This window comes from Corythoichthys intestinalis, chromosome 12 (genome assembly GCF_030265065.1).
Source record: "Corythoichthys intestinalis isolate RoL2023-P3 chromosome 12, ASM3026506v1, whole genome shotgun sequence".
In the NCBI taxonomy this organism is placed as follows: domain Eukaryota; kingdom Metazoa; phylum Chordata; class Actinopteri; order Syngnathiformes; family Syngnathidae; genus Corythoichthys; species Corythoichthys intestinalis.
Window position 1 is genome coordinate 32,854,538 of NC_080406.1, and position 129,337 is coordinate 32,983,874.

The 129,337-nt window shown below is 39.6% G+C and overlaps 5 protein-coding genes and 1 non-coding gene across 7 annotated transcripts; 3 read left to right on the forward strand and 3 right to left on the reverse strand.

Annotated features, from left to right (window-relative positions):
• Positions 1 to 13,960: 13,960 nt before the first annotated feature.
• On the reverse strand, positions 13,961 to 29,165 carry nxpe3 (neurexophilin and PC-esterase domain family, member 3). Its single transcript, XM_057851467.1, has 6 exons — positions 28,826 to 29,165; positions 28,371 to 28,519; positions 21,947 to 22,725; positions 17,817 to 17,887; positions 17,534 to 17,740; positions 13,961 to 15,776 (listed from the first exon to the last, which is right to left on the reverse strand). The coding sequence occupies exons 2-6, from the start codon at positions 28,509 to 28,511 to the stop codon at positions 15,214 to 15,216; spliced, it is 1,761 nt and encodes a 586-aa protein (XP_057707450.1). The 5' UTR covers positions 28,512 to 28,519; positions 28,826 to 29,165; the 3' UTR covers positions 13,961 to 15,213.
• Positions 29,166 to 31,051: 1,886 nt separating this feature from the next.
• cep97 (centrosomal protein 97) lies at positions 31,052 to 53,002 on the reverse strand. 2 transcript variants are annotated; one of them, XM_057853499.1, is made up of 11 exons: positions 52,811 to 53,002; positions 52,225 to 52,367; positions 42,236 to 42,394; positions 42,052 to 42,153; positions 41,806 to 41,919; positions 41,579 to 41,745; positions 38,692 to 38,856; positions 38,432 to 38,610; positions 36,054 to 36,564; positions 35,832 to 35,907; positions 31,052 to 32,052 (listed from the first exon to the last, which is right to left on the reverse strand). In XM_057853499.1, the coding sequence occupies exons 1-11, from the start codon at positions 52,842 to 52,844 to the stop codon at positions 31,678 to 31,680; spliced, it is 2,025 nt and encodes a 674-aa protein (XP_057709482.1). In that variant the 5' UTR covers positions 52,845 to 53,002; the 3' UTR covers positions 31,052 to 31,677. The 2 variants fall into 2 exon arrangements, with proteins under 2 accessions (XP_057709482.1, XP_057709483.1); XM_057853500.1 differs by lacking the exons at positions 52,225 to 52,367; positions 52,811 to 53,002 and adding an exon at positions 49,120 to 49,417.
• Positions 53,003 to 53,333: 331 nt separating this feature from the next.
• Positions 53,334 to 58,962, forward strand: rpl24 (ribosomal protein L24). The gene is made up of 6 exons (XM_057853329.1): positions 53,334 to 53,423; positions 53,549 to 53,624; positions 53,871 to 53,981; positions 55,760 to 55,896; positions 58,488 to 58,551; positions 58,831 to 58,962. Exons 1-6 carry the CDS (start codon positions 53,419 to 53,421, stop codon positions 58,909 to 58,911), a joined length of 474 nt encoding a protein of 157 aa, XP_057709312.1. The 5' UTR covers positions 53,334 to 53,418; the 3' UTR covers positions 58,912 to 58,962.
• LOC130927609 (small nucleolar RNA SNORA23) lies at positions 55,502 to 55,670 on the forward strand. Its single transcript, XR_009066460.1, has one exon. It is a non-coding gene; the product is annotated as a small nucleolar RNA SNORA23 (small nucleolar RNA).
• A 1,144-nt stretch (positions 58,963 to 60,106) lies between the features above and the next one.
• Positions 60,107 to 65,834, reverse strand: mpc2b (mitochondrial pyruvate carrier 2b). The gene is made up of 5 exons (XM_057853330.1): positions 65,440 to 65,834; positions 64,342 to 64,382; positions 61,395 to 61,479; positions 61,051 to 61,162; positions 60,107 to 60,932 (listed from the first exon to the last, which is right to left on the reverse strand). The coding sequence occupies exons 1-5, from the start codon at positions 65,531 to 65,533 to the stop codon at positions 60,890 to 60,892; spliced, it is 375 nt and encodes a 124-aa protein (XP_057709313.1). The 5' UTR covers positions 65,534 to 65,834; the 3' UTR covers positions 60,107 to 60,889.
• A 33,981-nt stretch (positions 65,835 to 99,815) lies between these two features.
• htr2aa (5-hydroxytryptamine (serotonin) receptor 2A, genome duplicate a) lies at positions 99,816 to 121,205 on the forward strand. The gene is made up of 4 exons (XM_057851898.1): positions 99,816 to 99,963; positions 100,066 to 100,662; positions 110,227 to 110,427; positions 119,231 to 121,205. The coding sequence occupies exons 2-4, from the start codon at positions 100,302 to 100,304 to the stop codon at positions 120,010 to 120,012; spliced, it is 1,344 nt and encodes a 447-aa protein (XP_057707881.1). The 5' UTR covers positions 99,816 to 99,963; positions 100,066 to 100,301; the 3' UTR covers positions 120,013 to 121,205.
• The last annotated feature ends 8,132 nt before the right edge of the window (positions 121,206 to 129,337 follow it).

Here is a 129,337-nt window from a genome sequence, read left to right on the forward strand (position 1 = left end):
TGCGAAAAAGCTGCTTGCTTCATCTCATTGTGCCTTTTCAAATTGCTGCTCTTTACAAGCACTACCGTCTCTGAACAGATGAGCCATAGCGGTCTTGTGCTGCCTCCAGGTAAAATGAACAAAAATGTGTTGGTCCACTCCTCGTTAAACACTGTTTTCTGAATCAATCTTGCGTAGTTTTGAGCATGCCATTTGCCGTACCTTTTTCGCCTCTTCCTCCAACTTCATTCGGCTCAGTATTTGGCTGTCACTCCGCAGAGTCTGGAAAGCGAGTGTGAGACATGCTGTTCTAAAAATAATTTTCAAATGCTTCACGCCCACTGGCTGGCTCACGCGCGTCACCGTTAAGGTTTTTGTCTGTTGCCCACCTCCGCTCTGCAAACCCGCAGACAAAAATGATTTTTGTTGCAACGTGTATTAGTCGCGACAGCTTGAGATCCGGTCCAGACGGCTTGGGGGTCCGGAACCGGACCGATGTTGTTAATGTATTTCCATTTTGCAACTTTTTTTTAAAATATATATATGTATAACTTTCTTTGGAATGGTCTATATCTCAAGTTGCCTGATGTTATCAGGTAGCGGATAATAATGATTAATAAAAGCATTTTGAAATGATATCGGATAATATCGACATCGGTTTTTCATTAGCGGTTTTGGGCCAATACGCATGTTGCCTTCAAACTGAATATAGAAGCCTTCTGCCTCTGTACAAGGGCTGGTCACAGTTTAGCGCAGCAGTTATGCTTATTGACCATTAGATGTTTCCAAACTAAGATGCTGAGATTTGTTATGGGAGCAGACCATGGTCCAAAAATAAATGAACAATAAATGATTGAAAAATAATGAATTATGAACTCATTCTATACCTCATTCACTGTAATAAAGCTGTGTGCTTTTGTTGTTATTTTGAGCCAGAAGCACTGTGTGAGTCATATGCGGCGCCTTATTGGGAAATTTGAAGGAATCTGATCTTTCAGCCAGTTTGCCGGAATAACGCCAGTCGAACCCCCGGCGCAGATCCAACGATCCGGGCCGGCGAGATCCCGGCAATCCGTCCAGAAGGCCAAACTCCAGCGCTTTCACCGTAGTCTTAACCCTTTGTACTAACTCCATTTTGAAACGTTTAAAGAAAGCTCACAAAAAACAAGTTCACAATTTATCCAGGTCGACGGCGATCAAAACAGCAAGACGAAACAGAAACCCTCAGGCAGGGAGGCAAGTTCACCCCATCACACGTCAACAAAAGGTTCCCGAGAAAAATGACAACTATTAGTTAAACATTAAGTCTTTTGAAGGCTCCGGCGGGGCGGGCCATGGGCAGGAAGAAGGGTGTGTTTGGGATTATTGTCTGTTTGAGAATTGGACAGGAGGATTCGGGAGTTACTGCTGTCCAGGCAACGATGGTTGTGGATTTTGCCACTTCAGCGTCAAAGGGGCTCTTGGAGTCTTGTCAGTCGTGTTATCAGTTGGATATCGGGGGTTCTCCTGTGTTCCTTGTGTTGGGACAGAGTGTCCCGCCATTTGTTCTGGACTGTCCGGGAGAACAGATTGCGAGACTTGGTGGTGCAGACGTGGGCTTGTCAGTGTCAACCTTGCTCAGTCAGTTGCATGACCACACGGTGGGCTTCCGTGATAAGAAGGCGTAGTTTATCTCTTATGCCCTATATTCTGCTTGTTCTCCTTAAACTATGGTATAAGTGCTATTTGATTTTATTTCATTGCCTACAAGAAAAGGCTGGCACTTGCACTTGATAAAAAAAAAAAAAAAAAAAACTGATGTTTGCAGTATTTTGATTTCAACAATATAGTGGTGCAAAGTTGGCAGTTTCCCCTTAACTTCAGTTGAAGTTGTTCTCTTATTTTTAACAGAATGTTTATTGGAAAACCGATAAGTTGTTATATTTATCATTATCAAAGAATGCAGTGGGGCATCACAATACAATGAGCCATTATACGTTAAGTCCACGACCGCATATATCGCTATCTTTTGATATCTGTATCGGATTTTTTTGGAGTTGGACAACATTGGGATTAGGGATGGGAATTGATAGGATTTTTACGATTCCGATTCCATTATCGATATTGCTTAACGATTCAATTCTTTATCGATTCTAATTTGGGGAAAAAGAAGAACAAACGTTTTGATTGCCACTGAGTTTGTTTAATCAGAAGTCACAACCTTACAAACTCACAACAAGGTCAAAAGATGCCCAAAGCCTCAATATTAACTGTGGCAATAAGTGGCAAATGCACAAGAATGTGTAACATTTTACTGAAACATTTTTCTAATAGAAATAAAAGATATTGGTATATATATTGGCATATAGGTCATTGGTCTGCCGTTAGCAATATGTGTTAAACTTGCAGGGGTCCCCAAACTTTTTCCAGTGAGGGCCGCATAACTTTTCCCTTCTCTGATGAGGGGCCGGGGTCAGTTTGTAACAGAAAAAGTGTGACGATTGCAGGAGTGCCTAAATGTAAAAAAATATTGTTCTTCAGAAAGCCATAATCAAATAACCCTTTCTGGATATTTCACGGAACAAAAGTAAATAAAATAAAAATAATAATATAATATAATAATAATTAATAATAATAACACTATTAATCAAATAGATAATAACCAAATAACCCTCTCTGAGTTCTTCACAGAAAAAGGCCAGAAAATAAATAACACTATTGGGGGGGGGGGGGGGGGGGGGGGGAATGCTCTCTGGTATTGTTCAGGGGGCCGGATCAAATGTCGGCGCGGGCCGTAGTTTGGGGACCCCCGTTAAAGCGTATTATTTAGCAGTATATTGAAATGCATGCCTTTTAGTTTTTATGGTGCTTTCATGTTCAAGTGGGGTGCCCTTGCGCTTCGTCACGCGAAGAAAAACGCGCTTACGTGAAGAAGAGCGCGCTTACACGCGAAGAAGAAGAAATGCCGCATCCAAGTGAGTTAGTGAGAGAGGGAAGCACTGCGACGACCCTACGTTCTTTGTTAGTGCTTGTAAAATATCTACAGAGGCAACGCCTGTATGTATCATCTCTTGTGTTGTTGTTGTGTGTTTCAACTCGCGATTGGACACTTAAATCCAGTTGTGTAGTGGTCTGAACGATGTGCTAATGCTAGCGAACGCATGCTAACTGTTATGTTATGACTGAATTAGGAGCTAATCATCGCTTATTTACGTTGATGCAAACCTGTTTGTTATTGGGGACGAAATTGATTTGTTTCATTTTTATTTTCAGTTTCACTCTTCAAGTGATGGTTGAATAAAGTCAGCAAATTATACCAACGGCTTCTGCATCGTCATTTCGGAGTTTAGCTAGCTGTATAGCTGTCTCGGTGAGGACAGTGCAGTCTATTCCCTCCCGATGCAGTTGTCTCCACCTTCCCTCCCGATGCAGTTATCTCCACCTTGCAATGATTGCAAGTCGTTTTGTTGTAATTTTTCCTCGTGAAGTGAAGACACACTTTCGAGCGTTTGAACCTACGTGCTGTCATTGTTATGTTTACGGCTGCAATGCTCGTGCTTCGTGCTAAACCATCGTAACCTTTCATTTTCACCCTCTTTCCTGGTGAAGTGTAGCCAAACTTTGGGGCGGGTGGTTCTTGGCGTCATGCTAGTTTGATGCGTTTGGACAGCAAGACAGTCACGACTCACGACGCAATATGCGTCTTAAGGACTCGTTAAAGGGATCGTTAAGGCTTTTTCATTGTGATGTCGAGGCCTCGAAACACTAGGAACCGGTTCCGAATTGGAAACGGATTTCGATTCCCATCCCTAATTGGGATATTGGTTATCGGTTAAAATGTCCTTACCAAACAACTCTAGTCACAATTAGTCATATTTTCTTCTTACTGCAACTTTCTGTGGTTGCCCTAACTTCATTATTGTAATTGTATTTTGTTTCATTTGCCACAGTTTTGTGATTTGTCATAAAAAGCTGATTAATTACCGTACATTCATGTTTCTCCCCTTCCATAATAGTTACACAAATTTATTCTCAAATAGTAAGTTTAAATTTTGTAGTGCAAAAAAATTCACTAGACTTGCAAATATCCAACTCTGGTCTTTCAACTTCAATCTTCAAATTCAGTCATGTCTCACTAGTTTTTAACTTACACACCGCCATTGACACTTTGACAAAAGTGATACATACATTATCTTTTATTTTCAAAGCTAAATCCCAGAGACAAGCGTCGCAGTCACAATTTATGCATTTATTTTAAGACGAGCAAACGCCTCAATGGCTTGGGAATGAAGTGGATTTAGTGAGTTAGATCATGCGGTCGCCACTGGAGCCCTCAAAAACAGCTGCTTTAATCCCATCACATCCATGTCAATGACTATTTACATTATTTACAGTTCCTGTCTTTGCAAAACAATTAAAACCCCATTTAAAACATGATTTCATGTGTTATTACTATACCCAAATACTGTGTTTAAAGTACTCTTTGCATGCATAATGTGTCAAATAAAACCTACCTTTATTCAAAGTCGCACTGCAGACCCTTCCACCTGTTTTTTGAACTCTGACTGAATCTCTCGTGCTTGTTCGTTTTATAGGCTGAGACAGAATTTTGGGACACGCCTGTCAGGGACCGAGCTTCTTCATATTCATTTTATTGTTATATTTTAATAGTAGCTACAAGTAAGATACATATTATTGTGACAATTTTGGACATTAATCTTTCTAGAGATATACAGTTAAAGTAATTTTTTTTTTTACTATAAACCGCTTTTTTCCTTCATTTTTAACCCTGCGGCTTACATTCCAGTGCGGTTTATTTGTTGATTTATTTGGGTTAATAGCAGGGGTGAAAGTGGCTAGAATTTCTTGCCGGAACTCCCCGACATGAAGGTCGTCACAGAGCCAGACATTTTATTCATTTATTTTTCATTAAAATTTGTATTTTTTCAATGATTTGCAAAATAAAAGTTAACAAAAACAGCAATAACCCCATCCTCCATCTCCTAATTTTTATTTTCCCTCATTTCCTCACAAACTAAATGCCAAATCTTAAGTTTAACTACTTAAGAACATAGGATATATATTCAAATTGAAGTTAACGTAAACATTTACTTTTTTTTTTTTTTTTTTTTAAATAATAAAGATAAAAGTAAATGGTACTTATATAGAACTTACAGTGGGGCAAATAAGTATTTAGTCAACCACTAATTGTGCAAGTTGTCCCACTTGAAAATATTAGAGAGGCCTGTAATTGTCAACATGGGTAAACCTCAACCATGAGAGACAAAATGTGGAAAAAACCCCCCAGAAAATCACATTATTTGATTTTTAAAGAATTTATTTGCAAATCATGGTGGAAAATAAGTATTTGGTCAATACCAAAAGTTCATCTCAATACTTTGTTAAGTAACGTTTGTTGACAATAACGGAGGCCAAACATTTTCTGTAACTCTTCACAAGCTTTTCACACACTGTTGCTGGTATTTTGGCCCATTCCTCCATGCAGAGCTCCTCTAGAGCAGTGATGTTTTGGGGCTGTCGTTGGGCAACACAGACTTTCAACTCCCTCCACAGATTTTCTATGGGGTTGAACTCTGGAGACTGGCTAGACCACTCCAGGACCTTAAAATGCTTCTTACGAAGCCACTCCTTTGTTGCCCTGGCAATATATATATACATATACTGAAACCAATCAGCATAAGTCATCCTAGAGTCACTTGGCTACAAGATAAAGAGCGCCAGTAGCCGGAAGGAGCCTCCATGGAAACGAAGGCTAGAGGCAAAAATCACGGCAACACGGAGAGAAGTTGGCCTCCTAACAGAGCTGAGCAAAGGCGTGAAACCTAAAAAGGAACTGCACAAGAAATATAGCAAGCTGTCCACAGCTGAGGCACGGGAGACCGCTAGCTAAGCAAAGGCTCACAGCCCTAGCCGCCTAAAGAGGTACACAGGAGAAGTAGAGGCCAGGAGAATAAACACTATGTTCTCCAATAATCCAGTTAAGGTCTACTCTCAGTGGCAGGGTAGCAAGAACACAGCAGATCCACCCAGGGCTGAGACTGAACGATACTGGAAGAGTATCTGGGAAAAAGAGGCGTCTCACAACACTAACACCCAATGGCTGGCAGACCTGCAGTCAGAACATCACAACATCCCAGAACAAGACCCAGTAGTCATCACAACAGCAGACAACCAGACAAGACTGTCGAAAATGAAGAACTTGAACGGTCCAGGGCCCGACAAGATTCTTGCCTACTGGCTTAAGAAGCTAACTGCACTACATGAATGCCTAGCAGGACAAATGAACCAGCTGCTGAAGTCGGGGACCCACCCAGAGTGGCTAACGCAAGGTCGGACAGTCCTCATCATGAAGGACCCCCAGAAGGGAATAGTACCATCCAACTATCGGCCTATCACCTGCCTCAGCACCACATGGAAGCTCCTATCAGGCATCATCGCGGCTAAAATGAGCAGGCACATGGAGCAATACATGCACAGGGCACAGAAAGGGATTGACAATATCACCAGGGGAGCCAAGTACCAGCTACTGGTGGACAGGGCAGTCGGCAGAGACTGCAAGGTCAGGAGCACCAACCTGTGCACTGCTTGGATCGACTACAAGAAAGCCTATGACTCAATGGCACACACATGGATACTGGAATGCTTGAAGCTGTATAACATCAACAGGACACTAAGGACCTTCCTCCAGAACTCACTGGGGTTGTGGAAGACAACTCTATAAGCAAACTCGAAGCCAGTTGCGCATGTGAGCATCAAATGCGGTATCTACCAAGGAGATGCTCTGTCACCCCTGCTGTTCTGCAGAGGCCTAAACCCCCTCAGCCAGATCATCACCAAGAGTGGTTTCGGGTACCAATTTCGAAGTGGAACAACCATCAGTCACCTCCTCTACATGGATGATATCAAGCTGTATGCCAAGAACGAGCGTGACATCGACTCCCTGATTCACCTCACGAGAATATACAGTAATGACATCGGGATGTCATTCGGACTAGATAAGTGTGGGCGAATGGTATCCAGAAGAGGGAAGGTGATCTCAACTGAAGGGGCTGAACTACCTGAAGGTAACAAAACAGATGTGCTGGACAGCTACAAGTATCTGGGGATCCCACAGGCAAATGGAAACCATGAGGAAGCAACTAGGAGGTCTGCCACAACCAAATACTTACAGAGGGTGAGGCAGGTCCTCAAGAGTCAGCTGAATGGCAAGAATAAGATCCAGGCCATTAACAACTATGCCCTACCAGTAATCAGATACCCTGCCGGCATCGTATCCTGGCCACTGGAAGAGATGCAGGCTACCGACATCAAGACAAGGAAGCTCCTTACAATGCACGGAGGGTTTCACCCCAAGTCCAGCATCCTGAGGCTCTACACAAAGTGGAAAGAGGGAGGCCGAGGACTAGTGTGCATCAGAGCCACGATCCAGGAGGAAACTACATCCCTCCAAGAGTACATCATGAAAATGGCCCCCAGTGATGACCTGCTCGGTGAATGCCTCAGGCAACAGAAGGAGGAGGACCCTAAGGAGCTATCATTGATGGACAAGCCCCTGCATGGTGTGTACCACCGACAAATTGAGGAGGTAGCTGACATGGGGAAAACATACCAGTGACTGGAAAAGGCCGGACTGAAAGACAACACGGAGGCACTGATCATGGCAGCACAAGAAAAGGCCCTTAACACAAGAGCAATAGAGGCTGGGGTCTATCACACCAGACAGGACCCCAGGTGCAGGCTATGCAAAGAGGCCCCTGAGACAGTCCAGCATATCACAGCAGGGTGTAAGGTGCTGGCAGGCAAGGCATACATGGATCGACATAACCAGGTAGCAGGCATAGTGTACAGGAACATCTGTGCTAAGTACGGACTGGAGAGTCAAGGTGGGCGACACCTCCGAAGGTGTTCGAGAACAACCGAGCAAAGATCCTGTGGGACCTCCAGATCCAGACAGACAAACTGGTGATGGCCAACCAGCCTGACATAGTGGTGGTGGATAAACATCAGAAGACAGCAGTAATGATAGATGTAGCAATCCCAAGCGATAGCAACATCAGGAAAAAAGAACATGAAACACTGGAGAAATATCAAGGGTTGAAGGAAGAGTTGGAGAAAATGTGGGGAGTGAAGGCAAGAGTGGTGCCAGTAGTGATCGGGACACTAGGGGCAGTAACCCCCAAGCTGGGTGCATGGCGCCAACAGATACCAGGAACAACGTCCGACGTCTCCATTCAGAAGAGCGCAATCCTAGGGACAGCTAAGATCCTGCGCAGGACCCTCAAGCTCCCAGGCCTCTGGTAGAGGACCCGAGCTTGAAAGGAGAGACCATACCTCCCGGGTGGGCGAGACGACAATTTTATATATACAGTATTGTATATATATATATATATATATATATATATATATATATATATATATATATATATGGCTCCGCTCTGAGACCCCCAATTTGGCCAACTTTCAAAATTGTCCAATATGCATGTGTGATACATCATTGGAAAGCTTAAAATCTCAATTTTCTGGGGGAAAAAAATGAACAGGAGGGCATTTAAAAAAAAAAAAAAAAAAAAAAATGTAAACAGCAAAACCCTAATTGGAGGCGAGAGCACGCGAGAGCCGAATTAAAGACGCCACGATTTTAACGAGATATTATTGCGTACTTTCCTTGTTTCGATCCAAAAACTCCATGTAGGATGTATCACCGAGTGTCAAGACACAGCTCTGAATGGCAACGGCCGAATATATGTTTTTTTAATTTTATGGGTGAAACATGGTGATATAACTAGAAACTGCAATTTCTGGAGAAATTACACCTGGGTCATTCCTGTGTGGAGATACAGATCTTAGCCCCGCCCAGGTTGGTTTGTGGACATTTTATCAGGTCATTTGGGAACATTTGGGGGGCGTGGCCTTGTCATATCAGGTCATTTTGGAACATTTGGGGGGCGTGGCCTAGTCATCAGATCATTTGGGAACGTTTGGGGGGCGTGGCCTAGTCAATAACAAGGGTCGCGATGCAGAAATCGCAGACAACAAGGAGTGGTTGAGATTTTCTTTTTCATATAGTTACCCTTTTAAACGTTATTTTTCAATTTTTTTGTTTGGATCGATTATTTAGCATCTAACATATTGGGGAAAATGTGACAGTAACAAAAAAAATACAGTTAAGCGATGGTTATGAGGTAGATATCTGTGACTTTTTTCCAGACGCCAAATGTTTCATTGTGACGTAATTTGTTTAAAAGTTTAAAATTTGCGAGTGAATAATTTTTTTAAAGTCGTTTTTTTTTTTTTTTTTTAACTAAATATTAGACATCAATTAATGATTTTAAGCAAAAAATGACAGACATTTTGAATAATAAATATAATTACTGAGCTACTTTTATGGCTAGGTTGAAACAAAAGCGGTTGCGCGATGTCTGTAAACGGGGGTTTTCAGGGTAAAACGGACACTTTAAAAATAGTTCGAAGGCTTATTATTATTATTTTTTTTTTCCTAATGTAATTTAAAAAAAACTATGATCACCTAGATTTCATTAGTCATTATTACAGCAGTGGTACAAGAGCCCTATTTTCTGCATATATACAGTATATATATATTTTTTGCCAATTTGGAGGCCTTAATCATTATTGTTATTTTTGGTTCCAATGATTTATTTTAGTCATTAGGATTAAGTCATAATTTGAGAATGATACATAGAATACATGGCATATTCATTAAAATTAATTGGTCTATATTTTACCACACCCAAAAAATAGGATTATCCTGTATATTCGACAATGCACATCTGCTGCAACAATAGTTTTACAAAATGGTTTTACAAATATATGTAACTATTTATTTCATTTGCTTAACATGAATAACTCTTGGAGATTATTAAATATTAAAACTATAATTATTTCATAGAAAAATGGCCACTATGTTGCAAAAATAGTTAAACTATACTGTATATTTTCAAAAATATATTTTTGATTAATTTCATATAAATACCTCTCTTGACATGCAAAGAGTTCAGAAAAATTTTAAAATATTTTAAATATTTTTTTAATAGAATATATATACAGTGGGGAGAACAAGTATTTGATACAAGTATTTGATACACTGCCAATGGGTTTTCCCATTGGCAGTGTATCAAATACTTGTATATACTGTGTATATATATATATATATATATATATATATAAAATGTATATATATATAAATGTATACATATATATGTAGATATATATAAATAAGTACATACATTATTACATATAAATGTATTTCATGATGATACAAAATACATTTTTCGGACAGTGGTAAGATATTTGCCGATATTACAAAGTGCGCAATGATTTGATTCAAGAGCAGCAGGCTTCACCAAATTGGGACTTCAGGGGCCACTTTTCCTATCTTGATTTTCATGTCTCCCTCCTCCAGCACACTTAAATCAAATAATCAGGATCGTTATCAGGCTTCTGGAGAGCTTGTGGTTGACATAATTATTTGATTCGGGTGTGTTAGGGGAGATAAACATGGAAAACACGACAGGTAGCATCGAGGTCCGAATTTGGTGAACCCCTACACTTCAGTGAAAGTCATTTCTGGGTTTATCCCGCCCATCGAAAGCTGTGCATCTCTGGGGGTCTATGGGCGGTTGGTGGTACATGATGATCTGTCTGAAGCTGAATCCCTTATTGATTGACAGCGAAATGAGCAAATCAGTGAGCTTGTCGTTTTAACGTTGAAATTTTTCAATTTTCCTTCTGTTGTTCTGAGTTGAACTGGAGACTTTCATAATCACTTTCTTTTGTTAAAAACGACAAGCAAAAAATTGAACTTTTATTTCTGTTGTTTTTTTCTTTTTTTGTAGCTTGTGTTTGGAGACTCGACTTCTGGCACTCTAGTTTCTTTCCCTACCGAGTAGCGGGTGCCGTTGAGCCCCATTCACCATCACAAAACACTCAGAGGCGGACACACTTTGAGCTTCGCCTCATTGAAAGACCATCATCGGCAACTGACATATACTGTACAGTACATGCCTAGAATATACCTACCAAGCACACAGATTATGTTTGGGACATTGTAGCGCTGCTAAAAACAGCTTTGGATTCATCCACAGGCCTGTCAAGCAAAACACAAACTTTGGTGTTAGGTTTGTAAACCTTGCAGGCTGCGCACCCCTCACAGTCAAATGTGTCAATATGACACATGGTGAGCATTCTCATCACCTGTGAGTTTTACAGAGTCACAGTCATGGAAAAGGCATGTGTAATAACCAGTCAGAGCATTAACGGCTCTCCTCCACTGGCTTACAGGCGGCTCTATTTCAATTGTCTGCTGCTGCGTGATGATGGAATTACTGTGGCAAAAAAAAAAAAAAAAAAACTCACGCTGTTTTCCTTGCTTTTATTGTCCTGTATGGTTATACATCATGCTGAAAATATGCTTGCGAAAACTTGGGCAAACATCCGTCCATGGACGGCGATGGACGTCCAATCTATTTTTAATGGCGAGCCTCTCCCAGCTCAAAAGGGTTGGACGTCTAGCGTCTGTCAATAGCACCGAAACATGAATTTTCACAGTGTTTTTTTTTTTTATTGTTGATCATTCCGACAGATTTTGGAATAAACGCTCACCTCAGATACTTTTACTCATAGGGTTTGAGTCCTTGAAAAAAACGAATGATCGCTGCCAGTTCAAATGGATTGGACATCTATCTTCGTCAATGGCATTGGAGCATGAATTTTGAATTTGTATTGTATTTTTGATAATCCGGATAGACTTTGGAATAAACGCTCACCTCAGAAACTTTCACTTATAGGGTTTGAGTCCTTAAAAAAGAGAATGATCGCTGTCAGTTCAAATGGATTGGACATCTATCTTCATCAATGGCATTGGAACATGAATTTTGAATGTGTATTTTATTGTTGATAATTATGACAGATTTTGGAATAAACGATCACCTCAGAAACTTTCACTCATGGGGTTTGGGTTGTAAAAAAAGTAAATATGCACCGAAACCGATACCAGTATTGGCAGGGGTGGCCGATCCGGCCCAAAATGCTGTTATCGGTTTCGGCGAGTACCAACAAAGAGGCCCCCGATAGCATTTACCGGTCCAGTATTATAACACTTGACGGTAGCCTTTTTTCTCCTGAGGCTCACTACACTCTCTGTTGTGTGATGACACGTGATCACTTTGCATATCAAGCAGCTATCGCTATTGGCCTCCTCGAGACCAATGAGAGCGGGCCGATAGCTGCTCTTAACCAAAGCCCGGGCAGCTTTTTCATATGTAGGAAAAACAAAACTACGAGAGGAAAATGTCGGCGGTCTGGAAATATTTCACTTTATAATCTCTGTCGCGTACAATGGCGAGGTTTGGAGCCTGAACGTTTCGAGAGGTGGAGTTAAATCGGCAAGTTTCAATACCTCGAACCTGATAAAACATTTGAAGACGAAACGTGAATGAACACAAAGAGTTTGAGGCTGAAACAGCAGGACTGCTATCCAGAGGAAGGGGGCTGGACAGGAGCAACAATCCCTGGTCAGTTCAGTTCGCCTACTTTACTTTTATTTTCTTTTACTGAAAGAAAAGAAGGACGGGTGGCAAGCCTATTCAAAAGTGCTGTAGAAGTTAGCTAAGTGGCTAAGTGTGTGTTGCTGCTAATGCACAGAGATTGAGGCTAATAGAGAGACAGAATGCTGTGGTCAATTATTATTACTTTAATTAATTTCACAAAAGTTGCACTGGTTGGCCTTTGAGAGGCAAAACTCAGGGTTTAAAAAAAGTTTATTCATTCGTTGTATTTTTACTTTCTTACTGTTGGGCTAGTATTATACACGTTTTAATTTCACAAATTTAGCAGTATTTTGGCCTTTGAGAGCCATAGGTTTATTTAACTATTGTCACCTATATATATGGCGGAAAACACTCAGGTGACTTGAAGTTCCGCTCGAAGACCCCCAGTTTGGCCAAATTTCAAAGTTGTCTTATATGCATGTGTGATACATCATTGGAAAGCTTAAAATCTCAATGTTCTGGGGGAATAAAATTTTTGAACAGGATGGCATTTAAAAAAAAAAAAAAAATCATTCATTGTATTTTTACTTTCTTACTGTTGGGCTAGTATTATACATGTTTTAATTTCATAAATTTAGCACTATTTTGGCCTTTGAGATCCAAAGGTTTATTTAACTAATGTCACCCATACCAGGTATGCAATAAAAAGTTCTACTGGATTCATTTTGTGTATGTACATATAAATATATATATACATACATACATACATACACACTCACCGGCCACTTTATTAGGTACACCATGCTAGTAACGGGTTGGACCCCCTTTTGCCTTCAGAACTGCCTCAATTCTTCGTGGCATAGATTCAACAAGGTGCTGGAAGGATTCCTCAGAGAGTTTGGTCCATATTGACATGATGGCACCACACAGTTGGTGATTTGAGTGACTTTGAATGAGGCATGGTTGTTGGTGCCAGAAGGGCTGGTCTGAGTATTACAGAAACTGCTGATCGACTGGGATTTTCACGCACAACCATCTCTAGGGTTTACTGAGAATGGTCCGAAAAAGAAAAAATATCCAGTGGGCGGAAATGCCTTGTTGATGCCAGAGGTCAGAGGAGAATGGCCAGGCTGGTTCGAGCTGATAGAAAGGCAACGGTGACTCAAATAACCAAGACTCAAAACAAGACTGAAAAAGCAGTTTCTGCTCTTGCGCTCCTCTTTAAAAGAAACTGCTTTAAGCCAAAACAACTGTTATGTTTGATAGAACAATATATCTATATGCTGCCTTAGTAGATTCATGGTGCACTAAGCCCCCGAACTATTTTTAATTTGCCCGTTTTACCCTGGAAACCCCCGTTTACAGACCTCACGCAACCGTTTTTGTTTCAACCCAGCCATGAATACAAGGTAAGTAATTATATTTATTATTCAAAATGTCTATCATTTTTAGCTTAGGATCATTAATTGATGTCTAATATTTTGTTTAAAAAAAAAAAAAAAAAAAAAAGACTTTAAAAAATTATTCACTCGCATATTTTAAACTTTTAAACAAATTACGTCACAATGAAAAAAATGGTGTCTGTAAAAAAAGTCATGGATATTTACCTAATAACTTTCACTAAATTGTATTTTTTTGTTACTGTCGCATTTTTCCTGATATTTTAGATGATAAATAATCGATCCAAACTAAGAAAAAAAAATAAAAAAACATTTTAAAGGGTAAATTTATGAAAAAGAAAATCTCGACCGTTCCTTGATGTCTGCGATTTCTGCATCACGACCCTTGTTACATTACCATGTTTAACCCATAAAATCCCCCAAAAATCCAGCTGTGGCCATTCACAGCTGTGTCTTGACACTCAGTGATACATGCGACATGGAGTTTTTGGATCGAAAAGAGGTAAGTACGCGATAATATCTCGTTAAAGTCATGGCGTCTATAAATCTGCTCTTGCGTGCTCTCACCTCCGTATAGGGTTTTGGTGTTTAAAAAACTTTGTTTTTTTTTTTTTTTAAATGCCCTCCTGTCCAAAACCTTTCTTCCCCAAGAAAATTGAGATTTTAATTTTTCCAATGATGTATCACACATGCATATCGAACAGTTTTGAAATTTGGCCAAATTGGGGGTCTCAGAGCGGAATTTCAAGTCACCTGAGTGTTTTCAGCCATATACATAGACAGCAGAATACTTGACCATATAAATTTTAAACAAAGTGGTATCAGTATGATATCGGCCGATACTGCACAGCCAGGTATCGGTGCAACACTAAAGCAAACGATTTCTGCCATCCCCTCAGTTCAAATGGATTGGACATCTATCACCTTCAATGGCAATGAAACGGAAGTATTTTATTATTGCTGAAGCCAAGATTTTAAATCAACTCTCACCTCAGAAACTTTCACTCATGGGGTTTGCACCCCCCTTCCAAAAAAAAAAAAAAAAAAAAAAGCAAATGATTGCTGCCATCCCTCCAGTTGAAATGGACTGGACATCTATGAGCACCTCTTTGGCTGGTAGCTGCATGTCCTTTAGTCATTTCTGTAACGTTTTTCCTCAATAAATTAAAACAATGTATGCTACGGAAGCTGTACTATTTAGAGAATAAAGTCATACTTTTAAAAGGCAAAAAATAAGTTCCCCTGTTCAAAATCGCCAAATGTTTCCAATATGTTTTGTTTTGTTGACTTTTGCATTACCATTTCATAACTATTTTTGCTTTCCAAAGTCATAGCTTCGTTCTGGTCCTGTCTCGACAAACGTAGGACAACATCAACTCTACCATGTTCTTCACAATGGCTGCAGGAGGGTGCAGATGGTGTGGTTGGTGGTGCGCCACACACATCTGCCAGGCGTCCACCAGCAAAACGTCCAGATCCTTGAACATGGCGCGAAGCACCTCGTCCAGCTGCAATGAAAACCAGTCGCTATTGTACAGGCTGACGTCGTGATCCAAAGCCTGAGGGTTGGCCGTGCGGACCACCACCGTCGTCCCTGGCGCCCGGTCCAGGAGTCGCACCACAGCCTTGCGGATGTGTCGGAGGCGGCGTATGTACACCTCCACGGGGAAGGTACTGAAGTGAGACCAGATGCTGATGGCCACAACTGCGTTGGGCCCGCCGGTAAGGCCGTCCAGCTCGTTGGCGATGTAGCGCAACTCGCTGGCCAGGACAGTGGAGAAGCGGATGGGTGGGCCGTGGCAGCGATACTGCAACAGGATGTTGTGTGTGCTGTCCACCGCCATTAGGGGTCCAACTTTTTTCGGACTCTCCAGGTTGAATTCCTTCATTTCTGTAGTGAAGAACACAATAAAACTAAGTGAAAGGAAATTGGTATATTAGTTGGGTTTATAAGAACACATAGATTTGATCACAAGCACTTCAAAAACATAGCGCATTCCGAAATGTTCGCTTTGAATGAACAAGCCAAGGAATGGACATTCCCAAAAAACAGCAATTGACAGAAAAATGAATTTGAAATGTTTTACACTTTGAGGTACATTGTTTGCTATGTTAGCATGATTCCGATTACATTGTCTGCTACGTTAGCATGATTCAGATCACAGAATGTTTGTATTTCCATGGTAAGATCACAAAGTGGAGTTGCAGCAGTGCCAAAAATGAAATAAACAAAAACTGAGGTAAATAAATGTTGAAATAAATAGAAGTAAATTATTGTATTTTCTGCACTATAAGGCGCATTGGAGTATAACGTGCACCTTCAATTAACGGCCTATTTTAAACTGTTTTCATACATAGGGTGCACCGCATTATAAGGCGCAGTAGTAGCACTAGTAGTTGGGGTTGTTAAACATCCATTACATGGTGCTGTGCTAAAGGGAATGACATACCATGATTAACCAATTTTGATCCATATATAAGGTGCATTGGATTAAGTGCAAAATTGAAGGCTTTTAGAAGCGCCTTATAGTGCGGAAAATACGGCACTTGAAACGAAATTTTGAAACAATTTATGAAGAATTAAATTAAAAGATTTAATACATACATGAAAATAAGTGTTGCAATCAATAAAGACATTGACATAATGTTGAAAAAATGGAAATAAACATTTCAAACATAATTTGAAATATGTAAATGTAAATTGAAATAAATGATTTGAAATGGAAATAATTAAATGAAAAAAAAAAAAAACGCCAAAGGGGAAAACAATTAAATAAATTATGAAATACAAATTGAAATAAATGACTAAAAACTGAAATCGTGAACTAATTAAATAAGAATTGAACTAAACAAAACTGAATACATTAAAAAGCTCATTAAAAAAAATACATAAAAATTTACATATTGAAAATGGAAATAATTAAATGAATAAAAATTAAAGATAAATGTTGAAAAAAATGTTGAAATACATTCAAATTAAATTTGAAATAAATGACTAAAAACTGAAATAATAAAAGAAGAACTGAACTAAACAAAACTGAACAGAATACAGAAAAATAAAAGCTCATTAAAACTTCTAACTAAACATTGAAAAAAATCTAGTAAAAATTTAAATACATAAAAGTTGACATACAGTATTGGAAAAAATAACATTCCAATGACACTTTTTTATTTAATTAAGTATTTATTTACTAAAGCTCCTACATGTCACACTTCCAATTTTGTTTTAATTCCTTATTTTAAAAAAAGAATCTTCAAATTAGCATGCTAAACAGGCATTGACTCGCGCTAGCTTAGCCAATAATAACTGCATGGAATTTGTTGAAATCAACTCAACCGACTAATTAAATCCCTGCTAACTCGAGTATTAAGCCTAATGTCAAAATTCTGAACTTCCCCTTTAAGCTGCCAAAGCCACGAATTCATTCATCCGCCCCTTCCCGTCTAAATCGATTGGATGTCTAGCACCGTCAATGGCATTTAAAGATGAGCATTCACAGCCAATTCACGCTGTTTAAATGATTGGACATCTATCCTCATCAATGGCAATAAATGATTTAAAGACAAATTAAAATATCAGATTTAATTAATTTTTCAAACTCTGTCCTAAACCAAGTTGCCACAAGCCTACGAGATGAAGGTAATCACCTGGAAGTATAGTGAGCAGGTACTCAAACCACTGGCGCATGGTGGAATCCCCATACATGTTGACTCTCTTGTTAGCCAAACACCGAGTGACTGCAGACGCCCTGTCAAACTGCTGCATGGTGATGCCTTCCAATGGCCTCCAAGCGCCCCGGTAGTAGTACCCCGACGTCGCTAACTTCGCAGGATCCAGATTTTCACTGCTGTTTTCTACAATTACGACAGACAATAAGTGAAGAAATAATTCGCAGAGGGAATGAGTCAATATTCTGAAAGTTTGCAGTACCTTTCCTGGAGGTCAGCACTTTGATGGTGTCGGTTCCAGAAGCTTGGATGGGAACTTTGACGTTCAGGCCACTGGTGTTAAAAGTTACCAGAGAAAAAAGTCATGATTACAATGCAATCGGAAGATCATTGTTGATATTATGTATTTTTATCTGGCAAGTCTCATTCATTCGGGATCATACAGTAATGTATACCTGAGAGTGCAGACAAATGAAGCCTTTTTTACATAACTGTGTAAACTGATTACATAAATAATAATAAAGAATTTCCCAGTCTTTTGTTAGCTGTTAAGTTTTGTGGTCATGCTTCTGGAGGCTATGTCCCCCCTGTCCTTTAGACATAGTGACCCCCCTGCGTGGTAGTCCCTAAACTTGGTGAAAACCAATCCTTCTCAAATAGTGGGGCAAATGTGACCTCGTGGAATACAGTGGGGCAAATAAGTATTTAGTCAACCACCAATTGTGCAAGTTCTCCTACTTGAAAAGATTAGAGAGACCTGTAATTGTCAACATGGGTAAACCTCAACCATGAGAGACAGAATGTGGAAAAAATAAACAGAAAATCACATTGTTTGATTTTTAAAGAATTTATTTCCAAATTAGAGTGGAAAATAAGTATTTGGTCACCTACAAACAAGCAAGATTTCTGGCTGTCAAAGAGGTCTAACTTCTTCTAACGAGGTCTAACGAGGCTCCACTCGTTACCCGGATTAATGGCCCCTGTTTTAACTAATTATCGGTATAAACCACACCTGTTCACAACCTCAGTCAGTCACACTCCAAACTCCACTACGGCCAAGACCAATGAGCCGTCGAAGGACACCAGAGACAAAATTGTAGACCTGCACCAGGCTGGGAAGACTGAATCTGCAATAGGTAAAACGCTTGGTGTAAAGAAATCAACTGTGAGACAATTATTAGAAAATGGAAGATATACAAGACCACTGATCATCTCCCTCGATCTTGGGCTCCATGCAAGAACTCACCCCGTAGCGTCAAAATGATAACAAGAACGGTGAACAAAAATCCCAGAACCACACGGGGAACCTAGTGAATGATCTACAGAGAGCTGGGACCACAGTAACAAAGGCTACTATCAGTAACACAATGCGCCGCCAGGGACTCAAATACTGCATTGCCAGACGTGTCCCCATGCTGAAGAAAGTACACGTCCAGGCCCGTCTATGGATCGCTAGAGAGCATTTGGATGATCCAGAAAAGGACTGGGAGAATGTGTTATGGTCAGATGAAACCAAAATAGAACTTTTTGGCAGAAACACAGGTTCTCGTGTTTGGAGGAGATAGAATACTGTATTGCATCCAAAGAACACCATACCCACTGTGAAGCATGGAGGTGGAAACATCATGCTTTGGGGCTGTTTTTCTGCAAAGGGACCAGGACCACTGATCTGTGTAAAGGAAAGAATGAATGGGGCCATGTATCGAGAGATTTTGAGTGAAAATAAGCAAGGGCATTGAAGACGAGACACGGCTGGGTCGTTCGGCATGACAATGATCCCAAACACACAGCCAGGGAAACAAAGGAGTGGCTTCGTAAGAAGTATTTCAAGGTCCTGGAGTGGCCTAGCTAGTCTCCAGAGCTCAACCCCATAGAAAATCTGTGGAGGGAGTTGAAAGTCCGTGTTGCCCAACGACAGCCCCAAAACATCACTGCTCTAGAGGAGATCTGCATGGAGGAATGGACCAAAATACCAGCAACAGTGTGTGAAAAGCTTGTGAAGAGTTACAGAAAACGTTTGGCCTCCGTTATTGCCCACAAAGGGTACATAACAGTAAGTATTGAGATGAACTTTTGGTATTGACCAAATACTTATTTTCCACCATGATTTACAAATAAATTTTTAAAAAATCAAACAGTGTGATTTTCAGTTTTTTTCCCCCCCACATTCTGTCGCTCATGGTTGAGGTTTACCCATGTTGACAATTACAAGGCTCTCTAATATTTTCAAGTGGGAGAACTTGCACAATTAGTGGTTGACTAAACACTTATTTGCACATCCACTCAGTTGGTGGCAGTGGTGCTCTCATTTTCAGAGTGTGTGTGCGGTATTTTTGCAACAAACAAGAGGACACAGCAAAGAGCCGGAGATATGGAGTACACTGAACGAACCCTCCAGGGACAGCATGAAGAAATATTTGACAGGGATGTTGGAGATGTATCTCAAAAGCTAAGACGAGGAAATAGGACAAAGTGTATGTAGCGTTTGGCTTCACTTTTTTGTTTACTGTGTCTTAAAATGGTGGCAGCGGACAGCATGAAGCCGAATCAATTAAGACGTCACTTAAATACATTAGACCCCAATCACATTGAAAAGCCACTTGATTTTTTTTCAGTGAAAACGTGCCGAATATTGCCAACAATTGTACCAATTTTTGAGTGTTACAGCACTAAACCAGCGAGCGCGCACTGTTAGCATCATATAAGGTGGCATACCAAGTTGCTCAGTGCAAAAAAACCCACACCACAGCAAAGGAGCCAAGGGCGTAGGTTTGGTCTCAACATTGCTAGGGACGATATAACAGAAAAACCTACATGTAAACCTTTGCTGGGGACGGGACATGAATAAGACCAAACAGATTGGGTGAATGGGGGTCAGTGCTACGTTTCTCACGAATATGAACCTAATTAATTGAAAGGCTAAATGATCAATGCAAAATACATCTGTATTGACTTATACTAACTCCAATATGTACTGGTTCAGCTGATAAATGTTCCATTCAAACCTTTGTTTTCAAAAACTAATAAAGAAATAGTTTAAAAACTTAATAATAAATGCCTGGATTCAATTGGCAAATTTATATTTCAATATTTGAACATAACTCAAATTATATTAAAATACACAATAAATACAAACTTTTTAATAATTTCTTAATTATCCAGGACTGCAAAAAACAACAAAAAACATTCGTCTTAAGACAACTCAACATTGTTGAGAAATTAATAGAATATTTTTATAATATACTGTACAAATTAACCAAAAGTGAAAAAAAAAAACCTCTTTGTCAGGGAATAACAAAAATAAATAAAAATTCGGCCTTCTTTTAGATAAGACACTACTGTTTTGTCCACAAGCACAGTCAAACTAAAAAAAAAACAACAACAACAAAAAAACCCCGCTCATTTGGACTGCTTTAAAACCACATAAATAAAGTAAAAATGAAAATTGGGGAGATAGGAATAAACCTCGGTTCAGTACATTTCTCACAGTTTAATTAATGTTAACAGTAGAAAATACATACAGGAAGACACTTCTATCTAAGCAGCTTCCAAGTTTTGCAGGTTAGCAAATTCACACAGTTTAATGTTATGCTAACGCTGATACAGGTCGGACTTTCAGTAGCAAAACTAGTGGTGTGTTCCTCACCTCCACTAAATTGACCTCTTTTTACATTACTTACAGTGGCCGCAGCAGCTGCTGGCCGAAAAAAAACCCCAACAACTTCCAATATCCCTCCTTCGAGTCATCAGCCAATCAAACGTGCATTTGAGGGAAAAAAATTAATTCAATCACGACAACATATGGGGGAGACAATCTAAATTACCTATATAACTGAATTAATTATATATAATGCAAATAAGGTTGCTTAAAAGTCGGTGGGGACAATTTGAGTATCCTGTAAAGTTGGTAGTATTATGTCTCTACCGTACCTATGTAAACCTATGCCCTTGAAAGGAGCTGATACTGCTTGCAGCATTACACATGGTCTCGGACATGCTGGACGATACAAGTGCTACAAAAATAAAAGCAGTCCCTCTGTCCAATTACATTATCTTTTGTTCTATTAATTTTAGTTTTTTTGGCCTTACAGTTTCAGTTTAGACCCAAACGACTCCAGACCAATGCCAAAAGGCTTTAAACGCATGTGGGGGAAAAAGACATTCCGTGAGGCAATAAATATTGAAAATTGGGAACGTGGCGATGCCACCAATTTGGAGCAATTTCCCTATATTCACCATACCAAGGTCAAAGTTTTAACTATAATACAATCTGCTGCATGACGTCCGAGTTTGACGGGACTGCGAGGGCCTGCCCAGATCTGATCAAAGACCACGTTCTGCTTGTTTGGCCTTTGGAGTAACTCAAGTCAATCAATAACTGAGTGTACAAACCTCTGAAAGAGCAAAGCTTCCTTCTTGGTGATGACTTTTTTGAGGTACCCTCCTTTAGCATGGTTGATCCGGGTGTCGCAGCTGAGCCCTTTCGGCTTGTAGCAGTACCACGGCTCGCCTGTGCGAAGGTCTGTATAGTTGCACAGCGGGCCATGGTCCTGCGGAAGGCACACGTTGCACACCGTCGTCTCTGAATAAAGGCCTAAGCGAAAGAGGCTGACGAAGAAGACCCGATCGGGCCGTTTCTCCCTCAACCGCCGCAGCACCGCCACGGCCTCGCTCGAGTGCACCATGGTGACCTCCACCTGAGCCGAACCCTCCCACAGCAGGGGAAAACGAACTGTATAAAGTCCGTTCTCGTGGTCCAGCACTCGCCCGACCACGCCAGCCTCGTACTCTCGCCAGTGCAAGCGAGCCAACAGGAAATCGCCGCCGTAGCGCTTGGGTCGGCCCTTGAAGTCGTGCAGGTGGACCAGCGCTTCCAGTTGGTCTCCAACACACCAACGTTTTCCATTTTTGGAGGGGACGATAGAAAAGAGGCTGTGCGCAGGGTCGCTGCTCTGTGAAAGGGCGGGGGTCACCGAGCCGGAGGGCAGTCGGGGCCACTCGATCATGTCCAAAAGTTCCTGCTCCTCCAGCGCTTCCATCGATGACGGCGGCTGGCCAAGATGGGAACAGAAGGAGTGATTTTGGTGAAAGGTCGGGCGGCGTTGACAGGTGATTGATTGGATCCGGTTCTGGAACTTGTACAGTGCTGCCCCTGCGTGGTACTTCCAGTTCTGAAGAGATGACATAAATAATGTGAATCCACTTTGTGGTCACGTTTAACACATAGAGTTAGAAAAATAAAGAGAATTTAGTATCTAGTAACCAAAATAGATATTAAAAAAAAAAAAAAAAAAAAGAAACGTCTGACCTTCCCTCCAAATCCTCTAACATGTGCTGTCCCTCTGATATGCTCAAGGGTGCACATAATTTTTTCGGCCAGGTTCTCAGAGGAGGACCTGGAGATGTGACTTGGTCCTCATTGAGCTTGAGAGCCCACCCGCCTGATGCGATAAATTTATGACAAGCTTTACTTAGAGCCAATTAACTTTAATTAATTACATTAACAATTAATGCTTGATTAACATCAACTGGCACAACAAAATTGGCATTACTTTGAAGTGAAATGTAAAGAAATAAACATAAAAGCACCAATTTTCAAAATAAAGGGCATTATGCGGCTCCCACATTAACTCCAAGCCTTTTTAAAAGTGGGATGTCCTCCTCATAAGACCTCATTGAACGTGCATGTTTAGCTTTGTAAAATGCGAGCAAAAACACGTTTGTCAATGCATGTCGCTGTTCATTACCTTTACTCCGCGACTTGTCCATAGGGCGAGTGGGGTCATGTCTGACATCGATAGTTTGCTTAATTGCCACATGCTCTCTGCTTTTTTCGTGCTTTTCAAAGTTTGGATGGCTGAAATTCTTTGACCCTACATAAAATGCGCTGCTCATATCGGCGACATTGGGATTCTCACGGCACATTTTGTACCGCATTTCCGTGCGAGCATCATTTGCTTCTAGCCATGGTACCTCCTGTAGCCACTTTTCAGCAAAAGTCCTTTTTTTCGGTAGCTCCGGTGACGTCTCTGTCGTCTGTCTGTCTTTTGACGGGGGTGGGGGAACACGGAAGTAATTACTCAGTGTGGCCTGCCTCTTCGACATTTTGAGAAGTTATTTTCTCGTGTCCGCCGCAAATACAGTGGTCAGCCATCGGTACGCAAAAGCGTATGGAAACCGTTGAGGGCCAGCGCGTTTGTCGACGTCCAGTACGCATGCGCGCATGCGGACCACTTATGTGCACCCCTGGATATGCTCATTCCTGATCGTATCCATCCTGGTCACATCCAAAGAGAATCTCAGCTGCTTCATCTGTGCCACCTCCAGCTCTGCCTCCTGTCTTTTCTCTCTCATTTACACACAGGGATGTTCCCTGCTATCCCTACTGATCACAAAGTCATCTGCAAACATCATAGTCCATGGAGATTCATGTCTAACCTCATCTGTCATCCTATCCATTACGTGTGCTGTCACAAATTACTTGAAAAAAATAATTACGGATTACGCCTCAAAAATACTAATCCAGTTACTCTACTGATGATTACGCCTCAAAAATACTAATCCAGTTACTTTACTGATGACTAGGGTTGGGCATCGAGCATCGATGGAAACCGGTTCTAACTCTCCGATGCTCCCGGAATCGTTTGAATTTTTAAATTTCTACCGCGCCTCCTGCCCATAGTTACGTGGGATAGGCTTCAACACCCCAGCGAGTCCGCAAAAATTGTGATGATAAACGGTACAAGAGATGACTGAACGAATTTCTGAAATTGTTGTCATCTAGGGTGATAAATGGCAAAAATTTGGGTAAAGCTTACTTTTAGTGGTCCCTGTCGACCAATCACATTCATTCCCTTTCATCGGAACGACATACCATCCAGCCTTAAAATATTCATCTCTCATATTAGCCCCTTACACTTACCTTTATACTATAGGTACATGATAATTATTGGATCGATTATTATTGGTCCAATAATAGAAATTATGACGTCATCCCAATAAATACAATAATATTATTAATAGGCCCGATAATATAAAGTATAATATATTATCGGGTGGTGGGATGAGTGTGTTCGTTTCCACTCCTGTTTCGCCAGTACAATGTATCAGTGACTGTGTGTGGTTTGAGAAAAGGGAGTTGTGCCACAAATCAAGCACTCCCTTTCTGTGACGTAACGCTCAAGTGACGGCAGTGTGTCGCAAGGCTGGCTAGTACGTCGGTAGTATGGGATTTTGTTAAGTTGTCAAGTGTGGGAAGTTGTCAGTGGAAAATGCTTCACTCGTAATTTGTAACAAATGTAAAGCCGGAGTTCCACGAGGAGGGAAAAAAGTGTCAAGCCACAACTAGAGGCGTCGCGTCCCATTAGGAAAACGAGGCAATTGCCTTGGGCCCCCAGCCAGATTTAGCAGTGAAAGCCTTGTGTCTGAGTTCCCTGAAAGGCACCCTTCACTCGCTCTACACCTCCCCCTCCCTCACGTGACTCAGAGTGAGAGTGAGCGGCGATTTGGCTTTTTTTTAATTGGCGTATATCCAAAATGAAGAGAAGTTATCCTTCTGGAAGTGACGAAAGAAAAAAAACAGAAGAGGAGAAAAGGAAGCAAGACAGCGGTGAGTGTACTATGTTACTGTAATTTAATGTCCAAATGTAGTAGAAGCCGGGCCCTTTGTGTGACCTAAAAAGCACTCTATGAGACCGAGGCGTTATTATACTTTTATTAAATATTCTATTGCTCCAAGTCCAACTGTCCCCCTTAGTTGCACACGCTCGAAGGGCCCCATGTTGCTTGTTGCCTGGGGCCCGCTGGGACCCTTGCTACACCTCTGGCTACAACACATCTTAATAAGCCACTTAAAAGATCACAGTCGCTTCGATAGTGTTTTAAAAGAGTACGAAGACGCGCGAGCTGCGAATGAAGCTGCCCATCCAATTCCAAAGCCAGCTAAGAAAGCCGGGGTTGTACCATTTGACGAGGCCTTTGAAAAGTTTCACAAAGATGACTGAGGGCTATAGCGATCATAAACATGATCATAGAAATGATGCCGCAAGACAACCAACCCTTTTTTTTTTTTTTTTTTTTAAAACCTGTCCTGTTCAGCTGTTTGACACAGAGAATGGAAGTCTAAGTGCCCGGATTCTGAACAGTTTTAATGTTTCACATTGAGAGTCTGACATACTCCCATTGTGATCATTTTTATTATGACAAAGCAGCGAACAGGAAGGGATTATGGGGGGACAGAAGAAAAGAAATACAAGAGAAGAAAGAAAAGAAACACATACACAAACAACAACAAGAAATACATTGAACATCTAAACTAGTTACTAATATGCTGGTGCTATCGTCAGCGAGATGTATTTCCGGTTTACACCATGTGGGGGCCTACTGGCCAGTGAAAGAGGAGAATGGGGGTGGGGGTGTCTATAAGACTATAAGCTAAGTGATTGAAAGGGGTAGAGTGTACACAAATCAGTTCTGTGGTCTAGAACCCAGTAATCGTGTGAATCTCTTATGAGTGTAAGCCCGTTGGCGACCAACCCTACGCCGCCGCATCGCCAATCCCGGCACCGGAACCCCCAACCCGAGCATGCCCTACCACATCCAGCAGCACGCAAGCCCCACCGGGCGCCCGACAGCCACGCAGACGGGCGGAGAAACCCTTTTCCTTGTCGAAGACATAGGATTCAGGCGGCTACTTTGTCATTTGGAGCCCAGGTTTATCATTCCAAGCCGCTGCCACTTTTCAGATGAATGTTTACCGGCAAAGTATGATGAGATTGCCACACGCTTCCATACTTTGATCGGAAACCATGCGTTAACCATACGTTTCAAACGGACATATGGATGTGTATGACTTGTTAGTCCTGTCAGCATGCTTCGTATGACAGTGCAGTGGCTGGACAAGGATTTCATACTGTGCAGAGAAGAAACCTCATGCTTTATTGAAAATGGGTTCACTCAGTGCCGTTTATATGGATTATGATAAGGCAAGCCGTTAATCCTTTTTGTTCTACCATATTTTTGATAATGAGGAATGAGTGATGAACCTCACTATATAATGTTTGCATTTCACAGTGTTATTTTTACAAGTTATTGAGAGGCCTTTTCGTTATTAATTGGCTTGCTGTCCTATAATTGCCAGGTAAAGAAAGTTGTTTCATGAACCAAGACCACAAAAGTCTCCTCTCCTGTAGCACCAGATGTTTTTATCTGATGACAAAGCACAATACCTGTTGGGTTTTTGTTTAAGTTCAGTGCTCATTGTTCAGGGAACACATCTTCAATGACATTGACTAATTGATTGTGAATGACTCAAATCATATTTAAAAAAATAAACGCATTTGCTCCCAAAAAGGTATAAATACGTTCTATTTTTAATTGATTCAGTGTCCCAAAGACGTATTCTTTTACATTTCTTTTCATAAGTGACATCTCTGGGTTCTGATTCAACTGAGCTCCAAAGCACAAAGCTGAAAATCAATTTTAAACCAATAAAACTTCCAGCCTGGTTCATTACTCAAAACCGCAATCATGGGCAAGACTGCCGACCTGACTGCTGTCCAGAAGGCCATCATTGACACCCTCAAGCAAGAAGCTAAGACACAGAAAGAAATTTCTGAGCGAATAGGCTGTTCCCAGAGTGCTGTATCAAGGCACCTCAGTGGAAAGTCTGTGGGAAGGAAAAAGTGTGGCAGGAAATGCTGCACAACCAGAAGAGGTGACCGCACCCTGAGAAAGATTGTGGAGAAGGGCCGATTCCAGACCTTGGGGGACCTGCATGAACCTGGAAATGTATAACAGGTGCTGCATTCCCCAAGTCAAGCCACTTTTGAACTTGAAACAGCGGCAGAAGCGCCTGACCTGGGCTACAGAGAAGCAGCACTGGACTGTTGCTCAGTGGTCAAAAGTACTTTTTTCAGATGAAGGCAAATTTAGCATGTTATTCGGAAATCAAGGTCCCAGAGCTAGGAGGAAGACTGGGGAGAAGGAAATTCCAAAATGCCTGAAGTCCAGTGTCAAGTTCCCACAGTCAGTGATGGTCTGGGGTGCCATGTCAGCTGCTGGTATTGGTCTACTGTGTTTTATCAAGGGCAGGGTCAATGCAGCTAGCTATCAGGAGATTTTGGAGCACTTCAGGCTTCCATCTGATGAAAAGCTTAATGGAGATGAAGATTTCATTTTTCAGCACGACCTGGCACCTGCTCACAGTGCCAAAACCACTGGTAAATGGTTTACTGACCATGGCATTACTGTGCTCAATTGGCCTGCCAACTCTCCTGAGCTGAACCCCATAGAGAATCTGTGGGATATTGTGAAGAGGAAGTTGAGAGACACCAGACCCAACACTGTGGATGAGCTTAAGGCCGCTATCGGAGCATCCTGGGCCTGCATAACACCTCAGCAGTGCCACAGGCGGACTGCATCCATGCCACGCCGCATTGAAGCAGTCATTTCTGCAAAAGGATTCCCAACCAAGTATTGAGTGCATAGCTGATATAATTCATTGAAGGTTGACTTTTTTTTTTGTATTGGTCGGATGAAATATGCTAATTTTTTTAGATAGGGAATTTAGTTTTTTCTTGACTTTTTTGCAAAAATCATCAATATTAAAACAATAAAAGGCTTGAACTACTTCAGTTGTGTGTAATGAATCTAAAATATATGAAAGTCTAATGTTTATCATTACATTTCAGAAAATAATGAACTTTATCACAATATGCTAATTTTTTGAAAGGGACTGTACAAGTCCTACAAAACAATTATAATATTTTGTGTACGTTTCCATGAATGCTAAGAAAATTGGACAAAATTCTCTCACCTCCTCATTTGAAATATTTTGCAGCAGGAAGATGAAGCCAAACAGGGTCAGGATGATCAGTCCATATTTCAAAATATTTCCAGACCTCATGACTGCTTTGACCGTGCGGATTATTGGGTGTCTCCGCTGAAATGATGTCATCACGCCACCTTGAACACAAGAGTTTACACTTTAACAAAAAAATGCAATGTTCTATCCGCCCGGCGATATACGTCCAATCCATTTTAAACTGGGTTGTTTTCTTCACTTGAATGGTCTGTACCAATTTATGTGTCCTTCTTCAGCCCATAATTAAGTTATTTTTTGCATACTGCGTCCTTCCGGACAAGTGGTGGGATGGCTTGATTTTAATTCAAGTATATTTAGTTTCATTTTATGTGCTAAAATTGAAGCATTAATTAAGTTTAATTGATTGCTTGATTTAAAAAAAAAAAAAAAAAAAAAAGGTAATTTACCCAAGCTTGAGGTCTCAGCTAGGCACAAACCGACGATAGGAAGTAGCAATCCATGGCTCACTTAGGGGAAAAAAATCCAAGCGTCCGGTTTCTTGACAAATCTTACAAAAAGAATCCTAAAGAGCAGCCGGCGAGTCCACATTTTGACAAATTGTCAAAAAGACGCTTGTCTGTGAGGTTAAAACACAAATTATGTCTATCCTCCTGAAACCCTGCGTACTCATTTGAGGACGTTAGATTCCAAATAGCAAAGATAAATAACAATGCATTGCAAAAAAATATAAAAAATGCTCGGGTTTCCTTGTTGTCGCTTGAGATTGTGCTGCTTTCTCTGTGGATATCAACTTTATCTAATTAGATATCAAAAAGCGGAATTGGCTGCATAAGTAACTGGTGGCCATCTTGCATCGGGGGACTTCTCAAACAGACTGCTGCAGCGGACATTCTTGACGTATTTACGAAGATTTTGGTTTAGAAAAACTGTATTAACGTGGTTATGATTCGGCCTGAAATATTGATAAAATGCTGCAATTATTCCTTTGTATGGGACAATATTAATGAATCACTGGCTTTTACAACAAGCTACCCGTTAGAAAAACGGCTAAAAAATTGAGCTCCCAAAAGATATTTCAAAATATCGTACACGCTCCATTGCCTCTTATGTTTATCGAATGGCCCCGACGCAAAATGGCCCACGAGTAATGAGGTCCGACTCCGTTGGCGTATGGTGCCTATTAGACATCCTTAATATGATATCCGTGGTTTCCGCTTCAACACTTCCGGGATTATTATTAAAACATTATTGAATACAAATATAACAGACCAATTAATTTTTTTACATGAATGTTTTAGTGAAAAGCAGTCTACATCTACATATATTATATGAATAAAATCAAAGATATAGAGGCGAAAAGGGGGCTTGATATTTTAATAATCATATTATTGAATGTTGTTTCCCAATATTGATCTTAAATTTGTTTTCAACGTGGTGCCAATAAAATACTTATAAAGGTGTACAGGTGGTATTCAGTATTTATTTTTTTCTTGTATTGTCATATTAAGTATATTTTATATTGTCCAATAAGTTTTATCAATTAGGAGAACAAACAATATCCAAACTATCTGAACATTGTCTCTTTCATGATTTGAGGTTTGATCACTTTGAAGTGATGAATAAGCATGTTTTAAAAATGATTATGCTATTTATGTTACTTTTTTTTTTTTTTTTTTTTACTTTTAGGAGCAGAAATTTGAACTCAGTACATCGTCATCACATTAGTCATATGTAAATACTGTCATTTTTGGACGATAAAGCGCACCTGACTAGAAACCGCCACCCATCAAATTTGACACGAAAACGACATTTGTTCATAGATCAACCGCAATGGACGATAAGCCAATATTTACAACAAAAGATATTAATCGGTAACACTTTGACAGCGGCGTCATAAGACTGTCATAAGACCAAATGAACCACCATGAAGCTTTGAACCAATTAGCTGCAAAGCTTCACTGCTTCAAGAAGCTTCATTTGGCCATCACTGCTCCCTTCGGGGAGATAGTCAGCCTCTGCTGCCACCTGTCAACACTGTTGTCAACCAGCATGCCTCCTAGCATGCATTGCAGCGCTACAGATGGAAATAATCAAAATTCATGTTCTGTGCCAATCCTTTCTTCAGTTACTCTTCGAGTTGTTTCATTAATTACCAGTTATGGTATTTGGTAACACTTTATTTGACAGTTGCACCATAAGATTATGTCATAATTATGACATGACACTGTCATAAGCATTAATGAATGCTGATAACAGATGGTATAGAATATCATCAAGTAAATTATCTCACTTTTGAATGGATGTAAAAGATCCGAGCTGGACATAAATGGAGTGACATAATTTGCCGGGTGAGACTTAATGACATCTGTCAGAAGCATTCAGTAATGCCCACGATAGTGTCATAATTACCACGGTCTTATGATGCCACTGTCAAATAAAGTGTTGCATATTAATCCAAATAAATCAACAAATAAGACACACTGGACTACAAGCCGCAGGATTCAAAATGAGGGAACTAAAGTAGCGGCTTATAGTCCGAAAATTACGGTACTTGATCATTTTGATTAAAAAATTAAAAAATACGTAACTATTCTGCCAATATGTATTAATTATTGTATTTGGTTTTGAGGTTCCTAAATATGATTTGATGAATAGGTTTATTTTCTCATGACTGACGTTTGCACTGATCTGCTTTTTATTGTGACATAATTACATTGTATCATAATTAGCAGGAAGAAAAAGAAAGTTACCAAAAGAGGTAGAAGAAAAGTATTACAGTAGTAAATGCAGGTTATTACGAGTATACGCTACTACTGGTGCTTTAACGTAGTAAAGTACACAAACTACAATACCCACCAAAACCTGGGCTTAATTGGGTAGTTTCAGGATTAACCAATAATGTGCTGTAACTTTTACTAGTAAACCTAACGCTAAATTTTGCATGCTCGTGTCCAGGCCAAGTTTCCATGTCATTGACGGTCATTGACGTCCAAATCACGAGGTTCTTTACATCCTTATGCTGTGTATTTAAATGAATTGATCTCTAGTAGAGGTCCAATCGATTTGAACTGGGAGAGTGAAAAGGAATGAACGTTCGTTCATTTGCTGCCAACCCTCCCACTTCCAATGGCTTGGACGTCTAGTTCTGTGGAAGGCAGTCATACAAAATTTATGCCATAAATATAATGTGTTCAGGAAATAATGTGTAGTTGACAATAAATATAAGTGCAGTTTTCAGTCAAGCCTCAGTGGGCAAATATCACATTCTTCCTGTTGCGTCCCCCCCGTCCCCCCCCCCTCAGTGGACATCCGTTTGGTCGTCTTCGGTTTGCGACGTTAGCGCCTCCTCGGCTTCCTCCTCCTCCCTCTGCTGCAAGGAGGTGGCATACTGCTCCAGGAGACTGCAGTCGGTGCTGTCCACGTCTCGATCGGGCACACGCACAGTCAGCACGGATTCCGCCGTCCCACTGCTGAGAAAGCTGTCGTCCGGCGCGGCACGCTCCTCGCTCGCTGTAGTCGTCTGGAAGCCGGAGTCTGGAAAAGAGACGTCCGTGGCAGGTTGGTTGGCAGTGGCGCATGCTACGGGAGGAGCTGCCGGACTTGGCGCGGGAGAAGCGGAGATTTGAGCCAGCTTCTCCTCAACGGATTGCTTCCATTGTTGCATGGATTGGACCTAGCAGAGGCAAAAAGGAGTATGTGAATCTGCTTTGAGGACAGACGAGCATCAAAAATGGTTAGAATTTTTGAACATGGAACTCATAACGTGTGGAAAAGATAGTGGAGGTGTCCAAGTTTTGTTTCTAGCTTCTGCTTTCTATGTCTGACTTTTAAAAGGTTGGGCTGTCACGATTAAAAATGCGACTTATACTCCGGTGCGACTTATATGTTTTTTTTTCCTCTTCGTTGGGCATTTTATGGCTGTTGCGACTTATACTCAGGTGCGATTTATGGTCCAAAAAATACGGTAATTATTTTTATATTTGATGTTTAAGAGACATTGCTGAGCTGAAAATGATTACAATCTCCTTGAATTTCGTAGTAGTTCATCTTCATTTTATATATTTTTTTGAGAAAAGAAAAACAGTAAACATTCTCTTTATTATTCATTCAATTTATTGCATTTATTTTTATAAAGAATGTTTTACTTTAAAAAACAGAAAGAATGTGCAGTAAACATTTGGTTTTTATCTAAATAAAAAGGGGAACATTACCGTATTTTTTGGACTATAAGTCGTGCCTGAGTATAAGTCGCACCAGCCATAAAATGCCCAACGAAGAGGAAAAAAACATATATAAGTCGCACCAGAGTATAAGTTGCATTGTTGGGGGAAATTTACTTGATAAAATCCAACACATAGAACAGAGATGTCATCTTGAAAGGCAATTTATAGCATAAAGAACATGCTAACAAGTTTACCAAACTATCAGTGTCACTCCAGAACACCAAAATAACACGTGAAATGATATAATAATTAGGGCTGTCAAAATTATCGCGTTAACGGGCGTTAATTAATTTTTAAAATTAATCACGTTAAAATATTTGACGCAATTAACGCACAAATACCCTGCTCAAAGAGATTACAATGACAGCACAGTGAAACGTGTACTTGTGTTTTTCGGAGTTTTGACTCCCTCTGCTGGCGCTTGGGTGCGACTGATTTAATAAGCTTCAGCAACCATGAGCATTGTGTAAGTAATTATTGACATCAACAATGGCGGGCTACTAGTTTATTTTTTGATTGAAAATTTTACAAATTTTATTCAAACGAAAATATGAAGAGGGGTTTTAATATAAAATTTCTATAACTTGTACTAACAGTTATCTTTTAAGAACTACAAGTCTTTCTATCCATGGATCGCTTTAACAGAATGTTAATAATGGTAATGCCATCTTGTTGATTTATTGTAATAATAAAGAAATACAGTACTTATGTACCGTATGTTGAATGGATATATCCATCTTGTGTGTTATCTTTCCATTCCAACAATAATTTACAGAAAAATATGGCATATTTTATAGATGGTTTGAATTGTGATTAATTGCGATTAATTACGATTAATTTTTAAGCTGTAATTAACTCGATTAAAAATTTTAATCGTTTGACACCCCTAATAATAATGTGTTAATATTTTCACACATAAGTCGCTCCTGCGTATAAGTTGCACCCCCAGCCAAACTATGAAAAAAACTGCGACTTATAGTCCGAATAATACGGTATCTGGTTTTCATTAAAAACAGTAAACATTTTCCTTTTTCTTGTTTTTTCAATTCATTATATTTTTATGAAAATTATTTTATATAAAATACACAAAGCAAATATGAACCACCTATTCTGTTTTTATTTATTCTTAATTTTTTAAAGGTTTATTTTTATTTAATTAAACGAAAATAAAGGGGAAAAAATAACTATTGTCCGGTTTCTGTAGTCCTTGAAATGAAAGCAAATTATCTTTCTACTTACGGCAATCAAAGTGAGGTACAGTATTTGTAAACATCTGCTTTTGCCTTGGTAACCAATGATACAATTACATACAGTTGTGTTCAAAATTATTTAACCCCTACAGTAGATAAGTGTTTTTGCAAGTTTGACATTTATTTTTAATCTTGTTTATAGTCACATTAAATCAGGGGTGCCCAAGTCCGGTCCTCGAGAGCCCCTACTTGATTCAGGTGTGTTGGAGGAGGGGGACATGGAAAACAAGCTGGATAGGGGCTGTCGAGGGCCGGACTTGGGCACCCCTGCATTAAATAATGGCATGTAAAAGAGACAAATACTACTGCAATACCAAAATATTTTTTGGGAATATTCCAATTTATGGCCTTTCTGTGATTACTTCATTGACAAAATTATTCTGCCCCTTAGGTATGTACAACTTTAGTACAAAATCCTTTTCACCAATAACATCATTTAGACATGAAGCATAGCTAGACAAAAGTTTCTTGCAGTGATCCACAGGTACCTTTGCCCATTCCTCATGGCGAAGGCCTCAAGTTCATTAACATTTTTGAGCTTGCGTGCTGCAACTGCCTTCTTCAAGTACCACCAGAGATTTTCAATGGGATTTAAGTCTGGCGATTGTGATGGCTACTCCAGAATCTTCCAGCACTTCTTTTGCAACCAAGATATGGTAGATGTTGAGGTATGCTTAGGATCATTGTCCTATTGGAAGGTCCAACCTCACCCAAGCCTCAGCTTTGTCAATGGCTTCATGACATTTGCATCCAAGATCTTCTTGTATTGAACTGAATTCATAATACCTTGCACATGTTGAAGATTCCCTGTACCTGTACCCCAGAGCATGACTGATCCCCCACTGTGCTTCACAGTAGATAGGGTGTTCTTTGCTTTATTGGCATCATTCTTTCTCCACCACACGTACTCTTGATCCATTGAACCAAAAGGTTCCAGTTTGGTCTCATCACTTCAGAGAACAGTATTCCAAACCCTTTGTGGTTTGTCCACATGGTTTTTGGCATAGTTATTGTGCTTTGGAGTCAGCAGGGTGGTGCCCCTGGGAGTTCTTGCATGGAAGTCATCATTTCACAGTATGCGTCTTATTGTCTGGGATGCAACCTGAATACCTTCCTATGACATGACCTGTCGTAGTTCCTCAACTGTCACCCGGGATTTTTCTCCACCTTTCGCTTCAGTTATCGCACAGCAGTTGCAAACGTTAATCTCTTTCGTCCACACACAGGTAGCGTTTCCACTGTGCCTTTAGCTTTAAACTTGCAGACAATGCTCTCAATTGTGTCTCTTGAAATTTTGTGTCCTTTTGCGATCTTTTTATAACCATATCCTTGCTTATGAAGTGAAATGACCGACTCTCTGAACTTTTTCGACCATTCCTTGGACTTCACCATGTTGTAAAGATGTCATTAACTGAAAGAACCATGTGTCACAGTCCATTTAAATCTGCTTAATTGCTGCTCATTAGGGTTCCGTTCACATTTGCAGCTTTTTTCATCAGCTGTTTAACAACACCTGATGAAAACCTTTGTTCTTAAGAGTGGTGGACTTGGGGGGTTGAATAATTTTGTTAATGAAGTAATCACAGAAAGGCAATTAATTGGAATATCCCCAAAAATATTTTTATTATTTCTGTTGTATTTCTCTATTTGACATGTCATTATTTGATGTGATTATAAACAAGATGAAACATGGAATGTCAAACTTGCAAAACACTTATCCACTGTGGGGGTTGAACAATTTTGAACACAACTGTAGTTACCTTTTAGTCATAGTTAACATTTTTCAGCATATCATTTTTGGTTTTAATGCATATTTCCATCTTAAATGTAGTTAATTAGTTGACTACTTGCAAAGATTATCCGTGGTAAGTTAAATACCAAAATAATCATTTGTGACAGTTAAAGAGGTCAACCCAAAATTCACTTTTCAAACTGAGTACATGAAAAAGTAATTGCCTTTCGCCATCTCTTTAGCTTACCTGTTCCCAAAGAAACCTGACTGCTTCATCCTGAACCATCCTTTGTATCCTCTCCTCCTCACACTGCTTCTGCATTCTGTGAATATCAATATATTTTAGTGTGTCTTCATCTCTAAAAGTACCGGTAATCAAAAACACACAGCAATTGACTTCATCATTATTGCCCCAATCACATTGCTCAATAAGGTCAAGAAAAAACATTGTGTATGTTTTTAAGTGTACCTCTCCAGTTTTTGCGTCAAGGAAACAATGTGATCTTGCATCCTGCGGAGTCGAATCTCACTGCGCACCTCTCTGGCCTTGGGGTGACAACACCGAGTGTACCGTCCCCTCCACCATGACTGGATCTTAACAGCTGCTCTCGATGCTTCCTCTGTCGTTTTGACCAAATACATGAACTTTTGATCTTCCGCTGCTTCCAAGCAAGGTGTAACCTTTTCTTCTTTTTTGTCTTGGCGAGCCAGTGGGGTCGACGGATGCCTTGGGGCCAGCGAGTCGGCTTCAAATGTCTCCGTCTCGTCGTCGCTCTCTGAGTGGAGAGACTGCGGTTCGAGGTGAGGTGTGAAGGACGTGAAGGACTCGCATGATAGTGCACTGCTGTTCAACTTGTCCTCATCCGTCTGCACGTCTTCTAAAAGAAGGCTCTCTCCTCCACGCTTTGGGCTGCTTATACATGGAAGGGAAACGCTGGATGAGTCATAGCTCACCCATGTATTGAACTGCACTGCCCGACCTATGTGGAACAAATGGAAAAAACAAACATATATATATATATATATCATTACGGACAAGACATTAGTTCCCCCCCCCCTTTATATCATTTAATTACAAGAATAGAATCCAACAGTAGTACAGTAGTATAATAGTACTAGCTTACATTCATGCGATACAAGGCTCACGATAACGATCTCAAGATATGGCGATACAACTTTATCGACACATGGGTCAGGAAATCATTCTGTAGTATTTTATTATGCATGTAATAAAAAGAAAAAACAGCTATTTTCATCTTTCTGTTATGAATTGGAATAAGTTTATTACTAGTAGATCTCTCATTTCTAGATTTCTCATCTTTGCTACGCCATTCTCGTTACTGACGGGTGCGTTAGTGCGTTACTGCAATTTGGCTGAATATTGCAAACGCTATGCTAGGTCGTTCCAATAATACCTAACTGCAGCCGACAGCCTACAAATTACGCCCAAATGATGCTACGGTAGATATCACATGTATATAGAAGTGAAATGACAGACTCGGCGGCGTTAGCACATGTATAGAGAACTATATGCTAAATGACAGACTCGACGGCGTTCGTAAACAGCCGCCGTCTTAAAGCAGTAGACTTCTCAGGAAGGCTCAGTTGTAGCAAACCTTGCTAGCGAACTTAAGTAACTTTTTATCTAAAATACTCCGAAATCTTAAAATCTAAAATCTTGACTTGAATTTATCTTTAAATGATGAAATGGTTTTAAAACTTTCACATGTTGAAAGTAGACAGAAGGGAACTAATGCAATAATGGGAGCAATTTTAATAACTCGACCGGTTGATTCACAATATTATATTACTTCCAAACATAGCAAAGGTTACATTCTAGTTGTCGCAATATCCACAATACCCCTGTGTCAAGTTTAGGGTAAAGAATTGGGCTAGTGCCTATTGTCCCAAAAACCCATGTGACCTGTTTTTTTTTTTTTTTTTTTTGGAATGAAGAAAACCCCCAGTTTAATTCAGTCAGTTAATATAAACATATATGATGTGAAAGATATTATAGAATGGATCAAATAATAATATGTAAAACATGAAAGTAACGCCAGTTACTTTGCCAAGTAACTAATTACTCTTACATTGAGGTAACTGAGTTACACTCAATTACTTTTTAGGAGAAGTAATTTGTAACTGTAATTAATTACTTTTTAAAAGTAAGATTAACAACACTGCTCAACAATTTCCCTAAATGAATAGGATGTGACTCAAAATCAACAAGAAGTAACCAGTTAATGCCGTAAAATGAACAGGAAAACTGGCTGTGAATGCTCTGGTTTTAGTGCCATTTGATGGCGCTGGACGTCCAATCCAGTGAAAATGAATTGAATGTCTAGCCCCATCAATAGCAGCTAGTGAGCTCATGAAGAGACTATTCTAATTGAAGATTTTGGTAGCAAACTGTTTGTACCCCCTTTTTTGGTTCTGTTTGTTTTGATAAGTGACACCGTTTAAAAACGTGGTATCAATTTTTGGTGGGAGCATATCGATATAAGTATCAGGTTATATCACTTTTTTGATTTATTGTCACACTCCTAGTACACACTGGTCTTCAAACGTAAGAGTTTCAAACTGCACCGGGGTTAAATTGGTGAATGAATGTTCATTTGCCCTCTCCAAGTAAGAAAAAAGGTTTGGACTCAAGCGTCTTCAACAGCAGCTAAAGAGTTAACCGCGCAGATTGGACATCTAGCGCCGTCAATGAGCTAAATGAGTTTCCCACCACGGGTTAATGTCCTGTCTAACGATTCAATTACTCTGACTCGCCCCATAAAAATGTCAGCAATTTAAAATTGATTAACTCAGTGGCTAATTGGAGAGAAATCAGTCTTTTCTTGCCTCTTTCCAGGTCTGATGGCACAGCAGAAGGTGGCGTTGATATCATTTTCTTGGCCTCTAAAGTGTCCCCTTGTGAAAGAAAATGTGATGTGTCCACTCTTTCCACAGCTAGTTCAGTGGGTCGACGAGGGCTTGGACATTCCGCTTGCGTCTCTTCTAATAACTGCCTTTGGTGAAACCTTAAGGAATGAAATAAATGACTCATGGTTTCTCTAGTTTGTGTCCAATTTCCCATGAAGAACAAAAGAAAATGTTTCTACCTCTGCTTATTCAAGATTTTTTCTAATTTGGCATCTTCCGCCGTCACCAAGGGCGACGATGCAGTCCGGAGGCAAACGGTGGAAAGGTACTGAACCAGTTCAACGTGCTGGCCGGGTCGAAAGGAGCGTCCTTTTCCTTGACTGTATAGCCACTCAGCTTTCAGTCTAGAATTGGTGATAAAACACAAAAACAATGTCTAGTAAAAGCACTCAAAAAACAAACCTTATTTGTGGCTCTAAATTGAAGTACAGTAAATGTGTGTTAGGACATGATGCCTAAAATTATTATTTTTTAGAAATATGCATAGAGCATTGGAGGAATAAGTATAGTACATTTAAAAAAATGTTATCAAAATAAAATACTAAATGCAGAAAATTAAATTGAGACATAGGGCCGAAAATGAGAAAAACCTATAATAAATAAAAAAAAATCATAGAAAGATAGAAAAAAAAAAAGGGTTGTCCCAATCCAGCCACGTGATTGGAAATTGGGCCGATAGCGCTATTTTTCAGAGGATCAGAATCGGGTGAAAAGGATTAGGTTTTTAATTAAAAAATATGCATTGCGGAAAACACAGACAAGGCTGAAAAAGAAGTTTCTGCTTTTGCACCCCTCCTTAAAATAAACTGCTGTATTTTAAGCCAAAAGATCTGTTGTGTTTTATAGAACAATATGTCTATATGCTGCCATAGCAGTTTCATGGCGCATTATGCCCCCGGCTAATTTTTCATTTGTCCGTTTTACCCTGAAGAAGCCCGTTTACAGACACTGCGCAACCGCTTTTGTTTCAACCCAGCCATAAAAAGAAGGTAAGTAATTATATTTTATATTAGAAATGTCTATCCTTTTTAGTTTAGAATCATTAATTGATGTCTAATATTAAAAAAAAAAAAAGACTAAAAATTATTCACTAACTTTTACATTATGTCACGATGAAAAAAAATAGTGTCTGTAAATAGGTCACGGATATCTACCTCATAACTATCGCTTAAATGTATTTTTTTTTTGTTTACTATCCCATTTCCCCCGATATTTTAGATGAAAAATAATCGATACAAACGAAGAAAAATTGAAAAAAATATTTGAAAAAGAAAATCTCCGCCACTCCTTGTTGTCTGTGATTTCTGCATTGCGACCATTGTTATATTACCGTGTTTCACCCATAAAATCCCCACAAAGTCCAGCTGTGGCCATTCACAGCTGTGTCTTGACTCTTGACACTCGGTGATACATGCTAAACGGAGTTTTTGGATCGAGGTAAGTACGCGATAATATCTTGTTAAAATCATGGTGTCTTTAATTATGCTCACTAATGCTCTCACCTCGAGTTACTGGAAAGCCACAAAAAGATGCAATTGCGAGAAATATGGACACAGCAGACTAACTGACTAGCATGCTGCCCATGATCTTTTCGACCCTTGTTGCCGTTTGGATTGCTTATTATGGGATGATATCGCTGTATTAGATACATTAGATACTTAAATCATAAAGCCTAGGTCCTAGGCTTCATGGCTAAATACAATAGATAGATAGTATAATAGTATAGTTAGTTAATAAATAGAATAGTTATGTACTCACATTTATATGTTCCCTTTATGCCTATGGAGCCTTTTAATTTCAGTATCTCGCATTCACATTCTTTAATCATAATTGAAGCCCATTGCAAAAATTAAAATATTATGGTATTGGATTTTAACCCCTAAAATTCCTCTGGGAAGGTTTTTTTTTTGCACAGATTAAATAAAATCAAGCCAAATCAAAAACTGTTTGCAGTAAAGTTATCATTGACTATACAGCTAACTCCCCGTTTAGCCATATTCATTTATAAAATAAAACACAGGGGTAGAGTAAATCTACATTTACTCACGCACCAATTTCCTTTATTATTGTAAATCCACCCACATGTCTTAGTACATGCATAGTGATGATCAAAGACAAAAAATGCCCTTCTGTTCAAAAATTTTCTTCCCCCAGAAAATAAAGATTTTAAGCTTTCCAATGATGTATCACACATGCATATAGGACAATACTGAAATCAGGCCAAATCTCAGAGGGGAACTTCAAGTCACCTAAGTGTTTTCGCCCTCTTTATCTTTTTCTGCTTCATGCTTGCACAGCCTCTCACCCTACCTCCTGCTACTTGTCTCGGGCACCAGTGCAGCTGACATTTGGTACTTAAAGTTAACGATGATTGACATGTTTGTGGCTCTGATGTGGCAAGTGAATGCTTGATAACAGTACGATCAAAGGCACAAATGTGTTAATCATTGTCAATCTTCGATGTCGTGAGGCTGTTATCGGCAGCATGAGCATCAAAGCGTGAGGGAATTTGAGTGGACTTACTAATATGAATTATATGAATGTTATGGAGAGTGATTAATGTACGGCGTTTGTGCTGGGGAACTTTTAAGAAAAAATTTTGCAAAAAGTGTGGAGCCTCGGCAATATGCTTTATATCGCAATATTAGTTTGTTCCAATATTGTTCAGACCTAATTTATATTTTTTCTACTTTTTAAGGGCTAAAAAGTTACAAAATTATCCAGAAATACAATGACATTGCCAAAAGATACAAAAATATATACATTTTATACTCCACAACACTCCTGGAACAAGCAGAAGAGGAAGTACTGTAAATACTGGATCGGGACATAATAAATAAAAATGTAAAAATCATAATAAAGTATTAAGAAATAATATAGTTTAAAAATATAGATTAATTTATCGCAAAAATACTCATTAAATCCTAATTTAAATGTATGTTTTTAGGTGTATTGCCGAACGCACATACTACTACATAAATATGAGGAAAAATTCTTCGTGAGTATTGTCCTTACATTCACCTATAATAGTGAATTACAATTACAATCAGACGACATTTGACTTACCCTTCTTTTTGGGAGACCACAAAGCCATCCAACACTTTCAGGCTAAGGCACCAACTCATCACATAGGGCCGGTAGTCAAAACGTGGCAGCGATGGTGTTGGCATCACAGAAGGGTTGTTCATTATAGATAATTGCTCCAATTCATGAAGCTGAGCCAAGTGTGCCACCTTTAAGCAAAAGTCAACTTTAAATCTCGGTATGCTTCTGGATTCTGGAGGAATACTTACTTCAGTTAAATCTGTAATTTCATTTGATGCCAATGACAGGATGGAAACATGGGCGGGTAGGTTGGCAGGCACAGTGCGAAGCGTTGTTATACTGTTTCCATGCAAAAGAAGTGTCTGTGAAATTGACACCAAAAAGGGATGCCAATTTTGGACGAAAATATTTGACGGACATGTTATTAAGAGACTTAGGAACTGTTTTAAATGATCAAAAACACACAACGTTTCCTCTAAGGATGTCATACACACCTTTAACGCCACAAGTTTACTCAAATCACCAATGTTCGTTATGCTATTGTCTGAAAGATCCAAGTGTTGAAGGGAAACACAGTTGTTCAGCTGTTCAATAACCTGCGCAAAAACAATCACATAGTGGTTTTAATGTATTTATATTTCTGTACACAATAGTGAAAAAATGTCATAAAAGTTTCACCTTTATTGCATTTCCCGACAAGTTGAGCCATTTGAGGTTGGGCATGTCCCGCAGTCCTTCAATGTAGCCGATACTGTTATTTGGAAGATTAAGGACTTGCAGTTCTTTGAGCTGTGACACGCCCATCATTCTCACGAGGCGATTGCTTGCGACAGACAGCTGAAAAAAAATAGAAAAACATATTAGATGACAAATAGTATCTACTTCAGAGGTAGGGCCTTCTGATCTCTCTCCAGTTAGTCCGAGTGGGCAACAACACATCCAGGGTCATCTCCCTGAACACTGGCTCCCCCAAGGGATATGTGTTCAGCCCCCTGCTGTTCACTCTGATGACCCATGACTGTTGCCCGTAGTACAGCAGTAATCACATTCTAAAGTACGCTGACGACACAGGCAATGGAGTACCGCAAGCAACACGTCACTTCCGCTCAGCAATATTTATGACATTAGCTACTGTAGCTAAGGGGGAACACGGAACCGTTTGGCCCTAATAGGAAATGAATGGAAATCGGGTACAAAGGAGATGTTTACAGAGCTAAACCTATCAATTCTTTCCGAAAATGATGTCCCTGGCGCCAAATTCACTGGCAAAAATGTGGAAGAACATAAAAATGTTCAGTAAAAGAGATGGCTCGAGTGTCAAAGGCCGAAAAAGACGAAAAAACCGAGCAGACCTAAGCATAGCCTTAGCTTTTTTATCGACACGACTGACAATGACATTCTCCTGTTTCAACAAGCTATCCTTTACCACCAGCCCTGTCTTTCTAATATATTATATCCTCTGGTTGTCCTACATCTCTGACCGTTCTTGGGGGTTATTTAGTTAGTTTGTGTAGCGATGGCAAATTCTACTCAGTGACAGCCAACGAACACTTTTAATTTTTTCATTGATAACAAATCTTAATTCTATAATTTATTTATACTTCCCCCTTTCGAAAGTTGTTGTTTTTTTACAACAGAAATGGTAACTGGCAGTCAGATACCATTTTAATTCTTTTCAGGTCATTCATTGTCAGACAGAAGCAGCACCGGCACAACGTTACGCTAAAAAATAAGTTAAAAATATCAAAATGGCTTACCTCTTTGTCCTCTGAAAGACCATGCCAACCCAACAAAATGTTAACTGCATATGAAATGTCAATGGATTCACCGAGCGGCCGTTAAAAGTCAGCACAAGTTGATTCATTCTTCACATTTTTCCTGCGAGTTTTTGGTTTCGGGAAATGTATGAGGAAAACATCCTTCATATGTCGTAATGTCTAGACTCTTTCTACAATTTCCAAAAAAGCAATGTGTGATCGGCATATTAGTTTTTGAAAGATTACCGGAGAAAAGTAGCAGTATTAACATAGTGTCTATGCGAGGGCGGGTCTATAATGTCCCACTTCTACTTTACTTCCGCTTTACGATGCGACGTCACGGTCTAAAAATAGCATGCGTGCGGTACACACTGAGGAAGTGCAGCACGTTGTGGACTGGTGTAAGGTCAACAACCTGGTCCTTAATGTGTTAAAGGCACGGCAGCGCCTGCATTTCCTGTGGTGGATGAGTAGAGCCACTCTCCCCCCTCCCACCCAGAGGGACCATCTGGCCTGCTGGCCAGCTGCATCTTCGTCTGGTCTGGGAGTTGCGGGGCCTTGGACTGACAGTCTCTGCAGAGAGTGGTGAGGTCAGCGGAGAAGATCATCGGGGTACCGCTCCCATCCATCCAGGACATAGCAGTCAGCCGCTGCCTATCCATAGCACGACGTATTGCCTCAGACTCCTACCACCCCCAGAATGGACTGTTCTCCCTCCTGGTGTCTGGCAAAAGGTTTCGCAGCATCCGCTGTATAACTGCCAGACTCAGGAACAGCTACTTCCCCGCAGCCATCAGACTGATGAATTCCTCCATACACACTAACACCCATACACATAACCACCTAAATCATCTTTGTAGGGATAATGGGTTGGTTCATTCCAGTAGGGAGCTCCTGCCTTCTGTTAGCTACACCCATAAAAGTGAGGCATGGCACACCACATCCTGGTTAGATCATTGTATCTCAACAGCAGATGTTCACACTTGCCTGGCACAGATGGAAATGTTATACAACATGTCATTGTCTACCTCAGATCACATCCCTGTGAAGATGGTTTTTAGTTTTGCTAATGTCCCGAATACTGTAAACGCGAAGAGAAATTTTAACCCAGATCTGGTTGTCTGGTCCTCTCTTTCTGACGATGACGTTACCTCCTACACTGCTGGCCAAAAGTATTGGCACCCCTGCAATTATATCAGATAATGCCCAATTTCTCCCAGAAAATTATTGCAATTACAAATGCTTTGGTAGTAATATATTCATTTATTATGCTTGCAATGAAAAAACACAAAAGAGAATGAAAATTATTATTATTATTATTTTACACAAAACTCCAAAAATGGGCTGGACAAAAGTTTTGGCACCCTAAGCCTGATACTTGGTAGCATAACTTTTAGACAAAATAACTGAACAACCGCTTCCGGTATCCATCAATGAGACTTTTACAATGCTCTGCTTGAATTTTAGACCATTCTTCTTTGGCCAACTGCTCCATGTCTCTGACATTTGAAGGGTGCTTTCTCCAAACTACCATTTTCAGATCTCTCCACAGGTGTATTTGTATTTGTATTTTTATTAGGATCCCCATTAGCTGATGAAAACATCAGCTACTCTTCCTGGGGTCCACACAAAACATAAAACAGACAAAATATCAACATACTAATCTATGGAGGACCCTTTCTGGGGTCCACACAAAACATAAAACAGACAAAACATTAACATACCAATCAACATAGGCTATACTGTATATAAAAGAAGAATTCTTATCTTGAAAAATTTACACACTAAAACAAACATAATTCAACATACTAACATAAAAACAGAAGAAAGTAAGGAGGTAAATAGACAATATAAGAGGTAAAATATAAGTCAACAACAACAAAGAGGCATACATTACAAATTACATCAGTGATCAAATGCAGTTGACCCGAAAGTACTGCTTTATTTGCTTCTTGAAATTAGCTTTATTTTGAGTTTTTAAAATTTGGTCGGGGAGGGCATTCCATTCAATCATAGCTCTACATAGTATTGTACGTTGTTTTAAGTTAGTTTTTATGATAGGTATGGTATAGTTACCGCTAATAGCATGTCTGGTTGGGTATGAGTGCAGAGTTGAGCTCAGAGTGTAATCCTTAAACAAACTGCCTGGTTTGCTCAATGTCATGGTGTTTTTCAGAAAAACAAGAAGAGATACTCGCAGCCTTGAATCCACTTTAAGCCAAGACAGTTTGTCATGCATATTGTCTGTGTTGGCTCTTTGGCTGCTTTTAAGCGCAAGCCTGGCTGCTCTGTTTTGTACTCGTTGGAGCCTCTGTAGGTTCGTCTTTGTTGTACCTGACCGGACCACCGAACAGTAGTCCAAGTGTGACAATACAAGGGTCTGCAAGACCTGTTTTGTCAACTGAGGTGTTAAAAAGGGTGAACATTTTTTTACTACTGATATATTCCTACCCATCTTTTGCACTAACAAATCAATGTGTGTTGACCATGATAAATTGCTGTCTAAAGTTATCCCTAGGAGCTTGGTTTCTTGTACCTGCTCTACAACCACATTGTTTAGTACAAGGTTTAACTGAGGTTTGGATCTTAATGAATGTTTCGTTCCAAAAATAATACTCTTAGTTTTTGATATGTTCAGAACCATTTTGTTGTCCGTGATCCAAGTGAACACCAACTGTAGCTCTTGGTTAAGGGCTGAGGTGATTTCCTCCACTGTTTTGGCAGATTTATAGAGTGTTGAGTCATCAGCAAACATACACACGCTCGCATTTTTACAAACAAGTGGGAGGTCGTTTGTAAAAATAGAGAAGAGCAGCGGCCCCAGTGAAGAACCTTGCGGAATTCCGTAATGTATTTGTTGTGCATTTGAAAAGCACCCATTGAACATAACTTTCTGAGTTCTACTGGTCAGATAACTTTCCATCGAAGCTACAGCAGATGGCGTAAAGCCATAGCACCTAAGTTTATTAAGTAATATATTATGGTCGATGACATCGAAAGCAGCACTTAGATCTAATAGAACTGCTCCTAGGTGTTCTATGGGATACAGGTCTGGACTCATTGGTGGCCACTATAGTCTCTAGTCCTTTCTCTCAAACCATTTTCTAGTGCTTTGAAGTGTGTTTTGGGTCATTGTCCTGCTGGAAGACCCATGTCCCCTGAGGGAGACCCAGCTTTCTCACAGTGGGCCCTACATTACGCTGCAAAACTTGTTGGTAGTCTTCAGACTTCATAATGCCATTGCCATGCACATGGTCAAGCAGTCCAGTGTCAGAGTTAGCAAAGCAACCCAAAACATTAGGGAACCTCCGCCATGTTTGACAGTGGGGAGCGTGTTCTTTTCTTTGAAGGCCTCTGGTTTTCCCCCTTGTAAACTCGATGTTGATGCCTTTTCCCAAAAAGCTCTACTTTTGTCTCATCTGACCAGAGAACATTCTTCCAAAACGTTTTTGCTTTCTCAGGTAAGTTTTGGCAAACTCCAGCCTGGCTTTTTAATGTCTCTGGGTCAGAAGTGGGGGACAGGACAGCTTAAACTTGTATGGTATTTGAGGTTTATTCACCATCCACAAAATCTTTCGTTGAAATGTCTCTTTGATTTTTCTTTTCCGTCCACATCTAGGGATGTTAGCCACAGTGCCATGGGCTTTACATTTATTGATGACACTGTGCACGGTAGACACAGGAACATTTAGGTATTTGGAGATGGACTTGTAACCTTGAGATTGTCCATGCTTCCTCACAACTTTGCTTCTCAAGTCCTCAGACAGTTATTTGGTCTTCTTTATTTTTTCCATGCTCAATGTGGTACACACAAGGACACAGGACTAGAGCTGAAACGAGTACTCGAGCAACTCGAGTAACTCGAGTTTAAAAACTGATCCGAGTAATTTTATTCACCTCGAGTAATCGTTTATTTTGACAGCTCTAAGCATCACGTTTTGCTATGACTACTTTTAATGCGGGACAACGCGCTGTCACGTGCGGAGAGGAAGAAGGGGAAAAAAAACTTACCGCAGCCGACAGCCGCCACAAACGACGCCGACGTTGCTAAATACTAGCCCGCAAAATGCTACATTGGTAACAGGTAGCGTCTGGTGCGTCTCATAGAGATCACATGTATGTTGAACTAGATGCGTCATGACAAACTCGGCCACGTCTGGGCAGCGTTTGTAAACAGCCGCCATCTTAAAGCAGTACAGCACTAAGCGCTAATAAAGAGCGCTAAGTGCTAATAAATAAGATTAACGTTACTGTCGCTACTAGCTCACGTAACGTTAGCCCTGCGGAGGACTATGTTTCAATTAATTATGACCACTGTCGATGCGTGGCTAACGTGTCTTACATACAGGCTTTAACATAACATAGCATTGTGGAGTGATGAGGGTGTAAAATAAAAACTTAATCATGCTAACTATCAATTTTAGCTCAGTAGTCATTGCTGGATAAAACACCAAGTAGCACTGGTGCCTAATGTGCTCCAATACAGCCTGTATCATACATTTATTTTGAACACTGCAAAAACTCAAAATCCTATCAGGACTTACAGTTTAGACTAACTTAAAACTTAACTAGAACTTAAAAATGGCTTGACACAAAGAGAAATTCAATTGAAACACGTGGGGAAAAAATCCTAACTTTTAAGTGATGTGTGTTATCAAGCGTAACGGCATTTTTAGGTAAGATATTCATATATATATATATTTTTAATAAGATCTAAAAGTTTTTTGAGTGAAAGCAGTGAATTAGTCTTTTTTTTAAATTCTAGTTACATCTGAGATGCAATTGTTGGCTGTTTTCAACAATATACATCGAAAATAAAGACATTGATTGACTGAAAATGGTTCAAGATTAGATGAAATGTCTTGTTTTCTCATGTATATGTATAATTGCTCTTCACCTAAAAATATATTTGTTTTATCCGATTACTCGATTAATCGATAGAATTTTCAGTCGATTACTCGATTACTAAAATATTCGATAGCTGCAGCCCTACACAGGACAGAAGTTGAGTCAACTTTAATCCATTTTAACTGGCTGCAGTGTGATTTAGTTATTGCCACAACCTGTTATGCGCCACAGGTAAGTAACAGGTGCTGTTAGTTACACAAATTAGAGAAGCATCCCGTGATTATTGAAAGGGTGTCAATACTTTTGTCTGACCTATTTTTGGAGTTTTGTGTAAAAAGATAATGATTTAATTTTTTTCCCCCATTCTCCTTTGAGTTTTTTCATTGCAAGCAAAATCAATGAAGATATTACTACCAAAGCATTTGTAATTGCAATCATTTTCTAGGAGAAATTGAGCATTATCTGACAGAATTGTAGGGGCGCCAATACCTTTGGCCAGCAGTGTATATTTCTGACACCGATGTACTGCTGAGCAACATATATCAGCCCAAAGAAGCAGTCATGTGTAGAAAGAATAACTGCAGTAACCCCAGTCATAAAACAGATGTCATGGAAATGTAGAATTACATTATGTCAGCTCTACTGGCTGCCAGTAAACCCCTTTGTACACCTAAAAGGAGGAGTAGAGTTAGGCCTGGCTGGAACACTTATGTTGCTGATTTTATGCTGAAGCATGTGAAGCTACCAAGGCTTGGGCTTTGGCAGGTGGACCCAGGCAGGGCCCTTTATTTGAATATAAGAAGTGTACGAATGCAAAATATAAATATGCTTTACGGTACATTAAAAAGAATGAGCAAGCATTGAGGGCTGAATCCATGGCCAAGAAGCTTCTTTGTAAAAACACTAAAGCCTTTTGGAAGGAGGTGAGGCTTGCTAATCATTGAAAGCCCTGCTTACCTTGCTCAAAAGATGGCTTCTCTGGTGCAAATGCTATTGCTGCTTTCTGGCGACAGCATTATGAAAATCTTTTTAACGGTGTCCCAACTGAACACTATCAAGAGGGCAATATCGAAAGGTGTTTACGATTTAGATCCATGAGGTGTTTGAAGTCATCAAAAACTTATCAGTAAATAAGTCCACAGGTACGGATTCTATATCTGCCGAATAACTTTTGCATGCTAGTCCGAGGCTTATTCCACTTCTTGCACTCTGCTTTGCTTCCTTTATGGATCACGGCTGTCTTCCCGACTCTATGATGTCGGTGCTACCAGTCCCTGTCATCAAAGATAAAGCAGGGAAAGTGGGCAGCTCGGACAACTATAGGCCCATCGCCCTAGCTAGTGTTCTTTCTAAGGTATTTGAATTCCTTATCCCGGAGAGAGTTAATATATAAGCTCTACAGATAATCACCTAGACATGGCACAGACATGTGTATTTATGTTCTAAAATAATTGGCCAATACCTATATGAGGAAAAACTCTATGTTCATGTGTTTTCTAGGCGCTTCCAAAGCCTTTGATCGTGTGAACCACAGGAAGTTATTTAAGAAATTACGTCAAGCGGGGGTTCCCAATGACATTATAAGAATTCTTTTATATTAGTATACTCATCAAACTATGAAGGTGAAGTGGGACGGCTGTATATCTGCGCCCTTTCAAGTTAGCAATGGGGTCAGAAAGGGGAGCATCCTATCTCCAATTTTATTCAATTTTTATATGAATGAACTGTCAGAACTGTTAAGTAAGTGTAAAACTGGCTGGATGGTTGGTGGGTTGGTGGCGAACCATCTAACGTATGTAGATGATTGTGTGCTACTTAGTCCAAGCTCAGCTGGTCTGCAGCAGCTACTCAATGTGTGTTCCGGGTTTGGGGAGCTATACAACATTAAATACAATGAATCAAAGAGTGTCATTATGATTTTAAGAACCAAAGAAGACAAACGGTTGCTTTTCCCTGATTTTAAGTTGTCTGTTCAAGTTTTAAAGTCCTGTAGTCAGGTGAAATACCTTGGTCATATGCTCACGGACACTCTGACTGACAACAAGGACATTTTTCGACTGTCGCTCATTATATGCCCAAGCCAATGTTCTCTCCTGAAAATTTGGTCAGTGCTCTGATGAGGTCAAGCTCGCCCTTTTCAAGGCCTATTGTACTTCTCTACACTGCGCATCAGTGGTCAAATTACAACAAGTTTTCAGAGACTGCAAGTGGCATACAATGACTTGCTGAGAATCTTGTCGAAGAGGCCCAGGTGGTGCAGTGCCTCTGAAATGTTTGTGGCTGCTCAGGTGAATACTCACCAGGCCCTCCTAAGGGTGCTGATGTTTAATTTTATTGATCGTTTGAAGTGTTCTAAAAATGTGATTGTCTTGGGCCTGACGAACATTTTTGCACAGTTCTACTCGGTGCTTTTCACTGTTCTGGAAACACTGGTATAGGTGCCTTTTAAAACTGGGTCAGGAGATGACCTAGTTTTGTATCACTGTAGTTTACGTCCTTTCATTGTTATTTTGTTTTTAATCATTTCCTTGAATTATATGGTTGTGGCTTGGCCCTCGAGTCGGTTAATAAAATCAATCAATCAATTAATTTAACATTTAATCTACCGAATAGAGCTGGGGTCGGTAACCAAATCTGGCTATTTTGACGGCTGCATCTGGCTCTCAGACAAATCTTTAACTATTAAAAAAAAAAAAAAGTTTCGCTATACTCCTTTGTGCATTGCACTCAAATAGCAACCTAGATGTGCACCGTTAGATCCGCCCCCAAGTTCATTGGCTGCGTGAGCTTAGGGTGATCATCGGACACGTAGTCCTTATACTACAACCGGCGACTAGAAAGCCGGTTCGCAGTAATTTTAGTGGGAAAGTGGCAATCATACATGTCGTTGTGTCCATCTATATATTTATTTATCTATCAATCGCATTGGCAACGCAGATGAGGCAGAGACACTGTTCAAGTGGGTCACCGTATTTTGCTGTCGAAAATAGTGGCCAATGTGCACGTGTGCGTGAAGTTAACTTTTTTAGTTTTGTTTTCCGCGTTTGTCAGCTGATTTTAGAAACCTTTTTGAGAAGATGACAAAAAGAAAAAAAGACGAGGAGCATCGTACTTTTCAGCAGGAATGGACAGAGGAATTTGCCTTTGTGGAGAACTTTGACTTTTCGAAAGAAGACAAGTTAATTAAACGGATAAAAGATATGCCTCCTTCTTACTCAATCTAACTTAGAGCTGTTCACGATCTTACCATCATGATGTCAAATCAAATTGAGTCAATGCAAGTGAAGGACATAAATGCGGCACCGTTTTCTTCTCTCGCTCTGGATGAGTCAACACACGTAAGCAATTCGTCCCAATTCAGCGTGATTGCAAGGTTTTGACTATGAAAGGGACAACGAAAGGGGAGGATTCATTCAAGTCCTTCACTGAGTTCGTTAAAGAAAAAAAATCTACCTGAACATCTAATCTGAACATGAAAAGAGACGCATCCTAAATTTTTCAACGCCTGCATGAAGCTTAACTCCACTAAGTATTAACCAGACGACAAAGCAATCAGCAAAACCATGCAGCACCAGAAGTCGCGTTAACGGTAAGAAATACTTATGTTTGATTAGCAACAGCATAACAATGTTACCAAAAAGAGACTAACCCAAACGTTTGTGCTTTAAAAGTGTTGAAATTACATAAAACATATTGTATGGCTCTCAAGGAATTACATTTTTAAAAATGTGGTGTTCATGGCTCTCTCAGCCAAAAAGGTTCCCGACCCCTGTCATAGAGAGTAATGTAAACACATCTATTTTTCATATGTGCAATATCTTAGTGCAATATGAATATTGAGGTATGCTTGTACTTATGTAACCCTACTGGTTGTTCTGTTTGGATCTGTACTTATTCATTTATTATTTACTTCTTTTTTATTGGCACTATTTATTTTAGTTATATTATTTAGTTATTTTTGTATGTTTTAACTCTGACATTTCGTTGCCATGAATCTCACTGCAGTTTTTATTTTGTGCAATAACAATAAAAGGAAATTTGATCTAATCTGATCTGATGTACCTGCTGAAGGCCCAAATTCCTTTCCAGATGGTCCAGTTTCATGATTTCATTTTGGTCCAAGATGAGAGTGTGAGTTTCTTCAGAGCAAATGAAACTGGGGTCGAGCTTCCGCATACCCCGAGCAGAAAGATCTACCACAGGCCCTTTTGGGTTAAAAAAAAAAAAAAAAAAAGATGATTGATAGAATATGCTTATAATTGACAGAGAGATAAATAAAAGGCCATTTCGAAGATGTCATTCATTCACAATAAACTGAATACTGTTTTATTCATTCAAAATAAACTAAATACCTTTCTTCAATTCCTAAGAACAGTGTTGTTGAAGTTAGGAGTGCTCACAAGATCTAACCATGGAGAATGAAGACACAACGAAACGTGCCAAAAATTTTATGAAAGCACATCTTCATGGGGGGTTGAATACAATCATAGTGATTTTAAAAGAGGTTGGTTATCGTTATTTGGCAAGATAAAAGATTCTTGCACAAACGCGAACACCCTATGTTAGCTGTAACGGCATATTTTAAAATTGGGGGAGGCTAACCATGCGTCAAAAAAGTTTACGTGTAAACATACACAAGCACACTTACCATTTGTATCAAATTGTAAATCTGATACCCCCATTTTGTTGCCAAACACTCATAGATGGTTAACAGCCAGCTAATGTTATTGTAATCGTAATAGCCTCAAATTCGAGATACAAGAAGCGTCCGTCACTAGCAAGAAACAACAGACGATTACTCTGGGAAATGTAGTACACAAGTAATGGGCTTCTCTGTGTCATGGTTGGCCGGATGTGTCGTGAAAAACTACACTTCCATCTCGTTTGCGACAGGCGTGGAGCGTTGCTACCCGCGAAATGTAGCAACGACGATAAAACTGTCAATTTGGTTAACTTGTCGAAACATTTAAGAATTATATTAGTAGTTTTGTTCTGAAAGTAAATGTTTCTTTCGACTCGGCAGACGTGACTAATGATATTTTTAAAAAGTATTTTTTTTTTAATTGTTGTTTTTTTTCTTTATTTTATCAGTAAACAAGTTTAAATGTCATTTATACTTTAGTCAGCCAAATTAAAAATCGCAAACGGGTTTTAAAAAATTAAATGATTAGTTAAAAAACATAAAAGTGACGTCTATCTATTCAACTTCCGGTTCCGCCATCTTTCTTTCCGGTTTTGCGCCTTCTTGTAGCCGTCATGAAGTGAGTTTACCGAACAAAATCAAACACCATCTCAACAAATCAATACGTTCTATTTCACAATCATTCAATTTTACGGAAAAATAAACACATTTCTTCCAATGACGCCTTACATTTGTTGGTTTCAGGGTCGAGTTGTGCAGTTTCAGCGGGTACAAAATATACCCCGGCCATGGCCGCCGATACGCCAGGACGGACGGGAAGGTAACTGTTAGCATGGTCCCCGTTGTTCCGCCAGCTTCATTAGTCATTTACAGTGTCCGTAACGTGGTGTTTGCCTGTGCTAAGCATGTTTGTTATGTTTTTAAAGTTATAATAGCTATAACAAAGACTGCCAACCGAAATGGGCCTAGCCGGCTTACGCTAAATGCTATGTATACAGCACGAAACAAGGCTAACACGCGTAAAATAAGCGCCACATCATTGGACTAATCTTATGAATACTTCTAGGTTTTCCAGTTCTTGAACGCAAAATGCGAGTCTGCATTTTTGGCCAAGAGGAATCCCCGACAGATCAACTGGACTGTGCTGTACAGACGCAAGCACAAGAAGGGACAGTCCGTAAGTGACAACAGTAAATGCAGTGGACGTATGTCCACGTCAATGACGGAGTCAATTCGCTGTTCTGTAGAAAAATGGCAAATCAACAGTCTACTAGTGCTGCACCGTTTAATCGATTAATTCGTATAATTCGAGTAGAATAAAACTTCGAATCAAATTTGTTGCTTCGAGGAATTGTTTAATTAGAATGGTGTACTGGTTTGTTTTGAAAGTTGCATTATGTTTAACTGATTTGGGTGGATACACTGCCCTCTAGTGGCAACAGTGAATATGCCGTAACTCGTCTAACATGGCTGAATCCAGCTGCTCCCTGTTAAGACCAACATAAGGTATGTGTTTGTTTGAGCTAATATGTTTATGCGTTCGTTAATTAGTTTACAAGTATGGTAGCTGTTTTTTTTTTCGAAACGTGTTTGGACGATTTGTCAAGAGCATTGTGTAAAAAAAAAAAATAATAAAAATTAAAAAAGCATTTAATAGCATTTAAGCTGGCGGACTTTTGCAAGTTAGCCAACTGTTTTTTTTGTTGTACTTAGATCCTCATTCGTTTATTTTTAATTGTTGTTTGAGGCTAAGCTTGGGTATTTTAAATGATTTTTAAATGCATTTGCTGCTGTTGTGAAATGAAGGTGCAATTTTACAAATCAGTGATATATTTTAGTTGTGTGTTATTTTATAGTCTTGTGTTTTATGGTCCCACGGAGTAGCTTTCCAATTTCGTTGTTTGCTCTGCTTGCAATGACAATAAAGGAATTGAATTGAATTGAATTGAATATTAGTTTGAAAATCGACCGGATCCACCGTATTTTTACACGAGTGACTTCCGGTCTGCCCGATCCTAGCTACCGGTAGTAGTATTGACGCAGGAGGGTCTCGTCTCGCGTCAAATAATAAACTCTGCCGTCCTTGTTGCGTGCGTCGTGTTAAGCAGCTTCTGGGACGCGTCTAACATGCGGCCAAACTGCGACTGGTGTGCATTGGCTGATTGACTTTAACACCCTCGTTTCACTGCGTTCTCGCGGCGGCCATGTTATTGCGCCGTTGACGTTTCTGGGTTATACTGTCCTACCGTGTTGGTCCTCGTTATAGTAGAGAAGATGGAGTAAATATAATCTACACAAAGAACCTGTAACCTGATCGACTCACAGCCTCGAAAAGTAAGGGTTACATTACGTCAGAAACTCGTTTGGTACGCCTCCGTTCCGAACCGAGCATCACATACCGAAACGGTTTAATACAAATACATGTACCGTTACACCCTTAAGTTTTACAACTTTATATTCTCATCTAATGCTCTTTTGAAAGTGTAATCTTAGCAAGCCAAAATAAATATTATTGCAAGCATAAACCACTTGTTTATTTGGTTTACATATCCTAAAATTTATTCCGCAATGGATTAAATGTTCGTAATCCTATTACTTAACTAATTGATAGATTAATCGATTACCTAAGTAATCGATGGTTGCAGCTCTAAAGTCTACTACTTGTTTGTACAGTTGTCAGTCATTAGTTTGGCTGTGGGGGAACGGTGTGCATGGTGTCCATCCATGTCATGTGTTGTTGCCGGTCTGCGTTTTGCAGGCTGTGTGTCAACGCTCACTCCATGCCCTGCAGCCACAAAACATAAGGAGATCATAGTACTGGCCATTGTTGATCACGGATGGCCAGCCTCCAAACTCTCCGACATTTTTTGTATCTGTAAACATAAGATATTTTGAGTGTAATTTAGGTGTTTTTGTTGTAACGTTGGATCGCTGCTAAATATTTTGTTCTAACAGGAAGAAGTGAGCAAGAAGCGAACCCGCCGTGCTGTCAAGTTCCAGAGGGCCATCACTGGCGCCTCACTGGCTGAGATAATGGCCAAAAGGAACCAGAAGCCCGAGGTCCGAAAAGCTCAGAGAGAGCAGGCCATCAGGTAAGCGAAGATATAAATGTACATTATAAATAAAAAGGAAGTGTCATTTTTGTTAGATGAATATTGTACATCATCGGTTTCCCCCAGAAGGCTTGCCAAGCCTGTTTGAAGAGAAGACCACCGATGCTCCACCATGGTTTTAGTGTGTGTGGGGGGCAAATGTACAAATTGACAGGACCTTTGAAATTATGACTTGTTTTATAAGCCCGTTATTAACAATATGTATATATAGTTTCTCATAAATTGGCAGTCTTGAAATACATTTTTAGCAAAAATAAAAAATAAAAAAAACGATGCAATTCCCGTAGGTATGAGTGTGTGAGTGAATGGTTGTATGTCTCCTTGTGCCCTGCGATTGGCTGGCAACCAGTTCAGGGGGTCCCCTGCCTACTGACCGTAGTTAGCTGGGATAGGCTCCAGCACCTCCGTGACACCCTTGTGAGGAAAAAGCGGCATGGAAAATGAATGAATGAATTCAGTCCAATGGCAGAAAGATGGGACAGGTTTGTTCACATATCGACCATAAGATACGTTTTGTAGCCGCCAGTGCTTCTTGCGAACCATTTAGTTTTATCAAGGACCTTTATTAGATATGCTTTGAATTAAGGATGTCTCGAATTTATATTTTTGTGTCCGAGTCACCTGATTTTGAGAATCTGCGATACCGAGTCCCGCTCGGTCTGATACAGAAAAGTTTTTTTGTTTTTATTTGAACAAAAGTTTTAAACATGTCACACTACTGTACTTTATACAGTACTTCCTCTTCCGCTTTTACCAAGAGTGTGGTGCACTAGGCCTGTTGCGATAACAAATTTTAGTGGACGATAAATTATCTCATTAATTATTGCGATATGCGATATTATTGCGCGCGCCCCCCCCCCCCCCCCCCCCCCCCCCCCCCCCCCGGAATTTTTTTTTGAGCGTTTATTTATTGTCATCATCATCGTTATCATTGACAGTTGCAAGATGTGATATGAGCAACCAAAAAAAAACCGAAGAAAAGGGCTGACGAGAGAAGCATATGCTTATCAAGTCCCGTCCCCTTTTAACCGATTTACAATAACACAGAATACAGTATATATTAATAGATCAAGTACACCCATTTAAATGCAATAAATGTTTACTTTTAAATTAAAAAATACCTTTTAAGAAATCACAACTAAAAACAATAGACCATGCCTCTTTCAAGTAAAAGCCAACAGTATTAATACCGCACAGAAACACATAATAAATGTCTTTTTTCAAGAAAAAATAAAATTGCACTTAATAACTGAAGCATTTAGGCACATAGGTATAAAGTTGCAGAAACAGTAATTGCACTTCAACAACAACAGAGAAAAACAGACTAAGTAGCAGTAGCAAAAATTTGGCTCCCAAAGGTATCAAATATCATTTAACAGAGGTAAAACGGTCTCATTTCTTCAGCAATGTAGCGGACTTCACATTCCGTGAGGGAACGCTATTTTGCGCAGTGTCGTCTGTATTTCTCACTTCAAGCGAATACCTCTAATTGTCAATTAACGTGACGAGGAGGCTCCGCTTGTTGCGATGCAGTTTTCTTACTAAGCAGTGAAGACTGGAGAAGATGATAGTGTTTCAAATGAGCATGTACATTTATTCTGTTGGCCATCTTTGTTGAAACAACCTGCAGAAACATTTTGCAGACTGGTTCGTCCTCTTCGTCATTGCGCTCGCTCATTGCTGTGCGCCGACAGTGCACTCGGCCCTGCCTCCATCCATTAAATGACGGTCACTCACACTCAAATGTATAAAACGAACATACCCAGAACAGAGTGGCACAAGGAAGCTGAACTTTAAACAGCACTGTCAAGCACGTCTGCCACACATCTGCCGCAAGCGCGTGCGTCACGCGCTCACGCACCCACTTCGACAAACGCGCGCATGTGCACGCAAGGCGATAAATCGCAGCAGGAAAATTACCGTCTTGATTTTTATTTACCGCGCGATAAATGGAATTATTGCATATTGCGACAGGCTTATGGTGCACCACCACAAAACTTAGGCACGTCCACATTTTTCATTGCATTACCACACCATACTTTAATCGCTCTCCATAACATTCATATAATTCAAATGAGTCCTCTTACATTCCCTCACGCTTTGAAGCTTACGCTGCCGAAAACAGCCCTTCGACAACGAAGATTGACAAAACAATGCTCAACACATTTGTGCTTTTGATCGTAGCATGACCGAGCCTTCACTCGCCAGATCAAAGCTACAAAACTTTCAATCATCATTAATTTTAAGTACCAAACGCCAGCTGCACTGGTGACCAAGAAAAGCAGCAGGAGGGAGGGTTAAGAGGCTGTACGAACATGAAGCAGAAAAGCATAAATATATTTTTAAAATTAAAAACTTGATCCTTTTCACCCTATTCCAACCCTCTGAAAAATGGTGCGATTGGACCGATTTCCTATTGCGTGATCGGATCGGGACATCCCTACTATGAATTATGATAAAGAAGTAGACTTAAATTGGCAAGTAACTGTTTCATTATTTATGCCAATTACTGATTCTCAAAATGTCTTCTAGGAATACAATTTAATTGTGCCTATTTTTCACTTGATCAGGGCTGCCAAGGAAGCCAAGAAGGCAAAGCAGGCAGCCAAGAAGCCTGCTGCACCTAGTGCTAAGGTAAGAGTCTTGTTAACGCACTCTCTGAATTGACGGAGATAGACGTCCAAACCATTTTGACAGGGAGAGGTTGGCAGCGATCCTTCCTGTCAAAATGGTTTGGACGTCTATCGCCGTCAATGGCAGTTGAGAATTAAACATTACAATGTGTAACGCACATGCCATATAATAGACTTGCTTGAGGATAGCTTGTTTTTTGTTAGCATTGTAGTAAAAATGTTCCAAGTTTATTAACTTTTTCCGTCAAGTATTAAAAGTGTTGCTATGATTGTTTTTTAGGCTAACACCAAGGCTGCACAGAAGCCCAAAATCGCCAAGCCCATGAAGGTGAACGCACCTCGTGTCGGCGGCAAGCGCTAAGCCCTGGCTCCTTGTTTTTGGTTGTGAATAAAAGTTTTGTGGGTGACCATCTTTGCGTGTTCAATTTAATGCTAATGTAAATTATTGGGTATAATCTGAATTATTCATGTAGGCCATTGTTTTACATCTCACCTGTAAAGAGAAAAACCTGCATGATGTCACATGTATGAATTAGTGTTGTCAGGCAATTAAAAAAATGTATTTACAGGATTTGCAATTACCCTAATTTTGAAAATACAAATTAACCCTTAAATACCTGCAACATGAAGCAATTATCAGAGAATCCCAAAATTTGAAAAATAAAGTCTTAATGAAACCTTTTTTTTTAAATTTGTAAAAAAAAAAAAGTCAAAATGAATGTTTAATAAGCGCTCTACTATCTATAACCCTTGCTGAATCTCTTTTTTTTCCCCATGGAACCTGCAGATGCGTGTGTTGACTTTTTTTTCCAAAAGAGATGTCAAAATTATTAGTCTCAAAATCATGAAATTTTAGGAGGTGTATCAAATGTGATACATTTGGCAATAAAGGGTTCATACATTTAATATAAAAGTGCCAAATACTTTTTGGAAGTCTCGCTATCAATGGCAGGCAATGAGTTAAAATCAATTAGTATTGGACAATGGTTACTAATTTTAATTTTGTGGGATTAAATACATTTAGTATTTGCTAGCACATTTTCTATGTTCTGCTATATTAACAAAACTTCTTGACTGCAATAGACATCCAATTTGAAGTGGAAGTGCTGCCAGCCTCTCCTAGTTCAAATCTATCACCGTCAATGGATACAGCGCATTAATATGCAGTTAAAATTAAAATAATTGAGATCAATTGCATTCTGTATAATTCAGATGTTAGCACACCTTTAAATGTATTGTCATATAAATGAAATATGCTAAGGGTTTACATGCAGTTAAAATTAACTGCGTTAACTCAGCCTTATTGAAAAATAAAATCCACCCTCCCACCGAAAGTTTATCACTATTAGACATCCAATACATTTGAAGTGGGAGAACGCTGCCACCCCTCCCACTTCAAATGGAAGTTAACACTGTCAATGCCAGCCAATGAAATATTTCTGTGGCCAAGATGTTCCTTCCCACCAAAATGGTTTTCTCACTTGTAGATCTGTCGTTGTCAATGGCAGACAGTGAGTTAATCTTAATTAAAGTGACAGTCTGAGATTGACCAAGAGCCCACAAATTAGTTGAACTGGGTTTAATAGCCACACACATAAGTCATTACATTTCCACATTGCCTCAAAGTGCCATTTGTTCCATCCATCAGTAGATTAGGTGACATTAAAGTGAAATCAATTATTGCCATTACAGTGAAAGGGAGGGGGGGTAAAATTAACAATTGTGAGGGGGGTCAAAAGTGATTTAAAAGTAGGTGTACACACAATAAATAGGCATTTTATATTAGTTCAAGTACCAGTGTTAGCTAACACTTGTGTAGCTTTACAAGCTGCACAGGTTTAATGGAAATGATGCCGTTAGCACCAGATGAAAACTTGAAGCAATGAACTTAATTTGTTATAAATTTAAAGCCATTTAAATGAATCAATTTAATAACCGTATTATAAATACCGGTGAGAATAACATACGACAACCTTCAGTGACTTTGGACACATTCAAAACCAAACATGTTTTTTGGAAATGATTACATGAGGTAATGATTGCCACAACTTAAAAATGATCAAGTAAATGTACAATCAAATAACTTGTGCGTTGGTGACCATCATTCTCGTGTTTTACTTGCACTTATTTCTCTTTTCTTAAAATGTCCAATATCCCGAGGAAACTCGAAACCTTTAGGAAAGTGCACATTTCCAGCAGAGAAATGGTCGGATCATGTTGCTGGCATGGATGTTAGGTGGAAATGACGACGTGATGATGTACAAGTGTCGAGAGGGACGTTAGGGGCAGGTCAGTTGGCGCCGTGGCGCGATGCTGCCCGTTAACTTCAGTGCTGTCGGTCAGGATTGTATTGCTCCCTGAGCCTTTTGATCCTGATTGTATCTGTTCAGAGACAAAACAGTCACACAAGTATGATCACAACCTGGACACAGAGTCTCAGAAAAGTTGCTACAATTTGGGGGGGTCATTAGAGAAGTTGCACAATTGAATCACTGGTCACCTCCAAATCCTGTAGAGCTGTGAGCCTCCAGCGCATCCCAAAAAGAAGTTGACAGCAAACAGGTTCCAGTTCTTTGGGACAATGACCAGCGAATATCTGGACCAGATAAGGCCTGGTTGACAAGGGCCAAGGTTATGCACACATGAGTGACGACATGTCTGTTTTGTCCATAACATCAACAGATAACATTTGTTTGAGGCAGTCTGTCACAAAAGAAACACGTGACAAACTTCGGATACCTGTGGCACAAATCAGATGAATCTCAATGTACTTTAAGGCGTAAAATTAGCAGTTAGGAATGTTTCAAACTTTACTAACTCTTCAGCACTCAAATGTTATTTTACCGGTTGCCGTCAGTACCGCAGACTGGGAGGTACTCAGTTTTTCCGCTGGTCGCGTCATGTCAGCCAAACCTGCTGCAACCAGGCCCTGTACAGGTGACAACAATGTTTAGGCTACTTTCTGACCACAGGTCTAAAGTATTTATAGGGCAATTGTAAGGCTTCAACATCTAATCTATTAACATAGCTTAATAAATTAGTTGACAATGAATCTGATAATGGATTTTGCGGCAGCAATGAACAGTCCTGTTTGAGTCATTGTGTGTAATGTGAGGCTCCGCGCACGTGCCAGTGATTAGCGCAAGTGAGAGCGAGTTCACTGCTAGTCTGTTACACCCGGGTTGCAGAATCAATAACTTTATGACGTGTCGAGTTGGATTTCTTTTGTTTTGTTAGATCCAGTGTGCCTCCGTCAAGAGTAAATGAGTAAATGAAGCTTGTATTTGTTGATGAGACGTTGCTGCTTAGTACAAAGTGCTAAGCTAGATAGCTGTTGTGCTAATCAGTGTCTTAAATGTCTGTTTATATTGTGTTTTAGTGAAGCACATTAGCACTTGAGTTATTGTTAGATATTAAAGTGAGTTATTGTTAGATATTAAAGTTGTCTCAATTCTTTTTATAATGAAACCACCCACATAAACCCATTCATATAAAAGCTTAGAGTCTCCTTGCATCAAAAGCTCCTATTCAAATGCTTTGAAACTGGATATGGATTGTATATATGAACTACAGTTTGATAAAGAAAACTGATTCATTAGTCTGCCTCCTTATTCGATTTTGTTTAGTTTATTTTGGAAAAAAAAAAAAAGTTATTGGCACAATTTATCAGTGCTTTGCCCACAAGATAAAAAATGTCAATCAGCAGCACTTTTTTTATTTGAATGAACATTGACTTTTGTCTTATTGTGTACTGAGAAATGAGTTGTGTTTTATACTCAGAACCTTTATAAAAAACTAACAAGTTCTATGAACTTAAAACAGTACATATGTAGACTACAGTTAAGTCAAGAAGCTGTAATAAAGAATTATTTTTTTAAGGAAAGAGTTGTCCATTTTGTCTTCATTGTCACTTACAACATGCCTAAAAAACTTAAAAATTAAATTGTGAAGATAATTGAAAAAAGTGACATTTATCCAATTAATCGTTTCATTAATCGATTCTAAAAATAATCGTGAATTGTAGCCCTAGGCAATTGACTAAAATAAATGAATAAATACGGTAACTCCATTAAGACCTGGAGTCCACATGTGGACATCTCATTTTAGGTCCTGTAGGCCACACCCAATCAAGATACTGAGGCTTACATTACCCATACTGTTCACATACATACTCCAAATTGTCCCTAAGTATGAGTGTGTGTGTGTATGCGTGAATGGTTGTTCGTTTCCTTGTGCTCTGCGATTGGCTGGCAACCGATTCAGGGTGTACCCTGCCTACGGTCAATAGGTATCTGGGATAGGCTCCAGCACCACCGCAACCCTTGTGGGGATAAAGTGGCCTGGAAGATGAATGAATGAATGATTTCATTGACGTTTACTGAAAAAAGGGGTCGACAATAAGAGAAATGATTGTTCACCCCTTTTGAAGTTCGCTGGCCCCACGATCAAAACCACTGGCCCCAGTCAACGCGTCAATTATTGATCCTAATAATCACGAAAAAGAACAATTTGCTTGAATAACATGAATAACATTTTTTTTTTAGGTAGACTTAATGAAAAGTGCAGCAAAACAGTGCAAAAACATGAATGTAGTACAAATAATCCTATTCCAATTCCATCATTCCATAATCACTCCAGTCTAGCCAGTTCTTCCTCCATCTTCTCATTTTGGCTGATTTTTGTGCCCTGATGCCGAGGTAATATATCCAGGGTGTCTATTTTTGTGTAACGTCTGTGTCTAACAAACTGCCGTGTTGTGTCATTTACCCGTTTTCAACTTTACAGGGTGCAGCAACCCGAAACAAGAATAGCCAAACCAGAAATATGAATACGAATGAATATGAATAAAAAATATAAATACTCCCGCGGGAGTGCCCCTTGCCTGGGTGAAGCTTTCCTGTCTTCCCCTTACCGCCCTCTGGAAGTCTTTCCCGGCTCAGTTTTCGTGGCAACAATTTAATGTCTAAGAGATGACTAAGGCAATTATGGCAAATGATTTTCAAGCTAGACTGTCGTTATGAAAATATTATTTTCTCCTTAGTCACGCAGATGAATTATCAAGTTATGTTCATCCCATAGGTTTCATACTCATTAACTTTTCTCTAACTTACTTATCTGCATATGTGGGCATTGCTCTATACACCTAACAGTAAACGTCGTTTTTTTTGTCTCATCGGAGCCTAGCCAATTCCAGCAGTCTCTCAACACTGGGGGTGAAACTTTCTCCCCTTTTCTTTTCATAATGGATTTCGCTTTCCCTCAACTCCTCCAGTGTCTTTTCCCCCGGTGCTTGGCCGGGTGCTGGAGGTTTCAGAAACATGTCGCTTTGTAGTATAATGTTAGGTGGGTGCTAATATACTGACTATCAATGGGCAGGAGTAATCAGGTTCTGCGCGGCACGCGTTCACAAAGGAGCAAGCGAACAAGGTGTGTTTACATCCCACGGACAGCAAAGGCTAGCTGCATAGACTGTAAGGTTGTCTTTGATCGGGATAGTGTAATGTCGTCAAAACACAGAACTACTAGCAAGATTAAAAAAATTTTTTTTAATTGACGCATTAGTTTGCCGGTCCCACTGGGCCACTGTATGGAGCATTCTGGTGGCTCTGACGGTTTTAAAAGTACATCAAGGCCAACGGGCCATTTATATTGTCGACCCCTTTCAAATATCTTTTTATATAACATAACGGTATCACTTTAAAACAAACCACAATAGCTACTGAAATATTGTAGGCTACAGCTGATCTTAGCACTGAACCTTTACACAATCAATTTTCGAAAATATGCTTACCCATTTGAACATCGGAGCCCAGAAGAACACGGTTTTGGGACCTGGAATGACAACAGAGGAAAAATTGGGAAATTATGAAAGCCTTCTTTGACATTATTATTTTGTACACAGTAGTATTTGAAGGGTTTTTCTAGGGAGGAAACTAATCTCTCTATTCAGGTTAAACCCAAATACAGAAAGTCAGGAGTCCGGGACACAAGAATTTAGTCCATATACATCAGGTCTAACAATTGCCCTGCAGCACATAGGAGAGACTCATGAGCGATCTGAAAACCTGCTAGTTTGGTTATCAAGAATCCCGTTAAAAACCTTGAACGATTTGCCCTAGAAGTCAATTAGTGTCCCTAATACTGTAAGAACAGTAAAGTACAAAGACTACAAAAAAGTTTTCCATGTCCGTCAAGCTTCACAATTTAGTTAAGATGTTAAAAGCTGGTCTGTACTGTATGTAGTGCACTGTTCTATGGGAGAAGTCCCATAAAAGGGTAGCGGCCTGATTTTGCGACACTGCCACCCATTAGTGCTTTAAGGCTTCACAAAAAAAGGACAGAGTTTCTACAAATCATCTGAAAGGGAGGTGTTTGTTGCCGCCCCTTCGTACCTGTTCACAAAGTTGTCCTTGCACAGCTTCCAATACCCTTGGACAGAAAAAGAACAAAGACCAGACTATAAACCCACTCAAGCATGAATATGAGTTAAGGTTATTGGACTCTCCACCTAAGCTTTTGCTTATGATTGATTCATTGTAGTACTGTTGGGACTGAACACAATAGCTCATGTCATATTCCCAAATTAGTGTCATCTTAAAATAAACAATAGAATGGAAACAGTAACCCCACACTTGGCTTGAACCACCTTTTTGTGTGTTTTGGACTTGACACAACTCAAATCTCAGTCTCATGGAGGATATTTGTATACAAAAGATCTCCCTGCTGTTGGATGTGGAAAATTATTCATTTCAAACACACATTCAAATCACACCAATCTCGGTGCGACTTAATTGCACTGATGCGAGCTACTGTTTATTAAGTTAGCGAGCCTTTTATTGTTATTGTTTTATTACGCCGCTCGAACGCGGGCGGATAAACTGCCCCTTACCTGCCGGGTGGTTGTACAGCGGTCTCAGTTTGGCGGGCAGCATATGCTCGATCCGGTCCAGAATCCTGTGGTAGGACGCTCTCAATGCAGCCATGGTGGTAGTTTGAGATTTGGGGAGGAATTCAGATGACACCGGCTAGGAATTGGAAGCTAGGCTAAACAAGACGGTGGCGATACTGACGTAGCCCGTATTAAAATGTAGACTCTATTTTTAAATACCTGACACGTTTCTAAACACACAAAACCTGAATGTGTCTTTAGAATAGGATTATATGAGTCTTCTCCCGTAATTATGCGTGTGCCAGCAAGCGATACTAAGCTAGCTGTCATTAGCTTCTCCCTGAGCCACACGAAGAGGTGACTTTCCGCTTGAAGAGCAACCTTGGAAATAGGGCGGAGCTAAGAGAACAAACCATGTTCCGATTGGTTTAACCATAAAAAAGCCGAATATGATTGGTTCAGAGTGGGACTCCTTTTTTTCATTTAATGTCCTATCCCAACAGAACATCATAGATTTACGTACACGCCTTGATGTATTAGCGCGCTGCATTTTGCGACAGAGCCATTGGATGCACAACAATTGACTGTAAAAACAACAGTTTTTCATATACGTCATAGTTGCTGTAATTTTCAGCATTCTTAAAATGAATCCAAAAAATAAATCACATGACCAAGTTAATATGGTTTGTTGCACACTAAAAGTTTTTAACACTGTCAAGAATTTATAATTCTTTTAATAGATTACATATAGTATCATTTTGATCCACTTGGGGTCGCCATTCACACATACATGACTTGAAGTAACAGGTACAATGCAAAAGATTTAATTGATTTTTAGGTCATGTTTAATTGATCAAACAGCAGTGGTATTAAGTCGTCTGTGGCACGCATAATGCAATTGACATTGGACACTTAATAAAATAAAAGTGTAAATTAAAATAGGGAGAATGACTTCCTAATACTACGCATCTACTAAACTGTGTTGTCACAGATTACTTGATAAAGTAATTTAATTACTGATTACGCCTAAAAAAATAATCTATTTACTTTACTGTTTACTTTATTATCAAACTAATTAAGTTACCTTAAAATTAATTTATCGGTTACTTTCTATTTTTCTCCCTTTGTCGCCTCAACATTTGAATGACAACAGAAAAATGTCATTGCATGTAATTGACTTTCCGATAATTGAATTTAAAGGGGAAGATCAGAATTTTCACATAAGGCTTAATCTTCGATTTAGCGGAGGTTTAATTAATAGATGGAGTTGATTTCAATCACCGTTGACCAGATGTAGCCTAAAAAATTTTACTCAAGTAAGAGTAGCGTTACTTCAAAAATAATGTTACTCAAGTATAAGTAGTCGTCCAAAAAATGTACTCAATTACAAGTAAAAAAGTATCCAGTGAAAAGAATACTCGAGTAATGAGTAAAATTGTAAGTAACTGCTTTTATTTTCTAATCAATGGTATTTTTTTTTCTCTAAGCACAAACGTATCTACATGAACTGTTGTTATAATGATACTGTACAATAATCCATTATAGAAAAAAAAAATTGAATTCCGCCGAGGAAAAAAAAGACAGAAATGAAGCATTATTCGTCCAAAGAGCATGACTGCCCTTTTGTGGAGAAAATAGTTCCTAGTTTGAATAGTGAATAGTTCCTTCAATGTTACTATTATGAAATTAAAAGGAGCCTATCTCCGGTTTTCCGTGTTCAATTGGTGCCAAATAAAAACTGGGAGAGAGGTTAAAATATGTGCTTTTGATTCATGTTGAGGGCAGCGTTCTATGTGAAATACTTCATTTTTCACAGTGCTCTAAAGACGCCACGTGATTGAACAGGCTGGCGTGATTATAGAATGGCAAGCTTGCGTCATATTGGTGTAATGGAGTCAGGTGATTATTGCGGCGTCTCATTGGTGAAATTGGTCGACCTACTTCAAGCTATACTGGTAAAAAAATTAATCTAACTAGCAACAAACAAAAAAAAATCGAATACGTAGAATTAAGAGGAAAAATGTAACGACTCTTGTGTAGCCTAAAGTAGTGGAGAAAGAGTAGCATTTTTTTCTTCACAAATCTACTCATGTAAAAGTAAAAAGCACAGATCAGTAAAACTACTCTTAGAAGTACATATTTCTCAAAAAGTTACTCAAGTAAAGGTAACAGAGTACATGCAACGCATTACTACCCACCTCTACCATTGACTCGTGCTAGTTTAGCCACTCCTGAGCCCTGAAACTAACAAATAACTGAAAAACAGCATGGAATTTGTTGAAATCAACTCCACCGACTAATTAAACCTCGCTAACTCGAAGGTAAAGCCTAATGTAAAAAATTCTGAATTTCTGGTTAGGGTTTAGGGGTTTAGGGTAACAGCATATCAGTGCCAATACAAAACAATGCAAATTCACTCCACAATAATCAACAACATGCAAATGAATTGCACAGTGCAATAAACACAAAGGCGGGGCGGGTGCTATTGCACGTGCACAACCCGGAACTACGCCATACACACACGTGGTCAATTTGGCCACAAAACATGGTGGCAACTAAGCACTTTACACTCAATCAGACTTACAACACATCCCAAAGATGCTAAACGAACACCTCACGGCATAAATGTGCAACACGAAAATGATGTAAACAATATTAGCCAACTAGCCGCTGTTGCAACGGCAAAGCTACGAAACGGCCACACATGTAGCGGCTCCAACCTATCGCTGGAACCCTTCAGAATGAAGGAAAAATATGTTCATTCATGGACGCACACAGATCAACATTCCCTCGCACATCTCAACAGGTGGCTGCACTCGGCTCGAATGTGCACACGTCAAGGTTCCAGCGGGGGTCTTAAAAGTCTTAAAAGCATTATATTTATGAATTTTGAAATAATGCCTTAAAAAGTCTTGAAAAAGTAATTAATTTGAAATTAGTCATAAAATTTATGGTGTATGTAGCCAGTGTTGTTAATCTTACTTTAAAAAAAGTAATTAATTAGTTACAAATTACTTCTCCCAAAAAGTAATTGCATTAGTATGCATACAGACTATGGAGTACAGTCTGTATGCTCAACAATCCCAGTGGTGATAAACAACACAAAAAGGGCTAGATTGGTGAGAAATAAAAAACGTTCAATCAACTCTGCCAACCTGTTAAGCATAGTATGTCATTCCCAAAACTCACCAGTGAATCCAGTCTGGCATCTCCAATTGGCTCTGCTAAATATAAGATCTTTAGCTGGCAAATCTTTCTTAATTAATGACTTTATCAGCAAACATAACCTTGACATGATGTTCCTAACAGAAACTTGGTTAGATAAAGATAAGAGCTCGACAGTTCTGATTGAGGCAACCCCCACAAACTTCAATTTCTTTAGTGCGCCAAGAACCCATAAGAAAGGAGGTGGGGTTGCCAGTCTGATCAGGGACAGTTTCCAATGCACAAATATTTCATGTGGTCAGTTTGATTCCTTTGAATATATTGTCATTCAGCTAAAAAGCCCTTGCAGAGCTGCCTTGGTAACACTTTACAGACCACCAAAGTATAACACAATGTTTTTTGATGAGTTTACCAAAATGCTGTCTTCTGTCTGCATGGACTTTGATTGTGTTGTTCTAGTGGGTGACTTTAACATTCATGTTGATAATCCTGAAGAAGGATGTGCTATAGAGCTTTTAAATATTTTGGATACATTTGGTTTATCTCAGCATGTCACAGTTCCAACACATAACAGAGGGCACATACTGGATTTAATAATATCCAAAGGTCTTAACATCTCTGAGGTCACAGTGAATGATGTTGCTCTGTCTGATCACTACTGCATTATGTTTAAAATGACCACCCCTGTCCATCCTCTGAAAAGGGAAACAGAGGTGATTAGGAAGTGTTACATAAGTGATAACACTTGTGCGTTATTCACACAGGCCTATGCCTCACCATTAACCCCTACAATAGCTCCAGTGGAAGAACTTGTAAATAGTTTCAGTTCCAGTGTGATGACTGTAATTGACACTATTGCCCCGATTAAGACAAAATCTTTGTCAAGAAAGAAGAGGTCACCCTGGAGAAATGCCATACTAGCTATAAAACAAAAGCAAGTTTGTAGACGAGCAGAACGCAGATGGCGAAAAAACAAACTCCTAGTTTTTTATGATATCTACAAAGACAGTCTTCCCAAATACAACCAGGAACTGAAAAATGCTAGACAGTCATATTTTTCAGAGATCATTAGTAGAAACACTAACAATACCCGCACACTATTTTCTGTTGTTGACAAACTGACAAACCCACAAGCATCAATACCTCAGGAATTGGCATCTGAGGTGTCCTGTAATAATTTCGCAGCATTCTTCACACACAAAGTACTAAAGATTAGACAGACTGTGTGCAACTCCAGATTAACAAATGTTACACTAAATGCCTCCCAAAATGTCCCCCACGTCAATCTTAGACAGTTTAGCCTCTTGGACTATGCCACTTTAACAGAAATTGTGTCGAAATTAAAGCCCACAACATGCTGCCTTGACATCCTTCCTTCAAACTTTTTCAAAACTGTTTTTCCATTGCATAGCCCCAGACATACTTCAGATTATAAATACTTCTCTCCAAACAGGAGAGTTTCCTCAGACTTTAAAAACTGCAGTAATAAAACCTCTCCTAAAAAAACCTAATCTGGATGCCTCAACCATTAGTAATTACAGGCCAATATCAAATCTGACATTCCTGGGGAAAATTATCGAAAGGGTTGTGTTCGAACAGATCCAGAATTATATGATGCAAAACAATCTTTTTAACTCATTTCAGTCTGGATTTCGACCACAACACAGCACCGAGACTGTGCTTATCAAAGTCCTAAATGATATTCGTCGGAATACCGATGCAGGCAAATCATCTGTTCTGCTACTATTGGATCTCAGTGCCGCATTTGACACGGTTGATCACAACATACTACTCAGCAGATTGGAACAGTGGGTAGGGCTTACTGACACTATTCTTCAGTGGTTCACATCCTATTTACATGATAGGGATTTCTTTGTGTCAATCGGAAACCATCAGTCAGAACAAACCAAATTCACGTGTGGAGTCCCTCAAGGGTCAATTCTTGGACCACTCTTATTTAACATCTACATGCTTCCGTTAGCTCAGATAATGGAACAGTATGACATCTCCTATCACGCCTATGCAGATGACACACAACTGTACATTTCTGTGTCCCCACATGATTATAGTCCCTTAGTCACCCTGAGCAAATGCATTCATCAAATCAATGAATGGATGTGCCAGAATTTTCTCCAGTTAAATGTGCAGAAGACAGAGGTGATCATTTTTGGGCCAAAAAAAGGAAAGGTCAAAGATAAGCAGCCAACTTAGCACAATGTCACTTACAGCTACAAATCAAGTCAGAAACCTTGGCGTAGTTATTGACTCAGACCTAAAATTTGATAGCCATTTAAAGTCCGTCACTAAATCCGCTTATTACCACCTAAAAAATATAACCAGAATTAAGGGGCTTCTGACTCAACAAGACATGGAAAAACTTATGCATGCATTCATTTTCAGCAGATTGGACTATTGCAACGGTATATTTACAGGTCTTGATAAAAAATCAGTCAGGAAGTTGCAGCTGGTACAGAATGCTGCAGCCAGAGTCCTCACAAATACAAGGAAGCTGGACCACATTACACCAGTTTTGAAATTGCTACACCGGCTTCCAGTAAGTCAAAGGATAGACTATAAAATACTACTGCTCGTCTACAAAACACTTAATGGCCTTGGACCAAAATACATGCTTGACTTGTTAGAGTCCTATGAGACATCTAGACCCCTAAGGTCGTCTGGAACCGGTCTTCTGCATGTTCCAAGAACAAGAACCAAGCAGGGTGAGGCAGCATTTAGTTATTATGCTCCTCACCTCTGGAACAAGTTACCCGAACGTCTGAAGTATGCTCAAACTGTTAGCTCTTTTAAATCAGGGCTAAAACCGCTTTTGTTTAGCACTGCATATCTATAACTGTCTATATATTTCATATTTCTGCTTTCTATTCCTCTTGTTTTTATCTCCATTGCTGATTTCAATTATTATTATTATTAGTAGTTTTTGTTTTGTCTTCGTTTCTACGTTGTGTTGATTTAAATGTGATTTTTATGATCTTCAAGTGATGTAAAGCACTTTGAATTGCCTTGTGTTGAATTGTGCTATATAAATAAATTTGCCTTGCCTTGCCTTGCCTAGTAACTCAGTTACCTGAGTAATTAGTTACTTGGCAAAGTAACTGGTGATAATTTGCAGGCCCCCCCCCCCCCCCCCCAAAAAAAAAAAACAGGTCACACAATGTGAAGTTTAAAGGGTTTTTGGGACAATTGGCTCTAGCCCAATTCTTTACCCTAATTTTAGCTAGAACAGGGGTATTGCGAATATTGCGATAACGAGATAGTAACCTTTGCTATGTGTGGAAGTCATTTAATGTTGTGAATCAACCGTTAAAGTTGTTAAAATCGCTCCCGTTATTGCATTAGTTCCCTTCTGTCTACTTTCGACACGTATACGTTTTAAAACTGTTTCATCATTTAAAGATAGATTTAAGTCAAGATTTTGCTGATTTAGGAGCATTTTAGATTAAAAGCTACTTAGGTTCGCTAGGAAGGTTCTCTACAAAAGAGCTTTCCTGAGAAGTCTACTGCTTTAAGATGGCAGCTGTTCACCAACGCATCTAGTTCTTTATACATGTTGCTCATGCTGCCGTGTCTGTCCTTTGTATCTAGTTCTATAATATGTGATATCTACCGTAGCATCATGTGGGCGTAGTTTATATGTTATCGGCTACAGTCAGGTATTATTGGAGCCACCTAGCGTCGCGTTTCCAATGGCGTCACAACTCCCTTGCCTCCTCCCCATTCCTGCTCTGCTCGCTCGTCTCCGTGAGTCCGTCTCTCTCAGACTTTTCTCGCATCATTCAACCAACATAGTAACGCATAGTAAGGCACACCTTTCCCACCTCAGTAACGGTAACGGCATTGCGAAAATGAGAAAAGTAATTAATTAGATTACTCACTACTGAAAAAATAACGCCGTTAGTAATGCCATTATATTCTAACGCCGTTATTAACTACACTGTATATAGCTTCTCTCTATGTCTCATTTCTCCTCAAAAGTGTTATTTGTCATTTTGATTAAATAACATAGCCTAAATAAATACTGGGGGCAGAGGAGCCATCATTCAAACGCAATGCAGCCCCGGGTCAAAATCCCGTCCAGCGGGATTTCCGCATAATCCCGTGTCGCGACGGCAGTCCTGATAAAATGTCATGCTCTACACTACCCACATTTTTTTACACCTAGCCATACATTTCATATTAGAGAGATGGGGAAATGCCAATTCAACGAAGCAGGGTTGAGTAAACTTTTGGCTCAAACCAGCGGATAGCAGTGTGCTCGACAGTGTTGTTAATCTTACTGAAAAAAAGTAATTAATTATAGTTACAAATTACTTCTCCCAAAAAGTAATTGCGTTAGTAACTCAATTACCTAAATGTAAGAGTAATTAGTTACTTGGCAAAGTAATTGGTGATAATTACTTTTTTTTTTTTTTCCTCAAAAAAAAAAAAAAAAAACATTGGCCACACTATGTGAAGTTTTTTGTGGAGGTTTTTGGTACAATTGGCCCGAGCCCAATTCTTTACCCTTTACCCTGAATCAACTGTTAAAAGTTGTTAAAATTGCTCCCATTATTGCATTAGTTCCCTTCTCTCTACTTTCGACATATGAAAGTTTTAAAACTATTTCATCATTTAAAGATAGATTCAAGTCAAGATTTTGCCGATTTAGAAGTATTTTAGATAAAAAGTTACTTAGGTTCGCTAGGAAGGTTCTCTACAACAGAGCCGTCCTAAAAAGCCTACTGCTTTAAGATGGCGGCTGTCTACTAACGCATTTAGTGCCATGTCTGTCATTTTGCATCTAGTTATATCTATATACAGTACATGTGATATCTACCATGTCTAACATATCTACCATAACATGCGGGCGTAGTTTGTCGGCCATCGGCTACAACATGTATTATTGGAGCTACCTAGCATCGCGTTTGCTCGGCGTCACAACTTTCTTGCCTCCTCCCCGCTCCTGCTCTGCTCTGTCGTCTCGGTGAGTCCGTCTCCCTCAGACTTTTCGACCAATATAGTAACGCATAGTAACGCATGCCTTTCCGTCCTCAGTAACGGTAATGGCGTTGCCAAGATGAGAAAAGTAATTAATTAGATTACCCACTACTGAAAAAAATAACGCCGTTAGTAACGCCGTTATATTGTAACGCCGTTATTAACAACACTGCTCGAGGCTTTTTGCATTATATGCGAAAAAAAAAAAAAAAGATTGGCGCTAGAGTCCCATGCTAAATCGTCCGAGCACATAACCTCTATGAGATTAAACAAGCAAATTCCCTCCATTGCCGGTGTTTTTCATTCTGCCTGTATATGACAGCCAGCTGCTCACAAGCCTGAAGAGATAGATAGAAGCTATAGGCAGCCAGCAAGCTGCTAATATAAGTGAACACTAGCCAGCTAGCTGCTAGTGCTGCAGTCCCCCTTGCATCCCAGCTCAGCAGCGGTTTCTTGTGCATTTGCGTGAGTGGATCTACGCACATCGTTTGGGTCAACAGCAACCATGAAAGCAGAGGTGTTGTGGTTGACTAAGAGTTTAAGATGATGCTCACCGCGCTAAATGCTAATGCTAACTAGAACGCCTCTGCGGTCCATGTCTGCACTGTGGTGGTGTCGCCGCTGTCGTGTGAATAGCCTATTCAATACGCTGCATTCTTACACACTGCACACATTCCACATTTCCACTTTCGAGAAATAACTGACAATGATCAGGGAACAAACGGACCCAATATTGCAGTGCTGAGCACAGGTTTATTGACAATGAGCTTGAGAAGTAGAAGTCTTGGCTTTTGGTGCGGCACGGATGGCTGCTCGAGCAGGGGGGGACGAGCAAGGTGAAGGCCCAGGCAGGAGGCGTTTCGGATCCAGTCCTGTAGCAGGTCGCAGAAACAAGGCAGAAGCAAAGACGATGAGCAGGCTAGAGGCAAAAAAATCAACAAGGTCAAAAAAGTATCAAAATCCAGGAAGACAGGGTAACTAGAATTGCTCGTATTTTGCAGTGAGGGCTAACAAACTCGCAATGGAGCAGAGGTCTGTGGATGTTTATGTAGGGAGCAGTGTTGTTAATAACAGCGTTAGAATATACCAGCGTTACTAACGGCTTTATTTTCTTCAATAGTGAGTAATGTATTTAATTACTTTTCTCATCTTGGCAATGCCGTTACTGTTACTGAGGCGGGAAAGGCATGCGTTACTATGTTGGTTGACTGACGCGAGGAAATGAGAAAGACGGACTCACGGAGACGAGAGAGCAGAGCAGGAGTGGGGAGGAGGCAAGGGAGTGTGACGCCGTTGCAAACGCGATGCTACTGTGCTAGGTGGCTCTAATAATACCTGACTGTAACCGATAGCCTACAAACAGAACTAGATGCGGTAGCCTACAAACAGAACTAGATGCAAATGACAGACAAAGCTGCATTAGCAACATGTATAATAAAGAACTAGATGCGTTAGTAAACAGCCGCCATCTTAAAGCAGTAGACATCTCAGGAAGGCTCTGTTGTAGAGGACCTTCCTTGTGAACCTAAGTAACGTCTTATCTGAAATGTTCCTAAATCGGCAAAATCTTGACTTAAATCTATCTTTAACTGATGAAACAGTTTTGAAAACTTAAACATGTCGAAAGTACACAGAAGAGAACTAATGCAATAACGGGAGCAATTCTAACAACTTTAACGGTTGATTCACAACATTAAATGACTTCCACACATAGCAAAGGTTTCTATCTAGTTATCGCAATATCCACAATACCCCTGTGTCTAGTTAAGTTTAGGGTAAAGAATTGGGCTAGGGCCAATTGTCCCAAAAACCCTTTAAACCTCACATTGTGTGATCCGTGTTTTTTTTTTTTTTTTTTTTAATTGAGAAAAAAAAAAAAAAAACATGAAAATTATCATCAGTTACTTTGCCAAGTAACTAATTACTCTTACATTCAGGTAACTGAGTTACTAACACAATTACTTTTTGGGAGAAGTAATTTGTAACTGTAATTAATTACTTTTTTAAAATAAGATTAACAAGACTGGTAGTGAGGCTGTGGTAATGACCAGGTGGGCAGGACAGGTGTGTGGAATTAGTGCTGATGACTGGGAGGGAAAAAAGGAAAAGTCATACAGACCTGCTGTGGAGCTCTAACAATAACAAAAATTCACACATTTTGTTGTTGTTGATATATCTGTGAAATAGGCATTAAGTTTTTTAAAAATGGTCTTAAAAATTAATTCTTAAATGTAACTTGAGGAAACCTGTAGGAACCCTGACCCACGCTGGCACACGCCTTTCTCAGACTCAGTCCCAAAACAGCGCGTGTGACTCGAGACAAAAACAGGAAGAACTATGAGCGGTTAGCATGGAAACGAACACATGGTGGGAACCTTTCTAACATTTTCTATTCAAAATGCTCTTCAAACATGACTACAATATTCTTCATTCTACATACATTATGAGGCAACAACAAAATAGTAACGCACAGATACTAAGGAAACTAAACAGATTACTGGTTTGGAAAAATGAGTGTGTTAGATTACTCGTAACTGAAAGAAATTAATTAGATTAGAGTAACGCATTACTTAGTAACACGTTAGTGACAACACTGCTACTAAATGAGTGACTTTTAGAAGCCCCTGTGGATTCATGTTAAGCTCCCTGCATGCAGGCACGCGCACACACGCACGCGCGAACTGCTGGGGCATGAAGTAAGAAGTATTTCATTAAGTTGGACTTTAGTGTTCTGAGTGCAGACGTTAGGATTCTCCATCAATATTATGATGAGCATTAAGAAGAAAAGTTCAAAGGTTCCCATCAGGACAAATTATGAAAAAAATAATAAAACAGATGATGTCATCTTCTTCTTTTCAGTTGATAATGATGTAAAAGGAACGATGTATCATCAAAACTAGCATACTTTAGCAGCAGCGACCTGCTGCCAACCTCTTCCAGTTTAAATGGATTGGACGTGAATCCTCTTCAATGGCAGACAGTAAGACATTTAATTAGGATTTGGGTACTGAGGACTTCAAACTTCATTTGAAACCATAACCAGGATTAAAACCCTAAACCTAAATGTGAAACCATGGTTTGAAATTCTAATAATGGCTTTGCTTATTGCCAATTCTAACCTAGAGTTTATTTCCTAAAGCAGTGAGAAACCCTTACCCTGTCTCGCAATTACTAGTGTAACCCTAACCGAGGCTTATCTATAAGTGAAAGCCTGAACATCTCTTTACACCTTGAACCTGTCTTTAAACCTTCATTTTAAACTTTAACTTAACATTCTACTGTTGTCTAGAAACCTTCGTTTACCCTAACCTTACTTTCAAACCCAAAATCTAGTTTTCAACTCTGTCTGGGCTCATCTGCTTCTGCTTGCAGCAAGCACGTTTCTCATCACGATTTGGCGTCCGTCAGAGTTTGTCTTCCTGTTCAACCAGCCGCTCAGCTTACAAAGTACTTTCTTGAAGAATGAGCCCACGTAGACGAAGCTCACATAGATGTTGCAACTGGAATAAATGCATACCTGTCAAGTTGTACAGTTTTGACGTAATCTGTACAAATGAGCACTGATTTTTAAATGTGTACGCCGTACATTCAGAATCTGTACGTTTTTTCGTGCATTACGTTTTTTTTCTCCATTCGGATTTTGTCACCGTTTCGGCAACGAGACAATGTACGTTACGATGCGTTACTACATTGGTTGAATGACGCGAGAAAAGTCAGAGACACTGACAGAGAAGAGTGTTGTGACGCTGTAGCAAACGCGATGCTAAGCTAGGTGGCTCCAATAGTTCCTGGCTGTAGCCGACAGCCTACAATCTACACCTAGATATCAAATGCTTATAGAACTACATGTGAAATGACAGAAGGCCGCGTTAATGAACAACCGCCATTTTGAAGCAGTAGACTTCTCAGAAAGGCTCTGTTATGGTGAACCTTCCTAGCGAACATAAGTAACTTTTTATCTAAAATACTCATAAATCGGCAAAATCTTGACTTGAATCCATCTTTAAATGATGAAACAGTTTTAAAACTTTAACATTTTGAAAGAAGACAGAAGGGAACTAATGCAAAAACGGTAGCAATTTTAACAACTTTACCAGTTGATTCACAACATTAAACGATTTCCAATCATAGCAAAGGTTACTATGTTTTTGTTTTAATGAAAAAAAAAAACATGAAAGGTAACACCAGTTACTTTGCCAAGTTACTAATTACTCTTACCTTCAGGTAACTGAGTTACTAACCCAGTTACTTTTTGGGAGAAGTAATTTGTACCTAATTAATTACTTTTTAAAAGTAAGATTAACAACTCTGGTCATAAAGATGAAGTCTGCAGAATGAAAAGTGACGAAAGCGGAGATTTCATTTTGCCAATTTGTTGCCGAACACAATTTGCCTGCAACTATTGCTGATCACTTCTCAGAATTAGCAAAAGAAATGTTCCCTGACTCAAAGATTGCATCGGTAAGTTCATTTGATCAATTTACCTTTTTAATTTATAATTGGACACACTAACGAACTACCTTCAAGTCAAACTGAATTGCGAGCTGAAGTGGCATGAAGTGCAGCCATCAGGACATGATAGAAATTGCCAAAAGTGCTACATACAATTATAACAAAAGTCGCTGTTAAATGTTAGTAATCATCATGTAGCTGAAGATATTGATTGTTCTTTGATTGCACCAGGTCATATGTAACACTATTACCAATAAATTCATATTATTTTAAAAATGAAGTTTTATTTTTGTTTCATATTGCACCCTATATACAACGTTGTAAGATTAGTCACCAATTTGTAAGGGCATACGTCACTATTTGTAAGATTGCCAACGGCCTCCGGTTGACAGGTATGTAAATGTTTCAGCCGATGTAACACTAATGTAGAAATTGTATAAAAAAGAATACTGCTCTCAATATCAGATTATAACCTGAGTCTATTTAAACCTGAGTGAAAGTGAAAGAAGTAGCTTCATTTTAGTTTAACATCGCTTATGTAAAACCTGTGTGTATATGAAACCAGTTGTTGGTTTCAAACGTTGTGGACTGCTGTCATTTATCTGCACCAGATAATATAAATCATGCCATCTGATAAAAAAAAAAAAAAAAACATTGACGAGTAGACTTGAAATCCAATTTTCCTCACCTTTCAGTTAACTCCAGCCCCGTCTATCAACCTCTAATATACACACACACAGACACACCCTGGATTACCGGTGAATTTTTGTGCACACATACGACGATTCATTCCAGGTTTCAAGAATTTGCTTTTTTCCATTGGATTTTTCCTTTTTTCACATGCACCAGCTACAAATGATTGCTTTCATAACCTGATTAATAGAGCCCCGCTCGAGTCCATCAAACGCGACGCGGAGGCCGCGATGGTCGTGTCGTGTGACATTTGCTACGGGAGACACCACGCGGCGCTTCGTGACGGTGTTTAAATGTGGCGGCCATAGCCGCGCAGTGTGTCGCCATGTGACACGATTTTAATTCTTCCTGACAGGTCATTATAAACGTTGCAGTGAGGCTAAGAAGCAACGTTCAAAGTCAAATGTCAGACACATCATGGAGAGATCCTAGCACCACACAGAATTAGTGGTGGAATCGACTGCAGTTACAACCAGGAACGAACCAAAATACGACCACACTAAGATCCTTGTCGGACACCAAGTTACGAAATATTGTACGACATTAGACTGACTGCTGTGTGCCCTAAATGTGGACAAGTCAGGTCATCAAATCAATGGTGTACACATTGCAACAAGTCTAACACAATGCTAACTTCGTCCTTTCTGTGCGTGAGTGAAAAGAAGACACTAACTCCAACAAAAAGCTCTCAAATGTCAAATATTTTGAGATCTAGCAAGTAGAGATGAAACGATTACTTGAATAATTCAAGTAACTCGATTTTAAAAATTGATCGAAGAATTTTCTCCCTGCCTCGAGAAATCGTGTAATTTTGCCAGCTCTAAGCATGACATGTTTCCTGTACTACTTTCTATGCGGCATGTAGAAGAATCTATTTTTTGTGTGCTGCAATAAACAGCCAGGACGACATCTTCTACTTGCAAATTCTTTTGTTCTCTCGGTTGAACAGAAGAAGGTAAACATTTAATAACATGATGACAAAACGTAACAACCCATAGCAAAGCAAAATTGAAGATGAGATCTTGCTCATGTCTCATTTACATCTCTGAGAAATGAATCAGCAATAATCGAGACCAGAGTGGTTTTCTCAGTTTTCTCAAATTTGTCTCATAAGAAGTAAGTCTCATAGTGAGCATTACATGAGAAGGTCATGATAATAGTTCTACTGGCACAATTTTTCAATAAAGTCTCACAGTTGTCCCCTTTCAAGATCTCACCAAGAGACAACTATGAGTACTTGTGTCGATCACAAGTGCGTCTCAATTTTATCTCCTTACTTGGAGTCACGATCTCAGTAATGTCTAAGTAAAAGATATGGATGCGCAAAGTATTCTATTTCTTCAACTTAGCTCAAAGTTGCCTCTTTTACTGATCTTGCGGCGCAACCTTATATTGTGCCAGTCACAAATATTTCTCAATTTGATCTCCTTCCAGTCTGGAATTGCTCATTTTGGGTTTTCAAGATTCTTTCATTGTAAAAAAGAGTAGTGTCTGCTCTGACATGTCCAATATCATCTTAATTCATCTCATGCCAAAATCCGAGAAAATATTATAATTGTTCAAATAATTAAATTACATCTGGTTCATTTGTTCAATGTAAAAATTAGAGATGTGACCGAAAATTCGGCGCCAAACACTATCGGCCGCTACAAATGCATTATCGGTTTTTGGTTTCGAAGACTGAAAGTTTACCACAAAATAGTGTGAAGAACCTTAGTCCTCTTTTTGATGACGGAATCAAAGCAGGCAACACGCTGGCTGACACTGTCTTGCTAAAACTACTGATTCACAGGCAACATGTCTGCGATTTGGAGTTTTTTTTTTTGAAATATCAAAGAAATATATAAATTATCAAACAAACCAAAATATACAGTGCCCTCCATAATTATTGGCACCCCTGGTTAAGATGTGTTTTTTAGCTTCTAATAATTTTTAAAAATTTTATTCAAATAATTATGGGACCTTAATGGAAAAAAAGAGAAAAATCCAACCTTCAATACAAGTGCATTTATTCAGTGGGGAAGAAATCCCACATAAAGAAATAATTATTTGACATCAAATAATGTGTGTCACAATTATTAGCACCCCTGGTGTTAATACTTTGTACAACCCCCTTTTACCAACAAAACAAGGTCTGGGGACTGAGATGGCCATGGGAGGAGCTTGATTTTGTGTCAGGTGAACCATTTCTGTGTAGATTTGGCAGTATGTTTAGGGTCATTGTCTTGCTGAAAGACCCAGTGACGACCCATCTTCAGCTTTCGGGCAGAGGGCAACGTATTTTGATTTTGCTGGGACTGTGTGCTTTGGTCAGATGAGACCAAGATTGAGCTTTTTGGAACCAAACACTCTAAGTGGGTCTGGCGTGCCGCGAAAGATGCGCATGCTGAAAAGCACCTCATACCCACTGTGAAGTATGTGGGTGGGTCAGTGATGCTGTGGGGCTGTTTCGCTTCCAAAGGCCCTGGGAACCTTGTTAGGGTAAATGGCATCATGAATGCTTTGAAATACCAGGACATTTTAAATCAAAATCTGTTGCCCTCTGCCCAAAAGCTGAAGATGGGTCGTCACTGGGTCTTTCAGCAAGACAATGACCCTAAACATATGGCCAAATCTACACAGAAATGGTTCACCAGACACAAAATCAATCTCCTCCTATGGCCATCTCAGTCCCCAGACCTTGTTTTGTTGGCAAAAGGGGTTGTACAAAGTATTAACACCAGGGATGCTAATAATTGTGACACACATTATTTGATGTCAAATAATTATTTCTTTATGTGGGATTTTTTCCTCACTGAATAAATGCACTTGTATTGAAGGTTGGATTTTTGTCTTTTTTTCCATTAAGGTCCCATATTATTTGAATTAAAAAAATATTAGAAGCTAAAAAACGCATCTTAACCAGGGGTGCCAATAATTATGGAGGGCACTGTAATACATTTTCTTTACCGCTGCTACACGTGGTTTCTGAAGTTGCTTTCCATTGATGTGCCGCATCACATCGAGCACAGTGCATCTGAGCTCATGCGTGGCTCAATGGTAGAGAAGTCGTTGCCCAACCCTGATGTTGTGAGTTCAACTCTCTGTCCCGATAGATTCATCTAAGTATCCTTGAGTAAGACACTGAACCCCATGTTGTTGTGTCACCAGCAGGTAGGTGAGGATATAGTGTCAAAGCGCTTTGAGTGCCTGAAAGGTGCTGTACAAGTATAACTCCATTTTTAATTAAGAGAAGTTCTCTTCTCAAATATTGCTCGAATCTGGTTTTCTCAAATCAATCTCCTTTGTCTCAATGATGTCTTTGCTCATTTTCACTCATCACTTGCTCCTCAGGGTACGCTTAGGAGCACAAACTCAGAAACAAATAAGCAGAGAATGAGATAAGTTTGAGATGATCAAATTTGTCTCACGAGACAAGATTAAGCAACAGATGAGTAGCAAATTTTTGCTATGGGAAAATAGAACATAAAACAGTAAGACATATTCAAACTGCAATGAGACAAAACAATAAGACAATACAAACCGGTCTGGGCCCCTTCTCTCTGTCACTGTCACACCAAACAACAAGAGATTCATTGAGAACAAAAGATAAAAAGAGTTTCTGTTCATTGATAACAAAAGATGAAAAGCAAACAATCCTTTGGCCTATTTGCCCCCGCTTGAACGTAAAGAGAGGACAGCACTTACTTTGATTACAAAGTTCAAAGAGGGTCTTGAACCCCTTAGGTCTTCTGGTCACAAACCAAATAATACTGTAAGTAAATGACCTAGATAGAAATACATATTGTTTTAAAGTAATGAAAGAATATATGCGAAATATATGAAATATTTCTTTATAGGCACAACGTGCTGATGTCATGTGCATACAGGAAGAAGAGAGAGGCAGCGGATACATTTGATTTCAAACACGCATTAATATGGAGTAGGGCTGTCAAAATTATTGCGTTAACGGGCGGTAATTAATTTTTTAAATTATTCACATTAAGATATTTGACGCAATTAACGCACATGAGAGAGAGGCAGCGGATACATTTGATTTCAAACACGCATTAATATGGAGTAGGGCTGTCAAAATTATTGCGTTAACGGGCGGTAATTAATTTTTTAAATTATTCACATTAAGATATTTGACGCAATTAACGCACATGCCCCGCTCAAACAGATTAAAAGGACAGCAGTGTAATGTCCGCTTGTTAATTGTTTTTTTGTGTTTGGCGCTCTCTGCTGGCCCTTGGGCCCAAATGATTTTATGGGATTCAGCACAATGAGTGAGCATGGTGTAATTATTGACATCAACAATAGCGAGCTACTATTTTATTTTTTAATTAAAAATTTTACACATTTTAATAAAACGAAAACATTAAGAAGGGTTTTAATATAAAATTTCTATAACTTGTACTAACATTTATCTTTTAACTACAAGTCTTTCTATCCAGGGATCGCTTTAAGAGAATGTTAATAATATTAACGCCATCTTGTTGATTTATTGTCATAATAAACAAATACAGTACTTACTGTATGTACCGTATGTTGAATGTACGTATATATCCGTCTTATGTTTTATCTTTCCATTCCAACAATAATTTACAGAAAAATATGGCATATTTTATAGATGGTTTGAATTGTGATTAATTACGATTAATTAATTTTTAAGCTGTAATTAACTCCATTAAAAATTTTAATCGTTTGACAGCCCTAAAATAGAGGTAACGGCGAAGAAGAAGAAAGCGAAGTGAAAGGCACCAAGAAAAAGCAGAAAATGTCAAAAGTATGATAGCTTTCCAAGTTGGAGACCAAGGCGAACACTGTTTCGTGTATTCACTGTAAGACAGCGCTTGCATAACACTTCCCCCACCTGGCTCCGGCAACCCGCAGCCCCGCCGACGCTTCCACACCCCCTTGACCGATGACCGTCCCCGAAACCCTGGCTGGGCACCACCGCAGACCTGCCCTCCTAGCCCCAGCTCCACCGAAGGCACCCCGTTTACTCCTAGAGCGGAGGAGCGATACTTGGGACAGGGTAAAATTAAGTTAACGTAGCAGTAATATATAAGATTAACGTTACCGTACCTTGCTAACGTAATGTTAGCCACCGAAGGGCTAGGTTTCTATTAATTATGACTACGGTCGCTGCGTGACTAACGTGTAAAAACACAGCGCTGTAGAGTAATGAGGGCGTAAAATAAAAACATAATAAAGCTAATTGTCAATTTTATTTCGGTAGTCATTGATGGATAAAACAGCAAGTAGCATTGGTGCCTAATGTGCTCCAATACAGCAGGTATTATACATTTATTTTGAACACTGCAAAAACTCAAAATCCTATCAGGACTTACAATTTAGACTTAAACTTAAAACTTACCTAGAGCTTAAAAATATCTTGACACAAATGGAAATTAAAATAAAACACGTGCGAAAAATACCTTTTACAACAACTTTGAAGTGACGTGTGCTATCAAGCGTAATGACATTTTTAGGTAAGAAGATCTTATTTAAAAAAAAAATAAAATAAATAAAATCTTGATTTTTTTTTTGAGAGAAATGAGGAAAGGTTTTTTTTCCTAGTCACATCTGAGATGCAATTGTTGGCTGTTTTCAACAATGTGCATCTGTAATAAAGACGTTGATTGTCTAAAAATAATTCGATATTAGGTGGAATTTCTTATTTTCTCATACATATTTATAATTGCTCTTTGCTTGAAAAAAAAAAAAGTTTAATCCGATTACTCAATTAATCGATGGTATTTTCAGTAGAATACTCGAATACTAAAATATTCGATGGCTGCAGCCCTACTAACAAGCTTCATGCCAACAATGGCACAAAAAATAATGAACAGTTTCTGTACTCGATTTAAAAAAAAAAAAATGCTGTCTTACTTAAGCTTTCATCACTTGATGAACGTAAATTATATAACCTTTCTTTGCATGTCATACAAGGGGTGGGGGTCTCTACAGAATCAAACCATGAATTATTTAAGGAACTAAGTAAAACCCAAAACAAACACTTTAAGAGCCAAATCATAAATTTAAGAGCCAACTCAAAAGGACTTCAACAAGTCAGTCAAGAACGAAGTCAAAACTCAGAAGAATCCATAATTCAAAACAATATAAGGATAAAAAAGAAGATTAACCAGGTTAACATGCAAATCATGAACAAATTCAAGAAGCGAGTAGAAATGAGCTCAAGAAGTCTGTCAAGAACTGTGGGAAATAAAAGTCATGACCCAAAACAAGAACCTTGCATGACACAAGCAAAAAGCCAAATAAATAGACAGTCAACAATAAAACAAAACAGTCAAGAAACAATTCAAAACAAGTTAAGATATGTCAAGAACCTTAGTTATAAAAAACAAACAAACAAACAAAAAAAAAAACAGGCACTGAACCACATGCTGTTTCACCATGTCTGGGCATGAAACATTCCAATATGGAGGAGCTTGCCTGATACATTTCCTTTGCTTTAGTTTTTTTCCCCTCTTATTTGTTGAGTGTGACAGGTCAGCAGGTCTGATGCTGGTGTCATTGTCACCATGGTAACAAATGTACACGCATCACAGACTCAGACACACACAGTCACACGCGCACAAACAAACACACTGATGAGTCACCTGAGGTGTTTGATTGACAGATGGTATTTGGGGGAATGCAGAGGGGGAGGGCAAAAGGAAGGACTGCGATGAATGTGCAGGATCAACCTTATGTAACCTCTGCAAGACCGCATTAAACACGTACACACACAGAGCACTGAGAATCAAGAATATACATTAACGTAGATGACCTTTTGCAGCAATATCATTTATCACCTTTCACAAGTCAACAACTGAGCAAGAAACAAGTCAAAAATCCATCAAGGAACAAAGTTAAGAGCGTAGGGAAGAGACACATAGAGTTGAGAATTATGGAGCAAATCTCAGAGGAACGTATAAGAAAAAAAAAAAAGAAGAACCAAACAAAGTTACTGCTCAAAAAACAAAGTCGAGAAAGATTACAAGGGTTCAACAACTAGTTGAAGAAAGCAACCAAGTCAAGAACTAGATCTCGAAACAGAAGTCCAAAAGAAGTCTAGAACCATGCCAACAACCAATCAAGAACCAGAAGTTAAGAAGTTAGAAGTTAATCAAAAACTGAATCAAGAACTCCCTTAAAGCAACACCAGGTAACTTTTCAGTTTGTGTCCATGTTAGTGACCCCGGTGGACAAAAGCTGTAGTGTTTTGCCTTAAGGAAGACTGCGTTTCCCATGAGGACCAGCGCACACCCGCATAGCATCTCCCTGTCACCTGCAAATGGATTTAACAACATTTCTGATTCCAGGGGCTGTGTGAAGGATGAACAGTAATAAGGTAACGAATCCAGCTGTGACTAAACAATACCATATGACGGTTAGCAACCGTGTGGCTTAGAGTGGCTAAACCCCGGCCCCCACCCGAACTCGTCAGTGTTGACGAATTCGATTAAGGGTGTGGGAAGGGGGGGGCGTCACTCCAGCGAGTAAAAGCCGTGCCGGTGTTTATTCTTGAGTATACTGGTAGCCTCCCTTTTTTTCTTCCTCAGACAAAGCTTTTGTTTTTCTGCCGCCCCCCCCGGTAGCTGAAAAGTGTCAATGCGGTTGAAGGAATCTGACCTTCTAGCCAGACCGCCGGAATCGTGCCAGCCGAACCGCCGGAACCGTGCTGGTGCAGCTCCAACGAGCCAGGCCGGCGGGACCCCCACAATCCGGCCAGAAGGGCAAACCCTGCGCGCTCACCTTAGTCTTAACCCTTTGTATTGACTCCATTTTGAAAGGTTTAAAGAAGGCTCTCTGAAAACAAGTTGACATTTTATTCAGGTCAACAGAGATCAAAACGGCAGGGTAAAACAGGAACACTCAGGCGGGGTGGCAAGCTCTTTCCAAGGTCACCATATCAGAAGTCAACAAAAGGTTCCCGAGAAAAATGACAACGATTAGTTAAACATTCAGTCTTTTGAAGGCTCTCGCCGAGCGGGCCGTAGGTAGGAATAAGGGTGTGTTTGGGATTATTGTCTGTTTGTGGATTGGACAGGAGGATTCGGGAGTTACTGTTGGCCGGGCAACGAGGTTTGTGGATTTTGCCACCTCAACGTCAAAGGGGCTCTTGGAGTCTGGTGAGTCGTGTTATCAGTTGGATATCGGCCGTTCTCCCGTGTTCCTTGAGTTAGGACGGACCGTCCCGCCATTTATTGTGGACTGTACGGGAGAAATGATTGCAAGACTTGGTGGTGCCGACGTGTGCTTGTCGGCGTCAATCTTGCTCAGTTAGTTGTATGACGTATGGGCTGGGCTTCCGTGATAAAAAGGCGTTGTTTATCTCTTGTGCCCTATATTCTGCTTGTTTTCCTTAAACTATGGTATAAGTGCTATTTATTTTATATTCGGCGTGTTGGAGTAATACAAACAGTTAGACGGTGCCTACGAGAAAAGGTAACATCTCCTTCACATGTAATTGTATTATATAATTTTAAAATTAAGCTTTCCGGTAAAATATTGTCTATAAAAGTTGTAAAACAATAAAACAAAACAACAAAATGAATGAAATTAACAAGATATTTTTATAATGGGTCAAAATTATTTTTCCAACAGATCATGTGACTAGCACCTTAGACGGTCATTTGCTTTGCTTAGCCAAAACCACTCGAGGGCCAAAGAGGCAATATGGATATACGTAATTTTTTCAAACCTAAGCTATGCCATAGACTTCATAATGATATTGACGGGACACATTTCACAGACACTGCGCCACGCTTTCAAGAAGGGGGCCGTCCCACAGTCCGCTTCAGTTATTCGCAGTCGGTCGCAGTTATTCAGCACGTGCAGCTATCCAACGCTGGATTTAGGTTGAAAAGTACCAAAGCTGTACCGCATACAAACAGGAAGGATTGTCTCAGGAGTGGTTTATTCGATGATTCAAGGTAATTAATATATTTTTCGCACCATGCATGCATTTTGAAACGTTGTGAAAAAAATCAATGGGAGAAATTAATCGCTACGGCACTGGCGTCATAATTCGCAATAGTTACGTAAAATAAATGCTAACTGCCGGGTTGTTTTGCTTTTAACCAAGAATCGAAACTGTTATATGTTCACATCTATAAAGAATTCTGGGATTTAAGCATTTATTCACAAGAATTTTCAATGTAAAAAGCTCTTTGTGGTGATAAAGCGGTGCTACAGTGGCTTAAAGAACCATGAAACGCCAGAGAGCACCGCCAAAATGGTGAGCCGAGTTTCAATTTGCCCCACTATAGACGCTAATTGTACAACAGAGCCACCACTGGTGTCGTGCCAATGTAGTTATCCCCGTAAAAAATTGTATCCCCTGGCCGCGGGAGAGCACACACACACATTAGTTATGAGTTATGTCGGCTTAAACAATTAATTGAGGCCAGAAAAGAACCACAGTTATATATTTTGTCGATGACCCCGAAACACAGTGTCAGCTATAAAATTACCTTACAAGAATACATTATTTATAATAATAAGTTGATAATGAGGGTTTTTTGTTTCCCATCATTCTCGAGGGGAATTGTAAATCAGGCTGCTTAGGCAATACTTTTCGCCAAGATTGTCGTCCATTGAATATGGTGCGCCCACCGGTGTCGTGCCAATGTAGTTACCCCAGTCAAAAACTGCATCCCCTAGGCGGAGCCATATGGAGGTAGATTTGTGTCTTTATTATTTGATTTAAAAAAAAAAAAGTTGCTTCAATCAAAATATATATTTTCAACCAAAAAAAAGAGTCGCTTCAAAAAAAAAAAAAAAAAAAGTGTTTGAATTAGTGGTGTCAACCAATTAAAATTTTTAATTGAGTTAATTACAGCTTAAAAATTATTTAACCGTAATTAATCGCAATTAATCGCAATTCAAACCATCTATCAAATATGCCATATTTTTCTGTAAATTATTGTTGAAATGGAAAGATAAGACGCAAGATGGATATATGTATACATTCAACATATGGTACATAAGTACTGTATTTGTTTATTATAACAATAAATCAACAAGATGGCATTACCATTATTAACATTCTGTTAAAGCGATCCATGGATAGAAAGACTTGAGATAAATGTTAGTACAAGTTATAGAAATTTTACTGTATATTAAAACCCCTCTTAATGTTTTCATTTTAATGAAATTTGTAAAATCTTCAATCAAAAAATAAACTCGTGGCCCGCCATTGTTGATGCCAATAATTACTCACACAATGCTCATGTGCGCTGAAGCCTATAAAATCAGTCGCACACAAGCGCCAGCAGAGGGCGACAAAACTCCGAAAAACACAAGAAGTACATATTTCACTGAGCTGTCATTTTAATCTGAGCGGGGCATGTGCGTTAATTGCGTCAAATATTTTAACGTGATGAATTTTAAAAAAAATTACCGCCCGTTAACGCGATAATTTTGACAGCCCTAGTTTGAATGCATTCGAAATTCAAAAAAACTAAAAAAAAAATGCATGTGAAAGCTATTTTTCTTTGTTTGATATTTTTTGTTTGTTTTTTTGTTTGATTGAAGAAACCTTTTTGATTGAAGTAATGTTGATTTGTGTTTGGGCCACATTTTGGCTAGGACATTTTTGTCATTTTTATTCATAAAAAATATATTTTCAAAAAGAAAAATCACTTCCATCAAAAAAAAAAAAAAGAAAAATTTCAATCATAGAAAAAGTTTTTGAATGCGTAAAAATATTTGAGATTGAAAAATTTGCATTTGAACACTATTGAAAAAGTTTTCCTTGATTGAAGCAATCCTTTTTGTGTTTGGGCCATATTATAGGTAGGACATTTGTGTCTAAATCATTCAATCCCCAAAAAGTTGCTTCAATCGTAAAGGGTGCAGAGAACCAAGAACCGTTGCCATCACCTGACCTCATTTTAGCCAGCATCGAAGGATTAATTCTGCATGCGTGCAGGTTGGATGTACCAACAGACCAATGCAGGAAATCAGGAAGGATGACTACACTACAAGGATTTCTGCTTCAAGGACCTAAATTTGTGTGTATTATGGAAGCGCTCTTACGTAACGTCTCCATCTGTCAAAGCATTTCCATGCACAGTATGTACTGAATATTTATATTTTAATTGACCAAGTTGCTGGATGTAAGAACTAAACATCCCTTCCAGAGCATGGAACATTTGGAATGTTTTTTTTTTCCACTTATTGTCCTGATTTGGCTTTTCTTGTTTACACGCATAGAACAAGCATTGATCCGTTTTCGCCTTTTTTGTCGGTGTTGCGGTGTTGTTTACCTCCGGCTGACTCGTTAGCAGTTATCTGTTTTGGGCATCTATTGGCTACCGGGAGACTTCATCCTGCCTTATCGCCACTAGCTGCTAATCTCCTGCCTGGCGTATGTGGGTCAGCCCGGACTGGCATGGGCATGGATGACCAAACATCTTCTTGTAGTTTGTCCTAAACCTTCAAACCTAACTCTTTGAGGGTGACGTTTGAAGGCGGCTCTTAGGTGCCATTTAATTGTAGTATGACTGCGACCGTTCATAGGTGTGACTCATCATCTCACGCTGACTGCCTTTATAATTTCACGTCGTTATACCGTCATGCTGTTTGGAATATATTAGCTTCCTCTTGTGGGAAACAGCTCTAATCTGCCTGTCTTTTGTGGATCAATGGTCTTCTTGTCCCAGTTTTTTTAAGGCGCCGTCAAAGGATTTCAGTCTCAAATGCTTCAATAAATGTCAGATTTGAGGGATTGAAATCTTTGTTATGATGTATTTGGCAAAAACCATTTAGGTCACAATAAAAACTTTTATTACAAAGGCAAAACAGAAAAATGAATCAATCTGAAAAAGGTCTGCAACCCATGACGCGAGAGCCCCTTTGGCTCTTCTGCTGTGGCTCTCTGTTACTTTGTTCATTTTTCCGACAAAATTTAAAATTTTAAGATTATGGTGCTCTTGAACCCGTGCATGCATGAATTCAGATTTGTTTTTTTCTGTAATGTTTTTCTATTACAGTTGGGGCTGCAGCTATCGATTATTTTAGTAGTCGATTAATTGATGAAATAGTTCGAATAATCAAGTAATTTGATAAGCAACAATAAAATACCTGAGCTGAGCTTCAAACGGTATAAAATAAATAAATAAATGAGGATCTAAGTACAACACAAGAACAATTGACTTACTTACATAGCAAAAGTCCGCTAGCTTGAATACTATAAAACGTTTTTTTTTCTTTTTACAATGCTCTTAAAAAATGGTTCAAACACATATTCCCACAAAAAATGGCTAAATATACCTATATACTAAATTGTGAATGCATAAAAAGTATATATATATGGCAAATAAAATTAAATAAAACAAATAACAATAAATAAATATTCAAAATAAACAAATACATGAAAATATAATCTACATAAAATATGCATATTTGAATAATTTTAAATCATTTGAATGAATTAATTGAAGGATCCATTTTGAGAACAAAATCTATTGTTTACCGTAATTTTTGGAATATAAGCCACTACTTTTTCCCCTCCTTTTGAATCTTGCGGCTTATTGTCCAGTGTGACCTATTCGTTGATTTATTTGGGTTAAAGCTAACACTTTATTCAACAGTGGTGTAATAAGACTGTAATAAGTCCGTCATAATTATGACATGACATTGTCATGGGCAAAATTTGTCACTAACTCCATTCATTTCCGGTCCGGATCTTTTACACCCATTCAAAAGTGAGATAATTTGCCGGCTAAGACTTAATGGCATCTGTCATAAGCGTTCATTAATGCTCATGACAGTGTCATGACATAATTATGACTGTCTGATGACAGTCTTATGATGCCGCTGTCAAATAAAGTGTTACCGGTTAATATATTTTGGTGTAAATATCTAAAAATATAGTGAGGACATATGCGGCTTATAGTCCTGTGCGGCTTACCTATGAACAAATGCTGTTTTGGTGTCAAATTACAGTGGTATGAAAAAGTATCTGAGCCTTTTGGAATTTATCACATTTCTGCATAAAATCATCAAATGTGATCTGATTTTTGTCAAAATAACACAGATGAAAAAACAGTGTATGCTTTAACTAAAACCAACCAAACATTTATAGGTTTTCCATCTGTGTGATTTTGACAAAGATGGTGATTTTATGCAGAAATGTGAGAAATTCCAAAAGGTTCAGATACTTTTTCATACCACTGTACAGTATGCTGGTTGCGGCTTTTAGTCAGGTATGCCTTATAGTCTGGAAATTACGGTAAATAGTAGGGCTGTCAAATTTATCGCGTTAACGGGTGGTAATTGAGTTTTTAATTAATCACGTTAAAATATTTAACGCATTTAACGCATGCACGGAACGACCCACTCACGCGTTGCCGCAAACAGACTACAATGGCGCCGTTTTAGGTATATTGAGAGCTAAGCGGCAAAGACAAGCAGTTGGAGTGGACACAAGTATTCATTGGGAATGCGCTATTTATTGGCAAAAGCTTTGGCATCTGTTCCACAACAATAACAATTATTGTGGCGAGCCACGTGGTGAAAAATAACAGGAGATGATCTTTTTCTTAACACCCTGTATTGAACACAGCACAGAGAAGATATACCATTTGCAGCCACCACTGACAGTCATGGTTGCCCAACTTCCCATCATGCATTTGGGCGGAAAAGTTAAGTCGCTGCAGTATCATTTACTGAAAGCACAAAAAAAAAAAAATTCCTATCTCTCCAAAAAAATAATGCTCACATAAAGAAAAGCGCTCAATGCAAAGAGAACTGGCATTCCCAATCAAAATAGCTATGCAAAATAATACTCAGATTTTGGTCAAACTCTATTCAAACATTTCGTTTAGCTCAACAAATACACCACATGGCAATATTTAGTCACAATATATGAACTCACATTTATCTTTTAAGAATTACAAGTCTTTCTGTGGGTCCATTTCACAGAAAGAATGTTAATAATGTTAATGCCATCTTGTGGATTTATTGTTATAATAAACAAATACAGTACTTATGTACAGTATGTTGAATGTATATATCTGTCTTGTCTTATCTTTCCATTCCAACAATAATTTAAAGAAAAATATGGCATATTTTAGAGATGGTTTGAATTGCGATTAATTACAATTAATGATTTTTAAGCTGTGATTAACTTGATTAAAAATCGTAATCGTTTGACAGCCCTAGAATAGTAATAAATGAAAAAGGCAAATTAAAAAAAAGCCATGACTAATAACAGAAATACGATTGATTTTAGATATAAAAAACAATAATTTAAAATAAATTGTTATTAATAGAAAAAAAAAGAAGAAACGAGACATAATTCAAATCAGAGTATTTTGTTCTGGGATTGTTTTTGTGTGTGACCTCACGTAGCTTAATTCTTTGACTGAAATTGATAGCAGGAGACATTCAATCGATTTTAACTGGGAGGGGCTGGAACTGATCGAATGATCTATTGCTATCAATTGCAACCAGAGTAAATCATTGGCTGTCACTGAGATGGTGATAGATGTCAAATACATTTGGATAGCCATCGTTCGATCGCTTCCAGCCCCTCCCAGGTGAAATGGATTGGACATCTCTTGCCATCAATAGGTGTTTTCAGTACCAAGTTCCCTCTTTTACTAACTACAACAACACAAACTGACCTGACCTGAGCAAACAGTGAATGAGTTAAAGTGCATACGACAGGAGAAAAAAAGTCTTAAATAGGATTATTATGTGAATTAGAATCATATTTTGAGACGAATCGACTATATACAACGATTTGGCAAAGCGCAGATGACGAGAAATTAGTTTTTAATTTGCCGGTTAGCAACGCCTACCATTATAGGGCTCTAGCGTCCCCAACAGGTGGATGATGTCAGCGGAGTCACGATTTCATCTGATTTAGTATGCAGCCCATTGAGGGGGAATTATTCACAACGAGGAAAATGCGACGAAGAAAGCCGCAAAATGTTATTGTTTCAGTCTCTGTACTCCAATATTTTTACAGGATATTCTTTTTATCCAAGTATTTTTCCCCAATAGCTAAATAAATGGCTTGAGAAGGACCAGTCAGCCCATTGAGGGGGAATTATTCAGAACGAGAAAAACGTGATGAAGAGAGCCGCAAAATGTCATTGTTTCTCTCTCTCTACTCCAATATTTTTACAGGGTATTAATTATATCCAATTATTTTTTCCCCAATAGCTAAATAAATGGCATGTTCATGACAAATAACAATCTTGTGCTAAATGGAATATGAAATAATAAAAATGCATTTATTCAAGACGACATGGCAAAATTACTCCATAATGGTCAAAACTGTCGACTTTACCTTCACTGTCGCACCTCCTGAATGATATTTTATGCCACTTAAATCGGGTTTATGTCATTTCCCTTCCCCGGCTTCGGAGAATGTAAACAAACCAAGAGGCGTGACAACTAGCTGACATGCTAACCCGAACCGAGTGATGTATCAAAGTCTTCGAAGCGGAAAATCACACATAACTAGCCTGGATCATTTCACATGACCACTGGGTTGTCGATTGTCTTCGCTGATCGGCAAACTGCCCGGTGGAGAGCAATTTACAGCTCGTTTCCCTGCTACAACGGACAGGAGAGCTTGCCGGGGAACGTGCCCATCCGTCATCAAACGTAAGTAGGCCTTTAATTAAAGAAAGTTTGTAGTGTTTACTTTGTAATCGCTGTATTCGCGGCTATTTTTAACTCAAAGTCGCAATTTCTGATTGGTCGGAAAATTTGACAGAACGCCGGGCACATGAAGAGGGGAAAAAGCCGAGTATAGTGCTCTCCCGGCGGAGGGATGTGCGACAAGCCGCCGGTCGTCGGCCGAGGGGGCAAGGAGCATGTCAGCAACAAAATGCAAGCCACCTACATATTATAATTATCCCAGTATTTGACATAATACAAAACACGAAGATTACTCACTTCCTGGTAAGTCCAATGGTCCCACAGTAGTAGGGCTTGTTTTGGCCAATATCCACCGGTGAATGGGAACCTTTTGAAACCCCAAAAAGGTGCACACGCCTCTCCCTCCTACACCAAGATTTTTCTGCAGCCGTTTGGCTGGCGTGATGCGAAAAATAAACGTATTAATCTGCAAAATCAGCCGAATTCTTAGTCCTTCTCATACAACAGTACGCCTGTATAGTGAAGAGGACTCCTTCCTCCGTACACGTCACAGCGCCCTCTTTCTCAACTCGAGACTATTGCCGGAAGTCACTCATTTTCATGGCGCGGGATTCAAAAAACTAAATAAATATAGCGATCGCTTCCACACACATCCAAGCGGTCCATTTCATTCAGGAGCATAAAATACCATGTGTATTATGAGATAAACATGCTTTTTAGTGTCACAGGCACTTTAAGCTAATGATAACTTATAAATAGATGTCCAATGTATGTAGTAGCCACTTTGTCTGATGGGGTTAAACAATTATTTTTAAACACGTGTTTATTTTGTTTCAAAATATGCATTACAACCGATATTTGAGCTTTTTGTTCCTCGTTAAGCAAATTATGGACAAATTGAGCAAAAGAAAAGCTTCTGAAGATAACAAAATGTAATGCTACTTGCTTCAGTGGGGAGAACAAGTATTTGATACACTGCCGATTTTGCTGGTTTTTCCCACTTGCAAGCCATGTAGAGGTCTGTAATTTGTGTCATAAGTTCTCTTTAACTGTGAGGGACGGAATCTAATACAAAAATCCAGAAAATCACTAGTAAATATTTCGGCTCTTAGTTCTTTTTTAAGAACCCCTCTCCACTCATTACCGGAAGTAACTGCACCTGTTTGAACTTGTTACCTGTATAAAAGACACCTGTTCACATGCTCAAACAAACAAACTCCAACCTCTCCACAATGGCCAAGACCAAAGAGCTGTGTAAGGACATCAGGGATAATATAATAGACCTGCACAAGACTGGGATGGGCTACAGGAAAATAAGCAAGCAGCTTGGTGAGAAGGTAACAACTGTTGGAGCGATTATTAGAAAATGGAAGAAGTTCAAGTTGACGGTCAATCTGCCTCGTTCTGGGGTTCCATGCAAGATCTCACCTCGTGGGGCATCACTGATCATGAGGAAGGTGAGGGATCAGCCAAGAACTACACGGCAGGACCTGGTCAATGACCTGAAGAGAGCTGGAACCACAGTCTCGAAGAAAACCATCGGAAACACATTACGCCGTCATGGATTAAAATCCTACAGCGCACGCAAGGTCCCACTGCTGAAGCCAGTGCATGTCCAGACACATCTGAAGTTTGCCACTGACCATCTGGATGATCCAGAGGAGCAATGTGGTCGGATGAAACCAAAATTGGACTTTTTGGTCTAAACTCGGCTTGTCATGTTTGGAGGAAAAAGAAGGGTGAGTACAACCCCAAGAACACCATCCCAACTGTGAAACATGGAGAAGGAAACATTTTTTGGGGCTGCTTCTCTGCCAAGGGTACAGGACGACTGCACCGTACTGAGGGGAGGATGGATGGGGCTATGTATCGCCAGATCTTGGCTGACAACCTCCTTCCTTCAGTGAGAGCCCTGAAGATGGGTCGTGGCTGGGTCTTCCAGCATGACAACGACCCAAAGCACACAGCCAAGGCAACTAAAGAGTGGCTCCGTAAGAAGCATCTTAATGTCCGGGAGTGGCCTAGCCAGTCACCAGATCTGAACCCGATAGAAAATCTATGGAGGGAGCTGAAAGTCTGTGTTGCCCGGCAGCAGCCCCGAAACCTGAAGGCTCTGGAGAAGATCTGCATGGAGGAGTGGGCCAAAATCCCTGCTGCAGTGTGTGCAAACCTTGTCAAGGACTACAGGAAACGTTTGGTATCTGTAATAGCAAACAAAGGTTTCTGTACCAAATATTAAGTTCGATATTTGTGATGTATCAAATACTTATTTCATGCAATTAAATGCAAGTTTATTATTTAAAAATCATACAACGTGATTTTCTGGTTTTTCGTATTAGATTCCGTCCCTCACAGTTGAAGAGAACTTATGATACAAATTACAGACCTCTACATGCTTTGCAAATGGGAAAACCAGCAAAATCGACAGTGTATCAAATACTTGTTCTCCCCACTGTATATGAACTATATTAAAAACTAAAATTGCTCCCAGCTCTGTGCTTACAATTGTGTATGGTAATGAAGGTGACTATAATCACAATGTGCCAAAGCTGTACTGTTCTGTTCTGCAAAAATCTAATTAACCATTTAAGATCAACATTTGAATTGGTAATTCTTTTGCAAATGCATATTTTACATTGTTAAGTTGAATTGCCCTTTTTAAATTGAATTTGAACAACTGACTTCGCTTCATACGTGATAAAATGAAGAGAACAGGTGGATGATTAATTTGGGGTTAATTAAAAACGATGATTCAAATCAACAGGTTGTTTTGTTCGAAAATAAGATTCAAACCGGCATTGTTTTTCAGAGTTGACTTTTTTTTTGACTGCGAGAGTGATAATGCATGTATACTGCAGCAGCGTATTGATTTAATCATTCAGTGCACTATTGGTTTTAATGCATACCATTAAAAACACACACACACGATCAAGCACGTAGGTTTGGTCCAAACATTGGTAGGAACGACATAGACATAAGCATAACCTGCAACACTTTTTGCTGGGGACCGGACATTAATAAGACCAAACAGATTGGGTGAACAGGGGCCAGGGCAACATTTCTCACAAATATGAACCTGAATTAATTGATAGGCTAAATGATCAATGCAAAATATATCTGTATTGACTTATACTAACTTTCATATGTATTGGTTCAGGTGATACATGTACCATTCAAACCTTTGTTTTCAAAAACTACTAAAGAAACAGTTTGAAAACTTTCAAATTTATATTTTAATATTTGAACATAACTCGAATTATACTAAAATACACAATAAATACAAACTTGTTAATAGTCTAACTATCCAGGAATGCAAAAAATAAGCATTTGTCTTAAGACCACTCAACATTGTTGAGAAATTAATATAACTATATATATAATCTATAAATACTATATATAAATTAAATATAACTGGAAAACCTGTTAGTCAGTAAATACCAAAGATAAATAAAATTTCAGCCTTCCTTTAGATAAGACACTACTACTTTTGTCCACAAGCACAGCCAAACTCAACAAAAAAATGAAAGTTCCTTTGGGCTGCTTTAAAACCACATAAATAAAATAAAAATTAAAACTGGGGTGAAAGGGATAAACCTCGGTTCAATACATTTTCACAGTTTGATTAATGTTAACAGAAGAAAATACATACAGGAGGACACTTCTCTCTAAGCAGCTTCCTACTCAAGTTTTGTTGGTTAGCAAATTGACACAGTTTAATGTTATGCTAACTCTGATACAGGTCGGACTTTCAGTAGCAAAACTAGTGGTGTGTTCCCCACCTCCACAACACTGACATCTTTTTAAATTACTTACAGTGGCTGCAGCTGCTTCTGGCCGGAAAAAAAAAAAAAAAAACCACAAAAAAACTTAATTAATATCTCTCTGAAGGGGACGGCATGGGGAGGGGGGTGTCAAGTCATCAGCCAATCAAGTGTGCATTTGAAGGGAAAAAATGGACTGGCACACTCAGCAGTGAAAATAGGTAATTAATGTAAGTCTGAACATAATCAAAATAGTTCAGTCAGTCAATTCTATTCTTACAACATATGGGGAGACAATCTAAATTACCTATGGCGGAAAACATTCATGTGACTTGAAGTTCCGCTCATGTTGGCCAAATTTCAAAATTATCCCATATACGGTACATGTGTGATACATCATTGGAAAGCTTAAAATCTGTTTTCTGGGGGAAGAAAAATTTTGAAAAAAAAAAAAAAAAAAAAATTTTTAACAGCAAAACCCTAACTGGAGGTGAGAGCATAATTAAAGACGCCAGGATTTTATTGAGATATCATCACGTACTTACCTCTTTTCGATCCAAAAACTCCATCAGGCATGTATCACCGACTGTCAAGACACAGCTGTGAATAGCCACAGCTGGATTTTTGCGGGATTTTATGGGTGAAACACGGTAATGTAACAAGGGTCGCAATGCAGAAATCGCAGACATCAAGGAATGGTCGAGATTTTGTTTTTCATATTTCATACATTTACCCTTTTAAAAGTTTTTTTTTCTTCCATGTTTTTTGTTTGGATCAATTATTTATCATCTAAAATATTGGGGAAAATGCGATAGTAACAAAAAAAAAAAAAAAAAAGTCATATTGTTCTATCAAACACAACAGTTCTTTTGGCTTAAAATGCAGCAGTTTATTTTAAAGAGGAGTGCAAGAGCAGAAACTGCTTTTTCAGCCTTGTCTGTGTTTTCCACCCTATATAAGTGAAGTCATTGTATAATGGAAATAAGGTTGCATAAAAGTTGGAGGGGACGATTCGAGCATCCTGAAAAGTTGGTAGTGTTATGTCTCTACCGTCCCTATGCAAACCTATGCCCTTCCACACGATAGAGGCATTATTATTCCCACTTTAATTTCATAAAGGTTTTGTGGCTCCCGCTTAGCATTCAAAATGGCTTTTATAGTAGCTAAAGTTGCCAACCCTTGCCTAAAACCCAAACCAAAAAGTAAGTCTTACCTTTAACTTTGAACTGGATCCTAACCCCAATTGTATTGTATGAATGAACGTTGCCAGCCTTCTCTATCAAAATGGATTGGACGTCTAGCACCATCAACGGCAGCCAACGAGTTCATTTAGCTGTAAACTTTTTATGGTTTTTCCATTTTATTAATGGGAAAAAATCAAGCTAAATAAACTATTTTTCCTCAGTGTCGACTACGTCTTAAAACACTCTTTTATTGGACGCTTCTGTGGACCAAACATCTTCGTCAATCACACTCCCAGGGTAAGCATCAAATCTACAAACATACAAATATCCCTCCTGACTTCACGGTGGTGCCTTCAGTTTTGAGGCTGAGGATTTTCCCGTAGAGATGAACGTTCATTCAGGCGGTCGGAGACGGTGACGCTGAGTAAAAGAGAGCGAGGGATCAAGGGATGGAGGGAGAAAACACGGGGAGGGGGCGCTCCCAGTTGAGAGCGAGTGACGGCGGGAAGGAGACGGCGAGCAGATATCTATTCTCCGGAAACCTGCAGGAGGTCTTCGGACCAGAAGATTCTGAAGGAATATTTGACGTTTTCCTGAATAATGTTTGTCAAAGTCTCCGGGCTTCAGGTGAGGGTCGAGATGACAAGGACACACGTGAGGTAGGAAGAAACGCAAAACCCTTGGTTGTTTCTGATAATTTTCATAAAGTTTATTAAAAACTCTGCGTTAGAACTCCTAATTGAAATCTCTTCTACCTTCAGGGAAGAGAATTCTGGCAGTGTGTCCTTGAATGGATCCCACAAGTGAGGATGAAGACTGGAAATAACCAGTGATGATGCTGTTCTACATCATCCATTCAACAGTGTCCTTGGAGGCTTGATTAGCTTTTCTTCTCAAAAATGGGACAGCGGCACTCGCCGAGTGATGGCCGGGCTTGCGGAAAGTCCAACAGCACCGCGTTTGACCCGTCGCCCAGACCCTAAGGGTCCGCGTGAGCATGAACCTGCGCAGCGGCAATGTGTCGGAGCTCATCTCTCAAACCCTGGCGGTCGGCGGTCTCCGGTCGGAACCGGTCAACAGTAGTTACGCCGGATGTTCCTACGTTGGGAATGGAACCAATGCGGAGGGTGGACTTTGGTTCTGCCAGGACACGGCGGAGACGGGCAAGAACTGGGCGGCGCTGTTGATCCTGGTGGTCATCGGTGTCACCGTGACGGGCAACATCCTGGTCATTCTGGCAGTGTCGCTGGAGAAGAAGCTCCAGAATGCGACCAACTACTTCCTGATGTCGCTGGCAGTGGCGGACATGCTTTTGGGCATATTGGTCATGCCGGTCTCCATGGTGACAATCCTCTATGGTAAGCAGAAGGGAGGGCTAACAACATTTGGTGAGCTTTGTCGATTTGTCAACTAAGTGTCATTCAGACAACGTGGTGGGCGAGTGGTTAAAACTTCTGTCTTACAGTTCTAAGGTTTAGGGTTTGAATCAGTGGAGTTCGTGTGGAGTTTATTTGGGTTATGCCCAAATAATTTTTATTGTTGTAATTTGACTAGTCCCTTATTATTTGGGGGGAGGGTAGTTGATCTATTCTTCCATAACCCATTGGCTGCCATTGATAGATGAACTACATCTAGTCCACACAGTAACTTTAGCATATTAACACTTAAAGCACTGAAACTAAGGAAAAACAGCAACAACTGTCCTACTGTTCTGATTGCTTTAATGCTAATGTAAAATTTACTCTTGGCTGCCATTGACAGATATAAATGAATCAGATCTCGTCTAAAAATTAGTTGTTTTTACATTGATCACACAGTATTTGTTAGCAAATTACCACTTAAAATACTGAAACTAAAGAAATAGATGGAAAACCTTCATACTGTTGTTCATATTAAATTAACTGATGGGCTGCCATTGAGAGTGTGAGAAGAACCAGATCTCCTCTAGAAATGTTTTTACGTTTATTACACGATAACGTTAGCATATTACCACTTAGACCACATAAACTAAGGAATTAGATCAACAACAATCCTACTATTATGACTACTTTAATGATATTTTAGAAGTGAAGTCATTCACTGCCAGCCCAGGACACAAAGTACAGTATGTGATGTGGTAGTTAGTTAAAGAAGGAACTTGACCTTGAAAAAACTCATTGACTGGAATAGACGTCCAATCTATTTTAACTGGCAGGGGCTGGAAGCGATCAAATGTTCTATTGCCGTCAGTGGTAGCCAAAGAGTTAAGACATTGGCTGCCAATGATGGCAATAGATGTCCAGTCGATTTTGACCACGAAGGTCTATCACTGTCAGAGACCCCAAAACATGATCATTTGGCGCCCCCCCACCCTGTGTTCAATGTATTTATTCAGATTTACCATTGGAAAGAGATACATATAAGACATGTTTAATTAAAAAAAAAAAAAAAAAAAAAAATATATATATATATATATATATATAATTAAAAACAACAACTATGTATCTATTTATTTTAATAAGTGGTTTTTAAGCACTTCAAATGTAATAATACGTATTAAACATGTTATTGTCCCACCAAATTATTTTTTCGGAAGAATAAAGTAGAAAAATGCTTGCCTTTATTAAATGCTTCATTGAGTGAGTCTACTCAAATCCGCTCAAGCTGTTTAATTACACACAGTGAGTTGCCACAGCAACTGTTTAACAAGTTAAACGATGATTAACGCATGCGGCACTTTCAAGTTTTCACTTCCAGGCATCTCTGGCCAGATCAAACCTTAATGTCTGTCAATCATCGTTAACTTTAAGCAAATCCAGTGCACTGCCTGACCAAGAAAAGGACTATGTGATCGGATCAGACAGCTCATCTGTATTTATTAAAAAAAAAAAAATTATTGAAAAAAAAAGCGATAAACTGAGTTTGAAGCGCGAAGTACCAAGGGATCACTGTACTTTGGTGCCAGAACTCTGTTGAAGTGACTGTAAAACTTTGTTTGCTTTCACCTAATTAAAAAAAAAGTGCTTTGGCGCCATCATTTGGCATCTGTATACAATTGCAAATGTTTTTGAGTGGCTGTCACGTACTTGCTGATTATAATATCAATAGACGTCCAATCCCGGGAGGGGTGGCAGCAATCAATCGCTTATTTTTGGCCTCATACTGCATTAGTGAGAGTTTCTGAGGTTATAATTTATTCATAAATCTGTCGGAATTACCAGCAGTAAAACTGATAAATGACACAGTAAAAATTAATAGCGAGGGCCCTCCCAGTTCAAATAGATTGGATGTCTATCACCATTAGTGGCGTCGAAACAATCATTGACTGGCTTAAGCAGCCTTTTTGTATGAAAGACTAAAGTGAGTTTTTCGGTATTCACGTAACATAAATGGGAAACCTCTTTTGTTGAGAAATAAAATATACGTCGCCTAAAATACATCACAAAAGCGATATCTCTTTCAACCTGGCATATTTAACTGTTAAGCTTTAATGTACAATGTTCCCAAATATAACAATGACATTTGGGGACACGCAGTCAGAAGCCACTTTTTTCTTTTCCTGTTTGTTTTCTCCACATGATGACGTCTAGTCTGGAAGTCGCTTAAAAAAAATGTTTTAATAACGTGGGCTTAATAAAATTCATCTTCATGGAGACACTAGGCAGGCGGGGGGTGCCTTGGCTTCAGGCTTTCCCTGAGTGTAATTTCTCCACCAAGACCTCAACATCTTTGTCCTTATTACACATCTACGCATGAGGCCGCCATTGACGATTTGGCTCACCGAGATATTGAAGGCGCGGGAGGCGCCGTTTGTTGACTGCTGACGGCTTTTAAGAAGATATTGATTGTTTTCGCTCAAATAAACACGCATGCGGCTTTAGATGCTTTAGTTTTCAGGCATAGGATTGACATTTTAGTGTAGTTGGGCAAACGATAACAGTTGCTAGCAGTTGTATTGCTGTATTTTGAGGTTCCAAAACACATACAGACAACAAAATATCAGTATATCAGTTAGGAGAAAAGACTCAGGCGGTGATTAACCTCTTTGAGGAGACGACAAACAAGTCTTTAGACAAACTAACAACAGATACAAATGAGGACACGCGTGCGGCGCAATTAAGCGCTCATCTTTGCGAGGTGTTTGGCGGCTTGCTGAGGACAAACCAGCTGTATCAAACGCACCACATCAAAGGAGACGTATTATGATTTTGCGTGGAGGGGTTTCCAGGTGTCTTATTTACATAGGCTTGTTAGAAAGGCCCAATGTTAAGCTTCTTTTTTCTTAATCGAAGAGCACGCAAGACGATAAAAAACGTTTGAAGGGGAGAATGTATTTAACACACTGGCTGTCGGTGACAACGCTAGATGTCCAATCCATTTGAACTGGAAGGGATGGCAGCGAATGAACGTTCTCATTCAATTTCTCAATTTTGTACATTTTCAGAAAAAATATTTTATTTCATTAAATAGATAAATAAATAAATAAATAAATAAATAAATAAATTAGGGCTGTCAAAATTATCGTGTTAACGGGCGGTAATTAATTTTTAAAAATTAATCACGTTAAAATATTTGACGCAATTAACGCACAAATGCCCCGCTCAAACAGATTAAAATGACAGCACAGTGAAATGTGTACTTGTGTTTTTCGGAGTTTTGGCGCCCTCTGCTGGCGCTTGGGTGTGACTAATTTTATAGGCTTCAGCACCCATGAGCATTGTGTAAGTAATTATTGACATCAACAATGGCGGGCTACTAGTTTATTTTTTGATTGAAAATTTTACAAATTTTATTAAAATGAAAACATGAAGAGGGTTTTTAATATAAAATATTTATAACTTGTACTACCATTTATCTTTTAAGAACTACAAGTCTTTCTATTCATGGATCGCTTTAACAGAATGTTATTAATGGTAATGCCATCTTGTTGATTTATTGTTATAATAACGAAATACAGTCCTTATGTACCGTATGTTGAATGGATATATCCATCTTGTGTCTTATCTTTCCATTCCAACAATAATTTACAGAAAAATATAGCATATTTTATTTAAATTGCGATTAATTGCGATTAATTACGATTAATTAATTTTTAAGCTGTAATTCACTCGATTAAAAATTTTAATCGTTTGACACCCCTAAAATAAATACATACTGTATTTGTATGTATGGCGGGAAACACTCAGGTGACTTGAAGTTCCACTCTGAGACCCCCAATTTGGCCAAATTTTAAAACCCTTACATTTAAAAAAAAATTTTTTTAAACAGCAAAACCCTAACTGGAGGTGAGAGCACGTGAGAGCATAATTAAAGATGCCATTATTTTAACGAGATATTATCCCATACTTACCTTGTTTCGATCCAAAAACTCCATATAGCATGTATCACCGAGTGTCAAGACACACAGTCAGGGTTTCGCTGTTTACATTTTTTTTTAAGCCCTCCTGTTCAAAAGTTTTCTTCCCCCAGAAAATTGAGATTTTAAGCTTTCCAATAATGTATCACACATGCATATAGAACAGTTTTGAGATTTGGCAAAATTGGGGGTCTCAGAGTGGAAATTCAAGTCACCTGACTTTTTTCCACCATATATACAGCGAAGAAAAAAAGCTATTTTGCAAGTTCTTCCACTTAGAAATCACTGAGCAAAATAGCATGGTGTTCAAATACTTATTTTCTTCGCTCTATCATGTATTTCCCCAACAGTGGCGCCTCCAGAAATTTTTCATAGGGGCCAGATGGGGCCACTTAAATTCTTGGGGTGGCAAAAAATAAAAGCCATAATTTCAGGTTTTCCTTATATTATTGCAGTTAAAAGGTCAGGGGAAAAATATCAGATAGACTTAAGGACACGGCTACTGATCTACTTTGGTGTATTGTTTAATATTTGATGTTACTAATGATTTAATGTGCATAGTCCATAACTGTCCAATCAACATTTTGAGCTCCACAACAATTCTGTTTTTATTGTGTTATGTATATATTAGGCATAAGGTGTACATTTAACTAGGGCTGTCAAACGATTAAAATTTTTAATCGAGCTAATCACAGCTTAAAAATTAATTAATTGTAATTAATCACAATTCAAACCATCTCTAAAATATGCCATATTTTTCTGTAAATTATTGTTGGAATGGAAAGATAGGACAAAACGGATATATACATTCAACATACTGTACATAAGTACTGTATTTGTTTATTATAACAATAAATCCACAAGATGGCACTAACATTATTAACATTCTTTCTGTGAAAGTGATCCACGGATAGAAAGACTTGTGATTCTTAAAGGATAAATGTGAGTTTGTTTTGTATATTGTGACTAAATATTGCCATCTAGTCTATTTGTTGAGCTTTCAGTAAATGATACTGTAGCGACTTAACTGTTCTGCCTAAATGCACGATGGGAAGTGGTGCAACCAAGACTGTGTGCGGTGGTTGCAAATTATATATCTTCTCTGCGTTGGGTACACTACAGGGTGTTAAGAAAAAGATCAACTCCTGTCATTCGTCTCCACGTCGCATACCACAATATTTATATTTCTGTGGGAGAGATGACAAAGCTTTTGCCAATTAAAAGCACAACCCCAATGAATGCTTGTATCTACTCCACTCACTTGACATTGCCTCTTATCTCTGTATATATGTAAAACGGCGCCATCGTAGGCTGTTTGCGGCAATGCGTGAGTGAGTCGTACCAGAATGCGTTAATTGCGATAAATATTTTCACGTGATTAAAAAAATTAATTACTGCCCGTTAACGCGATACATTTGACAGCTCTACATTTAACAAAAGAAAATAAATGTATTCATTTGGGATGAAATGCGTAACTGATGCTACAACAATCTAACGATATACTGGCAAGCGGGGTGGCCAGTGGGGTGGCCACCCATGGCCCAGGTGGCGCCACTGTTCCCCAAAACCTTTTCAGAAAAAAGTTGTGCATTTTCGTGAAGTCAAAATTTTCTCTAAATGCTATATATTTTGATTAAAAAAAAAAAAAAAAAAAAGTTGTATTAAAAATAAATATTTTTTAAAGTCAATTTAATCCTGCCAGAAGTTATATTTCCACCATTAAGTTTGATACTTTCAAATTTTTTTTTTCTTTTATGAAAACTGACGTCGATATATGAAAAAAACAACAACCAAACAAACATAACAATAATATATTAATTTGTAAATAATGAAAAAGTAAAATTTTCCTAGGAAGTTGTGTATTGTCAAAAAATTTTAAACATTTGCTAAAAAGTGTAAAAACTGGTGTACATTTCCAAATACAGGGGTAGCTCTACTTACGAACGTCTCTACATACAGAATTTTCACATTAAGACACGGCTCAAAATATTGCCACTTGGTAAGAAAGAAATTTCAGGATACGAAAGGCAAAAATACAGTATGGCTGGTACTCGCAGCTCCCAGAGTTTACTAAACGTAACATACTTATAGCTGCCCTGCCATTGGCTATTGCCTAGCATTCCTGGCATCCAATTGGCTAAGCGGGACCTATACTGTATGTGTGTATCCCAGCGGCCTCTTGATTTATCCCTCCCGTTTTAACAGCTTTACATGAGTGTATTTAACCTTTATTCTTACATTTCTTGTTTTTTCTTATGTTATGCACAACTCAAATATTATGTTTAATGTGCAATAATCTAATTGTAATATGTTTTGATGCATTTTTATCCATTAGAAGATATTTATGTCTGAATTTTGGGGGGAGTTTGGAACGGAATAGGACATTTACATGGAAAACACTTCTCTACTTACAGAATTAGTTAAGAAGCTACTTCCAGAACCAATTTATTTTGTAGGTAGAAGTAGCACAGTAAAATCATATTTTCTGAAAAACGTGTTTCAGAGACTTTAATTATTTAACAATCAGCATGCACCAAAATGTGCGACGCGTGTTCATCATGTCAGCACGTGTGAATATCAACACCAATCCCACGCACAGGAGGTCAGTTTTTTTCTTAAAAGCCATTTTTGTCTCCTCACATTTTGTTAGTTTTAGATTCTAAAACTTTCAAGCTTACGCACGCATCCTGTCCACTACAAGTGTTGCCATGGCAACACGCACGCCGTAAACTCTAGATTCAACTCTTTGGGGGTTACCGCTGTTTACAAGCTGGCACTTTGTGAGCATAGGCCACGTTCGAGTTATTTAGCGTATCTTTTGTTCTGACACTGATAAACTGGGGAATTGAGCGAGCAGCACTGAGAATAAAGTTCAACTACGATGGACCGGGATTGTGCTCATAAGTAAATTGGAAGCTTTGTTTTCATTTGCTATGTCTGCCAAATGAAGCCAGAAAATCAGACAAGCGAAGAATAAAAGAGCGAAGCACCTCACAGAAGAAATTGTAGATGTTCACCATTTTCTGTCACGCATCTGTCTACTGTAGGGGTGTCCAAACTTTTTTTTCTCCATTGGCGGCTTTCAGAGAAAAACAAAAGATGCAAGGGCCAAATTGAAATCCTTCCACTTTCAATCGTTAAATAGAGGATCGGAATTAGGTAAAAAAAAAAAAAGGTTAGCAACAACTTAATGCTAATTAGCTAATTAATCCACACTCATATTATATTAGCTTTTTTTTTTAAAAAAAATTCAGAAGTAGCATTTTCCCTTTTACCAAAATCTAATTTCATCCTCCTAGATATAAAATGTATTTATTATGAAGTACAGTGGTACCTCGACATACGATACAAATTTGACTTGTCATTTGTCTCGACATATGACGACATGCTAGAAATACAACGATTTATGAAAGATTTCATTGCTTTACCGCGAGAAGGATACACGGTGGATTTTCTTGATGCGAGAAATCAACATGGGCCCCAAGAAGTGTTATTGCAGGTGGTAAAAAAAGGAAAAAGGTGACGATAAGCGTTGAAATTTAAATGGGAATAACAGAAAAATATAAGGTTGGTGTGCGCGTCATGTCTATGAACTCCCCCCAAAATGTCATGTGACTCGTTACAGGAGTGCTTTCAGCATTGCTGCAGAAATTGAAGAGGTGGGGGGTCAGCCTATTACTGCTCAGACCATACGCCGCACTCTACATCAAATTGGTGTGCATGGCTGTCACCCCAGGAGGAAGCCTTTTTCTGAAGACAGTACACAAGAAAGCCCGCAACAGTTTGCTGAAGACATGTCAACAAAGCACATGGATTACTGGAACCATGTCCTATGGTTTGATGAGAAGGGCGGGCTCTCTTGTGTACTGTCTTCAGAAGAGGCTTCCTCCTGGGGTGACAACCATGCACACCAATTTGATGTAAAATGTGGCGTATGGTCTGAGCACTAACAGGCTGACCCTCCACCTCTTCAATCTCTGCAGAAATGCTGACAGGACTCCTGTAATGAGTCACATGACATTTTGGAGGGAAAATGACAAGCAGTACGCAATTTGGACATTTAGGGATGTACGTACTGTATTGACCCGAATATAAGACGGCTCTGATTATAAGACAACCCCCTCTTTTTCAAGACTCAAGTTTGAAAAAAGAGTTTTTGAACGCCAAATTAATTTTTATACAGAAAATAATTACAGTACATCTGAAACAAATGATTATGACAATATATTTGAGAGAAAAAGCATGTTATTTTGCCTCATTCAAATCTTAATATCTGAACATTTAAATATGTAAACTAAAGTGCAATCACATTTGCAAATGAATGGCTTCTGGTTTTTGAAATGTAAATAAACCAATCTATTGTGATAAAACAACATAATTGCAATAACTGCATTAACCATCAAAGTGAAGTTTAACTAACTGTAGTCTTGAAACAAATCTGAATAAGGAAAATATTGCAATAAAATAATGCAAACTGCTTAAACTTGAGAGTAGCTGAGATCTGTCATGACAGAACATCGCTTCAATGATATCTGGCGCCATCTAGCGTCGTGAGTGGGTATAGCGTCTAGACCGCGACTATAAGACGACCCCCCTTTTCAGTCTTATTTCAATGCAAAAAACACCGTCTTATATTCGGGCCAATACGGTATTTACTACGGGGTGTACTCACTTTTGTTGCCGAGGGTTTAGACATTAATGGCTATATTTCGAGTTATTTTGAGGGGAAAATAAATTAACTCTATTATATAAGCTGCACAGACTAATTTTCATTGTGTCAAAGTGTCACTTTGTCAGTGTTGTCCAATGAAAAGATATACTTAAATATCTGCAGAAATGCGACGGATGTACTCAATTTTGTGATACACTGTAGTTATGACACCCCTGGTCTAGTGGTCCAATCCAACAAAATCTTTGGTAATATTTTTTTGGTTGATTCTAATCCCAAATGGCAACTTCGTAGCAAAATGTCGGACTTTTAATGTGTTTTCGGGCATGGCTAGTTGAGGCATTTCTCGTTGGTCTGTTCATGTCTACACAATTTGATGAGCTTTACTGCATGTCTCCAGCCATGGAGCAATTTGGGATGCTTAAGCTCAATGAGGACAAGTAGAGCTTTGCCCACTTTTGCTCACTTAAGCGGAAAATGTCATTTGTTAAAATCACACGCTGCCAGCATGCCTCCAACAACGCAGGGCTTGATGGCTACGCTAACGAAGGTCATGCTGTTTGTTTCCGCCCTAATGAGGCAGCGGAAGTCTCCGACATGTTATGTGTCATTAATTGTTCGTAAACACCTGCACTGCTGCTCGTTATGGCTCAGCTCCTATTTTAGGCCTTGTTGGAAAAATCATCCTTAGGTCAAATCGATCTCATAATAAACATTGCAGTCATTTTTAATGTTATTCGGGAAGTTCTCCAAAAAGTTTGGAAAGCTCTCCGTCATAACAGCATTCGCTTAACCTTCCCGTATTTGGTCAAATGAGATTATTTGTTCAGAGGACTTGTAAAAATATTTAATAGAGGTACTGTGTAGGATGTAACACGCTTATCAATCTGCCTGTTGCTACATGCTAATTCAATCCAGATTACGGCTGGCCCCTGCCGTCTGAGCTGTGTCCCGTGTGGATCTATCTGGACGTGCTGTTCTCTACAGCGTCCATCATGCACCTGTGTGCCATCTCGCTGGACCGCTACATCGCCATACGGAACCCTATCCACCACAGCCGCTTCAACTCGCGCGCAAAGGCCCGAATCAAGATCGCAGCTGTGTGGACCATCTCGGCCGGCAAGTCTTAAAACACACACACACCAACACACACATGATCCTAACATGTTTGCATTCAAGCAGCTAGCACAGGGGTCGGGAACCTATGGCTCGGGGGCCAGATCTGGCTCTTTTGACGGCTGCAAACCTAATCTGGATGCCTCAACCATTAGTAATTACAGGCCAATATCAAATCTGACATTCCTGGGGAAAATTATCGAGAGGGTTGTGTTCGAACAGATCCAGAATTATATGATGCAAAACAATCTTTTTAACTCATTTCAGTCTGGATTTCGACCACAACACAGCACCGAGACTGTGCTTATCAAAGTCCTAAATGATATTCGTCGGAATACCGATGCAGGCAAATCATCTGTTCTGGTACTATTGGATCTCAGCGCCGCATTTGACACGGTTGATCACAACATACTACTCAGCAGATTGGAACAGTGGGTAGGGCTTACTGACACTATTCTTCAGTGGTTCACATCCTATTTACATGATAGGGATTTCTTTGTGTCAATCGGAAACCATCAGTCAGAACGAACCAAGTTCACATGTGGAGTCCCTCAAGGGTCAATTCTTGGACCACTCTTATTTAACATCTATATGCTTCCGTTAGCTCAGATAATGGAACAGTATGACATCTCCTATCACGCCTATGCAGATGACACACAACTGTACATTTCTGTGTCCCCACATGATTATAGTCCCTTAGTCACCCTGAGCAAATGCATTCATCAAATCAATGAATGGATGTGCCAGAATTTTCTCCAGTTAAATGTGCAGAAGACAGAGGTGATCATTTTTGGGCCAAAAAAGGAAAGGTCAAAGATAAGCAGCGAACTTAGCACAATGTCACTTACAGCTACAAATCAAGTCAGAAACCTTGGCGTAATTATTGACTCAGACCTAAAATTTGATAGCCATTTAAAGTCCGTCACTAAATCCGCTTATTAACACCTAAAAAATATAACCAGAATTAAGGGGCTTCTGACTCAATAAGACATGGAAAAACTTATGCATGCATTCATTTTCAGCAGATTGGACTATTGCAACGGTATATTTACAGGTCTTGATAAAAAATCAGTCAGGAAGTTGCAGCTGGTACAGAATGCTGCAGCCAGAGTCCTCACAAATACAAGGAAGCTGGACCACATTACACCAGTTTTGAAATCGCTACACTGGCTTCCAGTAAGTCAAAGGATAGACTATAAAATACTACTGCTCGTCTACAAAACACTTAATGGCCGTGGACCAAAATACATGCTTGACTTGTTAGAGTCCTATGAGACATCTAGACCCCTAAGGTCGTCTGGAACCGGTCTTTTGCATGTTCCAAGAACAAGAACCAAGCAGGGTGAGGCAGCATTTAGTTATTATGCTCCTCACCTCTGGAACAAGTTACCCGAACGTCTGAAGTATGCTCAAACTGTTAGCTCTTTTAAATCAGGGCTAAAAACGCTTTTGTTTAGCACTGCATATCTATAACTGTCTATATATTTCAATCTACCTGCTTTCTATTCCTCTTGTTTTTATCTCCATTGCTAATTTCAATTATTATTATTAGTAGTAGTTTTTGTTTTATTTATTTTTATTCTGTGATTAAATGCGATCTTTTGTCTTCGTTTCTACGTTGTGTTGATTTAAATGTGATTTTTATGATCTTCATGTGATGTAAAGCACTTTGAATTGCCTTGTGTTGAATTGTGCTATATAAATAAATTTGCCTTGCCTTGCCTTGCATCTGTCTCACGGACAAATCTTTAATTACTAAAAAAATATAATATATATATAATATATAATAAAAAAAATTTTTTTTTAAAAAGGAAATAAATTAAAAGTTTCATTACACTCCTTTGTGCATTGCGCGAAATGGATACGGCCACCAGCGACTAGAAACCCGGTTCGCAGTCATTTTAGTAGGAATGTGGTAAACATACATGTAGTTGTGTCTATCGATCTATCGATCTATCTATCGATCGCGTTGGCAACACAGATGAGGCAGAGACACTGTTCAAGTGGGGTCGCTGTATTTTGCTTTCGAAAATAGCAGCTGATCTGCGCATGCGCGTGAAGTAAACTTACCTCGTTTTTAGTTTCGTTTTCCACGTTTGTCAGCTAATTTTAGAAACTCCTTTGAGAAGATTGCAGAAAAAAACCCTAACCCTTTTCAGCGGGAATGGACAGAGGAATTTGCCATTGTGGAGAGAGCAGGTTCTGTGGTGTGTGTAATATGCAATGATAAAATTGTATCTACGAACAGGTCAAATAGTATAAAGCGGCACTTCGACACGCACCAAACTACATTTACATCAAAATATCATGCGGGGGGAAAACAGCAAGAAAGCATGTCAAGAGCTACTATCAAGAGTGCAAGCTAGTCAGCAGCAACTCCATGTTTGGACCCAACAAGGTGACTGGAATTCGGCTAGCTTTGCTGGCACTTTAGCAATTGTGAGAAATGAAAGCCATTCACAACTGGGCAGTATGCCAAAGCATTCATGCTTGATGCTGCTAATGAACTTTTTGACAACTTTTCGGATAAAGAAAAAATACTTAAAGTCGGCAGGAAGTGTTCATGATCGTACCATCATGATGTCAAATCAAATTGAGGCAACGCAAGTGAAGGACATAAATTCGACTCCGTATTTTCTCTCGCTTTGCATGAGACAACAGCCATAAGCAATTTATCCCAGTTCAGTGTGATTGCAAGGTATGTTGTCAGTAGGGATGGGAATTGAAATCCGATTCCAATTCGGAACCGGTTCCGAGTGTTTCGAGGCCTCGACATCACAATGAAAAAGCCTTAACAATCCCTTTAACGATTCCTAAAGACGCGTATTGCGTCGTGACGTGCGTTGTTGTCCAGACGCATCAAACTAGCATGGCGCCAAGAACCACTCGCTCCAAAGTTTGACTACACTTCACCAGGAAAGAGTGTGAAAATGAAAGGTTACTACGGGTAAGCACGAGCATTGCAGCCATAAACATAACAATGACAGCACGTAGGTTCAAACGCTCGAAAGTGTGTCTTCACTTCACGAGGAAAAATTACAACAAAGCGACTTGAAGTCATTGCAAGGTGGAGATAACTGCATCGGGAGGGAATACGACTGCGCTGTCCTCACAGAGAGGCTAAGGCTCAGTCCTGGCTATACAGCTAGCTAAACTCCCAAATGACGATGCAGAAGACGTTGGTATAATTTGCTGACTTTATTCAACCATCATTTGAAGAGTGAAACTAAGAATAGAAATGAAACAAATCAATTTCGTCCCCAATAACAAACAGGTTTGCATCAACGTTAATCAGCGATGATTAGCTGCTAATAACAGTAATAACAAATGGTTAGCATTCGTTCGCTAGCATTAGCACATCGTTCAAACCACTACACAACTGGATTTAAGTGTCCGATTGCGAGTGGAAACACAACAACAACAACACAAAAGATGATACATACAGGCGTTGCCTCTTTAGATATTAACATTAACAAAGAACGTAGGCTCGTAGAAGTGTTTCCCTCTCTCACTAACTCGCCCACTCACTTGGATGCGGCATTTCTTCTTTGGGTGTAAGCGCGCTCTTCTTCACGTGAGCGCGTTCTTCTTCGCGTGAGGAAGCGCAAGGGCGCCCTCACTTGAGCGTGTAAGCGCCACAAAAACTAAAAGGCATGCAATTCAATGTAATGGTAAAATAATACACGTTAACCCAGCAGTCCCCAAACTGCGGCCCGCGGCCCAAATACGGCCCGCTTCCACATTTGGTCCGGCCATTTTGAATTTTTTTTTTCTCAATCGTGTTATTTATTTCCTGGCCTTTTCCTTGAAGAATTCAGAGAGGGTTATTTGGTTATTATCTATTTAATTAATAGTGTTTTTATTATTAATTATTAATTATTATTATAAAGAATCCAGAAAGGGTTATTTGATTGTGGCTTTCTGAAAAACGATAATTTTTTACATTTATGCACTTCTGCAATTGTCACACTTTTTCTGTTACAAACTGACCCCCGCCCCTCATCAGAGAAGGGAAAAGTTATGTGGCCCTCACAGTAAAAAGTTTGGGGACCCTGCTTTAACACATATTGCCAAAGGCAGAACAACAACCTGCCAATATATACCAATATTTTTTATTTCTATTAGATAAATGTTTCAGTAAAATGTTACACATTCTTGTGTATTTGCCACTTATTGCCACAGTTAACATTGAGGCTTTGGGCCTCTTTTGATCTCGTTGTGAGTTTGTAAGGTTGTGACTTCTGATTAAACAAACTCGATGCCAATCAAAACGTTTGTTCTTCTTTTTCCCCAAATTAGAATCGATAAGAGAATCGATAAAGAATCGAATTGTTAAGCAATATCGATAATGGAATCGGAATCGTAAAAATCCTATCAATTCCCATCTCTAGTTGTCAGTGGCACACTGAGGAAAGTCTTGCAGTTTTGACCATACAAGGGACAACAAGATGGGAGGATTTATTCAAGTCCTTCACTGAGTTCGTGAAAGTAAAAAAATCGACAAATGGATAAACTTGTTGCGGTGTGCACTGTTGGTGCTCGGTGCTTTGTGTGGAAAAAAAAAAGGATTTGTGGCGGTACTTTGTATCAACCAGATTGCAAAGCCATCAGCAAAACCATGCAGCTCCAGAAGTCGCATTAATGGTAAGAAATACTCATCATTGATTAGCAACAGCATAACAATGTTAGACTTATTGTACTTTAAAAGTTTTGAAATTACATAAAATGCACACATTACTTGCATTTTTAGTTTTAAACATATTGTATGGCTCTAACGGAATTACATTTAAAGATATGTGGTGTTCATGCCTCTCTAAGCCAAAAAGGTTCCCGACCCCTGAGCTAGCAAGTGTAAAACGAACACACACGCAAACACACGTGCACTCTTAGCATGCTAGCAGTCAAGCATCTGCGTAAACAAGCCCTGACATGTACACACACTAGCCACGTTTACATGCTGACTTTTATTCATACCGATTCAAATCATTCCGAATGGAAATTTCAGATCAGCTGTTTACAAGTCACTTCATCTATTCCGATCCAGCGTTTACATGTGACTGCCTTTATTCCGAAAGGACGTTTGACAACTGCCGTCTGACATGCGCAGATTAATCAAAACAAAGCGTCACGTTGCAAAACATGGAGATCGATCGTCGGAGTGCTGCTGTTTTAACTTTGACCCACTTGTTGTGTTTGTGGGGTCATATCCGCTTCTGCTGTTTTGCTCTTTTGCCTTGTAGTAGCCGGTTTTCCACCGGTTTCTAATCTGGTCAACGCTCCGGTCTATTCCGGCTTCGTGTAACCTCTCGTGAACTTTTTTAAATAGTTCACTGTTCCTCGTTTTACGCCCGTCTAAGCGAGCAATTATATTCAATTCTTTTAAAGTTTTAATTAAATACAGTCTTTCCGCCGGACTCCCAATTAAGTGTGCTGTGCTTGGAAGTCATGTTGCAAGTGACGTTACTCACATCACAAAGTGACGTCACCACGTCAGTACGGAGCATGTGCAGAAAGAACGCAACCAGACACCATTCCGCTTCCCTGTTTACATGATATAATTTTACTTCTAATCGGTTTGGGGTTTGGGCTATTCCACCCCAGTGAATCGGAATGAAATTCCATTCGTTTTGGGCCTGTTCATTCCGAATGAGGTGTTTATATGGAACACATTTATTCGGTTTGAACAAATATTCCGATTGTAATTGGAATATTTGGCTCCATGTAAACGTGGCAACTGACACATGTGCACGATCTTAGCATGTTAGCATGTATCTGTGCAAGGAAGCGCTAACACACAGGCAATGAATAGATGTGCACGCTCTTAGCATGTTAGCATTCAAGCAACTTGTCAATTTAGCGAAAACACCCCCCACATACCCCTCCACATATACAGTATGCACATGCGCGCCCTTAGCAGGTTAGTATTCAAACATTTGCGCTGGTTGAGCGCTAACACCTACACCGATACACCCACGTGCTTCTCACACAGGCGTGCCCAAGTCTGGTCCTCGAGAGCTCCTATCCAGCTTGTTTTCCATGTCTCCCTCCTTTAACACACCAGTTAGCTTTCAAGCATCGGGGTGAGCAAACGCTAACACGTACACACACCGACACATTGCGCGTGATCCTAGCAAAGTTACATTAAAGCATCTGGGCCGATGAGTGTTAAACTAGTACACACACAAACACACCCCCACACGCTCTCTGTCGTTCTGAGCATGTTAGCATTCAGAGAACCTGGCAAGCGGGAAATAAAACACACAGTGACACGTGCACGCTCATAACATTTTAGCATTCAAGGAACTTAGCAAGTGAGCAATAACACGCACACACAGCCACATGTTTGTGTTCTTCGTACATTAGCATTGAAGCATCTAGGCCGGCGTGAACGCAATCACTCATGCACACCGACACAAGTGCACCTTCTTAGCATGTTAGCATTTAAGAAATTCACCACAGGCTACCATGTACGTGTTTTCTGTACTCAGATTCCTGAACTTCATCTCATAAATAATGAGTACTTAAGCATTTTAATGCGATTCTTTTTGGATTTGGGTTTGCACTTTCCCCATTCAGGTTGCTCACTTTCTAGGCCTGTGGTCAATACAACCACCAAACTTGGTAATTTCCTTCTACCTACAATTATTTTACACCCCCTCAATTTTTAATCAAAGTTGTAGAAAAAAAGCACATTATACAGGAAAAATGACAGTAGGCTAGGTGTAAATATTGTGCACAGAAGCGCGGCGGGCTGCAGTTGTGTCCCTTGGTTTGCTGCCATCTACAAGATGAGCCAGCGTAACGCCGCCCCCTCGAGACCACCGGGCCGTCTGTCTGCCGCCGCGCACGCACGCACACACAGATGGTCCAGCTCGCCAACATCAGCTCATTTGCCATGTGTGCTGAAAGCACGTCTGTTGCCACACAGATGCTTTTCATTTCCCACCGGTTGCGACCGTGGCAAATATTGAATTTGTTTCGCTCCTTTTTAATCAACATTAGGAGATTGCGTCATCACCAGCAACAAATGGTTGTGCTGCAAAAACAACAACAGTAGATGAAGGAAGCTACTCTCTGAGTCGTTGTCACGGTGACCGTCAGACACTCAAAGTGTCACATTTGTGTTATCACCAAAGTTTTTAATGTTAACAGTAACACGTGTGCACCATTCCTACCAAAAATAATCAGTTGACAATATCTTACTTTTACACAGAAATGCAGCCAGTTTGGAGATGGGACTGAAAAAAAATTCCACATAACCTTTTACACAAAACCCAGCAAAGTGGGGTATTATTTCACGGGGCAACAAAGCATCATAAATCCTGCCTGAAGTTGATGAGTAAAATAAGGGCGACAACTGACAACATCCAAAATCAACGCCAAAAGACACAATCCTGTCTTTGCCTTTTAGACAGAACACAGCAAACCTGAATATAATTTCATACAGCAAAATACACAAAACTGCAAAACCTGCTTGATGATATTATTGTTTGGTGCGGTATGTGAGAGAGCAGTTAAATAGTGACGACTGCTTTCAAAACAACAGGACAGAAAATTCGATTTTTTCTTTCACTTCACACCCGTTCCCAAATTTCGGTAGCCATCAGAGGTTGGTGTTTTCTTTTCATACAAAAGTCAGAGAAAGGAGTTCCAAATACATGCAGTGACATGAAATCCTGAATCCTTTCTGCCATAAAGTATGAAAACGTAACAACACCCACATTTGACATAAGAAAAATTGTGCCTTGACAATGACCGTCTTGACCTTTTACACAGAATCCAGCAAATAACATTGGATTTTTCACAGCAACATTGAATACAAAATCCTGCCTGACAATATTTGTGTCTGACGTGACATTCGAAAGTGTTCCAAAAAAAAAATTCCACTTTTCACACAAAAACCAACAAAGTATACTTTAACATAGTGACAAACCATCCATCCATCCATCCATCCATCCATCCATCCATCCATCCATCCATCCATCCATCCATCCATCCATCCATCCATCCATCCATCCATCCATCCATCCATCCATCCATCCATCCATCCATCCATCTGGGGTTGGATCGTGGGTGCAGCAGCTTAAGCAGGGAAGCCCAGACTTCCCTCTCCCCAGCCACTTCAACCTGCTCCTCTGGGCCAGCCAAGAGACATGGTCTGTCCAGCGTGTGCTGGGTCGTCCCTGGGGCCTCCCGCTGGTGGACATGGCCGGAACGCCTCTCCAGGGAGGCGTCCAGCAGGCATCCAAACCAGATGCCCGAGCCACCTCAACTGGCTCCTCTCAAAACGGAGGAGTAGCAGTTCGACACAGAGTCCCTCCCGGATGACCGAGCTTTCACCTTATCTCTGAGGGAGAGACCGGACACCCTGCGGAGGAAACTCATTTTGGCCGCTTGTATCTGGGATCTTGTTCTTTCGGTCACGACCCACAGCTCGTGACCATAGGTGAGAGTAGGAACATGGATCGACTGGTAAATTAAGAGCTTCTCCTTTCGGCTCTGCTCCTTCTTCACTACTACGGACCGGTGCAGAGTCCACATCACTGCAGACGCTGCACCGATCCGCCAGTCGATCTCCCGCTCTCTCCTAACCTCACTCGTGAACAAGACCCCAAGATACTTGAACTCCTCCACTTGTGGCAGGATCTCATCCCCGACCCGGAGAGGGGACGCCACCCTTTTCCAGCTGAGGACCATGGTCTCGAGACAGCCAATCTTGTTAGAATAATAGTCAGTCATCTTATCACTGTCCCTTTTCATCCAGAACACATACACGTGTTGACTGTTGACAATTTCCTGTGTGCAGGCATCTCCATGCCAATCCCAGTGATGGGTCTGCGCGACCAATCCAAGGTGTTCAAGGACGGCAGTTGCCTACTGACGGATGCCAGTTTTGTACTAGCTGGCAGCTTGGTGGCATTCTTCGTGCCGCTCACCATCATGGTGGTCACCTATTTCCTGACCATCCGCGCCCTCCACAAAGAAGCCACCATCTGCCTGGATCAGCTGGTGCCACGTCCGAAGTGGGGCACCGGCTCCGCCTTGGTGCCGGGCTTCTTCCCGCAGGCCTCGCTGTCCTCCGAAAAGCTGGTACGACACGAAGCAGGGGGCGCTCCTTCGGCTCACTCCTTTGGGCGGCGCACCGCGCAATCCGTTAGCAATGAACAGAAGGCGTCAAAGGTGCTTGGAGTGGTCTTTTTCCTTTTTGTGGTCATGTGGTGCCCCTTCTTCGTCACCAATGTTCTGGTGGCAGCGTGCGACGCATCGGCCTGTGACGCCACCCTCGCTGGGGGGCTGCTTAACATCTTTGTGTGGGTGGGCTACCTGTCGTCCGCCGTCAATCCGCTGGTCTACACGCTATTCAACGAGACATATCGCGCCGCCTTTTTACGCTACCTGCGCTGCCGCTACGCGCCGCCCGCCAAGAAGCCGCTGCAACTCATTCTAGTCAACACCATCCCCCCCATGGCGTACCCCTCGGTACAGGGCTTAGGCAATGGAGCCCCGCGCCCCGATTTCCCATTCGCCGGACAGGAACGACAACCCCGAGTAAAAAAAACAGCACACGAGGACGAAAGCCGCGTGTGACCGAGAAGATGACAGGCACCAACGGGACAGATGACAGGCACCAACGACTGCTATGCACACCTAACGCAACTCACCGTTGGATTAGCATTAGCACATACAAAGCACTGCCCAACCCTATATAGCATTAGCTATTTAGCAATTGAGAACAATTTGGCTGTGAATTTTTTTCAAACATTTCAACAAGTCGTGCTAACAAGCTAACAGAGTCTAGGCTACCTTTTACCAACAATTATGCATTTTTGGGATAAATGGTCAGATTTATTCTTACCCATATATACCAGGGTCCGATCGTGAATAGCCAAAATATGCCATGACAATAAAGTATGTTTTTTTCCTCATATTTCTAGACATAAACCTTCGAAATCCTGACATTGAAAAAAACTGAACGCAAAAAAAATATGTGCTCACCAAACTCACCAAATGTGTGTCCAAACTATTCCACATAGGGTCGCAATGGGTGCTAAACTTCATTCCAACAAAACAAGACACCTTTTCACCAATCTAGCGTCTTACAAGTGTAATCAGTTAATTGCAGTCTGGTCCTGCTTGTTTTAGCAGAAACGTCATTGGTTAAACTGTCTGTGCTCGATTGGTAGCAACAAAAATCAGGACCAACAGCAGCCCTTGAGGACTGGTTTGGAGACCCCTGGCTTAGATTAACATTGACCTTTTTGATTCAGCCCAATTTGACTTCTTTGAGATTTTTCTGGCTACCATTTCAAAGTACTCATGCTAACAGTTGCTATGCTAACAAATAGCAACAATTACAGATTATAAGATGTCAGAATTAATCATACCCATTTGTACCAGGGTCTGCGATTGCAGTTAGTTAAAGCTCAATGTAGTTGTAGTTTTTTTAAACTCACAAAATCTTGAATAATCAAATAAATGATTAAAAGCAACAAAAAAAATGAATACTGAAAAAAGTTTCTGTAAGTAAATCTGCACATCCCGCTTCACAGATTTGCAGGGTTTAACTGTATTATGCGAAAATGCAAATTATTGCATGAATGTGAATTGTGGCAAATGTGTCAAGATGTGTTGAAAATGTATACACTGTCAAAAATGAAAAGTTGGAGCTGATGTATCATGTGATGACGATGGCGAAGATCTTTGTGCGTGAAAGTCTATTTTGTATCCTGTCATTTAAATAAAAGCAAAAGTTTGTTTTTTTACAGGCTAAAATAGTCAAAAGACAATATTTCCCGCTACTTTAACATTGGGTGCCATTGACGTTGATAGATGTCCAATCTATTTGAACTGGGAGAGGCATTTGCTGACGACCCTCCAAGTCCAAATGGATTGGACGTCTAAGGTAGCCAATGTGTTAATGCCGTTTAAGCAACATTCAGCAAGTGGAAAGCAACAAACCAGTTGGTGGGAAAAGACAGCAAAGGTCAGCACGCAGGAGGAGGAGAAAGAAGATAATGAAGATGAAGGTAGGACGCCCCAAGGCATTCTGGGAGGCAGAGATAGAGCTGTACAATTTAGCACCTGATTGCACGCACGCCTTCGAAAATAAGGAAAGGAACGTGTTTCTGTCCCAATACTTTTGTCTTGGATATCATGTTGCGTATGTGTGTTTTTTTGTGTATCCTCTGTGTGTACAAGTGTGTTATTTCCACACCTCCTCCTGTGTGTGTTGTGAGCCAATCTTCCCCGCAGCACCACATCAGTCGCCTTCATCATCATCGTCGTCTGGTGTGGAGGAGAAAGTGAAAAAAAAAAATTGAGAAAGGACAGCTTGGCTAGACTTAAGTAGTGAAACCAACAGTGTTGAAGCCAAGGTTATTGTTAACAGAAAAACAGACGAAATGTTGATCATTAGAATTGAAAAAACATTTTGTGTTCATAGGAGTAATTAAAAGCTATCATTAAAAAAGAAAAAAACTAAATCATTTAGGAATTGAAGAATTGGTTTACATATTTTATCCTCAGAATCAGTTTACACACTGACAGAATTAAAATGACAATACAATGTTTGTAAAAATGTTATGTTTCATTATATTATTTCTATCAAAAAAGTTGTATTAGTTATTATATTAGCTTGACTTTCCCTTCAGATTAATGAAGTCCTAACCAATTAATGAGCCAGCTAACTGGGTCTTGATGGAGGTTAACAATTCTGAGTGGATAATATACTTTCAGGATAGTAGCAATTTCCTTGTTGATGTGAATTTAACAACAGTTATATAAATTAAATGAAAATGTTCGAATAATATTTTAAATGTTATTACTCATTTGATGTATAATACTTTTTTAAATGGTGCAAAATTGATGGTTGTTCTCTGAGAGTGTAAAAAGACCTGACCCAAACTAAAACTAATCATTTCAAGAAGAATGAAAAACTACTAACTAAAGTGATTAACTGAATCGGTGAAAAAAAACATTTATGTAATTTTAATGAAAATCCCTTGGTAAAAAAAAAAAAAGTATATATAAATATACTGGACTGTCTCAGAAAATTAGAATACACAATATTCTAATTTTTTGAGACAGTCCTGTGTATATATACAGGACTGTCTCAGGAAATTAGAATACACAATATTCTAATTTCCTGACTGTCTCAGGAAATTAGAATATTGTGTATTCTAATGTATTCTAATTTCCTGAGACAGTCCTGTATATATACACAGGACTGTCTCAAAAAATTAGAATATTGTGTATTCTAATTTTCTGAGACAGTCCAGTATATTCAGTGGTATGAAGAAGTATCTGAACGTTTCGGAATTTATCACATTTCTGCATAAAATCACCATCAAATGTGATCTGATCTTTGTCAAAATCACACAGATGTAAAAACAGTGTCTGCTGTAACTAAAACCACCCAATTATAGAATTTCATATTTTAATGAGGATAGCATGCAAACAATGACATAAGGGGGAAAAATAAGTAAGTGAACCCTCTGCCTAAGGGGACTTAAAGAGCAATTGAAGCCAATTTATACCAAACAATTTAAGTCAGGTGTGTACCCAATCACTGATAAGTGGTTTAAAGCTGCCCTGTCCACTATAAAACACACCTGGTAAGAATTGTCTTGATGAGAATCATTGTCAGATGTGAATCATGGCTCTGTCAAAAGAGCTGTCTGAAGACCTGCGATCAAGGATTGTTCATTTGTATAAAGCTGGGCAAGGATACACAACCATCTCTAAAAGTCTGGATGTTCATCAATCGACAGTCAGAAAAGTTGTCTAAAAATGGAGATTGTTTGGCTCTGTTGCTTCTCTCCCAAGGAGTGGCCGTCCACCTATGATGACGCCAAGAGTTCAGCGCCTAATACGCAGAACCAAAAAAAAGGACCCTAGAGTGTCTGCTAAACACTTACAGAAATCACTGGCACAGTCCAATATCTCTATGCACACATCAACTATATGTAAAACTATGGACAGGAATGGTGCTCATGGGAGGACTCCACGGTGGAAGCCATTGCTGTCTAAAAAAAACTGTGTCGCTCCTTTAATGTTTGCAAAAAGGCACTTGGACACTACACAGATGTTTTGGCAAAATATTTTGTGGACCGATAAAACCAAAGTTGAATTGTTTGGGAGTAACACACATGTCATGTGTGGAGGAAAAATGGAACAGCTCACCAACATCAACACCTCATCCCCACCGTGAAGCATGGTAGAGGGAGCATCATGATTTGGGGCTGTTTTGCTTTCTCATGGCCTGGACAACTTGCAGTCATTTATGGAAGAATGAATTCAAAAGTTTATTAGGTTTTTTTTTGCAGGAAAACCTGATGCCATCTGTCTCAGACAGTTGAAGCTAAAAAGAGGATGGATGCTGCAACAAGACAATGATCAAAAACACAGAAGTAAATCAACTTTACTAGGTCCTCCCGTGTGGTTCTGGGATTTTTGCTCACCGTTCTTGTTATCATTTTGACGCCACGGGGTGAGATCTTGCATGGAGCCCCAGATCGAGGGAGAATATCAGTGGTCTTGTATGTCTCCCATTTTCTAATAATTGCTCCCACAGTTGATTTCTTTACACCAAGTATTTTACCTATTGCAGATTCAGTCTTCCCAGCCTAGTGAAGGTCTACAATTTTGTCTCTGGTGTCCTTCGACGGCTCTTTGGTCTTGGCCATAGTGGAGTTTGGAGTGTGATTGACTGAGGTTGTGGACAGGTGTCTTTCATACCGATAATGAGTTAAAACAGGTGCCATTAATACAGGTAACGAGTGGAGCCTCGTTAGACATCGTTAGAAGAAGTTAGACCTCTTTGAGAGCCAGATATCTTGCTTGTTTGTAGGTGACCAAATACTTATTTTCCACTCTAATTTGGAAATAAATTCTTTAAAAATCAAACAATGTGATTTTCTGTTTTTTTTTTTTTTCCAAATTCTGTCTCTCATGGTTGAGGTTTACCCATGTTGACAATTACAGGCCTCTCTAATCTTTTCAAGTAGAAGAACTTGCACAATTGGTGGTTGACTAAATACTTATTTGCCCCACTGTATTTTTGTGTTCCTAACATTCAACCTCCTCTAAAAATATCAACCATGACAAAATAAATGTTTTTTTTCCTCAAATTTAAATTGACAGTCATGGCATTGTCTCAGTCCCAACTGCGAAATTCTTTAGCTTGTTGAGCTGAGGTCTTGGCCAAGTCTTGCTCTCGGACAATGTAGGTACAACACAACAAAACAAAAAAACAGGTAGTTAAATTTGATCAAATTGATAAATAAAGAACACACATTTGAGTGGTAGCATATTTATAAATATTTGTATCGTTTTCAAATAGTGCTAACTCAGTTTAGGATAACTGCAGAAAGACCCACAATGAAATGTCTGAAGTTGAGTGTGTTAGCACACCGGAAAAGAAAATTGGCCCGCTGTGAAACTCATCTTCCTGCCTGGCGCGTAGTCTGCCTGCTCCTTGGGGGAGATGATGAAGAGGACTATAGGAAAACAAAAATGAGAAAGAAGAATAAAAACAGCAAAAGTGCCTGCAACCATAACTCGCTCACTGCCGTTGACGACAATGGACGTCCAATCCATTTTGACCGGGAAAGGTCAGCAGCGAATGGTTGCTGCCTCTACCAGTTAAAATTGGATTGGGCGTGCTTTGCCGTCAATGGCAGCCAATGAGCTCGAAGGTGTGCACCCCAAAAATAGCAAGATGACCTCAAGCAAGGCTGTCTGGAAGCAACAGAATCTCTTGGTGCGGTCGTCAAGGAGACGAAATTTGCTGCATGCGATGACTCACGCGCTTCATTTTCTCCGAATGGTTGACGGAAGGGGGGTATAAGACCCCGTCTTTTACAAGTGCGCATTAACGAGTCCTAACATCTATTGATTGTCTCCTTCTAAACATCAACATTAGGCAGCCAGCGTATCGCACTTAACAGCTTTTATCACCCCCTCAAAAAAAAAAAAACCTGCAAAAAATTCTGCTGCACATCACACATCGAGTTGCACGTCCAAGCAAAGGTCTTTACAAGAGCATTCAAGAAATGTTATTTTGGTGACGCGTTTTTATATGAGGGTGTAATAACCAAAAAGTGATTCTGCTTGCACATCAGTCACATACAAAGTCACACCTCAAACTAACGGGCTTGACGAGGGCCTTTCAGATTTGTAGGTTTTACGATTGTTTGCAGTCATGTGATGACAAAATGTTCATAAATAATGTTTTAAAAGTTCTTTAACTAAGCAAATCTGGTGATACATGCACACACTGAGATGGCTCTTTAGTCTAGTAGTAGGCATGCCCTGATTTATAGATGCTCAAATTAAGAACCTGCCACAAAGGATTTTGATAGACTAGTTGGTTTGTATATGAACGTTACTATTTACCGTTAGGTCCGTTACATTCGTCTGGGCTTTACATTTTGTTGGAAATATGCACTGGGACTAAAAAATGTTTGCTGAGAAAAGTTGGACCATAAGTATTATTTGAATACGTAGCTGCCATCATTGCTTTGATGCTCGCAATATCTGATTGATTCATTACATTAGAAATGTGAAAATATTTTTTCCCTTGTTTTTTTTAAATATTGAAAAATGTTTTATTCTTTTTGTCAGTTTAAATTATTAAAATCAAACATGTTTTATCTATTTTTTCTCTCATGTAATAGATATTAAAAAAAAAACAACATATTTGCCCCACTGTATGTATATATAAGTATTTAGTCATCCACTAATTATGGAAGTTCTCCCACTTGAAAATATTAGAGAGGCCTGTAATTGTCAACATGGGTAAACCTTAACCATGAGAGACAGACTGTGGAAAAGAAAATCAGAAAATCACATTGTTTGATTTTTTAAAGAATTTATTTGCAAATCATTGTGGAAAATAAGTATTTGGTCAATACAAAAAGTTCATCTCAATACTTTGTTATGTACCCTTTGTTGGCAATAACGAAGGCCAAACGTTTTCTGTAACTCTTCACAAGCTTTTCACACACTGTTGCTGGTATTTTGGCCCATTCCTCCATGCAGATCTCCTCTAGAGCAGTGATGTTTTGGGGCTGTCATTGGGCAACTCGGAACACAAACTCCCTCCACAGATTTTCTATGGGGTTGAGATCTGGAGACTGGCTAGGACACTCCAGGACCTTGAAATGCTTACCCAGCCACGTCTCATCTTCAATGCCCTTGCTGATGGAAGGAGATTTTCACTCAAGATCTCTCGATACATGGCCCCATTCATTCTTTCCTCTACACAGATCAGTCGTCCTGGTCCCTTTGCAGAAAAACAGCCCCAAAGCATGATGTTTCCATCCCCATGCTTCACAGTGGGTATGGTGTTCTTCGGATGCAATTCAGTATTCTTCCTCCTCCAAACACGAGAACCTGTGTTTCTACTAAAAAGTTCTATTTTGGTGTCATCTGACCATAACACATTCTCCCAGTCCTCTTCTGGATCTAAATGCTCTCTAGCGAACTGTAGATGGGCCTGGACGTGTAATGGCTTCAGCAGGGGGACACGTCTGGCAGTGCAGGATTTGAGTCCCTGGAGGCGCATTGTGTTACTGATAGTAGCCTTTGTTACTGTGGTCCCAGCTCTCTGCAGGTCATTCACTAGGTCCCCCCATGTGGTTCTGGGATTTTGGCTCACCGTTCTTGTTATCATTTTGACGCCACGGGGTGAGCTCTTGCATGGAGCCCCAGATCGAGGGAGAATATCAGTAGTCTTGTATGTCTTCCATTTTCTAATAATTGCCCCACAGTTGATTTCTTTACACCAAGCGTTTTACCTATTGCAGATTCAGTCTTCCCAGCCTGGTGCAGGTCTACAATTTTGTCTCTGGTGTCCTTCGACAGCTCTTTGGTCTTGGCCAAAGTGGAGTTTGGAGTGTGTCTGACTGAAATTGTGGACAGGTGTCTTTTATCCCGATAATGGGTTAAAAAAGGTGCCATTAATACAGGTAACGAGTGGAGCCTTGTTAGACCTCGTTAGAAGAAGTTAGACCTCTTTGACAGCCAGAAATCTTGTTTGTAGGTGACCAAATACTTATTTTCCACTCTAATTTGGAAATAAATTCTCTAAAAATCAATGTGATTTTCTGTTGTTTTTTTCCACATTCTGTCTCTCATGGTTGGGGTTTACCCATGTTGACAATTACAGGCCTCTCTAATCTTTTCAAGTAGGAGAACTTGCACAATTGGTGGTTGACTAAATACTTATTTGCCCCACTGTATGTATGTATGTATGTATGTATATACACACACACATATATATATATATATAAGATGCTCAAAAAGAGGAACTGGACAATTTAAAAAACAAATTAAATTCTTTTTTTCTGTTTCACCCTTTTTATTTTCAAAATACAATATTTAAAAATAAAAGAAGTTCCATCCATCCATTATCTACTGCTTAATCCGGGGTCGGATTGTGGGGGCAGCAGCTTTAGCAGGGAAGCCCAGACTTCCCTCTACCCAGCCACTTCAACCAGCTCCTCCGGCAGGATCCCAAGGCGTTCCCAGGCCAGCCGAGAGACATAGTCTCTCCAGCGTGTCCTGGGTCGTCCCCGGGGCCTCCTGCTGCTGGGACATGCCCGGAACACCTCTCCAGGGAGGCGTCCAGGAGGCATTCAAACCAGATGCCCGAGCCACCTCAGCTGGTCCCTCTCAACGCAAAGGTGCAGCAGCTCGATGCCCTCGATACTCGAGTCCCTCCCGGATAACGGAGCTTCTCGCCCTATCTCTAAGGGAGAAACCGGACACCCTGCGGAGGAAACTTATTTCGGCCGCTTGTATACGGGATCTTGTTATTTCGGTCATGACCCATAGCTCGTGACCATAGGTGAGGGTAGGAACGTAGATCGACTGGTAAATCGAGAGTTTCGGCTCAGCTCCTTCTTCATCACAATGGACTGGTGCAGAGTCCGCATTACTGCAGACGCTGCACCAATCCGCCTTTCGATCTCCCGCTCCCCCCTACGCTCACTTGAGAAGAAGACCCCAAAATACTTGAACTCCTCCATTTGGGGCAGGATCTCATCCCCGACCCAGAGAGGGCACACCACCCTTTTCCAACTGAGGACCATGGTCTCAGATTTGGAGGTGCTGATCTTGATTCCAGCCGCTTCACACTCGGCTGCAAACCGCTCCAGTAAGCAAAAGACAAGTTTTCTTTTTAAAATTAAAATATATTTATATAATAAAATAACAGAAATGGCACATTAAGTGAAAAGCCGAAAGGAAAAGAATAAAATATTGAATAAAGTGGTACCTCTACTTATGAAATTAATTGCTTAATTGTTTCTTAACTTGAAAATTCTGTATAGACACACTTTACATGTAAATGCCCTCATCCGTTCCAAGCCCCCCGAAATTCAGACAGAAATCTTTTATAATGCACAAAAATTCATCAAAACATGGGACAAATACATATTACATTTACATTATTGCACAATAAACATAAAATCTCAGTTGTGCATGATGTAAAAAACAAAAGAATAAAAGTTAATACAGTCATGTAAAGCTCTCGGAACACGAGGGGCGAATGAAGAGGACGCTGGGATACACACATACACATACAGTAGAGGTCCCTCTTAGCCGATTGGGTACCAGGAATTCTAGGCAATATCCAGTAGCAGCGCAGATATGGTACGTTCAGTAAACTCTGGGAGCTGCGAGTACAAGCCATTTTTGCCTTTCGTATCCTGAAAATCCTTTCTCACCAAGTGGCAATATTTTCCCATTGAAGCGTGCCTTAACCTGAAACTTCTTTATGTAGAGACGTCCTTAAGTAGAGGTACCACTGTATTTAGTGCTGAGGAACAAAAAGGAATTGGACAATTTCATAGTAAAAAATATATTATTTATTGATTATCCAAATACTGTAACTGTCAATTAAGTTGCT

Bases quoted from the DNA above. Each gene is read 5' to 3' on its own strand.
- nxpe3 (XM_057851467.1), bottom strand. From the start codon at position 28,511: ATGACATCATTTCAGCGGAGACACCCAATAATCCGCACGGTCAAAGCA. The intron at 17,888-21,946 runs GTTTGTACACTC...TTTTAACACCAG, and splicing joins GAAGCTTTGCTCTTTCAGAG to TGGCCTGAACGTCAAAGTTC. The intron at 15,777-17,533 runs GTGATTACCTTC...TCTTCACTACAG, and splicing joins CCTGCTCACTATACTTCCAG to AAATGAAGGAATTCAACCTG.
- cep97 (XM_057853499.1), bottom strand. From the start codon at position 52,844: ATGGGGGTATCAGATTTACAATTTGATACAAATG. The intron at 42,154-42,235 runs GTGAAACTTTTA...GTTTTTGCGCAG, and splicing joins TGTCGGGAAATGCAATAAAG to GTTATTGAACAGCTGAACAA. The intron at 38,611-38,691 runs GTAGAAACATTT...TCATTCCTTAAG, and splicing joins AAAATCTTGAATAAGCAGAG to GTTTCACCAAAGGCAGTTAT.
- rpl24 (XM_057853329.1), top strand. The intron at 53,625-53,870 runs GTAACTGTTAGC...GAATACTTCTAG, and splicing joins ACGCCAGGACGGACGGGAAG to GTTTTCCAGTTCTTGAACGC. The intron at 58,552-58,830 runs GTAAGAGTCTTG...ATTGTTTTTTAG, and splicing joins CTGCTGCACCTAGTGCTAAG to GCTAACACCAAGGCTGCACA.
- mpc2b (XM_057853330.1), bottom strand. From the start codon at position 65,533: ATGGCTGCATTGAGAGCGTCCTACCACAGGATTCTGGACCGGATCGAG. The intron at 61,480-64,341 runs GTAAGCATATTT...TCACCTGTACAG, and splicing joins GGGCTCCGATGTTCAAATGG to GGCCTGGTTGCAGCAGGTTT. The intron at 60,933-61,050 runs GTGACCAGTGAT...GTCTCTGAACAG, and splicing joins CAGCTCTACAGGATTTGGAG to ATACAATCAGGATCAAAAGG.
- htr2aa (XM_057851898.1), top strand. From the start codon at position 100,302: ATGAACCTGCGCAGCGGCAATGTGTCGGAGCTCATCTCTCAAACCCTG. The intron at 100,663-110,226 runs GTAAGCAGAAGG...AATTCAATCCAG, and splicing joins CATGGTGACAATCCTCTATG to ATTACGGCTGGCCCCTGCCG. The intron at 110,428-119,230 runs GCAAGTCTTAAA...TCCTGTGTGCAG, and splicing joins TGTGTGGACCATCTCGGCCG to GCATCTCCATGCCAATCCCA.